A 121,896-nucleotide genomic window follows, 5' to 3' on the forward strand; every position below is an offset into this window, starting at 1 on the left:
GTCCTCAAAGGATAATACAGCGAAATAATGCAGTGTAATACATTTAAACTGTATACTGTCTTACCGTCAATATGTTTTGAATAGTGCCGATATCTTGCATGCGTTAATACAATCATCTATATTATTTGATATATATATATATATATATTGATTACTGCATTGTTTGAAGACTTGTATTGGACTGTATGTCTTAGACATTAATATAATGATGACTATGTTTTGAAGTACAATGTATTTATTTATCTTTCTCATTTTGTTTCCTTTTGACGTATCGTCTTGTTGTTTTAAACACATTATTTTCATGACGCCATTGTATTCTCTATTGTTCCTCTGATATACTGTTGTCATGTGTTCGTTATTCCTACGGAATGGTCCGTTGGCTTGGGGCTATATTACATAACGAGATCACGTCCAATATCATCAGTCGTATTCGCGGAGGTATTACCCCAACTATACGTAAATCGGCCAGTGTAATATCTGACAGAGAGTAAATCTAATAGAAATGTCCCTGTTAGAGGTCATCGTTATCCCGCTCGAGGAATATAAAACTATATGATTTGGATCTTAAGAGTTTCTGGGTCGACTATTCATATTTTATCAGTATCGACATTTTCATTACACAGGAAATACATAAGGGGAGTTTATACAATAATATACCCTAAGGTACAAACGATGTAGAAAATTAGATTTGCTTTTTACAAAACGTAGAGATAAAATTGATTAAACTGAAGTCAGATCATTGTTTGTCGTAATTTGTTGGTATAGATTTTTTGTCTACACGACTATTTGTTTTATTATGGTAAGTGTATATCGTAGGGAACTATTAATATGATTAGTTAATCTTGTTTTATCAATCATATAATCAATTTTAGCAAGTCTGAAAATGAAAGTGTTGTGTTACACTAGTCCATAGCCAGGGCCAATCCAGGTAATAGCGACCAATATCCATGTTTAAAATACTAGCCCATGGCTAGGACCTTCCCAGGTAATAGCGACCAATATCCATGTTTAAAATACTAGCCCATAAAGGCAGGGCCCAGCTAGGTAATAGCGACCAGTATCCATGTTTAAAATACTAGCCTATACAATGTAGTCCCAACCAGGTTATCGCGAGCTACGTTGTATATCCATGTTTACTATACTAGCTCATTGCCAGGGCCCAGTCAGGTAGTGGTGGGCCCAAACTGATATTTGTAATAGCGAACATGAATCTTGTCTACGAGACTAGAGGATAAACAGAGACACCGCCATCCGTGGAGAAAGAAGCCATTCGGTATATTGAAAAGACTAGGTTACCGGTGCATCAAGATATACTCCAGTCTACTTATCTTCTCCCCATTTAGTCTACTTTATAAAGCTACCTTAGAACAACAATACGCTGTGCTTTTAACTGACTTTTATTGTTTTCGTTATAACATCAGGACGACTACTTCAATGCTCTCGGCATTCTTTTTCACTACTCAGGTTCGACCACCGGGTACTTAAGCTGCCTTCCAAAATAAGATCTCCCATGCGCTTTCCTTCCGGGCCAACAGGAATGTTTATATGATAAGGTGATATAACTTGTAAAATGAATAGAGTTCATATTTATTATAGGCTGTTCCTTCAAGAAACTTTATGTGGACTAACAATATATCATTAAACTACAATAGATATATCTGAACTTGGATGTAAGCTGAAAATATAGTGTAAATTAAAAAAAATCAACCAATATTCTGTTGCATCTATTTATTTCATTGCTTCATCAGTAATATTTACATAATAAGTCAATGCAATACAGGCGAAGATTTATAATGTTTGTTTAAAAAAACTATGTTATAGCTACCATGCATTCATGCCTATCAGATAGAGTGGATTTACGTTCTACAACTAGCGAAAAGTATGTACACAAAAATAGTTTATGTTACGAGCCTCTCAGTGTTGTGCCTGGATAGCCTAAACTGTTAAAGTATTTTTTATATTCAATTTGCTATTGGTCAATCATTAATCAAACGTAAATTGAACTTACAAACGATGAAAAAAGGCCATTCTATATTAAGTTTATTCAAAATTTGTACAAAAAAATAACAAAAAAAAAAAAACAACAAAAAAAACACACACACTCACACATCTACACAAAAGGGAATAAACCCTTTAAATAAGAATTTGTTAAATGAATAATGTATACATTAAATTACAATATCTTTTGATAGTCCGTTATATTAATATCATAATTTTAAATGTGCTGAGTGCAGAGTATTTTTCTCTTATGTTTTTATCGCATTGTTTCGTCCTTTTATAAGGTGACCTTAATGAATTAATAAAAGTGTATCATTAAGTAACTGATAAATCTGTATTGTGCAAATATTTGTAAAATTAGATATATCTAACATTGTTATCTCTATTGTTTCAATATATTCTTATAAACAATATAGATGTCTCTATTATATTTAAGAAGATGTTACACACGAGGACGATATCTAATATATTGTAAGAGATATATCTAGTACATTCAAATGCATTTTATTTCTGTTACATGTGTTTTCATCGTGAATTATTAGTTCAAAATATTCATTATTTTTGTTCATATATGTATTTGTTTGATTTTAGATATACATGTTTTTATCATACATATATAGATATACATTTTTTTATAATACATTATTTATTGCCAAATTATATAGAACTCGTTAAAACTAGCATTCATGTAATTATGTTTTTTTTAAATGAACTTGAAGGTTTATTATTGTTATGATGTATCACTGAAATGTATCTCATGTATATTTGTAATTCTGTTCTAGATAATAAATGATAATTTTGCTTGCTTTACAACATATACTAATAACATCCATTACTTAATGGAAGTAGACAAAATTAACTTAATCTACAATCTACAATGAAAGCCCGACTATAATGATAGCATGATAAGAGTCATTGTTCTACTTCCTCAAATTAGCTGTAATTTAACAGATGGCGAGCGCGTGTCCACGTATACACACGCGTTTGTAAATGAGGTTAGAATATACTTATATTGTACACCAAACTTCAGGAAACCACGGCAACCTAAGGTACTTCCGATGAATAAATCAATGTCAACCGGTTTATTAACCAGTAAAAAAGGCACGATAATATAGATGATATCCTTATTAAGGAGGAAGTTTTTTCATTAAAAAATCCATTCTTGTCAAAAAGGAATAACTGCTTCCTCAAAAAAGCGAAAAAACACTATGTTTATAAAAAAAACCCCAAATAAACTGCATCCTTTAAAAGAGGGGTTGGAGGGAGAGGTGGAAAAATGGGGTGGGGATGGGGGTGGAGAAGGGGGTTGGGGGTATATACGCCTACATGTATTACGTCACATATTTAATGAGTTTTTACTTACACATTGCCGACCAGATTACTTGTTTTTTGTAGTCAAGCTTCTAGAAACACTAAGGAGGAAGTTAGATTCATTGAACACACTATTTACATTTTGTAAAACGTTTCTTACAATCAATCCTGAAGCGTTTGTCCATTATTCCATACACAATGGGGTTTACAATGTTGTTGACAATGTAGAATGTATGTAGAAACCGGTAAAGAAGAAGCAGACTTGGTGGCACAGAGGACCAGAAATTTCGGTTTAGGGTCTGTTCTATCATCAGCCAGACTTTCGGACCGAAGCTGATTATGTAGATGATGGTGATGAGGATGAAGATGACAGAGAGACGTACTCCTTGTCGGTCGGCATGACTCCCTCTTCTTCCTTGAGATCCCGTCGTGGAAACCAGGCTTTGCTTCCGTTTCGATCCCTCCCGATCAGAAAAGCTTTGTTTGCGGGGTTTATTCCCTATGAAAGGCGTTTGGAATCCGTGTTGTGATCCGCTTTCTTTGACATGCTCAGACGTTTTACCTTTAACGTTAGGGTCCTTCATTTCCATGGCTTCCTCAACATCGTGACTGCAGGACACAGACGTGCTTGCGCTTGAACTCATCGATCCCAATCTTAGTCTGAACCTTTTCTGTCGGAATATCACCCAAATAATGTTACCATAACAAAACAACAAAACTGCGAACCGAACCATTGTTATAACAAACAATAGTACTTTGTAGACAACGTGTCCTGCTTCGTGTTGTTTGTCCTTCATATCAATACATTTCCATGTCTGAATTTCGAATCCTCTTTTCATTCTCAGAGGTACCTCCTCAGCTCTGTATATATACAGCGCAGGTGCTGCAAACACCAAACTAATTATAACCATAATGGCGATGATGACCTTCTTCACGTAAACAGTCATTTGACGACCAAATGGTCGACAAAGCTTGAGGTAGCGTTCCGCAGCAATTGCGACGAGAAAATTGGCCGACACTCCAGCAAGCAGAATACCCAAAAATGCCGCCATCTTACACCCAACGTCATCATCGAACATTAATGGATAGGTCTGAGCGTATATTCCGGTCGATGACGACACAACACACGACGCCAAGTCTGCCAACGCTAGAATTGGGATGAAGTATCTGTCCTCTCTTACAGGTTTCTTACGTGCCCAGTACACAAACATCACTAAACTGTTTCCCAGTACTCCAATCACGAGGTAAATCCATAACACTACCGTTAGTGGCAGAAATTTTCTAGCGATGATGCTGTTGATTAGTACCAGTGATGGAAATTTAGGTACTGTCGTGGTATTAAACAGGTCAACGGGAGGTTCGATTGTCAGGTTCATGTTGATGTATTCAAAGCTGCAATAACTTCCCGTAAACGTTAGTATTTACACACCAGGGCGGTGCTGACATGTACCATGTGATTGTAACACGTGTTCTGAATATGTTAAACGTTCGCGTTATACAAGGAACGTGGTATGTGGATACGCTACGCTGATTCCAGACCACATCTACGTGTCGTCTGAATGAACAGCTTAAGAAATCAAATAAAAACATTTCTGAACTATAAACTTTGACCTGACACGTGCTTATACAAGCTTGCGTGGTAATGGTGTATGGCCTGTCGCTGTTGATGGTATCTTGTATATAAGTACAGGTTACCGGACTGTGTACTTCAAGACCACTCGACATTACCGTAACTAGGCGATGTACAAGTATAAAAACAACCACAAAAGGCTATGTTACGAATATATGATATGAGAATAAATAACAAAACATTTGTAGAATTGATTGCATGTGTACATTAAGTTTATCTGCTTAAAAGGGCGCTTAAAAATAAACAATTTAGGATTATTTTGGTTTGATGAAATCTGAGTTTATCTAAAAGTGAAATAGCCCTATATAGCCTTAAGTCAACAATGCAGTAGTAAATTGCAAAACCACATTTTGAGAATCGCTGTGTAAAGGTCATATAAAAAGGTTCGATGTCACTAAGCGTTTTGCAAACTGTTGAAGGTCATGGCTATGAGACACAATGTAAATAACATTTTTCTAACGGATCCCTGTATATAACGACCCCAGTCTATAATGACCGCTTGGTCACGGTCCCAAGCTTTTATTACCTATAACGATGACCTCGTATATCACGACCACCTGCACAACGCGACCAACGACCGGTCGTTTTGGTCCCCTGATCTAGATCAATTCATAATGATCAGTCTCCGAGGTGGATCAAGGGAGTTACTTCCCTTCGACTATGATTCACTTTTGATTTTTGGAACTAGCTCAGGTTTTTACCATCGTAATTAACGACCATTAGGGCGCCCATTCAGGAGCCAAGTCAAGTATGTTTTAAAAAGAGGAACTTCTCAAAACCTTAACCTTTGAGAAAAAGTTTGATGAAACTGACCGTTTAAGTCCAACGCGAAAGCCAGAATTAAAGTAGGGAAAATCCAAACCATATTTCTAACTCAAAATAAAAATTAAAAAAAAAATAAAAACATGGATTCTAATGGAGAAACTTGAATTTCACAAACAGGTAAGATCAGGTATTACGTAAGGGTAAGCGTCTTCTGCTTCATATCGGCGACACTAGTCATACAAATCTAGGTCAAACCAGGGCTTAGTCACATTCTCAATATAAGAACTAGTGTAGTGACAACGGAACCACTGGGCATATCACCAGCCATTGGACATGTTTTGTGACAGTTGGTCTTCATCAACCCCCATCTCTCAATGCCTTGCTTTCTTAGTTATATCCGCCAGTTGTCGACATCTGTTACAGAATTCCGAAGAATGAACTGAGACCTGTCAAAACCATAAGGGGAAGCATGGATGCTACTATCTAGAAATGGGGAATTTACAATTTATAAATTGAAATCATCAGTTTTTTACAGGTTATATATGTACATGTATACTGTCGCTGCCGGCTACGTTGTAAGCATAGATTTAGGTAAGTCGACATTTCCAATAAAGGTTTCATTATTTAAGAATAGCACATTTTCAATATATCTACAGGTGAAATGTAAGAACACTAATACATAAAACCATGCCGGAACACCTAGTCCGGAAAATAGTCACAGCTAATATTAAACCCAACGTAACCGGATCAGTTTGATAATGATACGTTACACTGTTATATGTGCTGGTAAGCTTTGTGTTGTAGGAAACAAAACATATTGGACAACAGATTTGTTTCCCTGCTGGAAGATCTGATCACCAAACTTAACAAATGTGTTATCAATTCGTTATATTGAAAGGAGCTACATACAGTAGCATATCATGCTTACAGTTCACGTCAAGAAAAGGGTTGCCATTATCAACAATTGAAGCTGCCAGATTGCTTTAAAATTAGTTTACCGAAATATTGCAAAAAAAAAAAATAATAAAAAATTAAAAAAAATACAAAATAAATAAATAAAAAAAAACCCCAAAAACCCAAATAAACAATAAATAATTATGATGATAAAAAACGGAATTCACAAGCTAAAGAAGTTTTTTTATGCAATTTGCTCATTCCATGTCAAAATTGGGATGGGGATTAGGTCATTGAAATAACATATACAAAAATAACATAAGATCTTGTAGGATACAAATCCTACTGAAGGTAGACTATTTACTGTATAGTAGTGTACAGTGAGCAAGAAAATTTGGTAAGAAAACTTGACTCTGCAAACCACACAACAGCATTTAAATATAAAATTAGACTTTGACTAATGTAAAGGCCGAAGAAGAAATATACATGGGCATTAAGGGTAGCAGCAAATGTCTAGGACCTACAGTTCACCAGTTTACAATACAGAATTCTACCATGTTTGCTATGTAACGCCAGTTTTGATTGGTTTAAAACCATGTATTATTATTATTTTATTTTTTTTTATCCTTTTTTTTTCAAAATCAATGCCATATGATAGATGCTCTTGATCGTAGTACTGTATTGCCTGTATATTTCATCAACAAATAATGCAATACTCCAGAAAAAAATTACAAGGTTTTCTCGGGGTTTCTTTGCTTTTTTTCTATTAGAAAGAGGTCGATCTCAGAACTAAACAGTACATGGTAGAATAGAAATAATCAACTTTGACTCGGATATTTTGCAATTTTAATTAATAACTCAGGCCTGCGGCCTTCGTTATTAATTTAATTGCAAAATATCCTCGTCCTCGTTGTATATCCTGCAACAATACACGAATCATCGTTAATTATTTCTTAAATATATGAAGTTCCGTACAATAGAACACGTCATGCCGAAGAATAAGTATAATGCTGCTCCCTACTTACAGATGCTTTCTCCTGGGTTTAAAGTGGTATTACGGACTAAAAGTGTGCAAATTAGAAAAGAAATTAAGAAAAATAAAATTGATCTATAGAAATGCCTAAATTGAGACAAGAGTGTTAATTTTACAAGAACGTCAATCAAGCCGTGTATCAGCGTCAATATAGCCTCTGATTAAACTGGTTTATGTATAAGTTTGTTTCTTGTTTTAGTTTAATAGCCTCGTAAACAGGAGTGTCATTTTTGAGGCAGGGTATTCCTGTAATAGTTTTTGACTACCCTTTCTAGACAACATACAGGAAGCCCATCGCTTGTCATCCGGAGCATTAAGGTTAAAGTGTCTTGCCACAGGATACAACCACTCCAACACAACCTAGCCCGTTTCACAGCTTCCGACACCGATAAGGAGTGTCGAACCACGCACCTTGGATCTTCACCTAAAGCTAATATAAGTAACCGGCGTTCTAACCGACTGAGCTGTTGCGGCCCAGTAATAATCTATAAAAAATCATTTCTAATAAAATCGAAGTTCTAAAGAATTTTCTCTTGATACGGATCTAGTAAATTATTATTGTTCAAATGAATACACAATCTACTCAATCGTTATGTAGTATTCATTCGTCACACTCTTACTGCGAAACAGTTAGAAATTGAGCTGCGGCCACTTCAAGGAATGCAGATGATCTGCCTGCCTTTTAAACGGACGTTTCCGGAAATATCTTCCGGACATTGATTTTTAGGCGTATCAACAAAGCCTGTATATATTTATATATGTGTGTAATGATATCGTCAAATATACACTTTTAGTCCCATAAATCATGTTTACAATACATTGTTGATATCTTTACATAACGAAAGTTACTAAATAACTTGCTGATATACAGAAGGCACTCTTTTTTTTAATTTCAGTCCTTTTATGTAAAGTAATGTACATCCAAATGTGAAGTTGACTAATTATCTCCTCCAAACTTTTTTTTTAAACATTTACATAAGGAACGAATATAAAACATTTGATGATAAGATTTGATATTTTCCTTTTGGAAACTATACACAATTTAAAGTCTTATATGCCGGCAGAAGTATTAAAGAGACACTCTAGCAAAAAAAAAAAAAACACTCTTAAATATCATATTGGCTGTGTTATTTTACCATGCTAATTTTCAAAAGATTTTTTCCCATTTCAAAATATGTTCCTGTTAACACTATTCACCCAATTATAAGTGGAAATCATGTAAAGCCTTTATACATGAACCGTCTCTTTAAAATAACAAACAAAATATGCGGTAATTCGTGGTGTAAAAAAATGTACTTCTGATTGATAAGTAATATTTATTTATATGTCAACAAGAGACATGATTTGATTTACTAAATTCTCATTGGCTTCGATCCCTTTGATTGGAAAGACTAACAAACCCTTCGATTGGAGTAATTGCCAAAAGCATCACAAGGATAACAGAAATCGTGGAAAAAATGAATTATTTTAATCAAACCGAAAACAGATCAATTTAGATAAACTGAGGTAGGAATAAATAAACAGTAACGAAGTCATTCTACAATACAGTCAATGATCGATATCAACGATAATAAACTTTGTTATACATGTTTGTCATTCGAAACACATATCAATTATAAAAACGTTAGCACACAACCCTTCTACGGTCAAAGCAAAAAGTATATCTAGCTTACTTAAATAAATACTTGATATGCACTTACGAATGACGTATATAGTAAATATTATACACAAGCAAGAAGAGAATGTCAACATACATTTATATATTACAAATAATCACCGTACAAACCAACATTTTCTATTGCATTGTTGTCTATTTTCGCAACTACGTACTCGAACATTAAACAAAATCAACTACCCGCTTTCAATATGTTTACTCTTGTTCGGGAACGACGAACTTTCAAATGATTAATTATACAAAATGTCATCATCCTCTCCAACAAATTTGAATAAGCACTTTTCATCGAACAAATCATCCTCTATTTTCATATCATCTACCTCTTCTATTCTTATTGGCACGGACAACTTCTGTCCCCTCCCCATCCCAAACCCAAACCCCCGCACCACTCATTCTTTACCTACATTTCCATTAAAACAAACAAATTACGTTTACTAGTAAGTTACTATAACAACTGTTTATGTGGATTTCAGTAATTAAGCAAGCATGTCCAAATTAAACTAGATCATGTCAGGAAACGGTGTTACATAAGTTTCTAAACTTATTTCCGGATCATATTCTTCCGTACTATGTATTGTTATCAAGTTAACGTTATATTATGGATGAAATAAAGCTTATGTCAAACATTCACCGCAGCTTATTTTGAACATACCGTTCTTTTTCGTTAAACTATTGAACAATGCATATTTCATGGAGAGTAAATTAGAAGCTATAAATCCTAAGATAAATAATTGATTATATTATATATGGATAAAGTTTTACCTTTTTGAAGATAACATGCACAATAGGTAGTTATATATATAATCATATTGGCCTATAACATTATGACCCTTGGGTAACACCTCATACCGAGTAATAATGTGCCACATCCTACAACTTTGGTGGAACCCAGTGTATCAAAGGTCAATTAAGCATTTTTATACAAGAAAGCCATCGTTGAGTTTGAAATATTTTAGCTTTTTACCAATCTTTGGTCAATATTATTTTTTGATTAAGATAAATGAAAATCTATACACATGATTGTATCAGAAAAATGTCCATGTAGTTGTTGTTTAAACAGACATTTAGTGTAAAGGTTTATATGATACTTGTTTGCATAGATTAGCATAACATATATTTCTAGTTTACGTAAATCTACCATTGTATTTATTACTTGCTTACATAGATCTACAACATAACCTTAAATGTATAATACTTGCTTACATGTATATAAACTTACAATATAACCTTATATGTATAATAATTGCTTACATAGATCTACAATACAACACTATATGTATAATACTGGCCTACATCTATCTACAATATGATATTATATGTATTATACTGGCATACATACACCTACAATATAACATTATATGTATAAAGCTTGCCTAGATAAACCTACAATATAACATTATATGTATAAAGCTTGCCTAGATAAACCTACAATATAACATTATATGTATAAAGCTTGACTAGATAAACCTACATTATAACATTATATGTATTATACTGACTTAAATACATCTTCAATTCAACAAAATCGATGTACTAGATATCAATCATTTTATTCTTGAAATTTTTGATTGTGTATGAAATCAACTACCACACGACTCAAACATTGAAATCCAATTTTTTTCACAATTGAAAAAAGGCCTTGTACATTATCTATATTGTTTGTAGAATATATGACACAATGCACACGTGTGAAGTTATCGTCATTTTGATTGGAGATAAAATGTTAAATGTATTAAAATATGCAAGGGTGTCTCACGTTTTACACGCTCCACAATACATAATTTGTTAAAATAGTTATAAAATGTCATATCAAAATATCATTAAAAAAACAAGTACAAAAACAATCTGGTTATTATTACATTAAAACAGCACACAATTTAATTGCAAATCACGATAACACCAAACATCAGAGTTAATTATTAAACACATCTTTCTATACATTGTAAACTCTCCCCTATCACGCTATTGTATATTCCCATACTATCCTACAAAGCATTTTTTCTTTTAGTACTATTGTACGTGGACATAGGTAATAGGTGAAATGTGACTGGCAGGAGACCGAGAGTTATGAAAATTCGTAGAAATGTAGTCAAAGTGTAGTAGTCAAGTTTATTTAACCATATATACACAATCTCTATTTAATGTGTATTTTAAAGATATGATTAAATGTCCACTTCAATTCTAATTTGAGATTCATGACTTATTTGAGCAGACAAAAAAATTGAATGACTGATATACTAGCATATTTATACCTTTACTTTTCACGAACGTCACCATTTCTTTTGACGTTGTAACCTTGTAAACATGTATATTGAGTAGCTATAGATCTATTCTTATGATTTCCTCCAGTCACATTTCTCTACCCTCTTACTTGTATGCAGTAATTGTAAAAGAAGTGGTTTAATCAGTTATGTTAGTACGACTTAAGAGAGTTTGGTAGTTAGGGGCTGTCCAAATCACATTCTCTCTGGATTTGAGTTTGTGATTGGATTTCATTTCTTTATAATACTTATTCCAACAGTTCTTTTTGGATATCAATATTTTGTATCATATTATGATCCCCAGTGTTAAACTATGATTTTTACATTGTAACTTTATACTTGTACAGCGTAATTGTTATATATGACATTTCAATAAACAAATTGGTTTATTGATTAGTATGCTATAATATTTTGACATATACCCGCTAAAGTATCATAAAAATATCTCATCTCTATAACCTGTATCAGAAGTGCAACCAGTAGGAAATTGTCCATTATTATTTCTTTAAACTAAATGACAGTTTTTGAAATGCTAATGTCCCGTTTCTAAAAAATGTCAACATCGCTATTGTGTCATTGCAAGGGCATGGCTACATACATACGCATGATGTATCGATAATAACTTCACATTCGTAAACGTTATTGGTTTTTATGTAGTTTGCTTGTTTCCATCTAGAATTTGATCTATATTTCGATATATTTCGAGTTTCGCGTCCTGTGATCTATACGATAAGTCCTTATCATCACCTAGAAGGACGAATCCCATGTATGATCTCGTTTGATTCATTCTGGTGCTACTATTCTAACTCTCAATTTGCAAGGTGGCGATATCTTGTGGGTATTTCTCTACAATCCTTTCCAAACATATGATGTAGAAACAGAGCTAAAGCTAAGTTGTCTACAAAACCCTTGTTACAGTACACCTAGTTTTCTTTTATGAAATCTACATTTAATACAAACTGAAATAGAATTCCAAATGTCTTCAGGTTTTTTTCAAAGCACATGTTTATGTAGAGTATATTTTGAGTCGAAAATCACTAATGTTTCGGACAGCGGAATATACTCCCATGCCATATAGGCTGACGCAATATCCTAAACAAATATTCTCAAACATAACATTGCATATGTGTATACTGCTAATTTCATTTTGTTAAGGATTATTTTGAATTTTGGCAAATCAGAACATACATATTTTATTTGTTTTTGCACGATTCATTATAAACTAAGACTTCCACTTAAATAATACAATTAAAGTGGACGCAATCATGTTTGATAATTACCTTAAAGAAAATAAAGAATGAGGAAGATCCTACTGTTTGAGATAACAGCTCTTAAGCGGAACCCTACGCATGCGCGTGTTCCTAGAAACAAATGTGACATACGTTAACATAAGGACGAAAGTCACTTTCGAGGGACATAATAACCCTTTAATATAAAGTTACCATTTTTTTCTAGAATCAGCAAGGAGGAACAGCAAGTATAAACTCGCATACTATTTGTTTACACCTAAATCACATATTAATTTGGGCGGACGTAGATTGGACTCATCCTGTGACTTATTTGTCTGCCTTCGCTGGAATTAAATCTGAGCATACCGCAATGTAAAAATATCAGCCGAGGCGAACACTGTTTAAATCCCGGAAACATTGATTTACCTCAATGTGTACGGTATGGACTCGTGTATGTGTGAATAGTTTACTGTTTCTTGAGCACGATGGAGCATTATGATAAGTGAACTAGTAGGTTTCTGATATATGGCGTGGACTGATATAAGAAGAATAGTAACCTGAGCTGGTTGAAAACAGGTGACAAAAATGCTAAAGCTGTCTACATTAGATATATTCTACAAGTATCATAAGTGTGTAGAAACGGTACCATTGGCAGACAAATCCTTCGGAAGGATAAGTATCCCCATAATTGAGGAGATGGCGGCGTTGATTATTGGTCCTCCCGACCGATTCAAAGCATTATGTACTCGTTCATTTCGCGAGGCGCCATTTACAGATATGTATGCATGACAAATATGCGTACTGAAATCGACAGAAAAACCTATACTCATCACAATATCTATCATAGTAATAGCACTCAATGTGAGGTCCCAATAATACATGAACCCAAACATACCCGCGCATATCATTACCATGGTAACGGTCACGCACGCGACAAGTAAAGGATGTGGCATAAACAACACGGTAACCACAAACATGGCGGCTATTGCTACTCCGACTGTTGTGAATGTTATTTGGAAAACGGAAGCGTACTCATCGAAAAACACAAACGGCCAGGAAAAACAAACAACTGGTAAAAGAGAATTGTCCGCTACATCACGCATCCGGAGCATGATGTTTCCTTGTTGTTCAGATTCAGGTAGATCTTTTGACAAAATAAAAAACCTAGCACCGACAATGCTCGTCTCAGCACTGCTGAAGACCACATCATTAGCGTGGTCTGTCCGGAATTTAAGGAATGTTTTCAGGCCGGCTATGAAGCTTGTCTCACTTACATTACTGTAAAACATGGAGCCCTTGTAGTCCGCCAGCCAGTTTGACGTGACACTTGGATTGATATCAACATCAGCCAAGGCGTTCGACAACAGGTTTGAAACACGATTTTGAGTAGTAGCATCTGAATAGTTCTGTGTTGATGTAACGGTAAATCCTATTGTGACCTCTGTAGTAAAATGACCCTCAATGATTTTACTGTGCTTATAGAAATATGATTCTTGAGCAACTATGTTACTCATAAGCAAGCCCCGTTTAAAATTCATAATTCCGTAAACAGCTGCCCCGATATAAGCAATAAAACCCATTATTATCACAACCTTTGCGACTGGATTTCTAAATACATACTGAAAAAAGAGCTTAGGATATTTTTCTAATGGACTTTCATTGTCTCTTCTGGTCTTGGGTAGCTGTCCGCCACAACAGAAGGTATAACAAATGGATTTTCCTTCCGTCCGTAACTCCTCGCGAGGTTTTATTGGACGACACGTCCCGCAGTGATAGTTTCGGTTCATTCGGCGCTCATTGATCACCATACATGGCACAAAAAAGGCCAGCTGATTGAGGTAGCAGAATATGACAGTGGTGCCTAAAATATACAAAATAATTATGTAACCTTTTCAATCTAATTAAAATCTAGATGGTCATTCTCACTACGTTACATAGAGTTACAGAGAGTTATCTGTATACACACAGAGGTTCCTGTCAGAGGGAGTTATCTGTGTACACACAGAGGGTCCTGACAGAGGAAGTTATCTGTGTACACACAGTGGTTCCTGACAAAGGAAGTTATCTGTGTACACACGTTGGTTCCTGGCAGAGGACGTTATCTGTCTACACACAGAGGTTCCTGACAGAGGGAGTTATCTGTGTACACACAGAGGATCATGACAGAGGAAGTTATCTGTGTACACACAGTGGTTCCTAACAGAGGGAGTTATCTGTGTACACACAGAGGATCCTTACTGAGGAAGTTATCTGTGTACACACAGGTTCCTGATAGAGGGAGCTATCTGTGTACACACATATGTTCATATCGGATGAAATTATCTGTATACACACAGAGGTTCCTGACTGAGGGAGTTATCTGTGTACACACAGAGGATCCTGACAGAGGAAGTTATCTGTGTACACACAGGATCCTGACAGAGGAAGTTATCTGTGTACACACAGGTTCCTGACAGAGGGAGTTATCTGTGTACACACAGAGGTTCCTAGCAGTGATATTTACCTGCGTAAAAACAGAAGTTCCGCACGCTGAGGAAAGAAGCTGATGCACCAATGGCGAATGCTAAAAAATCGGTGATTGATGTTATGGTGATAGCCACGCCCCCTGTACGCATCGTTTCCTTCATCTTTTCTTCTATCGATGATTTTACTGAGCAGTCCGCCAGGCAGGACATAAGAATAAACATATCGTCCAGCCCAATACCTATGTAAGCAACAGTACTGTTTTTATTCAAATGACGGTGACCACATATATAACCGTTCTGATACCTATATATAAGGATTGTACAAAAGACACAATCAGACAATGAATTCAATTATAGCAGTTTCGGTATAAACCCCAAAACGGATACAGATATGTACCATACTAAAGTTTTCTTTTCAAGGACTCAATTGGCCGATAGTGTATCAATAAAATTGAAAATCTAGAAAAAGTAAAATCTGCCTTATAATGTTAATTCTACAGAAAGAAGTGCACTTTCCCAAAATTTATCAATTTCTTATGCTATATATTTCGCTTATCGGTACTATAAGAACATTAAACAGTAGTCCTTTTCTTGTATTTACGAATTGATTGCGGTCAACATAAATTATCCCTCTTCCTGATATAGTCAGGAATATTCCAGTAGTTTCGTGCAAATATATGATAAATCAGTATACCGACCTATCAATGAAGAGAAAGAAAGTGTGGTGCTTGTGACCACCTATCACAATACAGTATTGGCTACTTACCTATGATTAGAAAAGGAAGCGTTCCGACAATACTGACAAACTTGACACCAATGACACCCATTAGGCCGAATGATCCAATGATTGCAAAGCACGTTGCGAAAACACCTGCACGACCCAAATTTTGTCTGTCTGAAACACAGTTTCCACCGGAAGTGGCGAATCCAGCGTAAGTCAACATCATTATGAAAGTAAGGGCGAAGAACAGGACATCTCCGTTCACGTTTTTATCCAATTCTTCGTCTAAAGATCTTGACGTTGAATAAGCGATATCCATTGACGAGGAGAAGAAAGTACCAAATGTCTGTATAAACTGCCCTTCCCAGGCCGATGATAGTTCGGATGTCGTAACAGTGTCCTGTCGAAGATAGAAAAACAGTCTCACCATCTTAGCCGAAGTGAGGTAGCCTCCTGATGATTGTGCATCTCCGAATGTTCCACTAAGATATTCATAATTGAACAGTGGGTAACTTATGGTGTTTGATGACATGGCTTTTCGGAAGGCCGTACTGAAAACAACGTCCCCTCCAACGACACAGTTACTGCTCCGTAAGGCACAAACGTTCACCAGACCGAGGGTTGTATTGTCACTGGTTATGGTAACATTGTTTTTTATGTAGTTGTATATTCTTTCAATTTCATCCACATACGTTGTTGTAATGGATACTTGAACCGTCTTTGGCTTTCAAAATGACGTCCGCATACTTGTTTTCTTTCGTAATGCTTTTTCCGTAGAAGTTCGTGCCGGACTTGTCTTCAGTAAAAATGGACTCCACTGTTGCTCGATCCGCCTTGGACTGGCTGTTTTGTGGTGTATAAAGGGTTTCGGTGTCCGTCTCAAACTCCAACCTGACCAGTCCAATCCCTAACAGACAGTTGATGGTCACACATACTATCAATACATGCCACGGGTATCTCGTGGGTATAACAGTTCAATGCTTAAATATTTATATTTGCAGTGTGTATTCTTTATATCGCAAACAAAAAACAAAATTCTGGATTTTGGCCCGTTACACATAGCCTATTTAAACTTTCGCACAACACATATAGTATGAATGTTGTTGTTTGTGTGTTATTTTGTGTGTGCATTTATTTTATTTACTTTGTAAATTATGTTTATGTCAACTTTATTTCAGTATGTTCATATATTGGTATATTGTTTTCATTTATCTATTCAATTATCTATTTATTTTGTTTCATCAACAAGAAAATTACTTTACTTACTTTTGCTTTATAGGAAACGTTAATTAGATTTAAGGAAAGCTTCTCACTCAGATTTTTACCTTGCATCATATAATGCTTTCCTATAGAAAATGCTTAGTTAAGGAGTTTCCTTAAGTTATATAAACTGATGAAACTCGGGCCGGAATGATCGTAGCTAAGGAACTTTCTTTAAATTCTGTTATGCTTTCCTACAAGAGAATTTAAGTTAAGGGGTGTCATGAAGTTAAGGATATTGATGAATATTGATGAAATTGGGCCTCTTCATAAGTAGTGTTTTTTGACTGTATACGTTTCCTACGGGCCCCTCTATAATAATACCATGTGGAGACCCTAGGAGATCCTCCATACTTATACCATGTGAGATCCCTATGGGACTCTCTATTATAATATCAAGGAAGGTTCCTAAAGATCCCTCTATAATAACATAATGTGGGGTCCCAAAAGGCTTCCCTATAATAATATCATGAGAGGTCCTTAGGGGTCCCTCTATAATAATATCATGAGAGCTCCTTAGGAGTCCCTCTATAATAATATCATGTGGGGTCCCTAAGGACCTCCCTATAATAATATCATGAGAGGTCCTTAGGGGTCCCTCTATATAAAAATATCATGTGAGGTCCTTAGGGGTCCCTCTATAATAATATCATGTGAGGTCCTTAGGGGTCGCTCTATAATAATATCATGTGAGGTCCTTAGGGGTATCTCTATAATAATATCATGAGAGGTCCCTATGGTCCCTCTATAATAATAGTATGTGGGGTCACTAGGGGGCCCTCTATGATAATGTCATCAGAGAACCCTAGGGGTCCCTCTATAATAATACCATTTGAGGTTTCAAGGTGAATCTCTATAATTATATCAAGGGAGGTCTCTAGGGCCCCCTCTATAATTATATCATGGGAGATTCCCGGGGACTCTCTATAGCTATATATTAAGGTCCCTAGGGGTCATCTTTAATGACATGATGGGAGGTCCCTAGGGGTCCCTGTATAATAATATCAAGTGAGGTCCTTAAGAGTCCCTCTAAAATAATATCATGGGAGGTCCATAGGGTTTTCTCTAAAATGATAGCATGGGAGGTCCCTAGAGGACTCTCTATAATTATATCAAGGGAGGTATCTATGGGTCCTCTTTAATGATATCATGGGAGGTCTCTAGGTTTCCTCTATACTAATTTCATGGGAGATCCAAGGAGTCCTTCTATGATAATACACGGGAGGTCCCTAGGTGTCCCTGTATAATAATATCAAGTGAGGTCCCTAAAGGTCCCTCAATAATATTATCATGGGAGGTCCCTAAGAGCCTCTCTATAATATTATCATGAGATATTTCTAGGGGTCCCTCTACAATAATATCATGGGAGGTCCATAGGGTTTCCTCTATAATGATATCATGCGAGGTCCCAAGGGGGCTCACTATAATATCTAGGGAGATCTCGATGTGTCCCTCTATGATAATATAGGATTCCCTATATGACATCATGGGAGATTACTATGTGAAGTCCCTATCAGTCCCTCTCTAGTGCCTCTATATATTTAAAGGCCCCTCCCTTTCTTGTCCCTATGTAAGGAAAGGTCCCTCAGCCCTTCATCCCTTCCTCTGGCGGGTCTTTGTAATGTTCAGTAATAAAATGTATTTTAATAAAATATAAAATAGCTACGAGGGAAAACATTAAGTTATAAAATTCAACCCCTCTAACAGCTATGTAACATAATCAATGGTATTACTGAAACTTTATGAGAAAACTTGAAAGTGTAGTGAAAAGTGAAAAGACGAAGCCATGGTACAGTAATTTGACCTTAACAGCATGGTACAACGACCCGACCCCCGTCATTATCTCTAAGTCAAGTAATTTAGTAGTACGAGCATCAGTTTACGATTAGAAAACGTGACATCTAGTGATTAGGCAGCAACCGACTGCCATCTGGTGAAATGATGAAACCTAACGATAAATTTTATCAAGTACTTAAGCAGTCTACTAACTACATCCCCTAACCCGTCCCATGTATTGAAAGGAAAACAAACAATGGTATTCAATATATCCCGAACTTACTACGAAAGTGTATATTGTCATTATATATTAGGTACGTCTGAAAACATTATTAATAAATATGTTTGAACCTACACATAATTAGGATTATACCATTATGGAAAATGAGTGCAAAAGCCCTACAAGTGAATTGATATATAAGGAGTTTAAATGTTATTTACATAGAATTGATACAATAAGTGTTGTTCACTTTGATGTACTCTTGATGCATTGCATAAACAATGACACATTCAAGGTCATTGTAGTTTATATCTAAAATTGAAAACAATATTTCTAAACAATATGATAAGGAGACCGGTGTTTTTTGTATTATAACTATCTGTTTATTCGTACGCTTTCAATGATTTCTGTTACATTTTATTCTTACAGACGACAATATACAAACAATTCACTTCGTGCGACGGTTACCTATCTGTAACTTTGCATCCCGGCACATTATGTCTGCCATAAGGCCGAAATCAGTCATACCAGTGAAAACTTAAAATCGAGTGTTTGTTTGTTTGTTGTTTTTTTTTTTAACGTTCTATTAACAGTCATAGTCATTTAAGGACGTGCCTTGTTTTGGAGGTGCAGGAAAGCCGGAGTACCTAGAGACAAACCGCCGACCTACGGTCAGTACCAGGCATCTGCCCCACTTGGGTTTCGAACTCGCCATCCAGAGGTGGAGGGCTAGTGATAAAGTGTCGGGACACCTTTTAATTAACCACTCGGCCACCGCGGCCCAGAAGCTAACATTTTGTTAATGCTTGATATATATTAGATTGGGTTTGATGTTACTGAATTCTCATTGGCTATAACATGGTCATGCGAAGATTTAGGTCTCACGCAAGCAAATCAGCAACTGTTGTATGCGAAAGAAGTCTGGTAAGAAAATAAAGTTCCACATTTAAATGTTATTTTGATTGAAATGTTTAGGTGTGATGTTGACATATCTGATAGAAGGCTTTAAACCTGTCAACATTTTGGTTTTAAACTGTGTAACAGGTTTGTATCTATAACTTCAGCCATTGCTGACTTGAATTAAACTCCAAATGAATTAATTATAGCTTTAATCCATTAGTAATAGAATATAGGGGCTGGATTACTTGCGTGAGACCTTTAAGAGGTTATAGCACGTGCAGCATGACGTATGAACTTTGTCTTTTGAAGTTGGTTTTCCATCAAGTTTTCTGCTTTTATTGCAAATGGCAGTTCAAGAGACTTCATTCAATATTTTTTTGAGTTTTACTCAGAAAAAAAATCAAAAAATTCCTTATTACAGGAAAATGGTTGCATATTCTGGATGTGTGCTAGAAACGCACATGGTTACGGTGTAACCAGAGTTAGATTTCCTGGCCATGGCTGGAAATCTAAGACAATTTATACACATAGATTGTCTTTTATGATTTCAATTCACAAATTGAATTGCCCCCTGAGTCACAGATTTCTCATTTGTGTCACAGTCGGTCATGTGTCAAGTCAGATCACCTCAGTCTTGAGCCAGGCCATGTGAATAACAGCAGACAGATATGCAAACACATGCTACTACCAACATGTAAAGGCCATGGGCCTTATAAAAATTGTATTTTTCAGTAAGGAAGATAAAACAAAGATTAAATATAAGTTTAATTTTTAATTAGAATTTAATATTATATGTACACAATAATTATATAACAGAAATATTTCCATAAAGTATAAAAGCACAGTTCATTTTAGCACAGTTCATTTTAGCAAAGTTCAGAGTTCACAGATTCACATTAGCACAGTTTTTTTTAATTACTTGCGTGAGACCTTTAGAGATATTGACCTGATCTTTGTATTTCTAAAAGCACCAAGTCAATATTGCGTTTATGATGTCATAATCATTGTTTTTTTTCCCAGAGCAAAAATATGGGCAGGTATCGTTCATGTTCCTCAACTCAAGGAATGTCCTTATCTTATTTGCCATAGAAGAGCCTTACAAAATATACGCAAATTTCCTTGACCAAAACGTTTTCTACAAATCTGATGTTTTTCTATGGAATTGTTTTTCGAATTAAGGAATTTATTTAAGAAAAATTACTTTGAAGAAGGCGTGGTCTTGTTTAACATTTGATACATTCAAAATAACCTACAGAATACTTTTTGAATGACTGAACACATTTACACTACAACATGGTCGCGTAGAAAATAAAACGTCTACAATGTAAAACAATACCAATTTTATTTATCATTTACATGCTTCACTCCTCCATTACATATATGTCCATATAAAAATTATGATTATAATAAACAATCAATACTTCTAGAATTTTAGTAGGATGATTATAATCATTATTTTATTGAATGTTGTGGTATTGACCCACTTTGGCATCACGTTAATCAATCGCTAATTAGACTTGGTTATACTATCGATCTAAGGAATTTAAGGTATATAGTTATTGGGTACAAAATTGTTTATACAGCCTATAACGATATCAACAGCCTTTTATCACTTATAGGGTTTGTTATATACAAATGGTATCACCTCAGTGAAACAAGAACTAAATATGTGGATATAGTTAAATTTTAAATACGAATTGAGAAGGAAGCTTTATCTTAAGTATTACCAAAAAATGTCATTGTTACACAATTTTGTGTAAAACAGTATTTTAGTGAAGTAAATGAAATATCAGACATGTTCATGTATCAAATATGGAAATTGTTGTATGATATAAAACATAATGAATTGATTAATACGAATAAAAAAAAAGAAGAAGAAGAATAAAAATATCAAGCACAATGATGAGAACAAAAAGAGAATGATATTAACGACACATGTAATCAAGCCATGGTCCCGACAAATCATTGATGAGTTCATTTTGCCCAATATCGTTTTCGAGAGTAGACTCATCGACTCGTCATACGAAAATGGTGCATCAAGGTGTACACATGATTCCCGTCCAACAACCCTGGTTGGAGACTTTACCTCTCCCACCACTATTCTCATCAGTGGTACCACACAGAGTGGTAAGACGTATTTCACCAAACGTCTGATAGATAATGTAAAGGATATGTTTACAACGCCGCCAGATAGGATCGTTTATGCTTACACGGAATATCAACAAATTTTCGAGGAAATCAGTGGATCCATGTCTCATCAAGATTTACCCGACAAAGATCAGATCGAAGATTACTCTGATGGAGTGCGACACATGCGACTCGTGTTGGACGACTTGATGCTCAAAATTACCAAGTCCGAGGAATGCGTTCAGTTATTCACTGCGACGTCACACCATCGAAACATTACGTTTATTCCGTAACCATCGTGATACGAGACAGGTGTTGACCTTTGGTTCTCAGATACTTTCTGGTGGCCAGTCCTCTAATTTCAAAGACGCATACGAGAAAGCGACATGTAAACCCTATGGTTATCTTTTGATTGACCTCTGCCCTCATACGGATAAAAATATCAGCTACGTACCAATATCTTTCCGAACGAAAACTGTACTTTGTATGTCATAAAGGTATAAAAGGCCGTCCATATGTAGTGGAGGTCAGTCTTGTTTAGATGTGTGGACGTGTAAAACAACATTCCGGTTTCCTAAGCTTTTTGTATATCGCTAACGCTAAGCAAAGGGGATCGTACAATACATTACCGATAGCTAAAAATGTTTTACAAAGCAGTATCCAAGTCAGTTGTCACCCGTTAGATTTATTGTAAAAAAATCTCAGACTGGTTCCGGAAATTTGGCCGTGCAAGGAAAATTGAAAAACTGACCACCTGGTTAAAAAGAGAAAATTATAATTTATAATTTATATATTTTTTAAAATCAATTTTGTCAATTTAAGCTATGTTTTCTTTGTCGATTGTTGAACAGGTGCATTATCTTTGTACACTACATTAAAAACAACGAAAACCAATTTGAAGCTCACATATTTTAATTAATGAGCTGACGTCACAGTGCACCATGGGCAATACTAAAATCAGCAGCAGGCGTCAACAATGGAGCCTAATATTATGACTACTGATTGATTCTGTAATAGCTGAAGAATATAAATCTTCCCTGTATAAACACACCAATATTGTATCAATTTTCAGTTTGATTACTTTCTGTTCTCTTTTTCATTTTTTTTTTTAATTTTTATTTCATTTCGCTAATTTCATTCCATATGTTTTTTGATCAGCTTATTGGTTGTTGATGCTACGTCACAAATGCATCCGTGTACTTTTATATTTCATTTATTGTATTCATGCACATGAAATACTCAAACTCTAAGGTAATCTTGATACGTTTAGATAACTTTGAATTGTTTACGAACACATGCAGGCCCCCATGTGTTTTTCATTGTTACATAGTTGTGTCGCGCGCCTTCACTGGTAATTGGCATGGGTGTATCTTGTTACACACTTGGCTTTACATAGCAGTCAAAACATGCAATGGTCCCCCGACGGGAAAATTATTTCACGGTTAGATTTAAAATATTGGAGTTACTGTTCTTTGAACGTGTTCGTATTTTTTCAGAATGGAACATTTTTACCTGAGTTTACTGGAATCCTAGACGATCACTAAGTGAAACAAAAACTCCTGGAAATAGAAATGGAATTGGATTTACCACCGCTATCAAACGCCAAAGACTTTACCAGTATGGTGACCAGTAACCATCCAGGCCTTACCATTTAGAAAAAAGTAAGAAGAAAGACGGCTGTGTGCATCAAATATCAGGTCAATTTAGACAAGGATTTCTGGAACAATAAAAAAACTAAATGACATACACGACGACATCCATGATATGTTTCAAAATGTACCAGATGAAGCTAAGGACGGAGCAGCAGACCACGATGTTGGGCGTGTCCTCATACACCATCCGAGTCTGGACAATGCCATCGTGGTTCCTTTACACCCATTAGAGGAGCTTGATGTCGATCTTGTCATGAAACATGTCAAAAAGGTGCTGCAGAGTCACGGGGAGCTCGCCGTGACGGAAGAATTCGATATTGACATTTTCATTATTAACGTCCCAACAGGCAGTGATAGGAGACGAATGACAGACATATCCGGGAGAGATGATTCCATCAAAAAGAAGACTCTTGTTCGAATCGTCAACGAGGACAGCATGTGTATGGCTCGCTCCATAGCTGCGTGATAGGCACGAGCAAAAAAGATTTCTCATGAAGAATGGAAAGAACTGACCCGAAACGAACGGCATGAACCCTATGACACAACAAATACTCCACAATAGGCAAGTTCCAGATTAGTATTATAGAAAGGTCAGGAATTGATTTCAGTTTGAATACATTCGAGAACCCATGAATAAATGGAGAAAAATTGCATCAAAACACTTCAATTGTTATGAAATAGGACAGGATCATATTAACAATGTATGTGCAGTATTATAGTACATGTACAATGTATATTATTTGATGATGTGTAAGAACATACATGGTTAATGCAGATCAGACAAAAATGACAGACAGGTGACTATCTTTGATTTTAACAATCGAGTTTTACAGTTGTTGTTTTTTCTCAAAAAGTCCTTCATTGATTCTGCAATCTCCCTTGTTCACATGATGAATTTTGAGACTGAGAAACAAAAAATGCAATGGCCGACAGGGCTGTTGAAGTTAAGTAACAGTATCTTTGTTTCGTTGATCATTCTCAAAATCATGCAGTCTTTCCTTGGTCTGTATAAATTAAGTGGTTTTTTTTAAACTTTAAGGCTGACCTAAAGTCAAAATGGCAAGCAGATCATCATTTGAATTGTCACAGCTAAAATTGAGATCAGTCATATGTTGGCAGAGTAGATCTGGCTGTGTTTGAATCCCAACCACATAGGGATGCTTCCTGCCAGCTTCAGTTAAATAATTAACAACAATAAAGAAAAAAGTCGTTGAAATTGTTGAAACTCATCTTGGTCCTTCGGTTTAATCCTTCAGACAAGGTGAGTTAAAAATGTATCTGGTCTTTAAGTTCAATAGTTCCGCGTTTATTATACATATATATGTATTGTAGATTCATTAGAACCTGACCTCAATTGAGATCACTGAGGAATACAATGGTGTGGTAAAGCACATTGTATATACCCCGTTCTACACGGGTGACTAATAAGTAATGTTTATATGACCATTGAATGACACATGTTGACCGTGTATAAAAATCTCTTAAATTATGTATTGTAGGTTAATCAGAGCCAGAGGTATACCTCCTGTAAGTTAAATATCAACATGTGGAGATCTATGCTTCTATAGCTACCACCGTACAGTGATATGTAAACTTCACAATGACAGGGATTCCTTCCGCGGGCCTTGGGGATATAACTGAGGTTTTCATCTGAGGTAATTAGCTTGTTTTCATCCTTCAATATCAATATATAGCATTAGCATATCGATTTAATGTAAATTTGATTGATAATCTCGCTTTTCTTGCTATTTTATGGTACCTTCCGGAGAAACCGTGTAGTTGGGATGTATGTATGTACAAAGTCAGCGCTCAAGCAGCTTCATTCCTTGAAGAAAATTCGATCAAAATTCACATACACACACAAACCATTTTATCTCGGACAGTTCAAATGTCATGGTTGTTAGATCAAGGTTAAGGTCAACGTTACCTATTTTAAAAAAAAAGTTATTTCGTTATAAGTGATTCCCTTAATCACCCCTACTGGTAATTTATTAAATACCTTAAACCCCAAAGAGTACAACAAACATTTTATTTTATGTAATTCCTCTGCCATAATACTAACATAACGATTTCTTATATTATTATATTCAGATCATTTATAACATAATTTTATTTAGAATTGTAATAGAACAATAACTTGCGAGGACTGATAGTTGAAATATATTGCTTGAACAATACTCACTATGATTGTCCTAAACACATTTTATTTGAAAAACAATTTTCATTTTTTAACTAATTTAATATTTAAACCTCCGAAAAAATGTAATTTTCCAAATACATGATAATTTTTAGACCAAGATTTCATTTACAAAAGTAGAATTAGTGTTTGCGTCAATACCGTTAGAAAAAAGGTACCCTACGCCGTTTCCCGATCCAAGCATCAGTCATGTGGCTCATTGCTTATTGATAATTGGTTAACACTTGAAAGCCGCTTAACGGCGTCGCGGAAATGATAATACACAAAAAAGTAGTAAGCAATTGAATATGGAATGATTTTTTTATATAGATTTCTATCAATTTATTTCAATTTATTGTGTTGAAATAATAAACTTATTCATTAGATGTTATGATTTGTAATAATGTATATATGTAATGATGTTTTCACATATTTCTGAAATTAGGAGTTTTGCATTTTAGTTAGCGGTATTTTACTTTAGATCATATCGTTACACCTCAACTGATACACACACTAGCTCAAAACAGAAGTCATCAACAGAATAACTTAAATACATGTCACACAAACTCATGGCGCTCGAGTTGTAAAACGTCTAAATATATAGCTGTATTACATGTAGAGGATTTTAATTCATTTTTCGGTAGTTACTTTTTACCGAAATGTATATCTAAAGGTTCTATAATCTGGATAGTCTTCAATAACAATTGCATACTGGGAACCAGAGTTGATTAACTGAAGACTGATTGGGCAAACATATATATCCCAGTAGCTTTCAAACTCTCTAGACTGTGATTCTGAGCGATTTAAACAAAAGTAAGGCCAGTAAAATTATTACCATATGATTCAAGATCACAAGATTACTGTTTTCAGTAACTTTAGATTGATAACTGTGTACACATGACATTATTTTATATTATAGGTTCAAGCATGGGGTTTAAAAATATTTATGAGAAGTGGGAAAGTAAGCTTGGGACGCCCTTCGTAAAATACGGATCACTGGTGTCGAGATATCCATGGCATGTGATGGTTGTATGTGTGACCGTCAACTGTCTGTTAGGGATCGGACTGGTCAGGTTGGAGTCTGAGACGGACCTCGAAACCCTTTATACACCACAAAACAGCCAGTCCAAGGCGGATCGAGCAACAGTGGAGTCCATTTTTACTGAAGACAAGTCCGGCACGAACTTCTACGTAAGAGGCATCACAAGAGAAAACAAGTATGCAGACGTCATTTTGAAAGCCAAAGACGGTTCAAGTATCCTAACAACAACGTATGTGGATGAAATTGAAAGAATATATAACCACATTCAAAACAATGTCGACATAATTAATGGCGGCACAACTCTTGGTCTGTCGAACGTTTGTGCATTACGGAGCGGTAATTGTGTCGTTGATGGGGACGTTGTTTTCAGTACGGCCTTCCGAACAGCAATGCTATCAAATACCATCAACTATCCAATGTTCAATTTTGAATACCTCCGTGGGATGTTCGGAGATGCGCAATCATCAGGAGGCTATCTCACTTCGGCAAAGATGGTGAAACTGGTTTTCTATCTGCGTCAGGATACCCAGACTATGATGTCTTTGTCCACTGCATATGAAGAAAAATATATAGAGGTACTAAGCAAAACATCTTCTTCCTTGATGGACATTGCTTATTCAACGTCGTCTTCTTTAGACTCTGAGTTGGCGAAGAACGTTGACGGAGACATCGTATACTTTTCCCTCACTTTAACTTTGATGTTGACTTACGCTGGATTAGCCTCGTTTGGAGGTGACTGTGTTTCCGACAGACAAAATTTGGGTCGTGCAGGTGTGTTAGCAACATGCATCGCTGTCCTAGGATCCTTTGGTTTCGTCAGTGCTATTGGTGTCAAGTTTGTCAGTATCGTTGGGACACTTCCTTTTCTAATCATAGGTAAGTGATTTAAGACGCATCTTTATCATATACCATCAGGTTTTTAAATCACCTTAGCATGTGTATCTTAGAAATTTAACGAGTTTAACTGGGTACATTTACATAATGGTATGGATTCAGTGTCTCCAAACCGTAATTGTATATTAGGATATTGTTTGTGTAGCAATTGCATTGGTTAGTGGGTGTATATTTGTCGTCTACAAGTAGATCATGATTCTGTTTGATGTATAGGCCTTTTTTTTTATTAAAATACTTCTTTGTTATCAAACTTTCTATTGAATTAATAGGATAACTGCTTTTGCAGGTATTGGCTTGGACGATATGTTTATCCTGATGTCCTGTCTGGCTGACTGTCAAAGAGATACATCTAGTATGTCAATGGAGGATAGAGCCAAAGAGATTGAAACTAGGATAAAAAAGACAATGAAAACAGGTGGCGTGGCTATCACCATAACATCTGTCACCGACTTTTTGGCGTTCGCTATTGGTGCATCAGCCTCTTTCATCAGTGTCAGGAACTTCTGTGTGTACGCAGGTAAAGAATTCCTCCTCTTACAATCTAGATACATTGTATCTAACGTGAAATTGAAACATAAATGACGAGCTGGTTTATTGCATTTCTATTTTTCATACAGACGATTGTCACCCCTGTCAATTTGATTGTTGTAAGTTAGATTAATAACAATTTGCCTTCATTTCGAAATTTCTATTCCATTTTATTTCCATATTTGATTTGAAGTCTGACAGGTATGGCGGGTGTCATTGATGCAGCAGAAGACGCTTACTCTACATGGACACCTGGTCTCATACTCCTTGTTTTAATAGTCCCCATAATCATCTATATTTTTCTTCATATTTTAGTCCTGTTTAATCGATTTAGAGTTTGAATTATTGTTTCGTAATTATGCTGATATGCCTTTCCATAATGCTGCATGATATTCCTTTTTGTTTTGATAATGCTGGTATTCCTTGTTGTTTTGATAATGCTGCTAGTTCTTGTTGTTTTGATAATGCTGCTAGTTCTTGTTGTTTTCATAATGATGGTATTCTTAGTTGTTTTCATAATGCTGTATTCCTTGTTGTTTTAATTATGCTGGTATTCCTTGTTGTTTTAATTATGTTGGTATTCCTTGTTGTTTTGATAATATTGGTATTCCTTGTTGTTTTGATAATGCTGGTATTCTCAGTTGAATTCATAACGCTGGTATTCTTAGTTGTTTTCATAATGCTGGTATTCCTTGTTGTTTTCATAATACTGGTATCCCTTGTTATTTTGATAATGATGGTATTCCTTGTTTTCATAGCTGCGCTAAAATATGCAAATACTTACGCATATTTAGAAAGCATTAAGATGTTGATGTGTGAAATATCCGTTATATATTGAAAAGGCCCCAAAGAAGTAATCAATAATGTTTTACGAGTACGAAACAAACTTTTGCACGGTTATTACAGTTCATGCATATTGCATATGTAATCATTTTGTACTTTTTAGGTCTTGCTGTTATCTTCTGCTACATCAACCAGCTGACTTTCTTTGTGCCTTGTATGGTGATCAATGAGCGCCGAATGTACCGAAACGCCCACTGTGGGACATGTCGTTCTATAAAACCCCGCAAGGAGTTACGAGAGGAGGGGAAATCCAAATGTCATATTTTCGGTTGTGGTGGAAGTGTTCCTGAGAACAGAAGGGACAACGAAAGTCCTTTAGAAAGATATCCCAAACTTCTTTTCCAGTATATTGTTGAACATTTACCCGGAAAGATCGCGATATTGGTGCTTTTCATTGCGTAACTGGCATTAACGATTTACGGAATTACGAATCTTAAGCGAGGCATTCTCCGCAGTAACTTAGTAACAGAAGATTCATACTTTTATACATACAGTAAGCTCCTAGAAGGTCATTTTACCGAGGAATTCGTCATAGGATTTACAATCACATCAACGCAGACCTACTCTGACGCTGCCACGCAAAGTCGTATTTCTGACTTGTTATCGAACGCCAGAGCTGACGCTGATATCAATCCCAGTGTAACATTCGACTGGCTGACGGACTACAAAAGTTCCGGTTCTTACAGTGATACTAGTGAGGCGAGCTTCATAGCAGGCTTGAAAACTTTCTTGGCCACCAGAACAGACCACGCTAATGATGTAGTCTTCAACAGTGCTGAGACGAGCATTGTCGGTGCTAGGTTTTTTGTTTTAACAAACGATCTACCTGAATCTGAGCAACAAGGAAACATCATGCTCCGGTTGCGTGATGTAGCGGACAATTCTCCTTTACCAGTTGTTTGTTTTTCTTGGCTGTTTGTGTTTTTCGATGAGTACGCTTCCGTTTTACAAATAGCATTAACAACAGTCGGAGTAGCAATAGCCGCCATGTTTGTGGTTACCTTGTTGTTTATGCCACATCCTTTACTTGTCGCGTGTGTGACCGTTACCATGGTAATGATATCCGCGGGTATGTTTGGATTCATGTACTACTGGGACCTCACCTTGAGCTTCATAACTATGATAAACATTGTCATGAGTATAGGGTTTTCTGTCGATTTCAGTGCGCATATTTGTCATGCATACATAACTGTAAATGGCACCACGCGAAAGGAACGAGTACACAATGCGTTAGATCGTGCCGGTGGACCAATCATCAACGCAGCCCTTTCTTCTATAATTGGTATCCTGATTCTAGCGTTTTCATCCTCATATATATTCAGGAGTTTCTTTAAGCTTATGTTTCTAGTAATGATCTTTGGTTTAGCGCATGCGATGTTGTTACTTCCGCTTATTTTTTCATTGATTGGGCCTGTAACGGAAGAAACATCTACTGTTACGCCAGCCGACAGAGAAGTAAATGTTCAGGCAAAAAGAGCGCCGTCAGACCATCAAACCAACGTGAATGGTGCTCAGCCCGTAAACATAGAACTAGACAAAGTATCCACACCGACGCAAATTGTGTTGAATGCGAACGGTACGGCCAACGTCTAGAATATACCTGTATTTGTCCCCAGTATTAACTGTAATTGAAAGGTTTTGCTTTAGATCCAATAATATTCCAAATGAAACATCCTATTGTAGTCCAATCTGTCAATTTACTATGACAATCAGTGATTGGCGATAAAATCATGTCGATATTTTAACAAAAGAAATAATCTAAGCTTTAAATGCTATTCACAGTCATACAAAATCAAAATTACTCTCTAACACTAAAATATATGTTTCTTCGACCATGCTGACACCAAGTCTACATACTGTTTATTCAGGAATTCGCGGCGGTAATGTTTAAAATGTCCAAATGCGTTGAATATTTCTGACAAAACAGTGCAGTTTTTTGTTGATAAAATGTAAGTTGATTAGGAACATCGACACTCTATTTGGATCTTATTCTAGTACGGCATATATAAAATGTATTGTTATCTTTATGTTTCCCAAGTAGTCATATTTGCCCAATTCTTTGGGCGGCTTATGTGCCTATATTTCTCGGTGAGATATATACAGTGGTAATAGTATTGAGTAAGTATACTGCTACCAGACATATTAACTGAATATTGGAAATCGGTGTATACAATGTTGTATATCGGGTTATAGTATTGGAATTATCACAATATGATAATATCAACCAGACATTTTAGCTGAATATTGAAAATCGGTGTATACAATGTTGTATATCGGGTTATAGTAATGGGATTATCACAATATGATCATAGGAAAGGAATATAGGCGTAAGGAAGAAATTACCTGAGTTTACAATATGAGGGTAATATAAGTGTACAAAAGTTCATAATAGAAAATCACACGAGGTCACCACAGAATGTAAATATAAGTATATATGAGTTATGATAGGAGGGTAATATCAGTGTACACATTTTTGTATTTACATTCCTAATGTGGTTTGCTGATATGAACATATCAAGTGAAGACAACAAACATATGACCATGAATACACTATGAAAATCGTATGAAAACATTGTCTCTCGTGCAAATCACCTGATTAATCCGGTCATATTAATACGCCATCGACAGTAAGACTTGAAGAGTAGCTTCCCTTGGATCGATAACGTTGGTACGAGATAAGTGTTAAAAATATTGAGAGAGCATATACATTTTAATTAATTATACCATAATTCAAGAATTAAATAATAAATAAACATTATGCAAAATTAAACAAAAAAGACCGGAAAATGCGGAACGACATTAAAACAATGGCGTGGTGCATAGGCGGGATCTCCCGGCTGTTCTAATAATTTGGCGTTTCGTCGTATACATGACAAATATTTCTTTTTAATAAAATTTCTCGTTTTCTCGATATCAATTTTTTAAATCAAGGCTATGTAAATATATCCGCGCCACGGGATATGTAGCTAGCTACTGGTATTCATAGCCGCAATGAAAATTTTAAAAATCTATTCAATATATAAAAATATATATAATTGGAAATTACACGAGGTTATCACCGAATGTGAATACAAGTGTACATGAGTTATGATAGGAGGGTAATATTAGTGTACAAAAATTTGTAATAGGACATTTGTCGAGGTTATCACAGAATGTGAATACAAGTGTACATGAGTTATTATAGGAAGGTAATATTAGTGTATAAAAATTTACTATAGGAAAATACACGAGGTTATCACATAAAGTGAATATAAGTGTACACAAAATTATAACAGGAAATTACACGAGGTTATCACAGAAAATAAATATACAGGACAGTAAAGAAGCATATAATTTGAGGGAAATATCAATATGCACGAGTTATCATATTTCAAATGTGATTTTATGAGAAAGTAAATATTTCTGGAAATGAAAGTAAAATATTGAAAGAATATCTATGTTAATGATATTGAGAGATGGGTACCTGCGTTCATTGTATATTATATCGTATATTTTTAAAGACACTTTACTTGTTTTTTTTTTTATTTATTTCATTAATTGCTCAATGATTTGATTTTAAATTTTGAAGTATTATTGTTGTATCTTGCGTGTTCGGAGAGAAGTGATGTTTGACATCAATCATTTTTTTTAAATTTTAATGATGCTACAACGCCCACAGCGTCTACACAAAATTAATTAAATGATACATGGTACAGAAATAGATACTATCAACACCAACAGAAACGAAAAGAAAAAGGAATTACCAACGCACTCCAAATTATTAAGATTTATATGACACAAAATTATTTACTTATATAGAGGCAGGCCTACATGTAGATATAATTTATTCAAGAAAGAGAGAAAAAGCTTAACCATTAAAATGGTGATAATAGCGTAAAAATAAGTAACTTTTGGTTTTCAGGAAAACATAAAAAGTATAATTTTTTTCATAGATGTAGCATATCTAAGTATTATTATGATTTTGTTTGAAATAGGATTTGAAAATTATGTCAAACTACTTCGCTTTACACATATTTTTCCGTCCACATATTATTGCCAATGAATATTTCCTGTGATGCGTGTTTTGCTTCACTTTGTTTTTATTCTACTTGATATTTTGATACAGTTTTGCTTTGTAGTTCCATGTCTTTGTTAATATTTTTGTTGGTAAGAAGGGAAACGACCCATAGAAATATTATAGTTCTATAAAAGTAATACTATCGATATTATTTTTAAAAGGTGTGAATGGCATAAGAAAGAATGACATTTTGTATCATGACATACATCGACATCAAATCACAATTTGTGTTCGTTAGACACTCACAGCATTACATCTTACCTGATTTTGACGCAACTACTAAAATATGGTTGTCAAAATATTTATGATATTATCAGAACGTTTAAAATGATGCTATTGCTATTGAAATATTTACTAGCTTTGTGTGAAAATATCAAATAGATACAGCCTATGTAAACTTATGTACATTTTGTACTGGCGTTACCAATAAAAAATGTAAGTTTTTAATAGATTTGCTACATTGTGTGCAACTTTTCTTTGCCTAACCATACTGTGTAATGTGTAAAAGCTATACTGTACTTAGCATTTGTTTAACTAAGGTATGATTGCTTTACTCCACGAATATCATTATATCTAACTACGCATTCAAAATAAAGCATCTTATGTTAGCGTATGTTAGCTATAATTCTTACTAAAGATTAATTGTTCAAGACAGAAAGACATGTATGTTTTCCGACGAGATAATAATATTCTTTACAGTCCTATTATTTTAGCATGTTCATGTCATAAACTATGGAAACATAATAATGCCTAAGCACACGTGGTACAGCATATCTTGTCTATGACATCTGATGAATTATTGCCGAAAAATACAAATAAGATTAAATACAAATATATTTTGGCTGATTGAATCCTTTCGTATAAGGTGGGGCGACTAACTATGGGATAATATCTTTTCACTACTTTCTTATGTATCCATGAACGCTTTCAACCACGAAAGGAATGCTCTTTGTTCTATCCCAGACATTTTGAAATGATATAATGCCTCTCGTTTCTGCCATTCTATGTTCTAACCTATCTTCTACAGGACATTTCTGTGAAATGGCCCTTTCAAGAGGCCCTGGATTAGGATAAATCACCGCCATTAAATGCTATTTTTGGAAACTAACATCAAACCTATTTATTATCATCATTATCAATCGGTTTATCGATGTTGGGTGATGACATTATGAGCTTATATAAGTGACATTTGACTGTGATAGTGTTTATTGTAATAATCAAAATTTTGATGATGCCATTTTATACTATTCATGGAAATATATTTTATTATGAATAGCTGATATTAATGTTTACAGTGTTATATATTCATGTTATTTTTATTGTGTTTGACTTGATAATAAAACATTTGGAACAGGTATGTCTTATTTTAATCAATCCACTCGTCAATTCAACCTTTTCATACTATTAATACGAATAAATCTGTTGCCATGGCTTCAATTCTAAACAAATAGACAATACAATCTCAAAGTTTGGTCTGGCAAGATAATCTACGGTCTTTGTGGTAAACGAGGATATGAACTTAAAATATTTAATATTTAAATCAATCAACGTACAAAGTCAGTGTTTTATTTCATTTCTGACCAAATCAGATTCGCTGACTACATGATGTACTCCAAAACGTTCGAATTAATTTAAAACGTGGGTTTCGATTGCAGAAGAAAGGTAGTCATTTACCACGAAAATCGTGATAACGGGAAAAAGGCATTGGATATCGAATCAACTTGGGCATGTGAACACCACAGGGATGGAAAATAGGGATGTTGCTATACATGGAAAATCAACAATTGAGAAATTAGAATAATTACGCTTTCCATACAGATGAGTTGTATGCTTTCCATGCTGGTTACGTTATAAAGTATGAGCGTTCGGTGTTAAAGACTGTGTGAAGTTTGCTTGACGTCACGCTCCATCGACATACTGAAAATAGTTGTAAATATTCAAAGATTTACAAATATCACATTGTCAATATTAATTTGAATTTAAAGAGGATTTCGCAAGGCCTTCGCTACCTGTTATGATAAAACCTTGAATATAAGCCACCTCGTATGAAAACATAAACAAGTCTGTATAAATAGGTGCAATGGGTACAATTTGTTCCAATTGTTTCTTAGAAGACCTTCTCACAAAAGACAACAAAATATTGTCGACTGAATATTCCATTATTTTAACTATTTCATTCTCAGTGTATTTCCTCTGGACCGTATGTAAATGTTAATTTACTTAAAACTCAGTTCACCTGAACAGAAATGTAACCAGGCATGGGTTCAATTACATTGTAATGTTAATATTCAAAAATCACTCTTCCTGTTAAATATTTTATTATAGATAAATGGCATTTTAGTAAAATACATATACATTTTGTCCGAAATGTATCATTAATATCTTTGAAATACCATAAGAAGAGTTTATACTTATACATATCGTATAGCCACTTATTTTCTCCATTGATATGGTCGCGAACATTTATTCTGTAAAAAATGAGTCAATGGTAAATATCTGCAAAATAAATGGCAGATACGACTCCTCGAATCAGCCAAAACTAGTTCGACATTTATCATTGTTGGGAACAGATTATATGACATATCACAGATGTTATATCACAAAAATAACCTGGATAGGACAAAATAGTAATAGGTTATATGGTTGTAAGCATAAATCGTTATTTAAAGGTCGAAATGTCGAATGTTAATGTAAAGAATACAACTAAAAAACAATTGCCTTACGATGATAGTCATTGTTAAGGAGCTGATATTCAGGATTGATCAACATCCATTTTAAACTATTGATGTCACGTGTGAATATGTAAATAGCAGTGTAAATCATTTGCGGTTCATCTTTACATGGCTATGGGAAAGACAATATAGGAGCCATAACATCATTAAAATGATTAATCATGAGAACACCTCTACATTTTCATGGTCGTGATTTGTTCTTCAGCAGTATCAAAACGTCTTGCTCAACAGTTCTTTCTTTGCCCCAAGTGGCACAACAATCTTCCTTAGATGGCATGATACAACTCACTACTGCGTAGACCTTGTCTACCAATTAAGCTTCTCTGCACTCACAGTCCCTAATACACAGTCAAGGCAGCTTTCGATCCTGTTGAAGTTTCCTTGTTCTATGTTACATTTACCATATACACATTTGTAATGATTCAAAATTCTTACTTTATTTTTGATCCTGAAACATCCCTGAATCAAGCGTGTTGCTGTGTAAAAACCATTCTTCATATACGAATTAAAATCTTAATGCTAAAATATGACGTTGCATGCTTAAAGCTATTCTCAAACAGTGGGTGAAATTAATACTTTTAACCTTTCCAATTGCAGCTAATTGATAAATTAATTGACATTTATACCTCAATGTAAGTGCCTATTTGCCTATGGGATATTCCTTAATGGTATAGCATGACTTATGTGCAGTTTTCTTAATATACAACTGTATGTTCTGTTGAGGCCTGTCTATTTAAATGTATATGCATAGTCCTTTTAAAGTCATTATTCTATAAATAATCGAAAGACTAAAAATCCAACATTCACTCAAATTATAAAACCTTACAAATATTTTTTTCAATGCTTTAGAAAGTATATAAACTCTGTTTTTTTAATGTTGTGATATTTCACTGAACAGCTGTCGTCACGTTATCCTTGTGCTCATTTTTTTAACCGAGTCCCTGTGTCTCGAGTGACCAAATCACACACATACTATACTGTCAACACTGCACTTTAAATTCGTATTTATATGGGTATTGCTAAGTTTTTATTATACAATATCATAAATATTTGTTATAAATGAATATTTTACCTTGAAAATATCGTATTTATGTGTATCAACATCGTAATAATCAAAACGTGTAAGGGACTACATTTTGTGTTGCCTTGGCGACGAGAACATCTGACTGTCTGCTGTTCCACTACTGTGCACACATGTACGATAAGTATAACAATGCTACAAAATGCATACTTACGTCACACCGTTGTGACCGAATTTTGCAATCTGGTGGCGAAGTTTTTAATTTGGTTAACGTAAATATAAGGATTGATTGTCAATTTTGTTGCTTGCATTCGCAGTTCACTTCATTTGCACGAGGTTTACTTCCCTTCATCAGTCCATGCAAGCAACAAAATTGACAATCAATCCTTAATTGAAGAGACTATCCTGATTATAGAACCTTTAGATATACATTTCGGTAAAAATTAACTACCGAATAATGAATTAAAATCCTCTACATGTAATACAGCTATATATTTAGACGTTTTACAACTCCAGCGCCCTGAGTTTGTGTGACATGTATCTAAGCTATTCTGTTGATGACTTGACTTGTTTTGAGCTAATGTGTGTATCAGTTAAGGTGTCAGGATATGACCTAAAGTGAAATGCCGCTAACTAATATGCAAAACTCCTAATTTCGGAAATATGTGAAAACATCATTACATATATACATATGTACATTATTAAAAATCATAACATCTGATTAATAAGTTTATTATTTCAACGCAATAACTTGATAGAAATCGATAGAAATCTATATAAAAAAGAATTATCACAAATTCAATTGCTTACTACTTTTTTGTGTGTTTTCATTTCCGCGACGCCGTGAAGCGGCTTTCAAGTGTTAACAAATAATCAATAAGCAATGAGCCACGTGACTGATGCATGGATCAGGAAACGGCGTAGGGTACCTTTGTTCTAACGGTATTGACGCAAACACTGATTCTACTTTTGTAAATGAACTGTTGGTCTAATAAATTATCACGCAGTATCACGGAGTCAAAACCGATGTTACATACGGCGACGACATTTTTCACGTTATGAGCTGATAAAATAAATTATATATCAACTAACATTGATCTCTCTAGTTGGCAGGGACGTGTTGTGGAAGGAAACTGGAGCAAACTCACGTGTTCAGATAGGTGACGCTAATACCTTTACAGGTCCAACAGGGCATACAACTTACCTAGTTAAATAAATCTGCAGGGATCGCACCCTTTCAAGTCCTGTTACGAATTAACAAATCCAATCTAACACCGAATTACAAAGTATAATGATGATTTTAAATAAATATCAATCAAAAATCTCTTAAAACACACAAATTAGAAGATGAACACGTCTGAGGATAAGTTTTCTCTTCGATGTCCCCTCCAAAGAATGAGTCCACATAAACGGGTCTATGTGTTTTGTTATGGTTTCCTTCTATTTTAAGATATAACATCATTATCATGTGTTTTTCAGAAACTAACTGACACATAACATCCATATATGGTAGTTGGGTATTTCGAAATCAACGTTAGATTTCAATATCATAATCACGTTCGTAAATACCACATTTCTTGGCAACAAGACAAAATATTATCCTTATTAGACACTAATAAGAACCCTGAACGTAGCAAGGATGCTGTTTTTAGGAAAAAATAATTAAACTGTGAAGTTTTGGGCTTTTGACAAAAATCTACATCTTTAACCTCAAACCACGGACTTTTATACACATACAGGGGCCGCGGTGGCCGAGTGGTTAAGGTGTCCCTACACCTTATCACTATCCCTCCACCACTGGGTTGCGAGTTCGAAGCCTACGTGGGGCAGTTACCAGGTACTGACCGTAGGCCGTTGGTTTTTCTCCGGGTACTCCGGCTTTCCTCCACCTCCAAACCTGGCACGTCCTTAAATGACCCTGGCTGTTAATAGGACGTTAAACAAAAACAAAAACAAACCAAATATACACACATACATTTAAACCCGTGGTATACCACGGTCACCACTCAAACTAAGCATTTGAACTATTTTTACTTAAACAGTCTTATTGCTATATATAGAGTTCTAAATAGCGTCTAATAAGAGCAATTTTGATGATTTAAATACATCTTAATTATATCTTCAGGTTACACGGAAGGACTCTTTGTCATTGAAACGTTTACCTATCTACTAGGCTATATAAGGGTTGCCATTGTAACCATTACCTCACATGTTGCCATAACGATAATAGCATAAGCCTCTCCAATGTTGATATTTACTTCCGGGATGTATCTTTGCAATGTTGTATGTCTCTGACGAAAATATCAATTTCCCAAGAACCTAAGAGGGCTACAAATAGCTCTATTTATAAGAAAGCAGTTACAGTAAAGTTTGCTAGATGGGTATGTTGAAGCTTGCGTAGTTTGCTAAGATTTTAATTCATCAATGAGATTTTATTTAATGTTAAGCGCGTGAAACATTTAGCTCTCATATGCTTGTCTCTCTGACTTTATCGATTCCCAACCATAATCAAACAACAGTGCCGCAGTGCGTGCAATAGCAGAATAATGTCCGACAATCCTGTATGAACATTAGGATCTCCCTGATTCTATCAATCATATTAGTTTACAAAATTATTTCTAAAAGGGTACCTTAACGAATAGTGACATCACAGACAGGATATGTCCTATCACTGTATATAAGTAATGCTAGTAAACAAATCAATTATATCTATGTGCGATGCCCACAATATTGCTGGTACAGCGATTGGTTTGGTTTATTATGTTTAACGTCCTACATGTATTAACCACCGGGTTCAATCGTACTGACCGGGCGCCGGTGCTTGCACCTGGGTGTCGATGAATTTTACACCCGGGCAACGATAATTTCTATAGAAAATGAACGCCGAAGACGGGATCGGAAGAACGGTTGAGATATTTTTTCTCTTTTTTGATGTGATAATGATGTCCTTCAAAGAAAATAACCCCACCAAGGAACAAAATGACAAATTGGCTATAACTTGCAAGGATAACTGACAGGAAAAACACCTCTCATTTTTTGCTAATTCGCCCACATTGTAGGCGGGTATGACCAAATTATGCCGCAATCCACGAATTATGCAACATATACAGCAAAATCCACGATCGAAATGACTGTAAATCTCACAGTTTATCGGAATTATATATTTTGACATTGTCAAGTCTTATTGGATTGATTGGTAAGAGTTAAATAGGAAATTTAAACATTTCCGTATTTTACACCTGTGGCAACGAAGACGCTCTTGAGCTTTACACCCGGGCGCCGCAATTTGCTGGCATGTTAGTGATGTAAAAAATTACCAGAGTATATATGCTAGCTAAGCAATTAGCTTATTTTATGCTCGTAACTCATATCAAGATCTTTTCTTTAATTCTTTTTCGTGTCTTTATTTTGTAAAATAATTTAATGGTACATGACTCTTTAATTATGCCAATATTTCTAGGCTAATATTTATGGGAACATGTATCCTTAATACTGGTTGTTACTAATTTTTCATTGGCTGCTGATGACGGAATTCAATATCTGACTTCTGATTGGTTGAATTGGCCTGAGGGGACGCATCCCTTTTCTCCCTTCAGCAGCCATATTGGATTTATTAGATCGCGCATAAATACTGGCAAAGTTTTTTCAAACCCACCCTCTTCCTCTCCTTGTTTGGGGTTACAATATATAAGTGGTAATAGATTGTCATATTGATAATTGATAAGATGAAAATGTTGTAGTTTTTTATGTGTTGATTATATTCGTGTAGTGGGTGCCATATTGGCGACATGTATTTTTCCTTTAATGTTGTTTAATGTTTTTGTACAAGTTAATTTAAATTTTTCAAATGTACACCCTACTTTCAGTCGGTCCACGGTTTTCCAGAGTTTTTTATATCGTCTTTTTATCTCTGGTTTTTAGCCCAGGACTGGATCTTTATGTCATATTTTGTGGCGGTTTTCAACCCTACTAAGGCTAGCATGGCGGCGGTTTTTATGTCAACCCCACTAAGGCTAGCATAGGTTCTTGTATGTTTTTATCTACATTTTGATATTGATTGTAATTGCCATTATTGTATGGGTGCAACTACTTTGCAATCATAAAAAATGATTTCATGTTAGAAGCCACTAGGTGGCTTTCTTAGTAATAAATTTAAATGTCACCCTGGTGGGTGGCCATTTCAATTTCATATACTTGTCTGAGTTATTCTTGATATATGTGGAGGGGCATAAAGTATCTATAGTAGCACAAACCTCCACATGTGGCGTTTTACTTCCGGGAGGTATACTTCTGGCTCTGATTAACCTACAATACACACATAATTTAAGAGGGTCTGTGGAGATTTTAATACACGGTCAACATGTGTCATTCAATATAGTATCAATTTTTAGGTTGATTGCTTTCTGTTCTCTTTTTCATTTTTTTTTTTTCATTTCTGTAATTTAATCCCATATGTTTTTTTATCAGCTTATTGGTTGTTGATACTACATCACAAATACATCCGTGTACTTTTATATTTCATTCATTGTATTCATGCACATGAAACACTCAAACTCTAAGGTAATCTTGATACGTTTAGATAACTTTGAATTGTTTACGAACACATAAATAGACCCCCATGTGTTTTTCATTATTACATAGTAGTGTCGCGCGCCTTCACTGGTAATTTGCATGGGTGTATCTTGTTACACACTTGGTTTTACGATAAAGCACTCCCTTTAAATTTACATAGCAGTCAAAACATGAAATGGCCCCCCGACGGGGAAATTATTTACACGGTTAGATTTAAAATATTGGAGTTACTGTTCTTTGAACGTGTTCGTATTTTTTTCAGAATGGAACATTTTTACCGAACTGAAAGACATCGTCGATTCCTTCGATGATACCGTGAAATTGGAAGAATTTGCCGAGTTTACTGGAATCCTAGACGATCACTAAGTGAAACAAAAACTCCTGGACCTGAAATGGAAAGAAATAGAAATGGAATTGGATTTACCACCGCTACCAAACGCCAAAGACTTTACCAGTATGGTGACCAGTAACCATCCATGCCTTACCATTTAGAAAAAAGTCAGAGAAAAACAGTTCAAAACAAAGACGGCTGTCTGCATCAAATATCAGGTTCATTTGGACAAGGATTTCTGGAACAATAAAAAATTAAAAGACATACACGACGACATCCATGACATGTTTCAAAATGTACCAGATGAAGCTAAGGACGGAGCAGCAGACCACGATGTTGGGCGTGTCCTCATACACCATCCGAGTCTGGACAATGCCATCGTGGTTCCTTTACACCCATTAGAGGAGCTTGATGTCGATCTTGTCATGAAACATGTCAAAAAGGTGCTGCAGAGTCACAAGGAGCTCGCCGTGATGGAAGAATTCGATACTGACATTGTCATTATTAACGTCCCAACAGGCAGCGGTAGGAGACAAATTACAGACATATCCGGTGGAGATGATTCCATCAAAAAGAAAACTTATCTTGTTCAAATCGTCAACGAGGACAGCATGTGTATGGCTCGCTCCTATAGCTGCGTGATGGGCACGAGCCAAAAAGATTTCTAATGAAGAATGGAAAGAACTGACCCGAAACGAACGACATGAACCTATGACACAACAAACACTCCACATTGGGTAAGTTCCAGATTGGTATTATGGAAAGGTCAGAAATTGATTTCAGTTTGAATAAATATGAGAACCCATGAATAAATGGAGAAAAATGGCATCAAAACACTTCCATTGTTATGAAATAGTACATGATCATATCAACAATGTATATACAGTATATATATATAGTATATTGTTTGATGATGAACAAAATACATGGTTAATGTAGATCAGACACAAATGACAGACAAGTGGCTATCTTTGATTTTAACAATCCAGTTTTACAGTTATTATATTTTCTCAAAAAGTCCTTCATTGATTCTGCAGTTGCCCTTGTTCTGCATGATCAATATTGAGACTGGGTGAAAACAAAAATGGAATGGCCGACAGGATTGTTGGGGTTAAGTAATAGTATCTTTGTTTCACTGATCATTATCAAAATCACGTTGTCTGTCCTTGGTCTGTATAAATAAAGTGCCTTTTGAATTTTAAGACTGATCTAAAGTCAAAATGGCAAGCAGATAATCATTTGAATTTTCACAGTTCATTATTCATTTTTCCCCCAAATTTCAGATGTAAGGTTACCTGTTGTGTTCTAAAATTTAAGAGGAAAGGATAGAAAAGAGATCAGTCATATGTTGGCCCAGTAGATCATGCTGTGATCTCTGGTCTTTTTATTAAATATTCAACTGAAAGTGGATACCAACAGTAGAAAATAAGCATAAAAATCTCTTTAACAATGGAATTAGAATTGAGCAGGATGACATTTAATAATAAATATTTTAACAGATACATGTTAATAAACATGATACATTTCTATGCTGACAAATGTCTGGTGGGATTTATATTAACTGACATTTAATTACCGTGGTGAATGTATCTGAGATAATATGCACTGTGAATTTTGTGCTGACAATGATATAACTACGGTGTACCTCATAATATTAGTAATTACCGATGAAAATGAGACAATCACAAACATTTGTGTCACTGGGCAAGCAACCATTCTGGACATGGTCACCAAATTCAGAGTTTTTGCTATCCTACTCATTTTGCAGTTTTAAAAGAAACATCATTATTATTATAAATTGTGAATTTAATCATAGCCATGAGATTATTAATATTTTCACCCATTAATGTTTCAGCCATATTATCCTGTACACAGTGTACTTCAAGCCCAATCAAAAGCCCTGCCACTTATGAGCCCACAAGTAGTAAGAACTTGTTGATCTATTGATAATCTATTATGTAATGTCATTCTTTCAATCGAATAATGTTCTGATAATTGAATAATTTCTTTCAGTAATATCAATATACTATTTTGAACAAACACTTCACAATTTTAAATCCACTGTTTCTGTTTGATTTCAATACATCTAGCTGTCTTTCACTGTAAATTTTTGTTAAAAAACCCAACTTATGAAAAAATACGAGCAAATTTGCGGTAATAAAAACTGTCATGTTAAATAGTTCACCATCTTTTCCGGCTATATTACCCTGTCCATCAACATCAGATGCATGCACAGACATTAATGAGCCAACGAGAAGTAAGTGCTTATAATAACTATCAATTTGTAACTCACTTGGTCCGAAGGATGAAAACGAATGACCAAGGTGAGTTTTATGCCATATAGTGGTGTCCGTCTGTCAACAATTGACTTCTTCGTTACTGCTGTTCACAATTTAACAGAAGTTGGCAGGAAGCATCCCTATATGGCTGGGATTCAAATTCATATCAATGATAGGGCTGAACCCCACCCCCAGGAGCCTAAGCGACGGGCCGAAAAGGGTCTCTTTGGAAATATTGATAGTAACGACTTCTTCTCTGGATCTATGCAATTAATATCAAATCCAATCTGGTGAGTAATACAGGCCCTATGGACCTCTTGTTTATAGGTATTATGGCAGGATGATATGGCTGAAAGTTAATGGGGAAAATATTAATAATCTCATGGCTATGATTAAATTCACACTCTAAAATATTTGTGGAATAATGTTTCTCTTAAAACTATGCAAAAATGGTGACAATTTCCAGTTGTATTTGAGAATGGTTGCTTGCCCAGTGACACAAATGTTTGTGATTGTCTCATTTTCATTGATAGTTACTAATATTATGAGGTAACCTGTAGTTATATAATTGTCAGCACAAAATTCACAGTGCATATTATCTCAGGTACATTCAACACTGTAATTAAATGTTGTCAGTTAATATAAATCCCACAAGACATTTGTCAGCATAGAAATGTATCATGTTTATCAACATGTAATTGTTGAAATATTTATTATTACATGTCACCCTGCTCAATTCTAATTCCATTGTTAAAGAGGTTTTGATGCTTGTTTTCTACTGTTGGTATCCACTTTCAGTTGAATATTTAATAAAAAGACCAGAGATCACAGCATGATCTACTGGGCCAACATATGACTGATCTCTTTTCTATCCTTTCCTCTTAAATTTTAGAACACAACAGGTAACCTTACATCTGAAATTTGGGGGAAAAACTGCTCAATCAATTTCAACTGTGAAAATTAAAATGATGATCTGCTTGCCATTTTAACTTTAGATCAGCCTTAAAATTCAAAAGGCACTTAAAAAAGGATACAGACCAAGGAAAGACTACATGGTTTTGATAATGATCAGTGAAACAAAGATACTATTACTTAACCCCAACAATCCTGTCGGCTATTCCATTTTTGTTTTCACCCAGTCTCAATATTGATCATGCAGAACAAGGGAAATTGCAGAATCAATGAAGGACTTTGTGAGAAAAAGCAATAACTGTAAAACTGGATTGTTAAAATCAAACATAGCCACCTGTCTGTCATTTTTTTCCGATCTACATTAACCATGTATGTTGTTCATCATCAAACAATATACTATATATATATACTGTATATACATTGTTAATATGATCATGTCCTATTTCATAACAATGGAAGTGTTTTGATGCCATTTTTGTCCATTCATTCATGAGGTCTCATATTTATTCAAACTGAAATCAATTTCTAAATATATTTCAGAATATGTCTACAATTTACCTTGATGATCAGATGATCTGCAGTCTTCAGACACCCTTTCAGTCACAGTTATAGGTTGGACTGGCAATACTGCTGTGTTCAGAATTAAATAAAAACTAAATTAGCACACCAGTTACTACTTAATATACATATAAACTATTTAGAATATATTTTTCAATTTTGATATCAAGAATGACGCTTCTAATAACCTTGTGACAACTTAATTACTATAACTATCAGCTCTTCTGATTGAGAAGGACTTTCCGGAGGAGGTCCTCCACCAGTTACTGGATACCGGCATCCATCTAATTTTGCCATTGCTGGTTAATAAAACCACAAAAAATATCAAATGCATGCAATATATGTGGTCTATACACTAATGATATAATGCCAAGTTTCAAAAACAAGTGTATGTATAATTATAACTGATGACCTTCTGGTATTCTGTAAAATAACTTCCAATTATTTCACTATCTACATGTAATATAACCGATGAAATTAGTTTTCAAATACTGTAATCTCAAAACTAATTTAGGCCTAAAAATAATACCTGTGTTTCTACTAAACATGTATTTTTGTGCCTACACTGATTTTTTTTTACCATTTTTAAGGAGGACTATTATGTCAATATAGCTTTTCTATATAACTTAAGTAATAACTATTTAAAAACCAAAAAAGATTCCCCTACCTACCTTCCTTATTTTTATCTGGCATGTTAACGGAAACACGTTTTATTTTTTTTAAGCTGAAGTACACATGCAAGTGATGTGTCAAACATTTGAGAAAAGTGACAATTAATTACCTCTTTGCTTGGTGTTGAACTATTTCTTTTTTACATCTTTTTTTTCATTTTTAAATGTCTGGAATTGTCTACGTTGAAAAGCATTTTCACTTTTGATATTTCGATGTAAATCATTAAAGATTGATTATCTCAGGCAAATCTGTAATACATATCAATGCTACATATTGTTATCATGACTGGAAATTATTAGGTTTTTCTTTACAAAAATCCTTGAAACAAGATGGATATAAAAAATGTTATACAACATGTTATAGTTTAATTCAGGCGTTCTCACAATGGCATGGACACTATATAGATTAGGCCACGTCCACTGGATGTCTTAATTGGCCTGGGTTAAGTGGGGTTAGATGGTAAAAAAAAACCCAGTCAAAATGAGAAATATACAATGCCAATCCACCAGTACAATGAGAGGGGCTAAACTGGACATACAGTGATAAGTGTTGTAACTGTATACGTACATGAATGGGCGTTACCATTATCTGCAGATACAGGGAAAGCAGTTAGACTCATTTTCTTTTCAGATCTTAAACAGTCCCCATGTAAAAATGCATGTATACAAACGAATGGGTCATGATTATTAACCCGTATGGGACCCGTCTTCCGTGTGCACCCGGACGGATGGTTTGCAATTTTGGCTATGCAAATCTGTATATCATAAGTCTGTCGATTAGAACTAACATTTTCTTGGGTATTTAGACTCTACATATCTAGACTATAGGTTATTATACCACTGACAGATACAATATAAGCACGTAATATTACTGAGGCCATGACAGCTGAATAATGTAAACAATCAACAGCTGATCAGTAATCATGCAGGCTGATCCAAAAATTCGAAGAGATTCATTGACATGGCAGACGCATATTGACGTTACAGTCCCTGGATCAGCTAAAGATGTTACGATTCCATGGCGTAGGGGCCTAATATCGAGCCTCTAAAGGCTGTGGGACAGTGGCAAAAATCTAAAAATAACATCATTAGAACTGACGTCACAATGCACCGTGGGCAATGCTAAAATCAGCAGCAGGCGTCAACAAGATAATACCTTGAACCTAATATTATGACTACTGATTGATTCCGTAATAGCTGAAAAATGATATATCTTCCCTGCATAACCACACCAATTTAGTATAAATTTTCAGGAAGATTGCTTTCTGTTTTCTTTCTTTTTTGTTTTTTGTTAATATCATACTTACGAATTCAGCATTTCGGTAATTTCATCCCACGTTCTTTCCTTTTCTTTTGTGTGATTTTTAGGGAACCTGGTCCGGACAGTGATCCAAACAGTACATTCTCGTTGGAATGTACTGTTTGATCAGTGTGGCCTCTTCAAATAATGTTTAAGTGGGCTGTTTCTTCCTTGGTTCCGCAATTCCATTTCGATGTTGCGGTATTTATTATCGTCTGCTCTGATGAAATGTGCGCGTATTCCCACGATACATAAAACGAAACTCCAAACATTAGAGAGTCCTCTTAGGTACCTTACTCAGCTGAGAACTCTCTCAGAAAGTTTGATGAGTACGTTCTCAACGGAGTACAGAATTGATCATGAGCATAAAAGTTGAGTTTGATCATGAGTATACACTTTCATGAATACCGGTCAAGGACTCTGAAGGATTATGCGAGGCGATGTGATGGTGTTTTTATATAGGATGTGAGTGTGAGGTAATGTAACCTTTAATAACATATGTGAAATTCTAAAAATGCATGTGTCCATATTTCAGACTGTTGACTAACGGTATCTAAATTGTAGTTATCTAGGCCTAGTTTTAAGACATTACTGCAGAATAGAAACTATATACATTACATCTAGTTCATTATACAGTACTTTTCATATTCACTCCGAATTGATATATTATACATGTCTACATCATGTTGATGACGATAGTCCTCATGGCAACTTAATCTCATCTAACACCAAAAGGTATATATAGCATTGATTATATTTATGAACCAGTGCAAGGAATATATTTTTTTCTTTTGGTTTGTGTTCTCAAGTTTATCAGTTCATTATTGATTCTCGATAGATGTTAATCCGACAGTGTCGGGCAGAGAAATATATAAACATGACTGTTTCTGATTAAGCGACAGATCGAGGAATCCCATTGTTGCCTAGGCAATAACAGGCTACTAGAAACAAAAAGAGTCAGACATTTTGTGAGACTTTCGAGTCTCTCGTGATATAAGGTTGATCATTTGTGTTCCGAGTATCGCAATGAAACGGAAACACATACATGTATACAGGGAAAACCCAATCGTGTCTTCTGGACCAGTATGGTATGCAATTTAACTTATTGTTTATATGATTTGACTTCAGCATTTAAATCAGCTTACATTTGTATCGTCATACTTATTGATGTGAAGGTTTAATTGCTCGTGTATGATCAAACACGCTGTATTTGTCGACTACACAAATGTAACTGCTACGTACGCTTCGACAGTTCGATCAATGGAACATAATGTACACCTCACACTCGACCTCATGTGTGTCTGGTACACATGCACCGAGACGTACATTGGTGTGGTCAAGTACGTATGCGATATATACAATGTATATATATATATATCGCGTTTTACATGGGTGACTATTTAGTATTGTATATATAAACATAATTGAATGACACGAGCGTACCGTGCTATAAGTCTTTAAGTTCAATAGATCCGCTTGTATTATACATATATATGTACATATGTATTGTAGATTCATTAGAACCTGACCTCAATTGAGATCACCAAGACATACAATGGTATGGTAAAGCACATTGTATATACCCCGTTCTACACGGGTGACTAATAAGTAATGTTTATATAACCATTGAATGAAACATGTGTATGAAAATCTCTTAAAGTATGTGTATATTGTAGGTTAATCAGAGCCAGAAGTATACCTCCCGGAAGTAAATATCAACATGTGGAGGTTTGTGCTTCTATAGCTACCACCGTATAGTGATATGCTAGCTTCGCAATGACAGGGATTCCTTCCGTGGGCCTTGAGGATATAACTAAGGTTTTCATCTGAGGTAATTTTCTTGTTTTCATCATTCAATATCAAGATGTAGCATTAGCATATCGATGTAATGTAAATTTGATTGATAATCTCGCTTTTCTGGTTATTTATGGTACCTACCGGAAAAACCGTGTAGTTGGGATGTATGTATGTACAAAGTCAGCGCTCAAGCAGCTTCATTCCTTGACGGAATTTGATCAAAATTCACATACACACACAAACCATTTTATCACGGACAGTTCGTTGATATTTTGATTACTTTTATTATTATATTTAAATCATTTTCAACATAATTTTATTTAGAATTGTAACAGAACAATAGCTTGCGGGGGCCGGTAGTTGACATATATTGCCTTAACAATACTCACTAAGATTGTCTTCAATACATTTTGTTTGAACAATTTTCATTTTTTAACGAATTTGTATTTATAGTTTACGAAAGTAATGTGATTTTGAAGCTATAAAATCAACGAAAGGCGTAAAAATGTGTACATTTTAATTAAAACTTACTTACTTAGGTATGTGTGAGAAACACTGCACAACGAATGCATAAAGAAATTGAAATATAACGTTGGTAACTCATGTTTAATTCAAAGAGATTCAGCATGAATTCCCATTTTCCTGGCTACCTGTCAAATGGGGCTGGTCGCTGATGGGTAGCTAACTTCCAAAATCACTCGGCTGCTGTACTCTCTGTACTCAACTAAGGAAACAAACGTTTTCGAAAAAAAGTTTTCAATTTCTGTTTGTGTACAAACAAATTTGCTCTATATCTTTCATGCCTAACTATGAATCATATTCCTAATGGTAAGACGACCGTTTTAAGGAAAATGGATGTAAAGCATAGTTGTTTGAGGTAAAACGGTGCAGATTTTTGAGAAAAGCCACAAAATTCATAGGTCAATTATTGCCCCTAAAACAGCCTTTCTTCCTACGTTGAGAGTTCTTATTAGTGTCTAACAAAACTTGCATATTTTGTCGTATTGTCATAAACATGCATATAGTTTACGGTTTGGAATTGGTGAAAAGTCCTTGCGGAAACACCTTTGTTATGCACCCCACTATTGTAGCAAAAATCGTTTGAATAAAATCAATATAAAGACCGCGTATGTCCGGTATTTCACAAACGGACCAATATAGCACATGTCCACCCCACACTCAGACTCACATGATTCTGGTACACCTGCACCGAGATAATTAATTGTGTGTTAAGTATACGTACGACATATACACTGTATTCCGAAAGACCGGGTTCTACTTGGATGACTAATTAGTATTGTTTATATAACCAGTGTTTAATGGCACGTGCTGACCGATTTATAAGACTCCATAGATCCTCAGAGATTTTAAATGTTTTTTTTTTTCTTCTTTTTCTTTTTTCTACCATCTATTGTAACTGGTCGCTGTACCGGCAACATTTTGCGTCGCAAAGATTTCTTTCGTGTGACTTGAAGATATAATTAAGATGTATTTCAATCATCAAAAATGCTCTCTTTAGACGCTTTTATGAATTATATGCATAAGATAACAAATGAAAGACATATAGTCGTTTTTTTTTTTTTTGCAAAAGGAACCTAAATTCTGCCCACCACCAAAAATTGATCAAATTCAAATATACGTGTGTTTTTTAGTCGATTGAAGTGGGGTGGGGTGGCATTTTGATCGTGGCGGAGCTGCCAACCTTGTACTTTCCACAGTACACATACCACTGTCATATCAACAACAACAAAAAATAAAATTCAAATTTTCTATGCAGGTGCCTGTGGTTTAGCTGCGGTACTCCGATTTCCTTCAAATCGCACTCTATTGCTTCATATATCAATTGATTTAAAACTGTTATGAAAAAATAAGATGACATTTGTTACATTTTACATCAGAAATGTCCCGTTTTCTCTTCTTCACCCCTGTTACATACATGGTTTATGGTTTAGAATTGCTGACAAGTCCCCGCGGAAATACCTTTGTTATGCACATCATTATTGTAGCTAAAATCATTTAGATCAAATCAAAGACCGCGTATGCCCGTTATTTCCCAAATCGACCAATATATCACATGTCCACCCCACACTCAGTCTCACGTGATTCTGGTACACCTGCACCGAGCTCATCAATTGTGTGGTAGACATTGTATTCCTGAAGACCGCGTTCTACTTGGATGACTAATTAGTATTGTTTATACATTTTATAACCAGGGCTTAATAATACGTGCTGCCCGATTTATAAGCCTTCAACATATCTTCTTACATTATATATGTTTTTGTTGCTACCATCTCTTTTATTTGGTCCCTGTTCCAGTTACAGGAAATGGTAGGGGCCGCAGTGACCGAGTGGTTGAGGTGTACTGACACTTTATCACTAGCCCTCCGCCTCTTGGTTGTGAGCTCGAAACCTAAGTGGGGCAGTTGCCCGGTACTGACCGTGCTTTTTCTCCGAGTACTCCGGCTGTCTCCATTTCCAAAACTCTGGCACGTACTTAAATGGCCTTGGTTAATAGGACGTTAAACATAATAAACCAAAGCATTCACTGTTCCAGCAATATTGTAGACATCGCACATATACTGTATATCCTTGATTGTCTTACTTGCATTGCTTATATACAGTGATAGCATACATCCTGTCTGTGATGTCACTTTTCGTTAAGGTGCCATTTTAGAAATAATTTTGTAAACTAATGTGATCGATAAAATCAGAGAGATCCTAATGTTCATACAGGATTGTCGGGCATTATTCTGCTATTGCACGCACGGTTGCATTGTTGTTTGGTTATGGTCGGGAATCGATAAAGTCAGAGAGACAAGCATATGAGAGCTAAATGTTTCACGCACTTAACATCAAATTAAATCTCATTGATGAATTAAAATCTTAGCAAAAATACGCAAGTACTATAACTGCTTTCTTATAAATAAAGCTATTTGTAGCCCACTTAGGTTCTTGGGACGTTCATATTTTCGTCAGAGACATACAATATTGCAAATATACATCCCGGAAATAAATATCAACATTTGAGAGGCTTATGCTATTATCGTTATTGCAACAGATGTGAGATATTGGTTACTATGGTAACACTTATATAGCCTAGTAGATAGGTAAACGTTTCAATGACAAAGATTCTTTCCGTGTAACTTGAAGGTATAATTAAGATGTGTTTCAATCATTAATAATCCCCCCTAGATGCTATTATGAATTCTATGCATTAGATAACAAATGAAAGACATATAGTCGTTTTTTTTCCCAAGAGGTACCTAAATTCTGCCCACGACCAAAACTGGGTAAAATTGAAATATACATGTGTTTTTAGTCGATTGAAGTGTGGTGGGGTGGCCTTTTGATCGTTGCGGAGCTGCCAACCTTGTACTTTCCACAGTACACATACCACTGCCATATAAAAAAATAATGAAATTAACATTTTCTATGCAAGCGCCTGTGGTTAAGCTGCGGTACACCGATTTCCTTCAAATCGCACTCTTTTGTTTAATATAAAGATAGATTTAAAACTTTTATGGGAAAATAAAATGATATTTTGTTCATATTACATCAGAAAGTTTGCTCTTCTTCACCCCTGATATATATACATGGTTTATGGTTTAGAATTGCCGACAAGTCCCCGTGGAAATACCTTTGTTATGCACCCCACTATTGTAGCTAAAATCATTTAGATAAAATCAAAGACCGCGTAAGTCCGGTATTTCACAAATCGTCCAATATGTCACATGTCCATTCCACGCCTAGACTCACGTGATTCTAGTACACCTGCACCGAGCTAATCAATTGTGTGGTAGACATTGTATTCCTGAAGACCGCGTTCTACTTGGATGACTAATGAGTATCGTTTATACATTTTATAACCAGGGTTTAATAACACATGTTGACCGATTTATAAGCCTTCAACAGATCATCTTACATTATATATGTTTATGTGGCTACCATCTCTTTTATTTGGTACCTGTACCAGTTACAGGAAATGGTAGGGGCCGCAGTGGCAGAGTGGTTGAGGTGTTCTGACACTTTATCACTAGCACTCCTACTCTTGGTTGTGAGTTCGAAACCCACGTGGGGCAGTTGCCCGGTACTGACCGTGGGTTTTCTCCGGGTACTCCGACTGTCTCCATCTCCAAAACTCTGGCACGTCCTTAAATGACCTTGTCTGTTAATAGGACGTTAAACATAATAAACCAAACCAAACCAATCGCTGTACCAGCAATATATATATATATACTTGATTGGTTTACTAGCATTACTTATATGCAGTGATAGGATACATCCTGTCTGTGATGTCACCATTCGTTTATTAAGCTTATATAATTAAGATGTAATTCAATCATCAAAAATGCTCTTATTAGACGCTATTTAGAACTCTATACATAGCAATAAGACTGTTTGAAGTAAAAATAGTTCAAATGCTTAGTTTGATTGGTGACCGTGGTATACCATGGGTTTAAATGTATGTGTATATAAGTCCGTTGTTTGAGGTTAAAGATGTAGATTTCTGTCAAAAGCTCAAAACTTCACAGCTTAATTATTTTTTTCCTAAAAACAGCATTCTTGCTACGTTCAGGGTTCTTATTTGTGTCTAATAAGGATCATATTTTGTCTTGTTGCCAAGAAATGTGGTATTTACTACCATTTATGGATGTTATGTGTCAGTTAGTTTCTGAAAAACACATGATAATGATGTTATATCTTAAAATAGAAAGAACCCATAACAAAATACATAGACTCGTTTGTGTGTACTCATTCTTTGGAGGGGACATCGAAGAGCAAACTTGTACTCAGACGTGTTAATCTTCTAATTTGTGTGTTTCAAGAGATTTTTGATTGATATTTATTTTATTTAATCATTATACTTTGTACTTCGGTGTTTGATTGGATTTGATAATTCCTAACATGACTTGAAAGGGTGCGATCCCTACAGATTTATTTAACTAGGTAAGTTGTATGCCCTGTTGGACCTGTAAAGGTATTAGCGTCACCTATCTGAACACGTGAGTTTGCTCCAGTTTCCTTCCACAACACGTCCCTGCCAACAAGAAACATCAATGTTAGTTGATATATAATTTATTTTATCAGCTCATAACGTGAAACATGTCGTCGCCGTATGTAACATCGGTTTTGACTCCGTGATAAAGCGGCATGATAATTTATTACACCAAGAGTTCATTTGCAAAAGTAGAATTAGTGTTTGCGTCAATACCGTTAGAACAAAGGTACCCTACGCCGTTTCCTGATCCATGCATCAGTCACGTGGCTCATTGCTTATTTATTATTAGTTAACACTTGAAAGCCGCTTCACGGCGTCGCGGATATGAAAACACACAAAAAAGTAGTCAGCAATTGAATTTGTGATAATTCTTTTTTGGTATAGATTTCTATCAATTTCTATCAAGTTATTGCGTTGAAGTAATAAACTTATTAATCAGATGTTATGATTTTTAATAATGTATATATGTAATGATATTTTCACATATTTCCGAAATTAGGAGTTTTGCATATTAGTTAGCGGCATTTCACTTTAGGTCATATCCTTACACCTTAACTGATACACACATTAGCTCAAAACAAGTCAAGTCATCAACAGAATAGCTTAGATACATGTCACACAAACTCATGGCGCTCGAGTTGTAAAACGTCTAAATATATAGCTATATTACATTCTGTGTTGCATTTGTCTATATGTCGTTAGTAAACCAAATTGTATTCATGAGACTGTATACTACAATTTACAGTGATTCGGTCAGTGTAGGAATACAGCTCCAAGTGTTGTAGGTTAAACAATGGCCGCCAGTTACTTTCGGCCTAGAGAGCTTTGGAATGCTAGCATTTATTTACAGAAGCCACAACGAAAAATAAAGCAACATCACAAGTTATGAGAGTATCATTTTATAATTAGAAAAATGTAGTCAACACGAAATTACTATAAGTGCCACTCTTGATCTATACGAAATATGATCAAATTGTGAATGTCGTCACACTCACAGGGGCTCGTTCCGAATTTTCAGAAATGCAAGATACGACAACAATAAAAGTAATGTATTTATAAAAACAATCTTGTATATATATCGGGAGTATCGATATGGTTTCCGGTTGAATATGTGTAGGCCTGCTGGATTTTAGTTTTGTGATTATTCACTGATGTCAAAGGCCTACCTTACAAAATCGAGCCCCTGTGAAGTTGAAAGTCGTCTGCTAAGTTAGCCTAGCGACACTGAGTTGACCGGTTAGACTGGAATCTGTTTCGAACGAAATGTCCTTGGAAACGTTTCCCCTACTGTCAAGACGACTTTCATTTAGAATCTAAACACTGGTATTCTTGTTAAATTAACGTAAATCCAGTCGATAGAAACATAAGTGTTTCCGAGGAATCGAGTCTGTCCTGGGCAATGCCCGTTCGAACTGTATCACTTCTAAATGTTAACTTTATATCATTGCGCAGAAAAAACGGTTTCGATTTCGAACAATCAGAAATTATGCAATTGTGAACAATTTGGCGATACCTACAAGCGTATATGAAATAAAAAATAAAGCCAAATTTGTACAAAAACGTTCTGATGTGCTTGCTATTAATAACGTCATCAGGGACTATTTTATTCCTTCTGGAAATTTCGGCTGTTCCGGTATTTGAACTTGATGACGTCAGTGATAGGGTAAGCGGCAAATTTAAACGCGTCATAACCTACAATAAATGAAAAATCTTTATGAATGTAAATATAAGCATTGAACTGTTGCCAAATGGTAGTATACAGTCGATATGAATACACCCTAACGGGCGACATTCTATTTATCTGTCACCCAAATTGTATTCATATCGACTGCATACTACCATTTGGTAACAGTTCAATGCTTAAGTATTACATGTAGAGGATTTTAATTCATTATTCGGTAGTTAATTTTTACTGAAATGTATATCTAAAGGTTCTATAATCAGGATAGTCTCTTCAATAACCATTGCATACTGGGAACCAGAGTTGAAACACTACACTGATTTGGCAAACAGCTATCCCAGTAACTTTTAATCTCTAATGTAAAATGATCCCAGATTCACTGTTCCCTGGTGTGTTTTGTAGCTTTATAAACTATACCAATCACTTTTAATTTACAGAACAATTGACTCGAGCTATGAAGTTTCTTGAATTTTCGGTGTAGGACTCTCTAGACTGTGATTCTGAGCTAGTTAAACAAAGGTAAGGCCGGTAAAAATATAACCATATGATTCAAGATTGCTTGTTTTCAGTAACTTTAGATTGATAGCTGTGTACACATGACATTATTTTATATTATAGGTTCAAGCATGGGGTTTAAACATATTTATGAGAAGTGGGAAAGTAAGCTTGGGACGCCCTTCGTAAAATACGGATCACTGGTGTCGAGATACCCTTGGCATGTATTGATAGCATGTGTGACCATCAACTGTCTGTTAGGGATTGGACTGGTCAGGTTGGAGTCTGAGACTGACACTGAAACCCTTTATACACCACAAAACAGCCAGTCCAAGGCGGATCGAGCAACAGTGGAGTCCATTTTTACTGAAGACAAGTCCGGCACGAACTTCTACGGAAGAGGCATCACAAGAGAAAACAAGTATGCAGACGTCATTTTGAAAGCCAATGATGGTTCAAGTATCCTAACAACAACGTATGTGGATGAAATTGAAAGAATATACAACCACATTCAAAACAATGTCAACATAATCAATGGCGGCACAACCCTCGGTCTGGTGAACGTTTGTGCATTACGGAGCGGTAATTGTGTCGTTGATGGGGACGTTGTTTTCAGTACGGCCTTCCGAACAGCAATGCTATCAAATACCATCAACTATCCATTGTTCAATTTTGAATACCTCAGTGGGATGTTCGGAGATGCGCAATCATCAGGAGGCTATCTCACTTCGGCTAAGATGGTGAAACTGGTTTTCTATCTGCGTCAGGATACCCAGACTATGATGTCGTTGTCCACTGCATATGAAGAAAAATATATAGAGGTACTAAGCAAAACATCTTCTTCCTTGATGGACATTGCTTATTCAACGTCGTCTTCTTTAGACTCTGAGTTGGCGAAGAACGTTGACGGAGACGTCGTATACTTTTCCATCACTTTAACTTTGATGTTGACTTACGCTGGATTAGCCACGTTTGGAGGTGACTGTGTTTCCGACAGACAAAATTTGGGTCGTGCAGGTGTGTTAGCAACATGCATCGCTGTCCTAGGATCCTTTGGTTTCGTCAGTGCTATTGGTGTCAAGTTTGTCAGTATCGTTGGGACACTTCCTTTTCTAATCATAGGTAAGTGATTTAAGACGCATCTTCATCATATACCACGTTTTAAATCACCTTAGCATGTGTATCTTAGATATATAACGAGTTTAACTGGGTACATTTACAGAATGGTATTTAACGATTCAGTGTCTCCAATCCGTGGTTGTATATTAGGATATTGTTTGTGTAGCAATAGCACTGGTTAGTGTGTGTATATTTGTCGTCTACAAGTAGATTATGATTCTGTTTGATGTATTATTAAAATACTTCATTGTTATCAAACTTACTATTGAATTAATAAGATAACTTCTTTTGCAGGTATTGGCTTGGACGATATGTTTATCCTGATGTCCTGTCTGGCTGACTGTCAAAGAGATACATCTAGTATGTCAATGGAGGATAGAGCCAAAGAGATTGAAGATAGAATAAAAAAGACAATGAAAACAGGTGGTGTGGCTATCACCATAACATCTGTCACCGACTTTTTGGCGTTCGCTATTGGAGCATCAGCCTCTTTCATCAGTGTCAGGAACTTCTGTGTGTACGCAGGTAAAGAATTCCTCATCTTACATTCTAGATACATTGTATCTGATGTGAAATTGAAACCTAAATGACGAGCTGGTTTATTGATTGCCATTGCATAAGTGCATTTCTATTTTTCATAAAGACGATTGTCACCCCTGTCAATTTGATTGTTGTAAGTTAGATTAATAACAATTTGCCTTCATTTCGAAATTTTTATTCCATTTTATTTCCATATTTGATTTGAAGTCTGACAGGTATGGGAGTGTCATTGATGCAGCAGAAGACGATTACTCTACATGAACACCTGGTCTCATACTCCTTGTTCGGTTTTAATAGTCCCCATAATCATCTATATTTTTCTTCATATTTTAGTCCTGTTTGATCGATTTAGAGTTTGAATTATTGTTTCGTTATTATGCTGATATGCCTTTCCATAATGCTGTAATGTGCATGATATTCCTTTTTGTTTTTATAATGCTGGTATTCCTTGTTGTTTTGATAATGCTGCTATTCCTTGTTGGTTTGATAATGCTGCTTCTCCTTGTTGGTTTGATAATACTGGTATTCCTTGATGTTTTCATAATGCTAGTATCCCTTGTTGTTTTCATAATGCTGGTTTCACTTGTTGTTTTGATAATGCTGGTATTCCTTGTTGTTTTAATTATGCTGGTATTCCTTGTTGCTTTGATAATACTGGTATTCCTTGTTGTTTTGATAATGCTAGTATTCTTAGTTGTTTTCATAACGCTGGTATTCTTAGTTGTTTTCATAATGCTGGTATTCCTTGTTGTTTTCATAATACTGGTATCCCTTGTTATTTTGATAATGATGGTATTCCTTGTTTTCATAGCTGCGCTAAAATATGCAAATACTTACGCATATTTAGAAAGCATTAAGATGTTGATGTGTGAAATATCCGTTATATATTGAAAAGGCCCCAAAGAAGTAATCAATTATGTATTACGAGTACGAAACAAACTTTTGCACGGTTATTACATTTCATGCATATTGCATATGTAATCATTTTGTACTTTTTAGGTCTTGCTGTTATCTTCTGCTACATCAACCAGCTGACTTTCTTTGTGCCTTGTATGGTGATCAATGAGCGCCGAATGTACCGAAACGCCCACTGTGGGACATGTCGTTCTATAAAACCCCGCAAGGAGTTACGAGAGGAGGGGAAATCCAAATGTCACATTTTCGGTTGTGGTGGAAGTGTTCCTGAGAACAGAAGGGACAACGAAAGTCCTTTAGAAAGATATCCCAAACTTCTTTTCCAGTATATTGTTGAACATTTACCCGGAAAGATCGCGATATTGGTGCTTTTCATTGCGTATCTGGCATTAACGATTTACGGAATTACGAATCTTAAGCGAGGCCTTCTCCTCAGTAACTTAGTAACAGAAGATTCATACTTTTATACATACAGTAAGCTCCTAGAAGGTCATTTTACCGAGGAATTCGTCATAGGATTTACAATCACATCAACGCAGACCTACTCTGACGCTGCCACGCAAAGTCGTATTTCCGACTTGTTATCGAACGCCAGAGCTGACGCTGATATCAATCCCAGTGTAACATTCGACTGGCTGACGGACTACAAAAGTTCCGGTTCTTACAGTGATACTAATGAGGCGAGCTTCATAGCAGGCTTGAAAACTTTCTTGACCACCAGAACAGACCACGCTAATGATGTAGTCTTCAACAGTGCTGAGACGAGCATTGTCGGTGCTAGGTTTTTTGTTTTAACAAACGATCTTCCTGAATCTGAGCAACAAGGAAACATCATGCTCCGGTTGCGTGATATAGCGGACAATTCTCCTTTACCAGTTGTTTGTTTTTCTTGGCCGTTTGTGTTTTTCGATGAGTACGCTTCCGTTTTCCAAATAACATTCACAACAGTCGGAGTAGCAATAGCCGCCATGTTTGTGGTTACCTTGTTGTTTATGCCACATCCTTTACTTGTCGCGTGTGTGACCGTTACCATGGTAATGATATGCGCGGGTATGTTTGGATTCATGTACTACTGGGACCTCACCTTGAGCGTCATAACTATGATAAACATTGTCATGAGTATAGGGTTTTCTGTCGATTTCAGTGCGCATATTTGTCATGCATACATAACTGTAAATGGCACCACGCGAAAGGAACGAGTACACAATGCGTTAGATCGTTCAGGTGGACCAATCATCAACGCAGCCCTTTCTTCTATAATTGGTATCATGATTCTAGCGTTTTCATCCTCATATATATTCAGGAGTTTCTTTAAGCTTATGTTTCTAGTTATGGTCTTTGGTTTAGCGCATGCGTTGTTGTTACTTCCGCTTATTTTTTCATTGATTGGGCCTGTAACGGAAGAAACATCTACTGTTACGCCAGCTGACAGAGAAGTAAATGTTCAGGCAAAAAGAGCGCCGTCAGACCATCAAACCAACGTGAATGGTGCCAAGCCCGTAAACATAGAACTAGACAAAGTATCCACACCGACGCCAACTGTGTGGAATGCGAACGGTACGGCCAACGTCTAGATTATACCTTTATTTGTCCCCAGTATTAACTGTAATTGAAAGGTTTTGCTTTAGATCCAATAATATTCCAAATGAAACATCCTATTGTAGTCCAATCTGTCAACTTACTATGACAATCAGTGATTGGCGATAAAATCAGGTCGATATTTTAACAAAAGAATAATCTAAGCTTTAAATTCTATTCACAGTCATACAAAATCAAAATTACTCTTTAACACTAAAATATATGTTTCTTCGACCATGCTGACAACAAGTCTACATACTGTTTATTAGGAATTCGCGGCGGTAGTGTTTAAAATGTCATAATGCGTTGAATATTTCTGACAAAACAGTGCAGTTTTTTGTTGATAAAATGTAAGTTGATTAGGAACATCGACACTATATTTGGATCTTATTCTAGTACGGCGTATATAAAATGTATTGTTATGTTTCCCAAGTAGTCATATTTGCCAAATTCTTTGGGCGGCTCATGTGCCTATATTTCTCGGTGAGATATATACAGTGGTAATAGTATTGAGTAAGTATACTGCTAGCAGACATATTAACTGAATATTGGAAATCGGTGTATACAATGTTGTATCTCGGGTTATAGTAATGGAATTATCACAATATGATAATAGGAAAGGAATATAGGCGTAAGGAAGAAATTACCCGAGTTTACAATATGAGGGTAATATAAGTGTACAAAAGTTCATAATAGAAAATCACACGAGGTTATCCCAGAATGTGAATATAAGTGTATATGAGTTATGATAGGAGTGTAATATCAGTGTACAAAAATTTATAATAGGAAATTACACGAGGATATCACAGAATGTGAATACAAGTGTATATGAGTTGTGATAGGAGGGTAATATTAGTGTACAAAAATTTATAATAGGACATTTCACGAGGTTATTACTGAATGTGAATACAAGTGTACATGAGTTTGTAATAGGAGGGTAATATCAGTATACAAAAATGTATTATAGGAAAATACACGGGGTTATCACATAAAGTGAATATAAGTGTACACAAAATTATAACAGGAAATTACACGAGGACAGTACAGAAGCATATAATTTGAGGGAAAAATCAATATGCACGAGTTATCATATTTCAAATGAGATTTTATGAGAAAGTAAATATTTCTGGAAATGAGAGTAAAATATTGAAAGAATATCTATGTTAATGATATTGAGAGATGGGTACGTTCATTGTATATTATATCGTATATTTTTAAAGACGCTTTACTTGTTTTTTTATTTATTTTATTAATTGCTCCATGATTTGATTTTAAATTTTGAAGTATTATTGTATATGTGTCTTGCGTGTTCGCAGAGAAGTGATGTTTGACATCAATCTTTTTTATTTTATTTTAATGATGCTACAACGCCCACAGCGTCTACACAAAATTAATTAAATGACACATGGTACAGAAATAGATGCTATCAACACCAACAGAAAAGAAAAGAAAAAGAAATTACCAACGCACTCCAAATTATTAAGATTTATATGACACAAAATTATATACAAATATAGAGGCATGCCTACATGTAGATATAATTTATTCAAGAAAGAGAGAAAAAGCTTAACCATTAAAATGGTGATAATAGCGTAAAAATAAGTAACTTTTGGTTTTCAGTAAAACATAAAAAGTATAATTTTTTTCATAGATGTAGCATATCTAAGTATTATTATGATTTTGTTTGAAATAGGATTTTAAAATTATGTCAAACTACTTCGCTTTACACATATTTTTCCGTCCACATATTATTGCCAATGAATATTTTCTGTGATGCGTGTTTTGCTTCACTTTGTTTGTATTCTACTTGTTATTTTGATACAGTTTTGCTTTGTAGTTCCATGTCTTTGTTAATAATTTTTTTTATAAGAAGGGAAACAACCCATAGAAGTATTATAGTTCTATAAAAGTAATATTATCGATATTATTTTTAAAATGTGTGAATGGCATAAGAAAGAATGACATTTTGTATCATGACATACACTGTACATCGACATCAAATCACAATTTGTGTTCGTTAGACACTCACAGCATTACATCTAACCTGATTTGGCGCAACTACTAAAATATGGTTGTCAAAATATTTATGATATTATCAGAACGTTTAAAATGATGCTATTGCTATTGAAATATTTACTAGCTTTGTGTGAAAAGCTTATGTACATTTTGTACTGGCGTTACCAATAAGAAATGTAAGTTTTTAATAGATTTGCTACATTGTGTGCAACTTTTCTTTGTCTAACCATATTGTGTAATGTGTAAGAGCTATAATGTACTTAAAATTTGTTTAACTGAGGTATGATTGCTTTACTCCACGAATATTATTATATCTAACTACGCATTCAAAATAAAGCATCTTATGTTAGCGTATGTTAGCTATAATTCTTACTAAAGATTAATTGTTCAAGACAGAAAGACAAGTATGTTTTCCGACGAGATAATAATATTCTTCACAGTCCTATTATTTTAGCATGTTCATGTCATAAACTATGGAAACATAATGATGCCTAAGCACACGTGGTACAGCATATCTTGTGTATGACATCTGATGAATTATTGCCGAAAAATACAAATACGATTAAATACAAATGTATTTTGGCTGATTGAATCCTTTTGTATAAGGTGGGGGCGACTAACTATTCGATAGTATCTTTTCACTACTTTCTTATGTATGCATGAACGCTTTCAACCACGAAAGGAAGGCTCTTTGTTCTATCCCAGACATTTTGAAATGATATAATGCCTTTCGTTTCTGCCATTCTATGTTCTAACCTATCTTCTACAGGACATTTCTGTGAAATGGCACTTTCAAGAGGCCCTGAATTAGGATAACTCACCGCCATTAAATGCTATTTTTGGAAACTAACATCAAACCTATTTATTATCATCATTATCAATCGGTTTATCGATGTTGGGTGATGACATTATGAGCTTATATAAGTGATAGTGTTTATTGTAATAATCAAAATTTTGATGATGCCATTTTATACTATTCATGGAAATATATTGTATTATGAATAGCTGATATTAATGTTGTACAGTGTTATATATTCATGTTATTTTTATTGTGTTTGACTTGATAATAAAATATTTGGAACAAGTATGTCTTATTTTAACAATCCACGCGTCAATTCAACCTTTTCATACCAATAATACGAATAAATCTGTTGCGATGGCTTCAATTCTAAACAAATAGACAATAAAATCTCAAAGTTTGGTCTGGCAAGATAATCTACGGTCTTTGTGATAAACGAGGATATGAACTTAAAATATTTAATATTTAAATCAATCAACGTACAAAGTCAGTGTTTTATTTCATTTCTGACCAAATCAGATTCGCTGACTACATGATGTACTCCAAAACGTTCGAATTAATTCAAAACGTGGGTTTCGATTGCAGAAGAAAGGTAGTCATTTACCACGGAAATCGTGATAACGGTAAAAAGGCATTGAATATCGAATCAACTTGGGCATGTGAACACCGCAGGGATGGAAAATAGGGATGTTGCTATACATGGAAAATCAATAATTGAGAAATTAGAATAATTACGCTTTCCATACAGATGAGTTGTATGCTGTCCATGCTGGTTACGTTATAAAGTATGAGCGTTCGGTGTTCAAGACTGTGTGAAGTTTGATTGACGTCACGCTCCATCGACATACTGAAAATAGTTGTAATTATTCATAGATTTACAAATATCACATTGTCAATATTAATTTGAATTTAAAGAGGATTTCGCAAGGCCTTCGCTACCTGTTATGATAAACCCTTGAATATAAGCCGCCTGGTATGAAATCATAAACAAATCTGTTATAAATAGGTGCAATGGGTACAATTTGTTCCAGTTGTCTCTTAGAAGACCTTGTCACAAAAGACAACAAAATATTGTCGACTGAATATTCAATTATTTTAACTATTTCATTCTCAGTGTATTTCCTCTGGACCGTATGTAAATGTTAATTTACTTAAAACTCAGTTCACCTGAACAGAAATGTATTTAGGCATGGGTTCAATTACATTGTAATGTTAATATTCAAAAACACTCTTCCTGTTAAATATTTTATTATAGATAAATGGCATTTTAGTAAAATACATATACATTTTGTCCGAAATGTATCATTAATATCTTTGAAATACCATAAGAAGAGTTTATACTTATACATATCGTATAGCCACTTATTTTCTCCATTGATATGGTCGCGATCATTTATTTTGTAAAAAATGAGTCAATGGTAAATATCTGCAAAATAAATGGCAGATACGACTCCTCGAATCAGCCAAAACTAGTTCGACATTTATCATTGTTCAGAACAGATTATATGACATATCACAGATGTTATATCACAAAAATAACCTGGATAGGACAAAAATAGTAATAGATTATATGGTTGTAAGCATAAACCGTTATTTAAAGGTCGAAATGTCGAATGTTAATGTAAAGAATAGAAATAAAAAAAACAATTGCCTTACGATGATAGTCGTTGTTAAGGAGCTGATATTCAGGATTGATCAACATCCATTTTAAACTATTGATGTCACGTGTGAATATGTAAATAGCAGTGTAATTTATTTGCAGTTCATCCTTACATGGCTATGGGAAAGACAATTTACGAGCCATAAAATCATTAAAATGATTAATCATGAGAACGCCTCTACATTTTCATGGTCGGGATTTGTCATTCAGCAGTATCAAAACGTCTGGTTCAACAGTTATTTCTTAGCCCCAAGTGGCACGACAGCCTTCCTTAGATGGCATGATACAACTCACTACTGCGTAGACCTTGTCTACCAATTAAGCTTCTCTGCACTCACAGTCCCTAATACACAGTCAAGGCAGCTTTCGATCCTGTTGAAGTTTCCTAGTTCTATGTTACATTTACCATATACACATTTGTAATGATTCAAAATTCTTACTTTATTTTTGATTCTGAAACATCCCTGAATCAAGCGTGTTACTGTGTAAAAACCAGTCTTCATATACGAATTAAAATCTTAATGCTAAAATATGACGTTGCATGCTTAAAGCTATTCTCAAACAGTGGGTGAAATTAATACTTTTAACCTTTCCAATTGCAGCTAATTGATAAATTAATTGACATTTATAGCTCAATGTAAGTGCCTATATGCCTATGGCATATTCCTTAATGGTATAGCATGGCGACTTATGTGCAGTTTTCTTAAAATACAACTGTATGTTCTGTTGAGGCCTGTCTATTTAAATGTATATGCATAGTCCTTTTAAAGTAAATTGATTGAAATGAGCGTGACAAATATACATACTATTATCTGCCCGCAAGTCATGCATTATAAACTCATATATAAAGCTTATGTCCAGCCTACAAGGCCAGAGTTCAGTTCAGAAGTGTGGTAAGGATTGCATCAGCTTGCTGCCAGCCTGTTACTTATTCATGGCGCACGGTACGGACTTTTTAGTTTTTTAAACTTTTCTCAAGATAATGTCAATGGGTTTTGCTCTATCTTGTTCATTTGGTATGAAGTTACAGGTTATGTTTTCCAGAAACGATTCAGTTTTCTTCACTCGTACTGCAAATGCACGTTATGTTTGTTGCACGATACTTAATTGTATATGGCATGCTGTGCGTTGCTCTATATTAAAGTCATATATAGCATATATGTTTCACAATAGTGTTCTGAACTTTTTGACCATTTTATTTTTTAGCCTTCGAAAATTAATTTTGTAGCCTTCGAAAATACATATTGAAACTTTCAGATGTTTTTCATGAAGTGTCATATGAAACGAAAATACAAAACCCAGAAACTATCATTTTAACAGGGTTTAAAGTCAAATTGTTGAGGCCCGAATCAAAAGGAGGCATCGTGTAACTTCATTATTCAAAACATAACGTCACAATTGGCGCAACCAATGAAAAACTTTCAGGGTATATTTCATTTATGACATAGGCAAAAACATTACATGGATGAATTCAACGTATATCGACCGATTACGTGATAAACTACTTTATTTGCTTATCAAATAGCAGAAAAACATAATACATAATGAATGGGTAAACCACATGTATATGTAATTATCATTCTTTATAAGTCATAAAAAAATTCTACATAGTTTACATTTTAAAAATAACTATGTAAGAAAAAAATAATCATGTTACTGAAATTTGTTTTGCATATTGAAATTTTAATTTCTATTGATGAAAAATAGCTTTGTATTTAATGTCCTATGTGGACATTAGTCTATGGATAACCTTACTCATTGTCCTGAAAGGGTTATTAGTCGATGGTAAAAACTTATTTATTTTCCTATTGAAGACACGAGTATAAGAAAAAAACTTATTGCCCAAGTGTTGTCATTAGTCTGTGATAAATATTACTTATTGTCCTACTGTTGTCATTATGATATGATAAACCCTACTTATTGTCCTATTGTGGTCATATATGGATTGAATAGATTTTTTAAATTTTCATTGCGACTATGAATACCATTAGCTAGCTACATATCCCGTGGCGCGCGGTAGCGCGCCTCGGAGGATATGTAGCTAGCTACTGGTATTCATAGCCGCAATGAAAATTTAAAAAATCTATTCAATTCATATATTTACATAACCTTGATTTAAAAAATTTATATCGAGAAAACGAGAAATTTTAATTAAAAAGAAAAATTTGTCATGTATACGACGAAACGCCAAATTATTAGAACAGCCGGGAGATCCCGCCTATGCACCACGCCATTGTTTTAATGTCGTTCCGCATTTTCCGGTCTTTTTTGTTTAATTTTGTATAATGTTTATTTATTATTTAATTCTTGAATTATGGTATAATTAATTAAAATGTTTATGCTCTCAATATTTTTAACACTTATCTCGTACCAACGTTATCGATCCAAGGGAAGCTACTCTTCCTGTCTTACTGTCGATGGCGTATTAATATGACCGGATTAATCAGGTGATTTTCACGAGAGACACTGTTTTCATACGGTTTTCATAGTGTATTCATGGTCATATGTTTGTTGCTTTTACTTGGTATGTTCATATCAGCAAACCACATTAGGAATGTAAATATAAGTTTATGATGAACTTTACTTATTGTCCTATTTTGGTCATAAGTCTATAATGACCCTTACTTATTATCCTATTGTGGTCAGCAGTCTATAATGACCCTTACTTATTGTCCTATTGGGGTCATAAAGCTTTGATAAACCTTATTTCTTGTCCAATTGTGGTCATAAGTGTATGATGAACCTTACTTAAGATAAACCTTACTTATTGTCCTATTGTTGTCATAGGTCTATCATCAAACCTTATTTATTGTCCTAATGTGCTCAGCAGTCTATGATGAAGCTTTGTTCAGAACAAAATTTCTTGTAGGTACAAAATGAATTTTACTCGAATCTATAAAAGATGGGAAGATGCACTTGGACAGCCCTTCATTAAATACGGATCACTGGTATCTAGATACCCCTGGCATATATTGATAGCATGTGTGATCATCAACTGTCTACTGGGGATTGGACTGGTCAGGCTACAGATTGAGACTGACTCCGAAATCACGTATACACCCAAAAACGCTCAGTCCATAACGGATCGAGCTATAATTAATTCAATATTTACCGAAGACAAGTCAGGAACGAACTTCTACACTAAAAGTCTCACATGGAATAGCCATTATGCTGACATTATTATTAAAACCAGAAACGATTCTAACATCCTTGCACCAAGGTACTTGGATGAAATTGAAAGGATATATAATTTCATTATGCACAGTATAAATATAACTACTGATAATGCAACTTCCAGTCTGGTAAACATTTGTGCTTTACGAAACGGTAACTGTGTCGTCGAGGGGGACGTTGTTTTTAGTAGAGCTTTCCGAACAGCCATGGAGTCAAACACAATCAGCTTTCCACTTTTCAATTTTGAATATCTTAGCTGGACATTTGGAGATCCCCAAGTATCAGAAAGTTATCTCGTATCAGCTAAAATGGTGAGACTCGTATTCTATTTGCGTCAGGACACGGAAACAGCAAAGGAATTATCCTCGGCCTGGGAAAAAAAGTTACCGCAGATGCTCGGTAGATTCCCATCCATAATGGACATCGCTTTTTCAACATCAAGATCTTTAGACGATGAGTTGGAAAAAAGCGTGTTCGGGGATGTCCCGCTCTTTGGCTTTTGTATAGCTATGATGCTGGTTTATGCTGGATTCGCTATGTCCGGAGGAGACTGTGTTTCCGACAGACAAAATTTGGGTCGTGCAGGCGTTCTTGCAACATGCTTTGCAATCCTTGGATCATTCGGCTTCGTCAGTGCCATTGGTGTCAAGTTTGTCCTCGTCGTTGCGGCACTTCCCTTTCTGATTATAGGTAAGTGAGCATTAGTGTAGGGCACTAGTTCCTAATATGGAAATACCAATAACATTTTATTAACGAACTGTAACAACATATAACGCACGCTTCCATCGGGACCAACACGCTTGAGTAAATTGATGTTTTAAAATAGAAAAAAGTTTATAATTTAACATGTGAATATGATACAGCTTTGTAGATGTTGTAATTGTTGTTGTTGTGTGTTTTTGTTTTTTGTTTTTTGTTTTTTTATGTTGCTTTTTGCTATTATTGTTGTTACTGTTGCTTGTGTAGGTATTGGCCTTGATGATATGTTTATCCTGATCTCTTGTTTGGCGGACTGCTCATCAGCCCAACAATCGACTTTAGAGGACAGGATGATGGAGACGATGAGGACGGGGGGCGTGGCTATAACAATAACATCCATCACCGACTTTTTGGCGTTCGCTGTTGGAGCAACGACCCCCATCATGGTTGTCAGCCACTTCTGTGTGTACGCAGGTAACTACCTCTGTCAGGTCCTTATGTATGTACATCTACATTGTATATCATCCCTATCAAAAACATGATGGTAAATATATGTAGGTAACATCCCCTGTCAGGATATTCTGTGTTAAAGGTAACATCCCCTGTCAGGATCTACTGTGTTATAGGTAACATCCCCTGTCAGGATCTTCTGTGTTATAGGTAACATCCCCTGTCAGGATCTTCTGTATGTTATAGGTAACATCCCCTGTCAGGATCTTCTGTGTGTTATATGTAATATCCCCTGTCAGGATCTTCTGTGTTATAGGTAGCATCCCCTGTCAGGATCTTCTGTGTTATAGGTTACATCCCCTGTCAGGATCTTCTGTGTTATAAGTAACATCCCCTGTCAGGATCTTCTGTATTATAGGTAACATCCCCTGTCAGAATCTTCTGTGTTATAGGTAACATCCCCTGTCAGGATCTTCTGTGTTATAGGTAACATCCCCGGTCAGGATCTTCCGTGTTATAAGTAACATCCCCTGTCAGGATCTTCTTTGTTATAGGTAACATTCCCTGTCAGGATCTTCTGTGTGTTATACGTAACATCCACTGTCTAGATCGTCTGTGTTATAGGTAACATCCCCTGTCGGATCTTATGTGTTATAGGTAATATCTACCGTCAGGATATTTTGTGTTATAGGTAATATCCTATGTCAGGATCTTCTGTGTAATATAGGTAACATCCCCTGTCAGGATCTTCTGTGTTATTGGTAATATCCACTGTCAGGATATTCCGTGTTATAGGTAGCATCCCCTGTCAGGATCTTCTGTGTGTTATAGGTAACATCCCCTGTCAGGATCTTCTGTGTGTTATATGTAATATCCCCTGTCGTATCTTATGTGTTATAGGTAACATCCACTGTCAGGATAGTCTGTGTTATAGGTAATATCCCATGTCAGGATCTTCTGTGTAATATAGGTAACATCCCCTGTCAGGATCTTCTGTGTTATTGGTAATATCCACTGTCAGGATATTCCGTGTTATAGGTAGCATCCCCTGTCAGGATCTTCTGTGTGTTATAGGTAACATCCCCTGTCAGGATCTTCTGTGTGTTATAGGTTACATCCACTGTCAGGATCTTCTGTATGTTATAGGTAGCATCCCCTGTCAGGATCTTCTGTATGTTATAGGTAGCATCTCCTGTCGGATCTTCTGTGTAATATAGGTTACATCCACTGTCAGGATCTTCTGTGTTATTGGTAACATCCCCTGTCAGGATCTTCTGTGTTATAGGTAACATCCCCAGTCAGGATCTTCTGTGTAATATAGGTTACATCCACTGTCAGGATCTTCTGTATGTTATAGGTAACATCCCCTGTCAGGATCTTCTGTGTGTTATATGTAATATCCCCTGTCAGGATCTTCTGTGTGTTATAGGTAACATCCCCTGTCAGGATCTTCTGTATGTTATAGGTAACATCCCCTGTCAGGATCTTCTGTATGTTATAGGTAACATCCCCTGTCAGGATCTTCTGTGTGTTATAGGTAACATCCCCTGTCAGGATCTTCTGTGTAATATAGGTTACATCCACTGTCAGGATCTTCTGTATGTTATAGGTAACATCCCCTGTCAGGATCTTCTGTGTGTTATATGTAATATCCCCTGTCAGGATCTTATGTGTCATATGTAATATCCCCTGTCAGGATCTTCTGTGTTATAGGTAACATCCCCAGTCAGGATCTTCTGTGTAATATAGGTTACATCCACTGTCAGGATCTTCTGTATGTTATAGGTAACATCCCCTGTCAGGATCTTCTGTGTGTTATATGTAATATCCCCTGTCAGGATCTTCTGTGTGTTATAGGTAACATCCCCTGTCAGGATCTTCTGTGTGTTATAGGTAACATCCCTTGTCAGGATCTTCTGTGTAATATAGGTTACATCCACTGTCAGGATCTTCTGTATGTTATAGGTAACATCCCCTGTCAGGATCTTCTGTGTGTTATATGTAATATCCCCTGTCAGGATCTTATTTGTCATATGTAATATCCCCTGTCAGGATCTTCTGTGTTATAGGTAACATCCACTTTCAGGATCTTCTGTATGTTATAGGTAGCATCCCCAGTCAGGATCTTATGTGTGTTATAGGTAACATCCTCTTTCAGGATCTTCTGTATGTTATAGGTAACATCCCCTGTCAGATCTTCTGTGTGTTATAGGTATATCCCTGTCATGGTCTACATATGTGCATATGAATAAGTTAGAACATTACCTTCTGTATTTCCATCTAAGATATCTTAGATGATGTCAAAACTGATCTACAATAATATATACGTATCTTATATTTTAGGAGTTTCTGTCGTCTTTTGCTTCCTCAATCAGCTGACTTTCATTTCATGGATCTGTCCGTGTAGTATACACGTGTCTGTTATGTAACATGTCAATGACCAAGTTCTACATTTGAATAGATAATTAAGGAAGTCCGGCATTGTAAGGAGCATTATGCACATTTATAATCTCATGCTATGTTCAAGACCATGTCATTACTAAAATTTATAAGATTATTTTGTATATTTTAGGTACGGCTGTCATCTTCTGCTACCTCAATCAGCTGGCCTTTTTTGTGCCTTGTATGGTTATCAATGAGCGCCGAATGGCCCGGAACGACCACTGTGGGACGTGCCGTCCTATAAAACCCCGCGAGGAGTTACGAGCGGAAGGGAAATCCATTTGTTATACATTCTGTTGTGGCGGACAGCCCCCTAGGACAAGAAGAGACAATGAAAGTCCGTTAGAACATTATGTAAAGATCCCTTTCCAGTATATAGTTCAAAATACATATGGGAAAGTCACGATAACAGTGCTTTTCATTGTTTATCTCGCGGCAACTGTTTACGGAATAATGAATTTTAAAAGAGGCTTGCGCTACAGTTACTTATCTGATCCGGATTCCTATTTGTATACCTACAATACGCTATTTGAAAACCATTTTAGCTGGGAGTTTGCCATAGGATTTACCATCACATCAGCTCAGAATTACTCTGATGCTTCCACGCAAAGTCGTATTTTCGAAATGTTATCGAACGCCAAAGCTGATGATGACATCAACCAGGCTATTGCATATGATTGGCTAACGGATTACAAGAAGTCAATATTTTACAATGATGTAAGTGAGAGAAGTTTCATAGCCGGCCTGAAAACTTTCTTAATCATTCGAAAGGATCACGCAAATGATATAGTGATCAACAGCGAGGAAACAAACATTGTCGCCGCTAGGTTTTATGTTTTAACAAAAGATCTTCCTGGATCTGATCAACAAGGAAACGTCATGCTTCGGATGCGAGATGTAGCGTACAATTCTCCTTTACCAGTTGTTTGTTTTTCTTGGCCTTTTATATTTTTCGAGGAGTACGTTTATTCTTTCCAAATCACATTCACCACCGTCGGTATGGCAATAGCCGCCATGTTCGTGGTTACAATAATATTTATGCCACATCCATTACTTGTCGCGTGCGTGACCGTTACCATGGTAATGATATGCGCGGGTATGTTTGGATTGATGTACTACTGGGATCTCACTTTGAACGCCATAACTATGATTGAGATTATCATGAGTATAGGTTTTTCTGTCGATTTCAGTGCGCATATTTGTCATGCATACATAACTGTAGATGGCGCCACGCGAAAAGAACGTGTGCATAATGCTATAAATCGGACGGGAGGACCAATTATCAACGCCGCCATCTCCTCAATTATTGGGATACTTATCCTTGCATTCTCGTCCTCATATATATTCCAGAGTTTCTTCAAGCTGATGTTTCTCGTTATGGTACTTGGGATAGGACATGCGTTGTTGTTACTTCCGGTATTGTTTTCATTGGTTGGACCCGTGACGGAAGTTCCATTGACTCCTACACCAACCGACAAAAAAGTGTACGCCAAGACAATAAGCATGCCGACAGACAATCAGACAAACACTACTTACAAATCCGAACCAACTGAACTAGGCAACGTATCCATGATCCTACGGAATGATTCCTCAAACAAACATACCGTCATTACACAACTCTGACTGCAAAATTGACATAACATTTTTCCTATCTAAGGAACAGCTTTCGCTGTTATTTGAGTGATAATGAAAGCCAACATCAAATCATGCTAGATTATTATGATAAGTGTTAAAGGATAGGTATCTATAAGGCCTGGAAGATCATTCGAGTCAAGGAAGAAACTACATCAATGGGTGTTTTACTTCGAGAACACACGAGACATTTGATTTGGAATTCTAACATGACTTATAGAACATTGGTTAAACGCTATAATGGTTTTGCAGAAAACAGGCGTTTTGCTCTATTTCTAAAATTGTCGTAATTATTTTCGTACTTGTACCAAAACAGATAAGGGTAATACACACAGGCCCGTGGGTAAATTAAACAGGCCCAAATTTATATTAATATTCCTTAACTTCAGAAAACTCCTAACTTAAATTGTCCCATAGCAAAGCATAACAGAATATAAAGAAAATTCCTTAGCTAAGATCATTCCGGCTCGAGTTTCATCAATTTTCTATAACGTAAGAAAATTCCTTAACTTAACATTTTCTATAGGAAAACAGTCCTTTAATCCAATGAACCTTTTTTTATATAAAAATAGCAATTAAAGGTGTTTATTTATTGATGAAACTGGGGCCGGAATGACCTCTCGCGTATAGTTTAAACAAACGAAATAATAAATAAATATATCAATGATTGAAAATATACAGGTGATTTAGGGAGATAACAGCAACTCAAAAAAATCAATAGATCAATAAATAAACAAATAAAAACAATATACAAATATGTATCTAATTTCTACTCAAGTTGGACTCAATTAGACTTCATCATTTAATCTATTTCATTGGTCCATGAATTTGAATAGCATCATTCTACGCGTATGAAAACGTTGTAGCGCACAAGTCGACCGCTAGGCATAACCAATATATGTGGGGGACAGAAATCTTAATAGGCTTATTTTGGGTCAGAAATAACATACATGTGATGTTATCAGTACTTTGCAATTGAGTGGGCATGTTCTGTTAGATCTACATAATAGGCATCATGTTCATTAAGATTCTGAGAATTTAAATGAGATTTTCAAAACCAACACGAGTAAAAATCTCTTAACTCTACCAAGGGTGATGCCTGATTGTGTATGTCTTCAAAGTTACCCACTTGATGTTTAAATGTGCCCATGTGTAATCAATATATATACAGAATCATTACTTAATTGTTTGGATCCTGTAAATCGTCCAAGTGGGCAGTGGACTAGGAATCAAGCATTCGTCTCAAGTCCCTGTGTGTCGGGCGGTCAAAATAAAGCCATCATTAAAATCGAGATGTGTACAAGGAAGTTCAATAGATCAAAGAATTATCAGTAAACATTCGTGAATAAAGTTCCATATTTTAATCAGTTGTAGAGCTCGTGTCAAGGTCACAATCCATTTACCAACTCCGTAACATATTTCGTAAAGATGGCAACGGGAGACAACCGGAAAGCAGAAGACTTTTTTCTCGCAGATTTTTAAATTCAACGAAAAAAGAAATATTTCAATTAAATTACGTTATTTTATAATTTGTTTTATATAGTTAATGTGTTGTCTTTTCGTGTTTTTGTCTTTATAATATTGTTTTTTCATCGTCTAATGATGGACTATTTCTTTTAACACTAACCCATACGACTAGAGTAAGTTCTAGTACCTAAAGACTTCTGCAAATTGTTAGGCGCAATATGTGTTGATTGAAACATAAGAATTCAATATTGCTTTGTTGAATTTTATATGTGATGAATTGAGCTGCTGTTTAGACAAATTCAACTTGAAGTGCTTCGCAGTTTATTAAATTTGCCACAAGAGCAACTCAGCTCATGACCCCATGAAATCCACCAAAGCAACGTTCAATCCTTAAATAAAAACAACAAGTAAACAAACGCAATTTACAAAACAAAAAAAAAACAAAAAACAAAAAAAAATGAGAAAAATTAACAGCAAAGCCCTCGTGAATTCGAACCCCTTACACCATTACCAGTATCGCAAAATTCGCCAAATTACTCACTAAATCTTCACGACTTATTCGGCATTGCACAGAGACTTGGACGTCATTTTAAACTGATGCATATACACAAATGCAATATACATATTTTTACTAATTAATACTCGTCTTTACATTATATGGTAGTCGATTTTTAACATTCGGACTATACACGAAACAGAAATATCAACATGTGCAAAAAGCCATGAAAGAAATTAATGGTCATTTCATTTCCTTCAAAGCTAGCAGTAAATATTGTTTCCTTTATCCATTAATGATTAAAACTTGATTTCTCGTTGTGTATGGAGAAGTTTTTCTCCAGTTAGCTTTTCATTAACGTTCACTACCTGTGTGTTGAAAATGCTACAGCGCCGACAGCATATCCGCTACTCGTCACCAAATACATATAACTGCACCGTCCACGGTATAGAAAGAAATACATCAATACCATCAATATAAAAGATGATATCAGCGTCTTAACAATGATTGCTTACAAGACCCTAAGTTATATTCCAACAGATATGACCAGTCGTGATAATCTTTGATTGATATATTGATTGTGAACGAATCAATATTCACGTAGGAAAAGCATTTGCAGTTTATAGTTTAAAACGCTGAGTACAGGACTAAGTTTTGCAGGTTCAAATCCTGAAGGGCTTTTTTTGTCTTCGCTATAATAGTTTTTAGCTTCTGTGTTATTTCTGGGTGTATATTTGTTATTTGTAAGTATGTGTTTATTTGTTTTCCTTCTCTGTTTAATAACTTGCGTCATTTTGAAATAACCCAGTTTACACACAAGTAAAAAACAAAACAAGCAAAACATATTTTAATATAGATGTTTTAAACATTTACATCTTCAATTCACATATTGTTTTGATTTGCATTATAGCTTACCAAACCAGTAATTCGCAAAATAGAAATTTACACCGAATCAATTTCGTTGATAATGCCTAATAAAAAAACACGCCCTGGAAATGTTTGAAACCTAAATATTTTCCCCTATCTATCCCCATTTTTTTTTTTTTTAATTATTATTATTTTATTTTTTTTCGTCATCCTTGTTGGCTACCTGGGTTATTCCAGCATTAACATATCAATACTTATAGTATATACAAGCCCTTCCGCCCGAAACTTTGTTACGTGTCCTTCTGTATCAAACTACAATGTACGTTCAACGAGAAGCTCAAACAACAGCGAAAACATGGAAACGTGTGATAACTTTAACTAATTATCATTTAACCTATATAAATTAACGTACACGTTATGCTTGTTAACCTTTCATCGACTAGATCTTCAGTCTGTTTCTCGTCTTACGCATATACACTGATTTCAGAATGAACTTTAACCAAGTGATCAGAGTAATAGATTAGGAAAGGATTTTCAAAATAATGAATCGTTTTCATTTTTTACATGTAGAATATATTCATTTCTTATCTAGAAGCTTTAACGTATATCAAATCGATCATAATTTATGTAACGGCGAGAAATTACACGAGTCCAAAAAAATGTTACTTTTACACCTGTTAAGTATTAAAAAAATTAATGAGATGGAAGATACCCTTTGATGGAGCAGCGTATGGGATTCAAAGTCCCTATAGTAGATGTCTGTGTCAAGCGACAGATACTTAATTTTTACACATATATATGTAGTAGTTATAAATACACATTGCAATACAGCTGTTTTAACTTGATTAATGCTTTTTTCTATTAAAATGACAAAATGTTACTAAGATTTCGTTTTGGGACGATTTGGAATTATAATGCATCCAATTGATTTTGTGTAACAGCTGTATACACATGTATATATATATGTGTGTGTGTGTGGTTCACCTGTATGCAGCTTGCTTAGAGAAAATCTGTTGGCCAACAGTCATACTCTAGGATGGTTAGAATAATCATATTTAGATAAGGCGGATGAAATAAAAAAAAAAAACAAGAGGACAACTCAAGAGGATAGGTCAGATTAACAAAAAGTGTTTTACCATACCGGTTTGCTTAAGGTCTACACAGTTGTTTACACTTTATTTAGACATGGATTAACCCGCAACAATAAAGATAATCTCGTTAATTGTTAAAGTCAAAGTACTATGTTTGGTGTAAACATTGGGAACTTTTCCTGCCAGAAATTGAAAATAAAGACATCAAAAACTGGAATCTCATTAAACTATAATACATTCCAGATTAACATTTATTTGAAGAGAATATTCCCTTACACTACATGTAACTTTTGATATGCAAGGCAATAAGTCATCGTACAATACATGAATAAATGTCATGCAAAATATTTAATTGGTCAATGCCAAGAATTTCTATCAATAACTACGGTCAGAGTTTATCAGACAAGATCAGCATAGCTCGATCTAATGGCCCATTTTAGCCTAAGGCATCGACCCAATTTACTGTTGTATGGAACGATGTGGACTTTCAATCTTTAACCTCTCTACATCCATGTCCCAAACTGTAACACCCCGACAGCTCTGTACAATATGTTCTTCTATATTGCCTTTGTCTTTATATAACGTATCGTATCTAATGGTTTAGTCAGCAATCAATCTATTCTTTTTGTAAATTCGAATCTGTTCAAAAATAAATATGTGAAAGTTTAAACTTCGTTGTGCTAATTTTGTTTAATTTGAGCGCAGTTCTAAAGATGTCTGTAAAATTTATGTAATTTTTGTAATAAAGAGAAATTTAACGAATATTCACTAACTATTCTTTCAGGCCTGATTCACTTAATTTGCTTCTACCATACCCCTGTAGGATTAGATCAATAATATATATCGCATGGTAGATGTTAAGTGCACATTGTAATGTAATTTCATTGGTTATCTTGACATGTGGGAGTTGGCTTTTCCTTTCATATATAATGATGGCAATTAACACCACAAAGGTGTACATGTATATGACCTTTATACCCACAGGTCATTCATTGGAAGTACATGTATAAATCGTATGTCGAGTACACGTGTAGAGGGTAAACAAAATAAACCGTCGAGTGGCTCAGAACCTGTGTAGTGTTAACTGAGGCGTGACAGTTCAGGGTATAGTGAGGTGTGTGTATAAACATTGCCTTCGGTAGTAGTTTAAACCTTCCGCGAGCACAGTCCATACTTGTCCAGTAATGCCATTTACATAATATATCTAGCATATCGGTGCCGCCATTGCTTGTACATTTTCCGGAAGTAAATATCCACGTGTGAAAGCTTTTTCATCGCTAGAATGTATCGTGATGGTAACCGTGAACAGGATTATATCAGCTTGCCGTGTTTCCATGGTAACTAGCCGTTCCCATCATTCTTCATACAAACGTGACAATGACAAATTAAAGGTTCCTCCCAGGGTTTGAGGATTTGACGAGGATTTCCGTCTGAGGTAAAGTAAAGTCATCTATACATATATTGCCCTTATATTTCCTGCACATACGTCTAGAATTAAATATATGTATATATATAGATAGTACGAATTCAATAACGTGTCTTCTCAGTCTATTTATACGCATGTTCGTTCTCGATACCTCTATTACAGGTGTGTAACGGTTGATTCACCTGATGTGCGCTAGGAGAACACATGTGCTCATTGTCAATACAGACAAATCATTAGACACAATGCGTTACCTGTACCTAAGGTGACTGTCGTAAAGCACACGTGTCTTAGAGGTATATTATACATTCAGTGCCTTTCAATAACCGGTTTACTTATTTACTGGCACATATACAATAAAAATCCTATTCTCTAGAGTCGCGATTTATATATACATGTACAAACCGTATATCTAAGAATAACTTATACCTTATTAACAAAGAGGATCACCTTAACAAAACTAAAACAAAATCTCCACCATACCGAAATGTCGGAAATCGTATAGCACAAATACACCACAGTAGGATACGATTACAATGTAGCTTCTTAAAATCTCATCTTTTCGACAAAAACATTATTGATGACCCGTTCCGTAGCTTCGGATATATTGAAGACAGTTTTCACTATTTATTACAAGAGAAATTCTCAGAAATAAAAACTCGTTATGTTTAGTCTCTGAACTATGATTTTGATTTTAACACACTGCTATGGGTAAACCAGTCTTTGAATAACCAACAAAATGAAGAAATTTTTATTGCAGTTCAAAATCATATAATTAATAGTAAACGTTTCGAGTGACTTCCAGTTTTTAAATATCAAGTTATCATTGAAATATACCTGTAGCGTTACTATTGTAATACTTAATATTGAATTAATCCATGAGCAACATTTGTTTTTGTTTTTAGTTTATAAAGTTTATCAATTGTTTAAATACCTATTCATTCACTTGTTTAATTGTATTTTTAATTAATATAATTCACGGTTGCAATGTTTAAAATACCACTGACACATGCTGGACACAAACAAAGGGAGATGACTTACATAAGCTGTAAGCTTGCTGTCAAATCCCTATTCATTTGGAATTATATGTATATGTTTATTGATGTTTCAACTGAATAAAAAAAAAAATATAAAAAAAAAAGTTACCAGGAAATAATAAAACATTTTGTTTGCGACGTTCCTTAGAGTTACCGGTATACAGAACAACTTATTTACTCTGTCTGGTGAGGTGATGGGTTTTTTATCACCAAGAGTTATTGTTCTTTGAGTGATAAAAAAAGGACATGAAATTATATCGCACTTTGCTGCGCATGCTTTATCATATTCAAAGTATTTGAAGATTCAAAATATTAACTTGCCAAATATGTTATCACAATTTCCTTATGCGTACTTATATTTCCGTGCGTTATTCTGTATTCTAATCAAGTACGCCTACTGTCTATATTAGCTTCAAAAGTAACACAATTACCTTTCCATGAGATCTAGTTTCCTGTTTAATGAAGGCCTTTGGAACATTTTATCCGTTAGGTAGTTACGGTTAAACTCAATGATATGCTCTTCGTCTTGCTATTACCATACTGTAAATGTGCTTAAGATCTAACATAACTCATTCAGCCAATCAGCTTGTGTTTCACCTGAACCAAATCCGTGAAGCAAATGTGTTTCTGAGGTTTGTAGCTATTTCCTGAGTAAATAACACATGCAATGGGTACTTTCTATATACGAGAATATAGAGTAGGGTCTTGATAAAAAAAATACATATATATATACACTCCTGGTATAAATAGAAAGATGTAGGTTTCCAAGTGTATAATTCCGGGAATTTCCCAGGTGGGAGTTCCCTTGTCCACTTCCCAGTACTGGTGTGCTCTTATATATTATTAAACCTATCCAATCACAGCATTTTTCTGGTAGGGAAATCTTCAAACTTTAATTTGATATAAATTTCACAACATTTGAACTTCAAATGAGCGATTGAGGGGATGGGGTCATTGGTAATAACATATAGTGAAATAATTAATTGAGACCTCAATACAGCATGATGAAGCTGTGGTAAGCAGTCCATGCCGAGGTGATGATTTCTGATCATAACAAAACTCGGATAAGTCTAAGTTACCAGGCCAGAATGAAATATTCGACTTATCAGATTGGAAATAAAAAAAACATCGTGTTTTAGGCAGCGACAATAAATGGAACATTGCATGCTTGATAATTATATACGTATATCCCTCTGTGTTAATCAGAAGAAATATAACGCAGATTAAATTTCATATTGTTTCTATTGTTTTTTTTATATTCTAACAGGTGTAAAATGAGTTTTACCAGAATCTATAAAAGATGGGAAGACGCACTAGGAACGCCATTCATCAAATATGGAATACTGGTATCGAGATACCCATGGCATGTATTGATAGTATGTGTGACCATCAACTGTCTGTTAGGGATTGGACTGGTCAGGTTGGAGTCTGAGACGGACACCGAAACCCTTTATACACCACAAAACAGCCAGTCCAAGGCAGACCGAGCAACAGTGGAGTCCATTTTTACTGAAGACAAGTCTGGCACGAACTTCTACGGAAAGAGCATTACGAAAGAAAATAAGTATGCGGACGTCATTTTGAAATCCAAAGACGGTTCAAGTATCCTAACAACAACGTATGTGGATGAAATTGAAAGAATATACAACTACATTCAAAACAATGTTACCATAACCAGTGACAATACAACCCTCGGTCTGGTGAACGTTTGTGCCTTACGGAGCGGTAAATGTGTCGTTGGAGGGGACGTTGTTTTCAGTACGGCCTTCCGAACAGCAATGTCATCAAACACCATAAGCTACCCACTGTTCAATTATGAATATCTTAGTGGAACATTCGGAGATGCACAATCATCAGGAGGTTACCTCACTTCGGCTAAGATGGTGAGACTGTTTTTCTATCTGCGTCAGGACACCGTTTCAGCATCAGCACTATCTTCTGCCTGGGAAGGGAAGTTAATAGAGACATTCGGTACTTTCTCCTCCCCTTCAATGGATATCGCTTATTCAACGTCAAGATCCTTAGACGACGAATTGGATAAAAACGTGAACGGAGATGTTCTGCTCTTTGCTCTTACTTTCACAATGATGTTGACTTACGCTGGATTCGCCACTTCCGGTGGAGATTGTGTTTCCGACAGACAAAATTTGGGTCGTGCAGGCGTTTTCGCAACGTGCTTTGCAATTCTTGGATCATTCGGCCTAATCAGTGTCATTGGTGTGAAGTTTGTCAGTATTGTCGGAACACTTCCTTTTCTTATCATAGGTAAGTAGCCTAGACTGTATTGTGATAGGTGGTCACAAGCATCACACTTTCTTTCTCTTTATTGATAAGTCGGTATACTGATTTACCTCATCTGTCCATACTTTGCGCGATACTACCGGTAGATTCTTGACTACATCAGGTGATGGATTCGTAACGAGATAATGTTGCTTACCGCAATAAATTCGTCAAAAACGGATTGCCATATAATATTCTGATTATCGAAATAAACAGCGCAGGAAATTAATAAATTCTTTTGGCAATGAATTTTCTGTGTAGATTTTAACATTATAAGACAGATTCTGATTTTACTATCTTTACTTTTGTATTGACACATTTTTGGCTTTTAGTTTAACTGACGAGTCCTTCAAAAAACAAAAACAGGGATACAGTATAGTTTTTGATCCATTTCTGGGTTCATACTGCACGTTAGCGCTATATATTTGATATGCTTGTATCCCACTGCGTTCATAGCACCGTAAACACAATACAAATAACGTTCATTGCGTATATTTGCATAAAACAAATCTATGAAATACCGAACGAAGGAAATAAAAGTCAGGACGTGTTGTGTTGTTAGCAGAAGATACGGTTGCTACGATAATATAGTTCCAATGTGTCTGCGTTGTTAACAAAACTAAAAGAAAAAAGTCAGCATTTTTGCTTCATGACCTTAACGTTTTTAATTAGTTGATATATTCACAATCCACAATTTCCGTTTCGGCTTAACAATGGTTGTCAAGTACAGCGTGTATTGACACAGATCTAGCAGTGACGTGATCCGCTGTTCTATAAAAGCTGTACGCTACAGCTATTTGTTGTTAGCCTACCTCATGAAGAAGGTAAATATGCTCCCATTGCAGTAATATTCAGTTTTGTTTTTAACAAAAAGATCTCTTGACGTCAAGTTTTTCTACAAATATCATCTTGTAGCAGGAAAAAACGCTAAAATTGTGTTGATCAGTCCTTTCAAAGTGGCACGGTCTAGTTGACGTTTTGTAAACTCACAAACAGGTGACGTCATGATTATGTTACCGATTCTTGCACTTAATCTGCTGAGTTTTTTCCACTGCGTATACTCTAATTCATTCGAAGTCAGAGTCTACTAAGCTAAAGAAGGGAGAGATGTAAATATACTGAACTTGCTATTACTAAGTTCGTTCTTGATTTGAATTGATTTGTGTCTTTTGTACAATCTTTATATTTATGTATCAAACATTTCATGCGGTATTCGCAATTTCAATAAAACTGATATTAATCCTTATATAGGTATTGGTCTGGACGATATGTTTATTCTGATGTCCTGCCTGGCGGACTGCTCAGCAAAAACATCGATAGAAGAAAAGATGAAGGAGACGATGCGGACAGGGGGCGTGGCTATCACCATAACATCAATCACAGACTTTTTAGCATTCGCCATTGGTGCATCAGCTTCTTTCATCAGCGTGCGAAACTTCTGCGTTTACGCAGGTAACTGTCACTGCGAGGCACATTCTGTGACCGTAGACATCTCCCTTTTACGGGAACCTCTATGTATACACCGATAACCTCCTCTGTTAGGCTGTCAGGAAATTATGTATACAGTATGCACACAAATAGCTCCATCTGTCAGCGTATTATATGTATACAGAGTTCTAGGTACATTTTTGTAACTCGATCTGCCAGGATTTTTTCTGTGTACGTAGATACATTGTATCTCCTTTGACAATAACCTCTTTGTGTACATATAAAAATCCCTCTGACAGGAACCTCAGTGCTTACACAGATAACTCCCTCTGACAGGAACCCTTGTATGTGTACACAGATAACTCCCTCTGACAGGAACTCTTGTATGTGTACACAGATAACTCCCTCTATCAGGAAAGTATGTATGTACACGTATAACTTCCTCTGGCAGGAACCTCTGTGTGTACACAAATAACTCCCTCTGTCAGGAAACTCTGTTTACACGGATAGCTCCGACTGTCAGTAAATTATCTATGTATACAGATAACTCCGTCTGTCAGGAACCTCTGTGTGTATACAGATAACTCTCTGTCAGGAACCTCTGTGTGTACACAGATAACTCCCTCTGTGTGTACACAGATAACTCCCTCTGACAGGAACCTCTGTGTGTACACAGATAACTTCCTCTGTCAGGAACCTCTGTGTGTACACAGATAACTCCCTCTGACAGGAACCCCACTGTGTACACAGATAACTCCCTCTGACAGGAACCCCACTGTGTACACAGATAACTCCCTCTGACAGGAACCTCTGTGTACACAGATAACTCCCTCTGACAGGAACCCCTCTTGTGTGTACACATATAACTCCCTCTGACAGGAACCCCTCTGTGTACATAGATAACACCCTCTGTCAGGAACCTCTGTGTACGCAGATAACTCCCTCTGACAGGAACCCCTCTGTGTACACAGATAACTCCCTCTGACAGGAACCTCTGTATGTACACAGATAACTCCCTCTGACAGGAACCCCTCTGTGTATACAGATAACTCCCTCTGACAGGAACCCCTCTGTGTACACATATAACTCCCTCGGAGAGGAACCCCTCTGTGTACACAGATAACTCCCTCCGACAGGAACCTCAGTGTACACAGATAACTCCCTCTGACAGGAACCTTTGTGTACATAGATAACTCCCTCTGACAGGAACCCCTCTATGTACACAGATAACTCCCTCTGACAGGAACCCCTCTGTGTACACATATAACTCCCTCTGACAGGAACCCCACTGTGTACACAGATAACTCCCTCTGACAGGAACCTCTGTGTGTATACAGATAACTCCTCTGACAGGAACCTCTGTGTGTACACAGATAACTCCCTCTGACAGAAAACTCTCCGTATACACGGATAACTCCCTCTGTCATAAACCTCTGTGTACATAGATAACTCCCTCTGACAGGAACCTCTGTGTACACAGATAACTCCCTCTGACAGGAACCTCTGTGTACACAGATAACTCCCTCTGACAGGAACCTCTGTGTACACAGATAACTCTCTGTGTCAGGAACCTCTGTGTACACAGATAGCTCCCTCTGACATGAACCTCTCTGTATACACGGATTACTCCCTCTGACAGGAACCTCTGTGCGTATACAGATAACTCCCTGTGTCAGAAACCTCTGTGTGCATACAGATAACTCCCTCTGACAGGAACCTCTGTGTGTACACAGATAACTCCCTCTCACAGTAACCTCTGTGTGTATACAGATAACTCCCTCTGTCAGAAACCTCTGTGTGTATACAGATAACTCCCTCTGTCAGGAACCTCTGTGTACACAGATAACTCCCTCTGACAGGAACCCCTCTGTGTACACAGATAACTCCCTCTGACAGGAAACTCTGTGTACACAGATAACTCCCTCTGACATGAATCTCTGTATGTACACAGATAACTCCCTCTGACAGGAACCGCTGTGTGTATACAGATAACTCCCTCTGACAGGAACCTCTGTTTGTACACAAATAACTCCATCTGACAGGAACCCCTCCGTGTACACATAACTCCCTCTGACAGGAACCTCTGTGTGTACACAGATAACTCCCTCTGTCAGGAACCTCTGTGTACACAGATAACTCTCTCTGTCAGGAACCACTGTGTGTACACAGATAACTCCCTCTGTCAGAAACCTCTTGTGTGTACACAGATAAATCCCTCTGACAGAAACCTCTGTGTACACAGATAACTCCCTCTAACAGGAACCTCTGTGTATACACAGATAACGCCGTCTGTCAGGAACCTATGTGTGTACACGGATAACTTCCTCTGTCAGGAAATTATGTATGTACACAAATAACTCCCTGTGTCAGAAACCTTTCTGTTTCACAAATAACTCCCTCTGTCAGAAACCTCTCTGTATACACGGATATCTCCTTCAGTCAGGAACGTCTGTGGTTATGAAGGTAACTATCTACCGGAAATCTAATTTCATGTACTCGCAGGTCATCATGTTAGAAGCTACGAAAAATAATAACTTAAATATATACGATGTCGGGTTGTCAAAGGGTTCATAAAGAATATGGAAAGGATTTGTTCTTCTTGTCGTAGATGCATCCTTGTTTACTACTTCCGTGAAGGAGGTAACACAGATGATGTGAAACCATTTAAGTCTAGTTTACCTGCTGTATCCACGAGGTTACATGTATTTGGGCATCTTTCACCTCCAAGATATTTTTCTCGTTTATGCCCTTCCCATTCTGTAGAAACGAAGTTTGTCTTAGTTTACGTTGAATACCGTATCGTTGAAGCTGTATAACAAAATTATTGCATTTGATAGTAGTTTTACATGTTGAGGTCTACGATGGAACTGATCTCACAAATATCTGCTCCTTTAAAAGAGTTTGTAAAAGAAACAAAAGTCTTGTTTCAGACTTATCTGGGAAACTACGACCAAAGTTAAAATAATGTTAGAATGTCCAGAATGCTGAAGCTGAAATGGTAGACAATACTTCAAGTCCAAATATAGCAGGCATTTCATGGATCTGTCCGTGTAGTATACACGTGTCTGTTATGTAACATGTCAATGACCAAGTTCTACATTTGAATAGAAAATTAAGGAAGTCCGGCATTGTAAGGAGCATTATGCACATTTATAATCTCATGCTATGTTCAAGACCATGTCATTACTAAAATTTATAAGATTATTTTGTATATTTTAGGTACGGCTGTCATCTTCTGCTACCTCAATCAGCTGGCCTTTTTTGTGCCGTGTATGGTGATCAATGAGCGCCGAATGACCCGAAACGACCATTGCGGGACGTGTCGTCCTATAAAACCCCGCGAGGAGCTACGAACGGAAGGAAAATCCATAATCCATGCCTTCTGTTGTGGCGGACAGCCACCTAAGACCAGAAGAGATAATGAAAGTCCGTTAGAAAAATATCCTAAGCTCCTTTTTCAGTATTTAGTTAGAAATCCGATCGCAAAGGTTGCGATAATAATGCTTTTTATTGCTTATATCGCGGCAACTGTTTACGGAATAATGAATTTTAAACGAGGTCTGCTTCTCAGTAACTTGGTGACTAAAGATTCATATTTTTATACGCACAGTAAGATCCTTGAGGGTCATTTTACTACAGAGGTCACCATAGGATTTACGGTCACTTCAACACAGAACTACTCCGATGTTACTACTCAAAATCGTGTTTCGGACCTGTTGTCGAACGCCTTGGCTGATCTTGATATCAATCCAATTGTCACGTCAAACTGGCTGGCGGACTACAAGAGGCTCCATGCTTTACAGTAATGTAAGTGAGACAAGCTTCATAGCCGGCCTGAAAACATTCGTAAAATTCCGTACAGACCACGCTAATGATGTTGTCTTCAGCAGCGCTGAGACGAGCATTGTCGGTGCAAGGTTTTATGTTTTAACCAAAGATCTTCCTGAATCTGAACAACAAGGAAACATCATGCTACGGATGCGTGATGTAGCGTACAACTCTCCTTTACCAGTTGTTTGTTTTTCTTGGCCGTTTGTATTTTTTGATGAGTACGCTTCCGTTTTCCAAATAACACTCACAACAGTCGGAGTAGCAATAGCCGCCATGTTTGTGGTTACCTTGTTGTTTATGCCACATCCTTTACTTGTCGCGTGCGTGACCGTTACCATGGTAATGATATGCGCGGGTATGTTTGGATTCATGTATTATTGGGACCTCACATTGAGTGCCATTACTATGATAGATATTGTAATGAGTATTGGTTTTTCTGTCGATTTCAGTGCGCATATTTGTCATGCATATATAACTGTAGATGGCACAACGCGAAAACAACGTGTGCATAATGCTATAAATCGGTCGGGAGGACCAATCATCAACGCCGCCATTTCCTCAATTATGGGAATACTTATCCTTGCATTCTCATCCTCATATATATTCCAGAGTTTCTTCAAACTGCTGTTTCTAGTAATGGTATTTGGGCTAGCGCATGCTTTGTTGTTACTTCCGGTAATTTTTTCATTAGTTGGACCCGTGACGGAAGTTCCATCTACTCCAACGCCAGTCGATAAAGAGGTACAGGTCCAGACAATATGTGAGTCTACAGACAATCAAATGAACGCTAACAATGACAAATCCGAAACGGTAGAACTAGACAATGTAAATATGACATTGCCGAAGGATTTGTCTACCAACGGTAACGTCTCTACACACTTATGATACTTCTGGAATATATATAATGTAGACAGATCTAACACTTTCCTACTTCTTGTCAACCAGGTTATTATCCTTCTAATAAAAATCCAAGACAATTTTAGAGCAAATTATTTCAATTATTCAGCGAAGTTCTTTTTATGCAGTCAAAACAAAGGGTACTGTACATGTATTTAATGGCATTTTAAGAGGATATGCCAGTATTTTAGCAAATTAAGAATTGTGGAGCGTTTAAAACGTGAACCCCTTCGTGGATTCTAATACAGTTTTGATAATTTTATCTTTTATCAAAAGGGCGATAACTCGTTCACACATGTACATTGTATCCTTATACAAATAGTATAGATAAGGTACAAGGTTTTTTTTAAATAGTGAAAAAAATTAGCATTTTATTATTTGAAACATGTGGCAATGGATTTCATAGACAATCAAAACCTTTAAAAGGGAGGAAATAAACCTATTATATCAATTTTATATTCAATAGTCAAAATATTTATTATAATTCAAATCAAATTTCTACAATAAAAAGTCTTAAATTATTTAAGCATGTAGATGTTTATTTGTCAAAATGAAAATGTCAAAGATATACACAGGGTAGATAATCGAAATATCAATGGTAACAAATTTGGTGTAATTTATATATTGAAAATCTATAAAACATTGACTGCATGTTATATTTAAATTCAAACGATATTATTATATTTTGTTGACATATATTAAACATAATATTGTATTGTCTATGTATGTAATTAAACAATACGTAATGTTCGATTAAACAATTATGTATACAAGTATTATTAGTGTTTATGGTATATCTATGTAAACAAGAATGATACTGGAAGTTATAATGTGTATATATCTAAACAAGTATTATACATAATGCTTTATTGTACATTGTGTAAATAAACATGTTATATTGTTCATTTATGTCGGCAAGTATTACACATAATGTTATATTGTAATATATGTCAGTAAGTATTACACATAATGTTATATTGTACATTGTGTAAATAAGTATAACATGAAGTTATATTATGATTTATATATAAACAAGTATCATACATAATTTTATATTGTAGTTATATGTAAACTAGGAATATATATTGTTACGATGTGAATTTATCTAAATAAGTATTATAGTAAACTATTAAAACACAATTTTTTATAATCATTTAGATCACTGTGACTGGATGGATTTAGTCCATGTATAGCATGACTATTATGGGGTGAGAAATGATATCGTCCAAGTATAGGGAAGTATAGGTTAATATAGCTTGTGGCTTTCTTGTGTAAAGAAAATGCTTTATTGACCGGTGTTTCCGATTTGATATTCAATGGGTTTCGCCAAATTTGTAGGATGTGGTACAATATTACTTATATTACTCCTACTGAGTTTACCATCCGCAATTTATAGTATCATTCATAATATACTGTAATGTAATTAGTTTAATCAAATTCTGTTCTACATATGGCTATTGGAAAATAAGCACTGAAAAGGGGGTACAGATACAGTATTTAGTAGTCAGATTTCCTTTATAATGAATGGATAACCCAAGTATCGTATGTTATCGACTACTCCAAAGCAGTAAAACTGTATCCATGCATAATATAATCGATTATTTATCTTAGTATATGTAGCTTCCAATTAACTGTCCATAAAATATCTCTACATAGTTCCAGGAAAATGAAATGTAAAATATACTGCGATAGTTTTTTTGTAATATGTATACGCGGAAAACTTCTGTTTGTTTGTGTATAAGAATTTACTATTTATGCTAGTCATAATTGCATATACAGAATTTGTGTAAGTGACTGAAGGTGTACTTTTTTGCTTGGGCCGCAGATGAGACTGTGCGTTAATGTTATCATAATTGGTGCTGTATCGAGTGATACACATGTATAACAAAGTTTATTATCATTGATATCGATCCTGGACTGTATTGTAGAATGACTTCTGTACTGTTTATTTATTCCTACCTCAAATTCACTTCAAATGAGCTCTGTTTCCGGTTTTATTAAAACTGAATTTTTTCCATGTTTTCTGTGATGTTTTTTGATGATTTTAAATTCCAATTAATCCAATTTAAGGGTTTTTAAGTCCTTCCAACATGATAATATCTTCTTTTTTTTCTTAAATCTCATGATAATATTTCTAGCATTTCACAAACAAATATGAAACTCTCAGATGGATTGAATTATCTTCTACGTTTTCCATTCATGACTCGTTGATCCAAAGTCATCAGGGAAATTACATTGAAATCTGGACGTTAAGGAAAGGCCTTTATTCCGATAATATTATTTCTAGAGGTATATGTAAATTGTTGTGTAAAACACAAACGCATGTCACACTTTTAATAACTCTGCCATTACGTGGTAATGCGTAACGTTGATACATGTGTTAGCACGTTTCTCAAGTTTTATAATCAACAACATTCGTGTTCGTGTAGTAATGAATTTATCATGCGTACTTGATCGTTTAGCAGAAAATATGTATAATCTATATATGGGATGTTAAATATACACACAAACATACAGTATACAAAATACCTAGATTATAACTTGTGTTATTGTTTTGTTTGTTTGTTGGACTTCCTGGGTCATTTTGAAGCTTGGTTTGCTTGTTGTAGTTGGTGACTACCTCATTAAATAACATACGGGAGGCCTTTCACATGCCATCCAGAACAATTAGATTCTTTCCAAACGGCACAACCACGACAGCATAGACCAGCCCGTTCCACAGCTTCCCAAAAAAAAAATCCGACACGTGTAGGGAGCTTGAACCACGCACCTCGGATCTTTACGCTGGTGTTACATAGCCAACACTCTAACCGATTGAGCCCCTGTTGTTATTATATGATTTTGCCGCGCAAAAAGTTTCATCTAACATTGACATACAGTGCACACTGATAAATTATTTGAACATAGCTAATTCCAGTGCATATTCAGATAAACATGGAAACATTGTAGCAATAGAAATATGCATAAACTGGACACAAATAGTATTACCCCCTAGCAATTACACTCGTTTAGTGCCATGTTAATGAGGTCGCCTGAATATACATATAAGGTATACAGTAGTAATAGCCAGGGGGAGGAAGAAACAACGTTGCAAAATGCATTTGTCTGTCATGTCATTATACAGCTCGCTATATAACTAAGATATATCAGCGTCCGGGAAAACATTCACAATTAAATTACGTTCCTTATAATTAAAGTTCAATGGAGTAAAATGGAAATCCTAATTCATTAAATTGTACAAATCAAACTGTTTAAGTAAATTATTAAAAAAAAGATGATGAAGAAGGGAAATGTGTTACTTTTGCAATGAAGTGTTCATGGAGCAAAATCTGAGAGAAATAACTACTGTTTATCCGGAATTTATAACCCCGATAACTAAGTCAGCCAGATATTGAAAAACAAAGGATTATTATATCATTTTTGTATTTGATTGAATTACAAATATAATACTGGATAACATTTCTCAGGTATGTTAACGCAGAAGCAGGAATACATCTATAATTAATTACCGTTAGCCATGCTGCAAGAGGTCAATCTATGGTCTCTGAATCTATTGCAGGTCAAACAGATGTTGTCTCTTATGGATCGATAAACAGACACGGACATACACTAACACATATTTAACAACTTTGATATAAAACTGACAAATCTGACAGGCTATAATAAGTATCTAATTAGGATGTATGAGTGTCAAGGTATGTATATACACCAGATAAATATATTGTTCTAAAGATACTTGATGTAATAAGAACTGAAGCAATGTAAGATATCAGTTTCCCTTGGCATTGGACTTTGGATTTCAGATTTTATGATAATGTCCCAGTTATAATCAGATACACAAATCATGATATTCAAAAGTACAGATAGGTAAAAAAGAAACAGTATATACAAAGTAAAACATGAAAGTCTTAAGTGTAAATGTCATGCAATCCATTTAGCCTGACAAATGTCCATATCCATTGCCAAAATTATTGGGATATCAAAGTGTTTGATTTTATGAAGAATGTGGACTTTGGAATTCAGAATAAGGACAGTAAGCTTATAACCTAGATGTCAGTGTTTTATTACGCACTTTATCCAGATAGGCAGTAAGGAAAGTTCGGGAGCAAAGTCCAACTCGCTGGGGCGTGAAGAACTGGTAAATAACAACATAGAATTTATATTTTTAGTTTTCTTTCTTTTTTTAAAAAGCCAACAAATCTGGACTTTGTACTTCTAAATATTTAGGTCACCCAGTTTTTCAATGATGCCGAGCTCATAGTAAGACATATCTGTTTCGCCAGTACAAAGTCCTAGCCACCCGACTGTGGAATACTTAGGTTTACTAACACTGTATATGTCAGTCATTTGTTGACACTGTAAAATAAATTATTACTATTATTTCTTTATTTCCATTGAAAATTTTGAAGAGTTACACGAATTTATATTGTTATCTCAAATACAAAGCAAATCTTATTAGTAGATAATTAAATGCATATAGATCATTTTTTAAAGAAATGAAGAGAGAAGTTAATAGACTTTAAAGTAGTTCAGTGAATACAGAAAGAAAGTTCTCGTTAACAGCAAATCACACAAAATAATTCTAATGCCAGGGAAGCGTGAGGTTTCCAGAGGTTACGGAAAGCCCAACAAGCAAGGCTCTCCAGGTTTTAATTTTAATATTAATGCTAATACAACAGCAATATTTTGTCAAACAAAATTGTACTATGCAGTACAAAGCTTACATAATCAGATGGGCTTAATCTGAAGGGAAGGCTACCTCAAAGGATTACACGAATCAAAAAATTAAACAAAGAATGTAAGAACACACTTAATCCTAAATCAAAGGAAGTAGAAATAAGACACTCTGATTAATAGTGCTACGTTAGAAATATCAGTAGTAAAGTAATAATTCTATCATAGAGAGTTATAACATACATCAAAAATTTTGAAGTGTCTACAGAGTTTGATATTTTCAAATTTGCATCATCAGTTGAATTGAAATGGACTTCAATATACTTATCTGGAAAATGTCATTTTTAAATGAGCACCAACAGACAAATACCGTATAACACAGACAAATTTCTTCAGATCGTTTATCATATAATGCGGTGTTTCGTACACATTATCCCATGGAAAGCAGATATATACAAAATAAAAACGAAAACAAAATGGAAAATATAATTCGACGAATATCATTGTTTTCTGATTGCGGTAAGAAACTCCACTGGGGACGAACGGTTTGACAAAAGTGTTTTGATGGCTCAACGAAGTAAATACCCTTACTTAATAGTAAATAAACAAAACTTGTAATAAAGACTTGTGTATGTAGCTGTCAAACAATTGGCACGTGATCCGAGATCAGCTGGCCGGACAGTTGTTACACATGGTTAGCTTTCCACTAAACAAGGGAATGAACGAAACCGATATCCAGCAGCTGGTTACATTTCAGCGTGACAGAGACCTTTGGTCTATACACCTATAAAAGGGGCTCCCAGCGTGAACAATACACAGAAGAGAGCGGGGTACCTGGGCGTTAGACAGACAGCAAAACACTAACGGTAAGTATAAAACTGAACTATTAATTATAAAGTGTTTATGATGAATTTACTTCTGTACTTCTTTGGTTTACCTGTATATCAAACAATATCTCTATCATTAACAATAAATCGTAAAACAATTTCAGGAGATTTATCTGTAATCAAATATTACCTTTTTCATATCATATGTAGGATTAGCCCGTCAAAGATTTCAGTTGTTTTTTATTAATATTTTAAAAAGAACAAACGAAAGAATCCGGCCATATTACAATTTTATTAATTCGTTAACCGTTACAAGTTTACTTATTATAAAGAAGAATTACAATGCATGTGACATGAATTATCTGCCGTTTCTTTGACTTAATTTTGTAATCAATGAAATGTACGGTATTGTAATCAAATAGACAGGTTTTCTGGCTTACACCAAAATCATATACACACTTCAGTAGTACGAAATGGCGACAATTGGTCAATTTCCTTTCGTACATTAGATATACTTAATGATCTACGAAATCAACAGTTACCAATACGAAAACAAATGTCATTATGGACGACTGTGCATTTTCATCGGTTGAGTGAATTTCATAAAATGCCCTCTAGGTGTAGGATATCCATCAAAAACATTTGACATACATGAATAAGTAAACAAATGAATGAATAAAGTAATTAATAGATAAACAATCATGCCTGGTTATTTAATATACAATTTGTATTTACGTATTGATATTGTTAAGTGATAACACTATAAATATTGTTAAATGATAACACCATTAAAATTGCTGCATTTAGATATTTGAAGTTTCAACCTAATCCAGTTTGATATGTACTTAATGTTGTAGGTAAATAGTACCAACGAGCATCATAATGTCAATTACAACATTCTACAGACACCACGAGGAACGACTCGGGCGGGTGTTTGAGATCTACGGACGTCTTGTCAGTCGATACCCAATGGTCATCATCTTTGTCTGCCTTCTCGTCAATTGTTTGCTGTTTGGTTTAGGTATTCTTAATCTGGAGTCGGAGACAGATACAGAGGTTCTATACACTCCCCGTGGGGCCCGAGTCTACAATGACAAGATGGACCTTGACAAAATCTTTACCGATAAATCCGACTCGAACTTTTATCCCCGCGGAATCATCGGGCTCAACAAGGAATGCCACGTGATTGTACAAACAAAGAATGGCTCTAACATTTTAACACCTTCATATCTGGAAGAAATAAAACGTGTAGACACGTTTGTTAGAAATATCAGTCAAACAAAGAATGCTACCATTTCTGCATTCTCTGATGTATGCGCCTTGAGGAACGGGGCATGTGTGGTCTCCGGAGATTTCTTATTCACGGAAAACTTCAAAAAACATCTTCTAGCGAAGAACATAACTTTTCCGGTATTTTCCAGAAGTATTATCAGTACAAACTTTGGAGATGTAAGATCTTCTAACGGGACACTGGAATTCTCCTCAATGGTATTTTTGCGTTACTACTTACGTCAAAACACGATAGAAGCCTCGATGAAATCGGCAGACTGGGAGAGGGCTTTCGTTGACGCTATGGAAACCTTTGACTCAGCGATGGTATCAGTTGCATATTCGGCATCCATTTCCAAAGACGAAGAACTCAGCAAAAACATTAGCGGCGACTTGAAATTCTTTTGTCTCACGATTTTGATTATGCTGGTGTATGCGACTTGCGCGACCTCTGGTGGAAATTGTGTGTCGGAGAGACAGAATCTTGGTCGCGCCAGTGTTTTAGCCACTTGTCTTGCTATCGCGTCCTCACTTGGTCTACTAAGTGCCTTGGGTGTTAAGTACGTAGAGATCGCCGGGATAATGCCGTTCCTGGTGCTAGGTATGACAGTCATAATTATGAATTCTTCACATTATTTAATTTTCACTTTTAAAAAAAAAACAAATTATTACTTTAATTAATTTATCCGCCTCTAAACGTGTTTTTATCAACTGTTGAAGATGATATTATTGCTATTATTTTTTTTTTCACAAATATTTCAAAATTGACGTAATTTTTGTGTCACCGATAATTTTTCGTATTAATAATGTATTGTTTGCAGGTATTGGTCTAGATGATATGTTTATCCTGATGTCCTGCCTCGCTGATGCAGAAGTAAAGAGTTCTATTGAAGAAAGAATCATGCATGCCATGAGGACAGGGGGCGTGGCCATCACCATAACGTCCGTCACCGACTTCCTGGCGTTTGCGATCGGGGCTACTTCCGTTTTTCTTGGAGTGCAAAACTTCTGTCTCTTTACTGGTGAGTTTGATTTATTTCCTGTTTAAATGTATACCGGAAAGTGTAAAATTAAAAATCATTAAAATATAACAAATATTACATTAAAGTCATCAGCTTGCTTCATGCACACATCTAGCAGTGATAAAGTTAGTTCACTCATGTAGATATATCCACGACTTCTGTGTAGTAACACCTTGTAAACGTTGTCAATATAGTGCTTTCCTTATGCTATTGTTACAGGAACTGCTATCATCTTCTGCTACCTAAACCAACTTGCTTTCTTCATGCCGTGTATGGTGATCAACGAGAGGCGTATTGCCGCCCGCAGACACTGCGGCACGTGTCTTCGGACCAAGTCACGTCCAGAACTTATAACAGAAGGACATTCCAAGTGTTTTGCCGTGTGCTGTGGTGGAGAACCCCCAAAAATACGATCTGATAATGAAGGGTTTTTGGAGTCATTTCCCAAACGTGTACTACAGAAGGCCTTGACGAATGCTGTTTTCAAAGTATGTGCCATCATCTTGTTTATTGGATACATAGCGGCGTCTGTGTATGGTTGTGTAAACCTAAAGGAAGGATTGCTACTTAGCAATATTGTCGACAAAAGCTCTTATTACCATACGTATGCCAAACTGATAGAAGATCACTTTTCCATTGAAGTTCCTGTTGCGTTTACATTTACCTCCCCTCAGGAGTACCAAGATCCTTTGATACAGAGGAAAATCATTGACATGTTGGCAACAGCAAGACGTGACCCACTTGTGAACTCTGACATTGAGATTAACTGGCTCAGCGACTACAGAGCTTCCGCCTATTACAAGGGGACTAATGAATCGGAGTTCGTTTCTGGTGTTCAACATTTCTTATCTGTACGGCCAGATCACACTAACGACGTCATACTTGACGTCACAGGAACTGAAATCGTAGCTTCAAGATTTTACGTAATTTCTAATGACGTGACCTCAACAACAGACCAGGGGGAAATGATGATAAATGTCCGACGCATCGCTGATAATTTCGAACTTCCTGTGACTGCGTACAGTTACTGGTTCTTTGATTTTGAACAATTTGCCGCTATATTACCAAATACGTTGAAAACTATGGGTATAGCAATAGTCGTGATCTGTGTGATGACGATTTTGTTCATGCCCCATCCTTTCCTGATTGCCTGTGTGACGGTCACCATGACGACTATCCTGCTGGGCGTGTGTGGCTTTATGTACTACTGGGATATGACATTAAGCACAGTGACAATGATCCAGCTTATCATGTGTATCGGTTTCTCTGTCGACTCCAGTGCACACATGTGTCACGCTTTCATAACAGTAGAAGGAAATACAAGAGCTGCACGTGTGAATGCTGCTATCGAAGCGGGCTGGGAGCTCCGGTCTTCAATGCGGCGCTCTCCTCTATTATCGGCATCACCCTTTTGATATTCTCTTCCTCCTATATATTCCGGACCTTTTTCAAAATGATGATACTTGTTTTCCTGTTTGGACTTGCACATGCCGTCTTTTTATTGCCAATCTTATTTTCAAAGTTTGGTCCAATCAGCAAGGAGGTTAGTAATGAGACCCTGGAGTCATCTGGTCAACTACTTACAAGTGAACGGAGGGCTGCCATGAACAATCACTCAAATGCTTGAACAGACTGTAAAAGTGCAATGTAGTACCACGTTTTATCACGTTCAAGAATTATCTATTCTGTTTAACATTTGTTATGGGGTATGAATATAATATTTCTGGATGTACGTGACTTGCAATATTAGTAACTAATTTGTGATTTTTTTATTATGTCAATAATCTGCGCTAAATGTAAACATGCGTTATAACAAAATACATTTTCAGTAAAACATTGTGCTAAGCTATCATCATTTAGGATTTATTGTAAGGTATTTTGACAAAAACTGTAACATTGATCAATATTTTTCATCTTGTTTGTGATATTGTATATATTTGTACACATATGAAATATATTGTAATGCATGTAGTCCTTAAGCCTTTTGTATCCTCATCCAAGGACTAGAATCATTTTCTAACGAATCACAAACATTTTCATAAAGTTCATAGTGTAATCGACGGTAATGGTTGATATAGGCTGCTTTTTAAGAGGCGTTTAGATAATTTTAATAACTTTATTGAATTTTAAAAAATTCAATGATAATACCAAGCAAGTCTGTTAGAAATGATACATTCCTATCTACCATTGGGGAATGAAAGGAACTGTGTTCTGCCGTTTGGAATTCTTATGCTGTTTACATCTTTATACATTTGAATGCATATACATTGAATAAAACAATTATGACTTGTATATTACGTCAATAAAGTGAATTTTATATTTATTCAATTCTTCCTACATCACATGACCACACAGACCACAAACAAGTCGGTCTTAAAATATGTTGTATAATTCTTTTTAAAAAATAAAAACGTTTAATCTCGCTCCTGTTGACTCTTTCTACGATATAATTCATTAAAATTAAGAATCAAAGGAAGATAACTCTCATTTTCTTAACCGACTCGTTCCATCTGACAGCGTACCTTTGAGAAGTTAATTAGATAAATACACATCAAATGTATTGAATGCCTTTGTTACAAGTAGGCCTATGTCTTATTAAATAGGATATACACTGTTATTCCTTAACCATATTGATTAAAGAAAGTGGATAATTGATTTGGTTTCCTAAATGAGATGACAGCACACATATATCCATCAAGGTGAATTTAGATTGTGTCCACTTACTTTGCATTCTCAACGATATATAAATTTATTCATATTATCAATGCATTGTATTTTCAAGGTGAAATCTGAATTTAGAAGTGAAATATACAAATGAAATATGTATGAACATGATAGCGTAAATTTCTCCATTTATGAATTAAAATATAATATCTATATATATATATATATAAATTTTGTGAAACAAAATTTTGTACTATGGAATTGTCATTATAGATACTCAAGTTTGTAGTCAAACAGTACAATAAAGAAGCATACAAATGAAAGCAAGTCTTTATACAATTGAATATATATTCATTTAGAAGGAGAAATTTGAATTAAACTACTGTAACAAAAACTATAGGTATTTTACCTCTAACAATGATGACGCACTAAATGTACTTTGCATGATATTAAGGAACGTGACTGCGGTACTTTACCTGTAAATCAGAATGTATTACAAGTAAGTATCTGATAGTTAGACTGACAGGCATTTTACTTGCAAATGCCCCCGGCAACCCACAGGTAAATCAACTTGTTTGCCAGTAAGTAGTAGAGGTACTTATTTCACCCGTCCGTAAGAATATCAAGATATTTAACCTCTTAGGAAGACACATCGAGTTAAGATCTGTTATCCTATTTGTGTATTTTTCTTTTAAAACTTGTTATTTTGTATTCAGACTGTTAAAATGATAGATAATATAAATGCATTTTGCCTGATAGTATGACTTACTACAGGTGAATTAATCTATGGTAAGAAGACTATTTATAGATCACCTGATCAATATAGGAGAGAAGACACTCTTACAATACCCTTGAAACTTTATAAAAACAAAAGATAGGCGTATATATTATGTGTGGTGTAGGCATTTACGAGTACCTCAGTCGTCAAAAGACAACCGAGGGAACAGTTTCTAAAACACATGCAAGTCGTTATCAACACAAAGACAGTCATTAAATCCCCTATACAAACAGCCTTTCCAATACACAAAGTATTTAGCCGGTGTATTCTTGTGTGTCGCGCTCTCAGGTGGGGTAATTAAAGGTATGGTATAGACGGTTATTGATAAAGAACGGACGACTTTCTATTGCCGAAAGGATCTGACATTACCAAAAGGAATAACAGTGGGAATACACGGCACTGAAAAGATTAGTTAAAATGTTCAACAGACTAAAGTGAAATGGAAGAATGTGATCATTTAAATACATATTAACGGCAGGATATCTGTGAAATGGTATATATCTAAGTACAGCATTTACTGGAAACACTAAGGTATGTCATATCTTCATTAAACCTGTGTCTTAACTGCTTAATGATACTTCATCAGTTATTATGGTTACTAAGATGTATTGATTGGTGTCTGTTCTATATTTAATTTACGGGGACATCATACATTTTGATTACATGTTAAGGACTCACATATGTGAAGTTTAAGTCATCCAATCTTTAGACTACCTGTACACGAAAGACTTTGAATAAAACGTCTATATTTTTGTCAATGTGAAATGAGATTTCAGTGTTTAAATAAGCTTCTATATCGAATACTAAATGTAATAAGTATAGTCAGTCCAAAGATTACAAAAACAAATATTTACGAAACCATTCGTCCGAAAAATGAATAACCTGTGGCCTTATACCCAAAGTTATAATCCCTTTGTCTTCTGTCGAGTGGTTGATGACAATGGGTATGCAGTATGATGTTGTATATCTGTAGCTACGAACGTCACACTCATAATTTGAGATTAAGGGATATTGTCACAAGGGAACAGAAACTGTAAATTTACCTCACATGATCGTCACAGTAAATGCGCCATCGATAAAGATCACGCTTGGCAATCTATTTTTTAGAAATGAAACATATTTTTGATGTAGAGGATTTCTGAATGGTATTGTAATTATCAAACAAAATGTTGAAGTGGCTTCGTCTACGTATAAAGAGATAGCCGAGAGGTACACTGTGTTTTTATCAAGATCAAATACTATATATGAATGTCTCCCTGAGACTGATTAGGTCAACCGAGAAACAGCAGAAACGTAAGAAATTCATGAAACCTTTCTTCAATCTTCAATTCTTCAATCTTAAAATACACATGCCTATAGAAAAACGGTATGCTACATAATGAAATGTACCCAATGGCTACCTTTGTATTTAAAGTGTTTGACTGTGAATGGTATCTCTGATTCGATTTACTTAAACATCTCAAACATTTAAATTAATAATAAATCTGAAAAATAAACATTATGCGATTAGTTACAGGTTTAAATGTATTTGCCTGTATGAACCTGGGGGCTAGATTAGTGCACCCCGGAACTGACACCTGAGTGTCACAACCATAAAGTGGATCAGGTAAGTATATCTACAGATCAACACAGAACCTCATCATATTACATATTTCCTCTTAGGAATCCATATACCTGTTATGTTAAATAACTCTCAAGGAGATTTAATATATCTATATATAAACTGTTCATATATCTGTTCTAAAGAAAATTACTGGGGTAAATACTCGACATCAGACAAAAAAGTCTTACATTGTGAGCAAGGTAACCATTGGGTGATTTGGATAGTGTGACGGTCGGGTCAAGAGGATTTATTTAAAATCTGTTATACCTTATCACGCCATAGTTATATCATAAACATGTGCAGTAGATTCCGTGATAATCCACAGAAGCTGTCTGGTAGGCATGACAGTCTTCACACTATTATTTGTAAAGCTGTTAAATGTTATTCATGAAGTGCAATTTACTTTTATTGTGATCTTGTATATAAATCCATGGTGTGATGAGGATGACAATGTATTTGTAATCACCAAGCAAGTAGATTGATTGAACATCCATTTTTATGTGTACAATTGACTGACTAACAAGTTAATTATAATGACGCACATGGAGATTATTAGCATATACCAGAAACATTGGGGAATGTTGTTATCTGAGTTATTTATATATACAAAAGAAATCAATTTAAATAATAGCTGCGGTTACCTTCAGTGATTTATCAATCAATAAACTATTTTGATATATATCTTTATACCGTGTCGTCGTATATAGTTTGATTGACATATTTGTAGTAAAGCAAAACAAAATGTAACAAGTGAATTGAACGAATTGCAATGTTTATCAAAACTGAATATTAATGCATACTTGGAGATAGGATGTGTTTGCATAGATCAAGGGAAGTAAAATAAGATCTTGTGAAAAAATAGTTTTTTTAATTTTATGAACACGAATCGTTTTGATCAATAACGCGCATACAGTTCAACCAGAGACAGAAATGCGTTACATTAGGCGTGTATATTGCAAAATAGAAGTCATTTCATAATCAAAAATTATATGAATGGACTTAATACTGTTGTTTTGACCATCTTAATATTACTTTATGCTTTTCATTTCTCTTTTCCTAGTGAATTTGGATACTGAAATCCTGTATGTTTGGTGTTCTAAAACAGTTTCATCGTAACATTGGGATTTATATATAACTCGTATGATATACAATCTGTCACAAATGTGAGATGTAGAGTCCTAATCACTTAATTAATGGATACTCTGGTCGAGAACTCCTGATCATCAACTACAACATGGAGCGCTTGATTGGAAGTCGGCCAGCGAGCAGTGCCAGTAAAATTCAAAGGAGAGCAACTCCCCGAGACCGGGGCCCTACTCCTCGAGACAAAGGCCCAACTGCCCAAGAGCCACCAAAGACCTCATCTCGAGTGAACTCCCCTGTGGGATCTCATGCTGCCACAGACCTGGGATCGGAACTCGAACTGATAACCGCAGCGCTGGAGCCAACCGGGGGAACAGTCACTGTTGATATTGAAGACGGGGAGGGATGGGACACGGATTTAGAGGATGTCAGTAAGTGAATATTGTTATCCTCTGTACACATACTGTATGCTAATCTATATGTTTGTGTGAGAATTGCTTCGTCTTGAATTTTGCTCCCATATCTATTAATTCTTAATGCTTGCTGTGTACTTTGTATAATTGTGATTTTAATTTTCTCGCTACCCGTGATATAGTCTGTTACGAATTTGTATTAGGTAATCCGATTGAATATAAAAAAAAGTGTTAATGACAAAAATATGATAATAATAGTACTATACAATGATATAAAATATAAGCATGATAAAAATATTGCTTTCTTTAATAACGAAACACAAAACCAAAAATACACGCAGGTCAGTGACGTGTTGTTTGCTCATAGGGCTTAAAATACGAAGGCAAAATTATAAAAATAAATTCAAAAACAAAATTTTAAAACTTGAAAATGTGACAGTGTCATAAGAACCTTTTACACAGACGAGGATTTCGTGCACAAAGTAAATACACTTGCTGTTTACATTATTGATTTTAAAATCCGATACCTTGTCATTATTTATCTTGGTGGGTAGTTGTAATGCTCTCGTTGGCAAATCTAACGCCGCCCTACCTAGTGAAGATATATTGATTATACCCTAGAACAAAACTCAAACTGCAAATTGATAGTCTTGTCAAGGAGATCACGAATGTCTTAGTTTCTAAATCGCACACATGTAAATGGCCGTGATTAGTGCATGTGTAATAATTATAGTACCAATGGTCATTTAACGGCCTCGGAATTTTAAAGTTCAGCTAGTAGGCTATATCTATATAATTATAGCATACAATTTTAGTTTTTGGTGAGTTCAATTGTGGTACATGTAATGTCAACCAGACAAAAATATATGAACCGCGTACCAAGTCCGAGGTAAATACCTTATTCAGGATGATTAATGTATTATCAGCAGAATTAGGTAATTTAAGGACGGTACTCCTTAAGGCCCATTTTAGGGTACAATTTAACAAAACTATTGTATAGCAGGACCGTTGGTAAATCGATCGGTTCATTATCATTATCTTTCCTTCCACAATCAGTGATCAGCGTTGAGCAGGGAGCAACAGGTGTCTCTTTTTTCCTCAGAGAAAGTTAAACTAAAGATCAGAAGTACTCCCTACTGTAGGGAAATAAAAACCGCGTGATTATTCCATAAATAGGAATTAAGTTTGTTATTTGTTTATCTTCAATAAATGTGCATGTAAACACTGGTCTAGTATATATTTTAGCTAGAAACTCAAAACTGAGGCCCAAGGTCGAATGCTTACTGTCACATTTCAGGTGAATATGTCTATCTTTCATCAACCATGTGTAGAAATGTTAACTAGTACAGTTATGAGTGTGAAATCTTGGGAGTGTGTCCTTCCAATTATGTGTAGTTTGGTCACTAGTCAATTTCTCTTTGTCGTTTTGATTGACTGCCCTACGAATGAAATGGCCATAAAGATCAATGAAGATGCTCGTCCGTTTACGTTAGACTAGTCTTGCAAGCATCCACATGTTGGTATATTTGCTATACAAAACCTTCAGAAATACAGTAAATAGCATTAGATTTCATTTTGACAAACAAAGTTTTTATCAGTCTTAGACTAGCTTGTCTTTTTATATGAGGTGGTATTTTAGCATAACGAAGTTCTGAATAGCTGCAAAGATAATATAAAATTAATAAGTTTTATGTTACTGTGTTGTTTCTTTTTGTAAAAATAACAAACATGTTTTCGCCATGTTATAAACCGCCATTTCTATTGTCATTCTGGTACTAAAATGGGTGGTGCAGCGCTATGGAAAACAAGTGCAAAAACGACTTGTATAACGGTTATGTGAAAAAAGTATAACTAATAATAATATGATTAATTCAATAATATCGTTATGATTTCTCGAGTTCAATTCGGCAAGCGCTGTATAGCCAATACACAAAATAAACTTTTTGATTGAAAATTCAGGTAAGCAAAACTAGATATTTCTCTTCCAGAAGTACCAGAAGTAAAACGTAACTAAAAATGTACAATGATATTATACTGTGGATAGTTTCCGTTTGACTAAACAGCTGCACGACTCTCAATTACATTGCTATCAGATCAATGCTTCTATTTTTGATGAAGTGTTGACACAAGATATGTCCCACATTCCCAAGGTTAATTACAGGCAAATGAGGCATACCACATATAAACAATCATGAAATTAAAAATCGATGGGGGGGGGGGGGGGGGGGGGGGGGGGGGGGGTAAAAAAATCAAAAAATCGTATAACAGGGAGGATCTCTTCTATTTCAAATCAATTACGATTTTAGAGGTATGCATGAGTTATCATTGCGTGCAAATACATACAAACGCCTTATTCAAAAATCACTAGTTGCACATTACTTCACATAATTAAATGAGCCCATACCGTAATCTGCCCAGAGTTCTCTGAAATTAAGGTTAGTAAATTCCTTATAATTACGTCAACAAACTAACAATTCTAAATGTATTGAATACACAAAACACTTTAATCTACTGCAGGAATGCATCAGTATTATATAACTACGGTATGATATTTGTATACACACGATGCTCACATTGCTTGCTCGATCTGATGTTTACAGATAGCAATTAATTGATTTTAAATCATGTGCCTATTTATGTTATCCTGTCGAATCCTCTCAGAGTTATTGAAAGCCAATTGAGACCTGATTGTATAGTATGTGTATTTTAACTTTTCTCCCAATGTTATTAGGTTTTATCGTACTCAGATTTTGAATACCATGTGTGCCGAAGTTACATGACGTAAAAGATTCAATAGAATATCCTAACGAACGACTCTCCCTACAGTCGTATCCCCGCCTTCAACTATTCACCGAATATTGTGTATGTTTAAATGTCTTGTGGATTGAATTCGTGAAGTAGTACCCCACGCGGTATATACAATGGTCCCCAATAGGATCCAATATAGATTTAATAATTATACCATTGAGATATTACCTCAACAAAGAATGTTCGGTTGTTGTAACGTCAACAAGACGGCTAGGGTTCCCAAAGACTGAGTAATGCTTTCATTAGCCTGGACTAGCATTGAACGTGTCCTAACAGAAACAAATAATTGAGGTAAAATTGGAGAAGAAACACTTTGTTCTCAAAGCCGGAGAGTGTATTTAACACGGCGGAAACCATTGTGCTTTCTTGAAACCAAAGTAATTATTTAGCTGATTCTGAAAAAAAACACAATCATTTTTTTCTTGTCGATACGTCGATTGCTAGCAACCAGGGTGATATTAAAAACATTAAACGAAGATTCGCTTTCAGTTTCAAATTATGACTTTAATATCGTGAACAGTTTCCGATAAAGCATTGACAAGTGGGAAATTAGGTCACTGTGTAATTAATCGGTGTTTCGATCCCAGTTCCAAACTCAAGACAGCTAAAGTCACCATGGAGTAGAATCGAGGTCACATTGTCACTGTGGCTGAGTTTTACTGAACGTTTCTGCTTCCTGTACCTCAATACAATAGGAAAGTCCAGCACCTCATGTTTATGTGTTGTCTCATATTTAGGTTAGATGTTTCATTAAGTATTTAATATGCAAATATCAAATTGAGTGAAACAGTATGTATGAGGATTATAATACACTTCGATCCGACATAGGTAAGAGTGGAGCGTATGGACACAGGGGAATCAATGGAAAGGCTGAATCCTATAATAGCATTGTCATGTATTGTCTATCACGGAAGTAGATATTAAGTGTTTTGTTATTGCAGAAAATCTAATAGAAAAAGTTAAACCAAAGAAACCTGGTAAGTTTAGCACCTAACATAACCTGCATGGTGGCACAGCAGATCACAAGGACACCTACACAATAGGTTCTGTACAATGTAAGGAAGAATATATTTCGAATAGTTTCCAGTTAACTCTGCAGTTCCCAAGGGCAAGGATTCAGGTGTTGAACGTAATAAATAGGTGATGTCTAGAACTAGTCATAGAGAACACGATCGCTAAACAAAGGGAAAACAAAAATCACTGAAAAGATTTTCTAATTCCAAGCTGACATCACAAGGATGTTTTCATTACGTCGCAATAACAATTTTATCTCTGAATTTTATTGTATCATGAAAGAGAAACAAGTCTATTTCGTGAAATACTTGACAATTCATTGCAGAATTTGTTGAATCTAGTGAAGTTCACAGCGTACACAGTGCGTTAAATGTCGTTTATTTGTTTATTCTAAAACAAGTTTTATATCCTTGCTTTAACAGTTTCACCATTACCACTTTGATACATAACTTTACCGAGTTTAAAATGACAGTAACATTTCAAAGTCACCACGAATGTTTTATTCAATTTTGATCACATTTCCATATAACTCAAAATAATGTCACGTCTTGCTGTGCCACATCCCGATGTCATTTTCGGTTATTGCAATGGTAATTATTTTGTACATTATATATATAGATTTCAAGGGTTGATAATCACATTACGTTGCACAAAACTTGCCGACGTCACTTCCGGTTAATACGATGGTCATAATTGGCTCATACAGTAATGTAGAGACCGAGGTTTATTTTATTTTGCTGTCACGTTGCACAAAATTTAATATTTCTTTTTTACACGTTAGGTGAAATCTGCATCAAACCATTATCTGTAGTATCACATATTATATACACATATTATAATGTTTCTCCGGTATGAACTGTAAAGCACAAAAATGCACACGAGATTTAAATGACTTACATGTCATGCATGGAATGGTGATTTTATTACTTATAATATCACTAATTTATTGCTTAATTACCGTAACTGGGTTTTTATTTATGTTTTACTTTTTTAAGAAATGGAAGAGTATAGAACTGCAATGGCAGCGTTTTACAACAGAATTGATTTAAGATATGTCTAAGTGCAGATATCAAATCTTTCCTTTTTTAAGGTACCTAAGTGATATTTCTCATAAAAAAAAAGAGAGTAAGTACATTGTGTTTGAAAAAAGGGCTTCATTATCTGAAGACAATAAATGCATAGATAACTGTTGTGTATAAGACTTCATGATTGACTTGTAAACTATAAAGACATCTTATTTAATGTTTTCCTTGGTGGTGGTAGTGGTGACGGTCGTTTACCAGAGATCACGTGTGAATCTTTCTACGATTGATTATTTCAGTGCCTAAAAAATCAAAAGATAAAAAAGGCAAAAAGGGTAAGTTCCTAGCAACTTCACTCATATGGTTGTAGTCGGCACAGAATTGGTTGGCGGTGGTAGTAGTGGTGGTATTGTACAATTGCTACTTTGTAGCCTGATGAAATGTGTAGTGATTGTATCATTAATGATGGATTCAACGAGGGATACACATGATACGGTTGTACTGTGATGGACGTTACCATGGAAGCACGTAAAGTGGTTATAGTATGCCCTGGACGTTATCATGAAAACATGTGTAGCGGTTTTAATATGACGGACGTTACCATGGAAACACATGTAGTGGTTTTAGTATGACGGACGTTACCATGGAAACACATGTAGTGGTTTTAGTGTGACGGACGTTACCATGGAAACACATGTAGTGGTTTTAGTGTGACGGACGTTACCATGGAAACACATGTAGTGGTTTTAGTATGACGGACGTTACCGTGGAAACAGACGTCGTATGATGTTCATATGATGGCCGTAATCATGGAAATTCGTGTAGTGGATGTAATTTGACAAACGTTAAAACGGATACAGATGTTGTGTGGTGAACGCAACCGTAGTTACACACTTAGTGATTTTAGTGAAAAGGATGTCACCATAGAAACATATGCACATTATAATTGTTGTAGATTTTAGTTATTAAGAACCATTAATTTTGTCCTAGCAATTGTGGATGTAAAGCAAATAAATGCAAGTGTTTGCATTCAGAATAATACCACGACCTGTTTTTCAATAAGTCGTTAGATAAGTTACATTTTACCGGTAATTAAAAAGTTGAAACGAGATTCCGGGAAAAGAAGGGAAATTGCGACGATGGGTTTGTTTTCAGGATAATGGAGTCATTATTACAAAACTTTATATGCATGTACTGTGTTTAAGTGTGCTACGAATATCTCGAATATGTAACATAAACTTCACGTAAAAGATTAACTATCAGTTCTATGCACGAATTTGTTCTTCGCTTTACAGTCTTTATACATTGTATTGCTGTATGATATGATACCCATCAAGGTATTTACGTTGTTTCTGATGAAAGAAACGTCTTTAGCTAATAAAGGAAATATTATCACATTTTGAACATTTTGTTTGTGTCTTCATAGTTGATATTATATATCAGACTACTTTTTAACAAGTCCAAATTCCTTTAAACAGAAAACTACCCAAGACGGAAAGTGTTAACAGAAGAGGAGAAAGCCCGCTTGGTCTACATCCGGGCATGTATTAAATTTAGTATCACACCATCGTCATTATTCCTCCGCGGACTCAAAAAAGGGCAGATAGACCTACAAAACCAGGGCTGGGGCCTCTGGGACTGGCGGCCTTAGCTGTGGTAAGCGAAATTTTTTTACGGATCACATGAATCAATCTAAATCGTATAAGATATGGTTGTAGTGTGACGGACGTTACCATGAAAGCACGTGAAGTGGTTGTAGTATGATGGAAGTTACCATGGAAACACGTTTAGTGGTTGTAGTATGACGGAAGTTACCATGGAAACACGTTTAGTGGTTGTAGTATGACGGACGTTACCATGGAAACACGTTTAGTGGTTGTAGTATGACGGAAGTTACCATGGAAACACGTTTAGCGGTTGTAGTATAACGGACGTTATCATAGAAACACCTTTAGCGGTTGTAGTATAACGGACGTTATCATAGAAACACCTTTAGCGGTTGTAGTATAACGGACGTTATCATAGAAACACCTTTAGCGGTTGTAGTATAACGGACGTTATCATAGAAACACGTTAGCGGTTGTAGTATAACGGACGTTATCATAGAAACACCTTTAGCGGTTGTAGTATAACGGACGTTATCATAGAAACACCTTTAGCGGTTGTAGTATAACAGACGTTATCATAGAAACACGTTTAGCGGTTGTAGTATAACGGACGTTATCATAGAAACACCTTTAGCGGTTGTAGTATAACGGGACGTTATCATAGAAACACCTTTAGCGGTTGTAGTATAACGGACGTTATCATAGAAACACCTTTAGCGGTTGTAGTATAACGGACGTTATCATAGAAACACCTTTAGCGGTTGTAGTATAACGGACGTTATCATAGAAACACCTTTAGCGGTTGTAGTATAACGGACGTTATCATAGAAACACGTTTAGCGGTTGTAGTATAACGGACGTTATCATAGAAACACCTTTAGCGGTTGTAGTATAACGGACGTTATCATAGAAACACCTTTAGCGGTTGTAGTATAACGGACGTTATCATAGAAACACGTTTAGCGGTTGTAGTATAACGGACGTTATCATAGAAACACCTTTAGCGGTTGTAGTATAACGGACGTTATCATGGAAACACGTTTAGCGGTTGTAGTATAACGGACGTTATCATAGAAACACGTTTAGCGGTTGTAGTATAACGGACGTTATCATAGAAACACCTTTAGCGGTTGTAGTATAACGGACGTTATCATAGAAACACCTTTAGCGGTTGTAGTATAACGGACGTTATCATAGAAACACGTTTATTGGTTGTAGTATAACGGACGTTATCATAGAAACACCTTTAGCGGTTGTAGTATAACGGACGTTATCATAGAAACACGTTTAGCGGTTGTAGTATAACGGACGTTATCATAGAAACACCTTTAGCGGTTGTAGTATAACGGACGTTACCATGGAAACACGTTTAGCGGTTGTAGTATAACGGACGTTATCATAGAAACACCTTTAGCGGTTGTAGTATAACGGACGTTATCATAGAAACACCTTTAGCGGTTGTAGTATAACGGACGTTATCATAGAAACACCTTTAGCGGTTGTAGTATAACGGACGTTATCATAGAAACACCTTTAGCGGTTGTAGTATAACGGACGTTATCATAGAAACACCTTTAGCGGTTGTAGTATAACGGACGTTATCATAGAAACACCTTTAGCGGTTGTAGTATAACGGACGTTATCATAGAAACACGTTTATTGGTTGTAGTATGGCGGACGTTACCATGGAAACATGGTGAACGCAACCGTAGATACACACTTAGTGATTTTAGTGAAAAGGATGTCACCATAGAAACACATGCACATGATTATTGTTGTAGATTTTAGTTATTAAGAACCCTTGATTTTTCAATGCAAGTGTTTGTATTCAGAATAATACCACGACCTTTCTTTCATTAGATAGTTACGTTTTACCGGTAATTAAAGAATTGAAACAAGGTTCCGGGAAAAGAGGTGAAATTGCGACGATGGGTTTGTTTTCAGGATAATGGAGTAATTACTACAAAACTTCATATAGATGTACTGTGTTTAAGTATGCTACGTATTTCTCGTTTACATGTATGTAACATAAACTCCACGTAAAAGATCAACTGTCAATTCTATGCACGAATTTGTTCCTCGCTTTACAGTGTTCATACATTGTATTGCTATATGATATGATACCCATCAAATTATTTACGTTGTTTCCGATGAAAGAAACGTATTTAGCTAATAAAGGAAATATTATCACATTTTTTACCGTAGCACTAAATGGTATGTTTAGGTTGAACAACTTGATTGTATCTTCACAGTTGATGCATATAATAAATCAGACTACTTTTTTAACAAGTCCAAATTCCTTTAAACAGAAAACTACCCAAGACGGAAATTGTTAACAGAAGAGGAGAAAGCCCGCTTGGTCTACATCCGGGCATGTATTAAATTTAGCATCACACCATCGTCATTATTCCTCCGCGGACTCAAAAAAGGGCAGATAGACCTTCAAAACCAGGGACTGGGGCCCCTGGGGACTCAGGCAGTGGCCCTTAGTCTAGTGGTAAGTGAATATTTTATATACGGAATCACATGTAATCAATCCTATAAAGTAGTATAGGTATTAGAAATAAAGCGATCCACTGGATCAAGAATATAACACATAGTCTAGTAATTAGGGTGTTTTCGAAGCGTTGACACGAACAATATAACAAAATATATGTTCTTCGTCGATATCAATATTTCGCACGGGATCAGTAAACAAGTATTATCTAGATGAATGTACAGTGTTAGCGTAAACATAAACTCTAATTACATTATTGCAGATTGACCGGAGCGTGACCGATGTGGTGATATCCGGTAATTACATAGGACAAACAGGGATTCGATACCTCACGGATATGTTGTTGGTAAACGACAATATCAGCCACGTCGTAAGTTAAACTTCATAATTACTGTCTTCAAATTTTGTTTTCATCATGTAGCCTTCATTTCTAGCTCGTCACCTTCTAAACTGTTTCTACAACTATCCAATCACGTGTTGCATTGTCCCCATTGTTTCCCTATGTCATTATAACCTTTTTATGTATCCATGGCTCAATTTTTGTTTCATAACAGTTTGTCTCCATTTTTTCCGACTTATGATACTTCCCCTATCATACTTCCTTATAGAACTGTCCGGTTATGTGTATCCTATTACTCATTGGTGTCATGCTTTTGTCTATGTAGGATGTGTCGGACAACAACCTGCAATCGTATGGTGCACAGGCCCTCAGCAACATGCTGCTACAGAATGACAACATCCTGTCCTTAAATGCCTCAGGTAAGTCTCTAAGAATTATAGTCCATAAAAGTCAGAAATCTGCTACGGACCAATGTCTCAGAAAAATCTCTCACGATTATAGTCCAGAAAAGTCAGATAATTACTTCGTATCCTGTCTTTAAATGCCCAGGGAAAGTTTCTCAAGATTTAAGTCCATAAAAGTCAGATAGTTACTTTGTATCCTGCCCTTAAATATTCCGGGAGAGTCTCTCAGGATCAAAGTCCATTAAAGTCAGATGGTTACTATGTATCCTTTCCCAGTGTCTCAGGTAAGTCTCTCAGGATTATAGTCCATAAAATCATAAAGATACTGAACGATTGTCCCTCAAAACCTCTGGTCAGTCTCTCAAGAATGAAGTCCTTCAAAATCAATTAGTTATTTAGTATTCTGTCCCTAAATGTCCCATGCCCCAGTTAAGTCTTTCTGGATTTATAGTTCATAGTTACGTCGTGCTCAGTCTCTCAATGTCCCGAGTCAGTCTCCCAGGGCTATAGTCCATCAAGGTCAAATAGTGACTTGGTATTTAATCCCTATCTCCCAATGTTACGTTCTATCAAGGTCGAAGTTAAACAATAAGAGATGATTCTTTCCCTATCTCCTATGAATATAGTTCATCAAAGTCAGATGGTTAAATGGTATTCTGTCCCTACAATCTCTCAAGAATATTTACCATCAAAATCATAGACAGAAAGGCTTTGGGTATCTTATCTTCAAATGCTTCAGGTAAGCCTCTTGGGATATAATATCTAACGTCACGGCATTCTCTAATTCTTTCTCAAAGTCACAGGGACATGTATGTAATTTGGATATTGCGTCTTCTATGGCGTCAAACGTCTAATTTTACAACCTGACCCACATGCCTTGAGACACACGTTCCCTTAGACGGCAGTAAGCATTAAGCTTCCTCTAAAGTAGGTATCTGCCTGGTGGCCGCCTATCCGTTAGGGCTTTAAGTGTTCAATCTATATTAGGAGTTATATACAGTCGGCCTATTACACGAATACATCATGATACGTTTACTGATGGATTAAAAGATATCCATCAGGACGACAGGCTATCTTATACAAAGTTATATTTTGATTTCAAGGTTTTATTTATCAGTAATCGATACATTTGGTTTACTTGAGCTATATCCTCCCTCTACCCTAAATTTTATTTTTAAAGATAGATATGAAAGATAGTTAATTGATATAGAGCAAACAACATATTAAGATGTTGACAGTAGGATATGTGTTGGTATGTGTAGCCTTTGTCATAGCTGATACGTGTTTGATCTATCCGAGGTCTACTTTATATCAATTCCCTACCGACAGGTAACCAGTTTAACAGAAACGATGCACTACTGTTCGCGCAGGCTATCCAGTTTTATGTAAGTAAATCCAGGACACATGCCTGTACACAGTTACATGTTCCTTATTGACAGAAGATATGTGTATTTCGATATATGTTTTATCATAAAATAAAAATGTTTATTACGAGTCGTTGTGCTTGAGAACAAATAATATAATGAATTAGTGCTTTATAGGCGGGAGGACAGTGCTTATTAATAGCAAATATAAATCAAACAAATATAATCTGATCAATGTGAAGAAAGTTTGTTAACAAGATCTGTCAGTAAAAATAAATACTATAAATACTACTAAACTGGTTAAAGTATATAGTACGTCTTAGGCGTAAGAGTGAAATGTGTAAATTAATCAGAGTTTTGGAATATTTTTACATAGTATACTGCTGATAGAATAGTACTTCATGTACAGTCGCTATTCATGATAGTATCTTTGATATTTATATATATTTCTGTTTTCTCGTTAGCGGTTTTCCTTGCGTGTTTTGGACCTCAGTCATAATGACCTTGAGATGGAAGGAGGTCAGCACTTAGGGCCCGCCATAGGTAAGTTATTTATTAGAATATCTAGTGTCGAATAATATAACGAATAAGTGCCAAATACAGGTGATGAAGGATGACAATTAGAGGTAGATATATGAACAACGCAGTCGCCATGGAAAACTCCTCCAATGGGAGAAGCATTTGTTGAATGTTCGTCAGCTAAAAATCATACTCATACCAATTGGGAGCATGATATCTTTCTCTGGTAGTCTATTTTTAGATCGGTGACAATGTCTGCGTTATTTCAGACAAAACTCTCTCGGAAAGGTGATGAATGATAATTATGGTTCAATCAATAGTCCATTTACCTCGTGTATACATTACTTACCAATTCTGTAACCATAGAACTTTAAGTATTGAACCCGAAATGGTAAGCCCGCGCTTTATAGAGTGACATTGCAACAAGTGTGTTCCAGACCTGTATTAGTGATTCAGAAATCGAAAAATGTGTATCACAACATAAACTTAAAAACGTAACCATCCCTGGCGGATATGACGTTAATTGTTATTATTTTCCGATACCAATTTTCGTTTCTAAAATTGCCTCAGCGGGTATACATAAGATTATCGTACCCGCCTGGCCTACTAGACGTGTAATCATCCCTTGCAGTATCAATTTGTGTAGCAGGCCTGATGATTTGTGATTTTCTGAATTACATCGATACAACAATTTCCCGAGAACACGAAAATGCACTCTCAATTATCTTGATTGATGGCCATAGAATTTCTCAGAATGTCTATTATAACAGCAGTGCCTTGTGTCGATTTTAGATTTCACCAATTCTCTCTAATGTCAGTCCCCATTCCTCAGGGAAACGTATTTTATATGCAACGAAGTCGTAACATCTGTAACGCTACATATCATATTTACTGCTGATACGAAAAGGATACAAATAGATTGTATCTAATTCCGTAAGTTCCTATTTTAAGCAATGCACGTCGAAGAGTAACAATAGCATAGTGCAATTATTTACGTGACATTTTGTTTGTAAGCTGCTACTTTTGGAACAAATTATTCCTACTAATACTCTTCGTTTACTATACCCGATTATGTGTGCCTAATTTGAAATAGGAAAAAAAACAATGCCGAAAATGGAACTCAATATTGAACGCTTTCTAAAATAGACCAAATGATTAATTGATGTGTTTTGACATGGAGAAAAAGTTTATACAAACTGACTACAGGTATACAAATAAATGCTAACACATCAATAAATAAGATTTCTTGGTTGTGTAGACTATCCCCGGTATCATTAGATCAATAGTAAAATATCTCGTTTTAGCTACCAACGACACGATAGAAATCTTGGATATCAGCTGGAATCACCTGGCTTATGACGGGGTCAAGGCCGTGGCGGAGGGGCTCAAGGTCAGCAAATTTTCGTCTGAGTGTGTTCAAATATTTTTAGAATACTAAGTAGTTTTAGTATATATTTAGTTCTATTGTTTAAAAGCACCAACTTAAACCGAGCATTTCATAAATATCGAATATGAAAATGTTATAAATTAAATACATGCAACAATTATCACACAGTGATAACAATCTAAGAACACAAATGTAACGAAAGTTTGAAATATTTATATATATACATATACATTTTGAAGGAGAACACCAGCATCAAAAACCTAAACGTGTCATGGAATGGTATTGGCGACGAGGGCGCCCTCTGTGTTGTTCGGGCTGCAAATGTCAACGAGACGCTTGAAATCCTACAAATGGACGCCAATAGGATAGGACCGATTGGTTTGCCCGACCTTCTCAAACAGTTGGCGAGCAATAAAGTGTTGCTCGAATTAAAGGTACATAAAATGGAAGATAGAAACAAAATCTGTATTATTTTAAAGTGAACATACGATAAATCGCTAGAATTACTGATACTAATACAGATAGCGAAAATTTCTGATTCGTAAAAAGTTCCTAGGAATTACACAATCGCATCAAGGACCAGTCTGTCTCTTTGGAATATGGAAACATCTCATAATGACTTCTGAAGGACTCGACTGGCACGCTTGTCCAGATGATCTGCACGAACTACGGTCCTTTACAACCATGACATATAATTTTAGCTGACAGACTTATTTGCCCTTATTAACCAGTTTAGTAGACAAGAGTCTTAAATGTACTTCATTTAAAAGTGGGGGAATAATGTAACACTGACAAAGCAAATACGGTTTTGGCGTACTGCTGTCTGTATCGAACTATTCCTGCCATATTTGAAATGCCTTTGTAATGAAACCTTTGTTATAGATCAGTAAGAACCCCATCACTACAATAGGGCCGGAAAGTGCCCTCCATGTCATACACGCCCATCCAGAGATGGGGATACAGCTGCTGGAGATACAGGTGTGTATGGTATGATATGCCTCTGAAAGAAGACATATATAACAGATTATATACGTGTGTACCAAATCAGGTACTTTTTACTTATCTCAAAATTTCGAGTTACAATTCAGTCACAGTTTTTATTTTACTGGAATTTTTTCAGATAATAACTCGAAATTTGAAGATTTTCCCAACTCGAATAAAATTACAGTTAACATTTAATGAAAGTATTGTCTAGAGGAAAAGTTTAATTCAACTTCAGCTTTATAAATAAATATTGATTTGGTTAATATAATCTGTGGTATTAGATAGTTGAGAGAATGTTTCTAGTTTAATGAAATTGTTTTTAATACCTAGGACTCCTGGCTGACCACTGAAGCCTGTAGACTTGTATACGAAATTCAGGAAATGAAACCTAATTTTAAAGTCGTGCATGGCGGCTTCACGAACGCTCATGACCTTATAAAGGCTTCTATAAAGAAGCGCGAGGAGAATTGTATGAACGATCCCTTCCTCTTCCTCATTAACTACGTCAACGACAACAGACTGCGCTGGATGGATCTATTTAACAGACTGGACACTGACAAAAACTTCTCCATCAGCTTTGAGGAATTCCGGGATGGCATGAAAGTAGGTATTGTGAACATAAGCAGAATTCAATATTTGGTGTCCTGAACATAGGACAGAATACTAGTTTTGGTATCGTGAACATAAGACAGAATACTAGTTTTGGTATCGTGAACATAAGACAGAATACTAGTTTTGGTGTCGTGAACATAAGACAGAATACTAGTTTTGGTATCGTGAACATAAGACAGAATACTAGTTTTGGTATCGTGAACATAAGACAGAATACTAGTTTTGGTATCGTGAACATAAGACAGAATACTAGTTTTGGTATCGTGAACATAAGACAGAATACTAGTTTTGGTGTCATGAACATAAGACAGAATACTAGTTTTGGTATCGTGAACATAAGACAGAATACTAGTTTTGGTGTCGTGAACATAAGACAGAATACTAGTTTTGGTATCGTGAACATAAGACAGAATACTAGTTTTGGTATCGTGAACATAAGACAGAATACTAGTTTTGGTATCGTGAACATAAGACAGAATACTAGTTTTGGTATCGTCAACATAAGACAGAATACTAGTTTTGGTGTCGTGAACATAGAATAGAATCTTAGTATTTGGTGTCACTTCTGATTTCGTTTTCATATTTACGATAATGTGGTCGTCCCACATCCTAAATCACTGGCTAGATCTTACAATGTCCGGACCAGAAATAGATGAATAGTCTTCACCGCACTAGGTATGTTTGTAACAAGCTGATACTTAAAAACTGTTGATAGAAGCATTAACTGTATTTTACAGTCCAATAACATCCCGATATCCGACAAAGATGTACAGGTTCTGATGGAGAGGCTGGACGAAGACCACGACGGAGCGATAGATTTTGGGTAATGATTTTCAGATATTTACTGTAAGAAGCTGTAATAAACCCTTGAGAGTGGATATGAACAAGGTAGTTATCCCCCCTCTGTTCTACAGCGGAGGAACGTACTCCGTGTAGCCCTTACGCAATATGCCAGTATTTAATCGTTTATCAAAATACTACCCCACATCTAGTGATGAATTGCAATTAGTTTGGACTATTAGTGGCAACTGAATATTGCCATATATGGCTATTTAGGTATAATTATTCAGTGTCTGAAATCGCCTGGTAAGCAACCAATCCAAACGATATGCCTTACTATTTTAAGCAGGTCTAAATAATTTATACATATAAAGTCAATGCTGTTTGCAATCCAAGATTATTGAGAAAATTTGATCAAAATTGCCTGAAAAAAAGCATGTGCCTTACTATCTTTTAAATTATACTTCTTTTTTCTCCTTTTTTAAAAGAATTTTGTAAGTATAACTATCTGATAGGGAATATCAGAAATATTAAAAGACTTGCTTCCCCTTGACCACGGTATGCATAAACACTTTTATTACCTTTTTATCACAGAAATAAGGAAGCTTCCTGCTAGAGAGTTAATATAGAAATATAATGCATTTATCATAATCCAGTGAGCTGCTGGAAGGTCAGAAGAAGTATTTGAAGAGGTTTGAGAAGGTGATGGGTGTGACTCCAAATATTTCATCGTCTACGCCCTCAACAAGACAGAACTCCAGGCCGCCATCACGACAAAAGTCGCGACCTTCGTCAAGGACACAGTCGCGTCCAACGTCGCGGCAACAGTCAAGGCCAACGTCCAGGTAGTATATTAAAATACTTACTTATTATATAACAGTGTAGACGTTGTATGTGAAAGTGATATCATGGAGTCGTAAATTATCTTATTTCACTGATGTAATTTTTGCTGAGACTTTGAGCCACTGTAATGAAATATGTAACACGGTAGAAACTATAGATACATGTATGAAATGTGACGCATTTATATATATGTGCTTATATTCATATGTACAATGTACTTATTATCAACAAATATCAGAACTATTATAAGTATCCTGTGCAATCTAATTGGAATCATTATCTTTATTATATATGAGCTCCCGTTCCGTAAACTACACTCCGCTACTTCAAGAGCGGCTTATAGTTTACGGAACGGGAGCGCAGCTCAAGAAATGATTTTAATCAGATTGATATTATGTGATTGTTAAAATAAATAATTTGTCTATATAATTATATCACTGAAATGTTTGTTTTCCCCTTTCCATCCCATATCGTTGTAGATTGATAGTAAGTATATATAGAATGTTTTACACTGTAGTAACGGTTTATATAATGGTTTGTGTTTAAGTAACACCAATTAGTATAATGAGCATTAACTAATAGAGCTATAGTAGTGTTCAGTGTATAATTGTGTGCTTAATATCATGTTATAGCAAAGGTTTCTCAATAGTGGTTGTTATTTAAGCATAATGATTAGATTAATAGCAATGCAGATCAAAAATCAAATAAACTAAGCTATAGAAAGAAGTTCAAAATAAATCATGGCGATGTAATCTCATTTGTACCTTATAATGAATGTCTCCAATTAGTGGTAAATATTAAAGTAAAATGATCATACTAACCACCACGAATGAAGGGTTCCTTAATAATGGTTGGTACTTCGGTGAAATTATGTATAATGAAAAGCACTGTTCTAAAGGTTAGCCAATAGTGGTTGCACAAGAATGTCTTGAAAGAACACTAAACTAATCGGCATGGTTACGTGTGAAATCACTTTCTCACAAAACAATCCTAAACCACTGGTCAATATAGTTGTTTCTGTGGCTGAGAGGCAGGTTGCACATCTTGGTGAATGGTTTGTTTATAGAGTTTGTTAAGTAGCTTTTTCTTCGTTTCTTTTACAGTGAAGTAGCCAGAAATCTTACTAGATTTATGTTTGAGTTAGTTATTTATTTAATGTGGAGTTACCATTTTAGGAACATGTTTCTGTAATAACTTTCCTGCTTTAAAAATAAGTAGGGTGGCATAGAAAAAGAACAGTTTTATACCAAAGCCTCTCCTGTTTGTGTTGTTTCTGTGTGCAAACCAAATCTGCAATATCAGTTGTTCAAGGTCCCAAGTAAGAACTTGTAAACTCTTCTTTAATGAGAATTAAATAAACTCACTTTACCAAAACATGATATTAACATCCTAAAGAATTTTATCGATATATCTGCACATAAATAAAAATTGTGGAGAAGAAAAACAGAAGTTCTACCGCGGAGAGATATTGGTAAGAGTGAAAAATATATTGAAAGTAACTACTACGATAAGACACTTTGTTATTATGCGTATACATTCACAACTGACTTAGAACACTTTACATGCTACAACAGAAACAATTTGCTATATACTTGCCTTCGTATTATCAATCTAGTATGTGTATATCAAAGTTCACGGGAGCTTGATTATTAAAATAGTACATCTTACATGTAACACTGTATCGGTATACTCATTTGGGATTATTCTAGTAGCGTTTATATACTAAATGTCTTGACCGCGCCTGCGCATATTACATAAGTGCGCTATTTACATGGGTTTATCTATCAACCACACTATGTACTTTGTTCAATACTAAATGATTCTCTTCTGGTATCACTCAACAGAACTGACCGGTCCGCAGCTCTGACCATCCAACAGAAAGCCAAGTCGGATATGGAAACCTACGCACGGACCGTCCAGTCATCTCAAGAGCCTGCAGTAAATTCTTGACCAAGCTTTAATTAGTATGCTTTTACGCAAAACAATATCAATTTCACTGATTGCACTCTAGTATGTCGGAATAGTTACCAAATGAAATTGTGCTGATTATTGACGAACTTTATATCAAGATAAAAGGAAATAAGTGTTTAATTTTTTTTTATGTTTTCCTATGATTTTATTACATCATGGCTTCCTATATTGAACATTTTAAATTGTGTGTCTTTAGTGTTCTTACATCGTATATCAACAACAAATATGGATGTGACACCACTTCTGATCAGCTGAATCATAAATAATCCAAGCATGTCTGTTTCAGTTGTGGAACTGATTAATAATACCACTGTTCTAAGTGTTTATCACCTGTATTGGTGTTATTGAATTATTTGCTGATTTGTTTGCGTTTCGTCTATTTGTTACTTTGCGTTGTTTGTTTACAAGTGCTATAATGCAATTCACAGGTCATTCATTATAAAATTGTTGTAAAGGTCACGTGATGTATAGAAATACTAAGCGACAGTTGGTTAAAATATATCGTTGTCAATACGTTTTACGGACGTCCAATAACCTGACCAATACTTAATAATAATGAAACATTATATATTTAGCTTTATTTTATCTAACATAAATATTGTAGACCTAAGCTATGAAAAATACATTGATATAAAGGTATATATATTTTAGCTATAATCCTGAATAGCGTTTTTTGCACAGAAAACAGTCCGCTAGATTATGACACCCCGGTCCCTCATCGGCTGTCAAGCCATCGCTTTTCCGCCACGCAGAGTAATACAAAGG

General features: G+C 35.5%; 7 protein-coding genes and 1 pseudogene across 12 annotated transcripts; 6 read left to right on the plus strand and 2 right to left on the minus strand.

Annotated features, from left to right (window-relative positions):
- Positions 1 to 1,713: 1,713 nt before the first annotated feature.
- LOC117323502 (cholecystokinin receptor-like) lies at positions 1,714 to 4,906 on the minus strand. Its single transcript, XM_033878761.1, has one exon. It carries the CDS (start codon positions 4,683 to 4,685, stop codon positions 3,441 to 3,443), a length of 1,245 nt encoding a protein of 414 aa, XP_033734652.1. The 5' UTR covers positions 4,686 to 4,906; the 3' UTR covers positions 1,714 to 3,440.
- Positions 4,907 to 13,419: 8,513 nt separating this feature from the next.
- On the minus strand, positions 13,420 to 19,746 carry LOC117322641 (patched domain-containing protein 3-like). The gene is made up of 5 exons (XM_033877578.1): positions 19,691 to 19,746; positions 16,730 to 16,939; positions 16,028 to 16,614; positions 15,300 to 15,500; positions 13,420 to 14,657 (listed from the first exon to the last, which is right to left on the minus strand). Exons 1-5 carry the CDS (start codon positions 19,744 to 19,746, stop codon positions 13,420 to 13,422), a joined length of 2,292 nt encoding a protein of 763 aa, XP_033733469.1.
- Positions 19,747 to 27,020: 7,274 nt separating this feature from the next.
- On the plus strand, positions 27,021 to 31,938 carry LOC117322642 (annotated as a pseudogene).
- Positions 31,939 to 48,839: 16,901 nt separating this feature from the next.
- LOC117323503 (patched domain-containing protein 3-like) lies at positions 48,840 to 64,051 on the plus strand. 2 transcript variants are annotated; one of them, XM_033878762.1, is made up of 6 exons: positions 48,840 to 48,921; positions 49,510 to 49,664; positions 56,748 to 56,829; positions 56,929 to 57,927; positions 58,219 to 58,449; positions 59,464 to 64,051. In XM_033878762.1, the coding sequence occupies exons 4-6, from the start codon at positions 56,937 to 56,939 to the stop codon at positions 60,951 to 60,953; spliced, it is 2,712 nt and encodes a 903-aa protein (XP_033734653.1). In that variant the 5' UTR covers positions 48,840 to 48,921; positions 49,510 to 49,664; positions 56,748 to 56,829; positions 56,929 to 56,936; the 3' UTR covers positions 60,954 to 64,051. The 2 variants fall into 2 exon arrangements, with proteins under 2 accessions (XP_033734653.1, XP_033734654.1); XM_033878763.1 differs by lacking the exon at positions 56,748 to 56,829.
- Positions 64,052 to 66,300: 2,249 nt separating this feature from the next.
- LOC117323504 (patched domain-containing protein 3-like) lies at positions 66,301 to 75,364 on the plus strand. The gene is made up of 4 exons (XM_033878764.1): positions 66,301 to 66,376; positions 68,302 to 69,296; positions 69,573 to 69,779; positions 72,328 to 75,364. Exons 2-4 carry the CDS (start codon positions 68,309 to 68,311, stop codon positions 73,818 to 73,820), a joined length of 2,688 nt encoding a protein of 895 aa, XP_033734655.1. The 5' UTR covers positions 66,301 to 66,376; positions 68,302 to 68,308; the 3' UTR covers positions 73,821 to 75,364.
- A 3,483-nt stretch (positions 75,365 to 78,847) lies between these two features.
- LOC117323505 (patched domain-containing protein 3-like) lies at positions 78,848 to 90,667 on the plus strand. Its single transcript, XM_033878765.1, has 4 exons — positions 78,848 to 79,185; positions 81,478 to 82,475; positions 83,742 to 83,942; positions 87,138 to 90,667. The coding sequence occupies exons 2-4, from the start codon at positions 81,485 to 81,487 to the stop codon at positions 87,722 to 87,724; spliced, it is 1,779 nt and encodes a 592-aa protein (XP_033734656.1). The 5' UTR covers positions 78,848 to 79,185; positions 81,478 to 81,484; the 3' UTR covers positions 87,725 to 90,667.
- A 3,416-nt stretch (positions 90,668 to 94,083) lies between these two features.
- Positions 94,084 to 98,860, plus strand: LOC117323506 (patched domain-containing protein 3-like). Of its 2 annotated transcripts, XM_033878767.1 has the most exons (4): positions 94,084 to 94,186; positions 95,005 to 96,017; positions 96,238 to 96,438; positions 96,658 to 98,860. In XM_033878767.1, the coding sequence occupies exons 2-4, from the start codon at positions 95,030 to 95,032 to the stop codon at positions 97,851 to 97,853; spliced, it is 2,385 nt and encodes a 794-aa protein (XP_033734658.1). In that variant the 5' UTR covers positions 94,084 to 94,186; positions 95,005 to 95,029; the 3' UTR covers positions 97,854 to 98,860. The 2 variants fall into 2 exon arrangements, with proteins under 2 accessions (XP_033734658.1, XP_033734659.1); XM_033878768.1 differs by lacking the exon at positions 94,084 to 94,186 and having other exon boundaries at positions 94,883 to 96,017.
- Positions 98,861 to 100,060: 1,200 nt separating this feature from the next.
- On the plus strand, positions 100,061 to 121,492 carry LOC117323507 (leucine-rich repeat-containing protein 74B-like). 4 transcript variants are annotated; one of them, XM_033878772.1, is made up of 16 exons: positions 100,061 to 101,486; positions 102,544 to 102,997; positions 108,123 to 108,158; positions 111,740 to 111,927; positions 112,190 to 112,297; positions 112,593 to 112,686; positions 114,001 to 114,056; positions 114,500 to 114,578; positions 115,859 to 115,944; positions 116,181 to 116,375; positions 116,824 to 116,919; positions 117,256 to 117,528; positions 118,275 to 118,360; positions 118,974 to 119,162; positions 119,640 to 119,646; positions 121,005 to 121,115. In XM_033878772.1, exons 2-16 carry the CDS (start codon positions 102,718 to 102,720, stop codon positions 121,008 to 121,010), a joined length of 1,779 nt encoding a protein of 592 aa, XP_033734663.1. In that variant the 5' UTR covers positions 100,061 to 101,486; positions 102,544 to 102,717; the 3' UTR covers positions 121,011 to 121,115. The 4 variants fall into 4 exon arrangements, with proteins under 4 accessions (XP_033734663.1, XP_033734660.1, XP_033734661.1 ...); XM_033878769.1 differs by lacking the exon at positions 119,640 to 119,646 and having other exon boundaries at positions 100,066 to 100,411; positions 101,391 to 101,486; positions 121,005 to 121,492; XM_033878770.1 differs by lacking the exon at positions 119,640 to 119,646 and having other exon boundaries at positions 100,066 to 100,411; positions 121,005 to 121,492.
- The last annotated feature ends 404 nt before the right edge of the window (positions 121,493 to 121,896 follow it).

The sequence above is a fragment of the Pecten maximus genome, chromosome 3 (assembly GCF_902652985.1).
Source record: "Pecten maximus chromosome 3, xPecMax1.1, whole genome shotgun sequence".
NCBI lineage: Eukaryota > Metazoa > Mollusca > Bivalvia > Pectinida > Pectinidae > Pecten > Pecten maximus.

Excerpts from the sequence above, each read along its gene's own strand:
- LOC117323502 (XM_033878761.1), bottom strand. The coding sequence starts at position 4,685 with ATGAACCTGACAATCGAACCTCCCGTTGACCTGTTTAATACCACGACA.
- LOC117322641 (XM_033877578.1), bottom strand. The coding sequence starts at position 19,746 with ATGGCAGACATAATGTGCCGGGATGCAAAGTTACAGATAGGTAACCGT. Across the intron at positions 15,501-16,027 it reads GCTTCCTTTTCTAATCATAG|GTATTGGGCTGGACGATATG; the intron begins GTAAGTAGCCAA and ends TTGCTTACATAG. Across the intron at positions 14,658-15,299 it reads GAACTTCTGTTTTTACGCAG|GCACCACTGTCATATTCTGC; the intron begins GTAAATATCACT and ends TGTATATTTTAG.
- LOC117323503 (XM_033878762.1), top strand. The coding sequence starts at position 56,937 with ATGGGGTTTAAACATATTTATGAGAAGTGGGAAAGTAAGCTTGGGACG. Across the intron at positions 57,928-58,218 it reads ACTTCCTTTTCTAATCATAG|GTATTGGCTTGGACGATATG; the intron begins GTAAGTGATTTA and ends CTTCTTTTGCAG. Across the intron at positions 58,450-59,463 it reads GAACTTCTGTGTGTACGCAG|GTCTTGCTGTTATCTTCTGC; the intron begins GTAAAGAATTCC and ends TGTACTTTTTAG.
- LOC117323504 (XM_033878764.1), top strand. The coding sequence starts at position 68,309 with ATGAATTTTACTCGAATCTATAAAAGATGGGAAGATGCACTTGGACAG. Across the intron at positions 69,297-69,572 it reads ACTTCCCTTTCTGATTATAG|GTATTGGCCTTGATGATATG; the intron begins GTAAGTGAGCAT and ends TTGCTTGTGTAG. Across the intron at positions 69,780-72,327 it reads CCACTTCTGTGTGTACGCAG|GTACGGCTGTCATCTTCTGC; the intron begins GTAACTACCTCT and ends TGTATATTTTAG.
- LOC117323505 (XM_033878765.1), top strand. The coding sequence starts at position 81,485 with ATGAGTTTTACCAGAATCTATAAAAGATGGGAAGACGCACTAGGAACG. Across the intron at positions 82,476-83,741 it reads ACTTCCTTTTCTTATCATAG|GTATTGGTCTGGACGATATG; the intron begins GTAAGTAGCCTA and ends ATCCTTATATAG. Across the intron at positions 83,943-87,137 it reads AAACTTCTGCGTTTACGCAG|GTACGGCTGTCATCTTCTGC; the intron begins GTAACTGTCACT and ends TGTATATTTTAG.
- LOC117323506 (XM_033878767.1), top strand. The coding sequence starts at position 95,030 with ATGTCAATTACAACATTCTACAGACACCACGAGGAACGACTCGGGCGG. Across the intron at positions 96,018-96,237 it reads AATGCCGTTCCTGGTGCTAG|GTATTGGTCTAGATGATATG; the intron begins GTATGACAGTCA and ends TATTGTTTGCAG. Across the intron at positions 96,439-96,657 it reads AAACTTCTGTCTCTTTACTG|GAACTGCTATCATCTTCTGC; the intron begins GTGAGTTTGATT and ends CTATTGTTACAG.
- LOC117323507 (XM_033878769.1), top strand. The coding sequence starts at position 102,718 with ATGGAGCGCTTGATTGGAAGTCGGCCAGCGAGCAGTGCCAGTAAAATT. Across the intron at positions 112,298-112,592 it reads ACGACAATATCAGCCACGTC|GATGTGTCGGACAACAACCT; the intron begins GTAAGTTAAACT and ends TTGTCTATGTAG. Across the intron at positions 114,057-114,499 it reads CGCAGGCTATCCAGTTTTAT|CGGTTTTCCTTGCGTGTTTT; the intron begins GTAAGTAAATCC and ends TTTTCTCGTTAG.